General features: G+C 47.4%; 2 protein-coding genes across 2 annotated transcripts; one reads left to right on the top strand and one right to left on the bottom strand.

Moving 5' to 3' along the window:
• Positions 1–69660: 69660 nt before the first annotated feature.
• UGP2 (UDP-glucose pyrophosphorylase 2) lies at positions 69661–94878 on the top strand. Its single transcript, XM_082481834.1, has 10 exons — positions 69661–69964; positions 75447–75574; positions 76118–76225; positions 87810–87995; positions 89473–89606; positions 90256–90553; positions 91647–91844; positions 92036–92278; positions 92700–92804; positions 93741–94878. The coding sequence occupies exons 1-10, from the start codon at positions 69946–69948 to the stop codon at positions 93846–93848; spliced, it is 1527 nt and encodes a 508-aa protein (XP_082337960.1). The 5' UTR covers positions 69661–69945; the 3' UTR covers positions 93849–94878.
• A 295-nt stretch (positions 94879–95173) lies between these two features.
• On the bottom strand, positions 95174–138051 carry VPS54 (VPS54 subunit of GARP complex). The gene is made up of 22 exons (XM_082480535.1): positions 137915–138051; positions 136926–137167; positions 135450–135528; positions 132433–132467; positions 130973–131104; positions 127870–128255; positions 123139–123265; positions 121964–122071; positions 118345–118400; positions 116422–116518; positions 115604–115941; positions 113571–113700; positions 112946–113127; positions 112007–112119; positions 110745–110808; positions 108805–108910; positions 105340–105427; positions 103568–103689; positions 103383–103463; positions 99228–99335; positions 98197–98291; positions 95174–96175 (listed from the first exon to the last, which is right to left on the bottom strand). Exons 1-22 carry the CDS (start codon positions 138048–138050, stop codon positions 96070–96072), a joined length of 2931 nt encoding a protein of 976 aa, XP_082336661.1. The 5' UTR covers position 138051; the 3' UTR covers positions 95174–96069.
• Positions 138052–143054: the final 5003 nt, after the last annotated feature.

The following is a 143054-nucleotide window of genomic DNA, read 5'->3' as shown; positions in this document are numbered from 1 at the left end:
GCGTTCAGGGGCTGGAGGATGTGCTGTACTAGCTGAGGCTGAGAGAGATGGGTTTCTTCATCCTGGAGAAGGAAATGCTCTTCTTGTCAATGATTGCCTAAGGGAAGGTCCGGAGGTGATGGACACAAATTGGAACTGATTTATCTCATCTGAGGGGTGGTCGAATACTGAAGCAAGCAGAGAGGTGGTGAAAGCTTCATCCTTGGGCCTGGCCCTCAGCAACCAGATGTAGGTCAGCCCTGTGCTGAGCAGGCATTTGCGCTGAAGGACTTCTGACCGGTGTGATTGAAAGCTGCTGAACAGCTGCACGCTAACCGCATCTTTTAAATAACTCTAAATATATGTGTAACAAAAGTTATTCTTCAGTTAGTGATGAGTGTATCTTCAGTATGTTCTGCGCAGGAAGGAATTTCCCATCCGCTTTTTACTCGCCAATTACTTCCCCAAGAGAACAAAAGTTGGAACCTGAAACAGCAACTCTTGAACGAGTACGTAACACATCCTTTGAGAAACGAATCCTGGGGGAAATTAAGATTTGAATTGTAAGATCCACTTCTGGATGGTTTCTAGGTGGAGCAGCTGAGAACTCCTGAGCTGAGGGCTCCTGGCTGGGTCTGTGTGTCAGCAGAAAGGCTCCCCCGGGAAGACTGGGAACTGTTCGGCATGACTGGCATGCTTTGTCACGGAGCACCTGGAAAACACAGATCCCAAATCCTCGCTTGGTGCTAGTGAAAGCTGTACAAGGCAGGCTGCTAAGCTGATATCTCTGCTTTCTTCACAGTTTTCCATTCCCACCCGGAATTCTTATGAAGGAGTGAAGAAATTAAGCTTTTCCCCAAATGAACCAAAAAACCATTGATTTCAAATTTGTCTCGCCTTGTTGTTTTCCTGCTGCAGCTCTTCCTGCTAATTTTACAGTGACTGCAGGTGAAGCTGGAAACTCTACTTCTTACAAATGAATCTAAATCAACGTGATGCTGGTGCTCCACACCCTGGGCATATTTGTAAGGCATCCCGTCATACCACATCAATAGGATTGGAATCTCGCTTCGCACAAAGGAAGGCAGGAGAACTTCTGCAGCATGCTTGCAAAGCACAGATTTACAAAGCAGAGGAAAATTGTTCTGGAAGGGTTTATTAGAATTATTTCTTTTTTTTTCTTCTTCTTTTATCCCCCGTTTCCTGTAGTTTGGGGACTTTTACCTTTATAGACACATTTGGAATTCCAAATAGCAAATCCTAGAGGATAACTACAGCTCAGTTGTAATGACAGAGGAACTTACATAGATATAACTCTTTGCAACTGAAAATGCAGATATTTTGTGTTGTGTTTTTTTTAAAACACGACTTTTTAAGTGGCAGCTTTGCAGAAGAGCATGACAAATGCTACTGAGCAGTCAGCTGCTTAAAATAAAATACTGTAACTGCAAGTAAATAGAGAAATTAATAGAGATGCGGTCTTCAGCCTAGCCAGAAATAAGATCGTTGTTTTGGTTTTACAGAATCCGTAATAGTACGTATTAATTTATTACTAAAAATTTTATTGCACGGATGCTTTCTTTTTTCAAGTCTGCTCACCGCAATCATCGAGGGCTTTGTAGCTAAATGATACAAAGGGTTTGTGCAGAGATATTTGTCTACTTTCTCCAAAAAAAAAACCCCATAGTCATCCTACTCCTGGGAGTGATTTGTTGCTTAAAAGCATTAAAAGCTCAACTCAAGCCAACTCATAGAATCATAGAATTGTCTAGGTTGGAAGGGACCTGTAAGATCATCGAGTCCAACGTTAACCCGACACTGCCAAACCCACCACCAGATCATGTCCCTCAGCACCACATCTATATTTGAGGCTCTGAGTGTTTGTTGACTCCTGGTGAAATACTCCACGTGAGCGAATCTGTGGTTGCTCAGGACTTCTCAGTTGTGTTGATTTCGCACTGTAATGACTCCATTTCTCTCTGTGGCCGAAAGCCCCAAATTCAGGCTATCTATCCTGCTCCTGCGGTACCTGCTCCCTCTCTTCACCCTCTGTGTTGCAGCTGAGGAGCAAAGGTGGGACAGAACAGCTCGGCAGTGGGAAGAGGTGGCTGCTGCCTCCCCAGCCGATGGCACTAATACATATATTGTGTGCATCCATATGCACACGCTCCCCTGCTCAAACCATGATGGAAAACCTGTCTGGAGGTCAACAACGCCACTTGGCTGCCCTTACAAGCCAAGATCTTCATGGTTATCATTAAGCTGCAAGAGATCAACCATGCAAGGCTTTATTATAGCAGGCAACTGAATTATTTCAGGAGCAATTTGAACCCCTTGCTGAAAGGCTGCCGACGGGGGCTTAATAGTCTGGCTGAAAACTGGTTTTATAAGAAACCAAACGCAGCAACAGAAGTGGATGGTTTTCAGGCAAAACAGCAAGGTGCAAGTTTTCAGTGCTGCAGTAAATGCTGCCTGGCGTGGGCAAGCTCAGCAAGGTCTCCCCTGTGGACAGTGGTGTGCCTCTTGTTTGGGAAGGTGCAATCGCAAGCTCTGCCCATCTCTTTGTGCTTGCACGCTCCTAGGAGGGGAAGAACGACAACATTTGGGCGTTCTGCTTGAAGGAAAGAGCAATAAGTATTTTTAGCTAGATGTTTTCCACACGCTGAGCTGACAATAGATGCGCTTTTTATGTGTGAGGTTGCCTGACCAAGGAGAGCACAGTGTGAGCTGCTTACGGCAGGAGGCTCGAATGCAAGCCCCAGATGTAAACTTGTTCTTCAGCAGGAATTTAAATCGAGGATGTCCTGCTTCCGCAGCACCACGAACATGGGCATGTGGTGCTAATTCCCACTCAGACCTCCTCCAGTTCTGGGGGGGAAAAAAAAACAATTTCGCAAAAGGCAGATTCTTCCTAGAAGAGCTCCCTGAAGCTAAACTGAGAAGGACTCCAAAAAGGCGAAGAGCCAAGGAAAATGGGGAAGAATGACATTAGGAAGAAATTATTTACTTTAAGGATCTTTACTTTCTGGCCCAGGTTGCCCAGAGAAGCTGTGGCTGCCCCATCCCTGGAGGTGTTCAAGGCCAGGTTGGACGGAGCTTGGTCTGGTGGGAGGTGTCCCTGCCCACGGCAGGGGGGTTGGAACTGGATGATCTTCAAGGTCCCTTCCAACCCAAACCATTCTGTGAGTCTATGAATGAGGTTTATTCCTCAGCAAAGAGGTCATAGGAGAGAATTAACCCCTCAAAGGCTCTCTGTGTTTTCTAAGTTTTAAATAAAAGCTTCCTAAAAGGCCATGTTAGCATTTCTTTCTGATATTAAAAAGGAGATTGACTCCAAAGTAAATGTAAGCCGTGGCCCGGCATGGCTGTCTTGTGCATGTATCCCACCAGGGCATGGGGATGTGACGTGCTCATCGGTCCCAGCTAGATGAAGGATGGAGAAGGGCAGCATGTATTAGATGGGTGAAAATACACAGGTTTACTGGGGCTGAAACACAGGGAAAACAGTTCCATACAAAGCAAAAGGTGAGAGTCTGCAAAGCTGCTCCTTTATGAGTCGGAAGGTGCTCATCTCACAGATATACACTTGTTCCAGTGGCTCCTGCATAGCTGAGGTGAGGGTCCCGAGAGGGCAGCGTGTCTTTGGGCTGGTAACTGGGCAGCAGCTGTACAAAGACATGGTGGCCCCACCATCACCCAAGTGGCCACCAGCTTCGTTGTCAAACCGAAAGCCCGAGTCCCATGAGGAGGGGCAGGAGGTCAGCGGGAGATGGCTTGCAGTTAGAGTTGGAACAAGGGTCAGGCAGCCACCGAGAGAGGTGCTGTTCCTGGTTGCACCCTGTAATTGCAACATTACAGGGAAGGGTAAGGGAGGCAGGTTTGGACGATATCAGGATGGGATTTTGCCACATCCAAATTTTGCCATCGGGCCTTTTATGCGTTTCATGACTGAAAAAGGGCAGATTGTTTCCAAAAATAGTTAAAACTAATAGACATGTCACCGCCCAGCTGTTTCCAGGCTCGGAGTTCAAAGAGCAGCAGCTTGATTTGACAGGTGCTGCCAGCATGGGCTTGTTATCAGCTAGAGGAGGCAAAAAATAGATTTGGCAACGTCCTGCCTTCATGCTGCATGGACATAAGGCAGGACAACATCTGACTTCGGAGCACCCTGGGTACATTAAGCCCTACTCTGGTGCTGCTCTGGCTGGATAGTTGCATCCAGCTTTTGGGATAATTGTCTTATTCAGAGTTGTTATTCCTTGACAGGAGGTGCCTTCCTAATTCTCTCTTTGTATCGCTGTCCCCAGACAGCAATCACGATGCGTCTTAAGCCTGCAAATGACATTGCTAGCATCGAGGTCATTTTACTCAGGATGTCTGGTGGTGGCAAAGCAACTGCATCGTCCTGGGATGGTTATCTCACTGGTGGGAACAGAGAGGGAGCAAAGAGTGGGAAGCACTCAAGGCCAAGTTGGATGTGGCCTTGGGCAACCTGGTCTGGTGGGAAGTGTCCCTGCCCATGGCAGGGGGGTTGGAACAAGATGATCTTCAAGTCCCTTCCAACCTAAACCATTCTATGATTCTCTAAGTACAACTCCAAGGGCTGTGGGTCTTTGTGCAGGTTGTTCCTAAGCAGAAAACCCTTGAAGAAAGAGAGACCTTGGAGAGGCTTCATATCCTGCTCTCCGCTGGTCTGGCATGTCCCCTTCCCTTTGCATCTCATTATTATTACACTTGTGGAGCAAGAAGCTTTGGAGAGGCTTTCTTCACCTTGGGCTGTAACGTGTGCGCACCAGGATTGTCCTACGTACCTCCTCCTTTGGAAGAGGGCAGCGCATGTGTCTCTGGTGGGACTTTACTATAAGAATAACCTGCCATGCTGGTATTTATCCCAGCATACTGTCAAGTGAAGTATTTTTTTACATGGATCTTTGAGCTGAATGGTAAACAGTGCTTCTGGCTCTACTCAGAGGGTCGGACAGCAGCAGAGACAGCTTTCTGCACCCACGGCTGCTGCTGCCTTGATGCTTTTGGCATTAGTGGCTTTCAATGCCAGGACAGCCTTAAATCCTAAATAAATAATTAAATACAAAATAAAAATTATTTTCCAATGCAGGGTTTTTTTGAAGCCTCCAGATGGAGCTAGTAGAGAGGGAGTCACACTGGGAGGATTTTTTTCCCCTCAACCTGTGAGCCTGGAGAATTTAAATACTTGACCAAGAGAAAACAGACCAATCTTCTGCCAGTTCTGCTGTTACAAGGCTGGGGGCCCAGGAAACTCTTGAACAGGAGAGGGAAGGTATCGGCTACCCCTCGTCCCTGCCAGGGTGGACACCTGCCTCCATCCAACGGAGGACATGTCTACACAAAAGGTAGCTTCTCCTTGGCAAGGAGACACATGTTGTGTTAGACGGCGCTACCCCTGCCGGTGCCCTTCTCTTCCATTCCCAAGCAGGAATAACACTTGAGATCAAGTTATACATTCAGGAAACGAGTTCTACTGGCTGGCTCTGCAGGAGACATCCTGGCCAACAGCAGCTAGATAACCCGTCTTTGCCCTCCAGCTGGCGGACACTGTTAAGGGCACAGTCAGAGTTTACTTCCAAGCACTTTGGAGGAGGCAGGGTGGCCATACATCAGGTGACACTGGTGCGAGAGGCAGGTAGAGCAGGGAAGCTCAGCTACTTCTTAATCAACAAGCAAACCACAAAGCAAGTCATCCTGACCTGTTAATGTCTCCTCTCCTAACTGGAGAATTTAACTACAGGGGAGGGTGGCTATGCTGCTTTTGTGGGCTTTTCAGGCAAAAAACTTAAAACAACTAGTGATGCTCCTTGTTGGGAAATACCGTATCGCAAGAACCCCAAAGGCTGTTTGGTAACATCTCTTCCGTGTGGACTAGTGGTGATGCCAGTGGTGACGCCTGCAGAGGAGAGCACCCAGCTCCAGGATAAACATCTGCCTCCCCTGGGAAACAGTGAGAGCCTCCCTTGACGCTCTGCCTTCCTGCGGGCAGACTGAGGAGACGAGTCATGTGGAGACCACCTCTGTGGGATTTTGGGCTTGTTAACATTCCTGAATGGAAATACCCAAAGGATGGGGGGAGCCAGCTGGAGGGTTACCAGCCATTCCCATTTCTCTCTGCAAAGCCACAGGAGATGAGGTTGGATTTTTTTTTGGCAAGTGCTGGGCGATTCATCTGCATGTTGCACAGAGAAATGATTAATACAGGCTCCACGGAATCATAGAACAGTTTAGGTTGGAAGCCACGCTCCTATTGAGCTGCATCGCTGTGAAACTGGCCGTGGGATAAATTAAGTCTCTCTTTAGTGCCCATTCTGACAACAATAAAATCTGAGGAACCATTTGGACTCAGTTCCTATGAAGCAATTTCCCCAACTGGCCTGCGCTCCCCGTCACTGCACCCCTAGCAGCACCTCCCCATCGTGGTCCCAGCCTGCCCTTCTGGGCTGGACTGGTGTTAATGGGACTCACTCGGCCTTGCTGGCAGGAGGTGTCAGCAGCCAAGTGCTGTTGTTCAAGGCCATGGTGGAGCATCTGAAAGTTTTGGTGTTTCTAAGTCAGCCACTTATAATGTCCCTAGGAAGGCTTTTGTCACACACACAATCTGTGTTTATTCTGATTTAAATCCTGTACCTGATGTCCGTGCAGAAGGTATCTGAAATTCACGTACCTCCTAACCCAAACCCACGTGAATACCTAAAGATTAGGGTCTTATTCTGCCAGATCATCACAAGTTTCCTGAAGGGGAAAAGAGCCCCGTAGCAATATTTCTGAAAGCGTGAGCTTTCTGTTATAAAAATACAAGAAGGCTTTGTCGTCTTGCTGGCCGGGAGCCAATTGTTCGGTCAGATGCGTAATCATAGTATGTTTGTTTCTATTTCTGTTTCTCCATCTCTGTCCAGTGCAGTGTATGCGGACATTGGCTCAGTGCTCCTGCAGTTGTGTGCTATGCCGTGAAGAGGATATTATCCTTCTGTCAAGCAGAACCGACGTCCGCCTCTGCCATCTTTCCCCGGGCAAGGAGAAGTTTACAAAAACCCATCGCTTCCTCCCTTCTTTATATTCCCCCTTTCCCACAGCGGAACAAAGGAAAGGAACCTATTCACTGTCTCCCAGGCACACATGCCCTTCGCTTAAGCCGAATCAGCTGAATTGCTCCAGCTTTTGCCTGGCAGCAGGATTTAGGCAAGTCTAAAACCCACAGGGACACCAATGCTTAAAGATCCCTGAGGTTTTGATAGCTGATCTGTGAGTAAATGGCCCACATTGTACATCTCCTGGGGACCAGCCGTCGTACTGGGCAGAGACAGTGAGGCTTAAATGGAGATAGGAGAGACAAGAAACCAGGACAGGGGATGGCAGGGCTGGATGGTATCTGAGGGTGTTTCACCACTCCTGCCCTTGCCCTGCTCAGAGCAGGGGAAGGAAACCGAGGTCCTCGGCAAAGCACTGCCGTGACTAGTCCCATCTGACAGAGCAGAGCACACCCTAATAGAATATTAAATAATAAAAAAATGAAAATATTAACATATTAAAAATACAAAATAAAGAAGTAATTTGCAAATAATCTAGAAAAACCAAAATGCTCTTCCAGGCCTGCTTAATGTGTTTGTTACAAGCTTGAGATGGGCCAGACATCTGAGTAGAGTGATGCTCAGCAGCTGCAACTTGCCATCAAACAGACATGAACATGGGAAGTTCCATCTAACCATGAGGAGGAACTTCTTTCCTGTGGCGATGGCATATCACTGGCACAGGCTGCCCAGAGAGGTGGGGCAGATTCCTTGTCTGGAGAGATTCAAAATCCGCCCGTGCAACCGGCTGTAGGTGACCTTGCTCTGGCAGGGAGATTGGACTGGATGATCTTTAGAAGGTCCTTCCAACCCCGACCATTCTGTGAATCTGTGAAAACCAAAAAAGAAGAAAGAAAGAGGAAACCAAAGGCTGAGAAAAACAAGTGGTATCACACAAAGCAGTCTCTGACCACCCAGTGAGTGACGCTCAACAAGTCCCTGAGCATGGGAAGGCCCCGCCAACCTCTGCTCACCAGTTTTAGTGGTGTCGTAGGTTGTGGGACATCCCTCTGCTCAGTGAGGGTCAGCTGTCGCCGCTGTGTCCCCTCCCTGCACCTTGTGCACCCCCAGCCTGTTGCTGGCTCTCAGCCTGAGGAGCAGAGAAGCCCGTGATGCTGCGCAGGCACTGCTCAGCCCCGACCAGCACGTCCCTGGGCTCCCAGGGCTGTTTTCAGCGCAGGCACAAAACACAGCCCCATACCAGCTACTGGGAACGAGTGTCGTGATTGAGCTCATGGAACGGTCACGTTTGGGGGCTTATTTGGCTCCGTGTTACAGCCGTCCTGGGCTCTGGCCGCACTTGAGGCTGGTCAAAGTTCTGCCATGATGGTCCCAGGCCAGGGGCACTGCCGGCAGGTGGAGGGAGGTGCTCCTGGCCCGCCACGGTGTCCTGCTCGGGGCTGCCCAGTGCCAGGCAGCCACGGCCATCTTGGAGAGAACCCCCAGCCCCGGCCCCCCCAGGCCCCTCCCACTGTCCGTTGGGGTCCGGCTGTTGGTCAGTTGGAGCCAACGGCCAGCAGCAGCAGCAGGACACAGCTGTGCCGGCACGCAGCAGCGCCCGCAGGAGGCAGGGTCTGGGCCAGCAGCACTCACCCGGCACCCCGCTGCCCATCCTTGCCGTGTCCTGGGTGCACGGCCAGGGCCCTCTTGTCCCGGGCAGGATGGGCCAGGCCAACTGCTGCTGTGGCTCCAGGTGGGCTCCCCCCTGCGGCTCACGGACAGGCGGGCACGGCCGGGCCCAGCACCAGCGGCCTGGCTCATGCTCCGCTCCGCTCTGCTCTGCTCTGCTCTGCAGGGAGGCTCTCAGCAATGACGAGGCGGTGCTGAGCACGGACGTGCGGCTGAGCCGGGGCCGCAGGAGGAGCGAGAGGCGCCTTCTCCTCCTCCCGGAGGAACTGGTGATCGCCAAGTGGCAGTAAGCCCCTGCCAGCCCCTCTGCCCGCGTGCCGGCCCCGGCCCTGGCAGCAGGGCAGGGACCCCCTGGCAGCAGCCCTCGGCCCCAGCCCCGTGGTCCCACATGCCCCCATGTCTGTGACGAGGGCAGGCAGGGGACAGGGCTCTGCCCGGGGGGACCCCCAGGAGGCCACCTCCAGCTCAGCGCCAGCCTCTCCTCTCTGCAGAGGCGGCACCAGCCTGCGCCCACAGCTGCGCCTGCCCCTGGACCAGCTGTGGGTGCTGAGCGGCCCCCAGGAGGCGGCGGGGCCAGAGGCAGGTGCGGAGGAGGACGGCGGCGCGGAAGACGGGGCCACCCTCGTCTTGGCCTGGCCCACCGGCTCCTGCCTGGCCACTTTCGGGTGAGCGCTGCTGCCCGGTCCCGTGGGCGGGCTGCAGAGGGTCCCCAGTGTGCCCACACCAGCCTGCCCGTGGCCTCCGCCCGGCGTGCAGAGCCTGGGCAGGGAGCGGGCAGCACACCGGCAGGGAGGGACGGGGCCCGGCCAGGTCCCATGTGCCCTGCTCCCCTGCTGGTGCCCAGCGGGGAAGGGCAGAAGCCCCCCGGGCAGGGGGGCAGCGGGGCCTGAGGCTGTGTCTCCTCTCTTTCCGCAGCTGCCAGGCGCTGAAGGAGCTGTGGCTGGGCACCCTGCTGGGGTAAGCCGGGGGGACGCTCTGGGCGCTGCCGGACGGGGGCACATGGCTGCTCCGCTGGGGACAGCTGCCCCAGCAGAGAGCAGAGGCAGCTTGGGGCTCCCCCAGCTCTCGCCCTTTGCCTTCCTGCCACACAGGACCCCCAAAGGAGCCAGGAGAGCTCGAGTGACCCGGCTGCCCTCACTGCGGCTGCTGCAGAAGGAGCTGAGCCGCCGACCTGCCGTGAGTGTCCCTCTGCCTTGGGCTCTGTCCCCGAGCACCGCTCCTCCAGCCCGGCAGCAGGGGCGCCGCCGCTCACCCCCTTCCACCGCTTCTCTCCTGACCAGTGGAGGACGTCTCCCAGCGCCAGGAGCCTGGAGCGGCTGCTAGAGGGCCAGGCCAAGGTGAGAACGGCTGCCTTTCCCCCGCCTTGGGCTGTGCCGGCCATGTGCGGCACCTGGGCAGAGCTTGTGCGGGAAGGAGGGAGGCACAGAAGGTGGCGCGGTGGTCCTCAGGGAGCGGAGAGGCTCGGTGAGCCAGCAGCAATGCTGGCATGTCCTGGCTGGTGGTGCTGGGAGGAAACCTGCCGCGTGGGGCAGAGAGCGCGGGAGGGCAGAGGGTCCCGGCTCGGCCACGCTGGGGCTGCTGGTGGCGGGGGGCAGCTGGCCGGTGGCCCTTGTGGCTGCGGGGCCGCTCTCAGCACAGCCTGCTTCTTGCAGGACGATGCCAAGGAAGGACCTCCGAGGACGGCATCTGGCACCGGAGGGGGACTGTGCTGCTCGGCAGGTGAGCGTGGGCAGGAACGGCGAGGTCCTGCATGCAGTTGAGCCTTGCTCACTTGTGCCTTGAGTGTCGCCATGCAGGTCGAGCAGCCCAAGGGAGGCCGTCGGCTGGAGGAGCAAGGACACCCGCTGGGCAGCGGCCGCGGGACGGGGTTGGGCGGGGACACGCCGGCTCTGCCGCTGCTGCCCACAGCTCGGAGGAGGGCAGGGCGAGGGCTGGGCCAGGCTGTGCCACTGGCATGGCACCGGGCGGTCTCCACTGAGGGGCTCTCGCTGTGTTTTCCTTTGCAGCAGGAGGCAGCGGCAGGAGGAGGAGGAGGGGGCTGCCCTGGCCCTTGGCTCTGTGGCGCAGCCCGGCCGCTGCCCAGGCACCAGGGCAGGCGGGCTCCGGCTGCCGCAGGGCACTCTTTGGCCAGCCCCTGGCAGCCCTCTGCGGGGAGGAGGGCACGCTGCCCCGGCCCATCCAGGTAAGGCAGCCTGCAGAGGGGGTGCCCGGCCCCCCAGGGGCTCCTCCACAGGCAAGGCAGCTCCTCACTCGCGCCTTTCTCTCCCGCAGGAGCTGCTGGCTGTCCTGCAGCAGGAGGGGCCGGCCACGGAGGGCATCTTCCGCAGAGCTGCTGGCGCAACGGAGGTGCGACAGCTGCGGGAGGCCCTGGAGTGCGGCGCAGACGTGGAGCTGGGCAGTCAGCCTGCGCTGCTGCTGGCCGTCCTCTTGAAGGTGAGCGCTTCTGCCCTGCCCTGCCGCGGGAGGAGCTCCTGCCTGGCCTGCAGGGTTCCAAGGCTCAGCCGGAGCCCTTGGCCGCGCAGGACTTCCTCCGCAGCATCCCCGCCAAGCTCCTGGTGGTGGACCTCTACGAGGACTGGATGGCGGCCATGCAGAAGAGCAGCGAGGAGGAGCGGCTGGAGGAGCTGAGAGCGTAAGTGTGGGCAGCGGCCGGGCTGTGGAGCAGGAGCCCCGTGCGCTAGCCCACAGCCCCTGGCAAGCCGGGCAACACCGCCGCTGGCTCCCACCGGCCTCGGGCCAGCCTGGGCAGGGACGGCGATGGGCTGCCACAGCTGCTTGAGGAGTCTGCTTGGTGTTCCTGTTCCCTCAGGGTGGCCCAGAAGCTGCCTGCAGGCAACCTCCTCCTGCTGGAGCGGCTGCTGGGCCTCCTCCAGCACATTGGCCGCCACGCCGCCACCAGCAGGATGAGCTGCGGCAACCTGGCCATCTGCCTGGGGCCCACCCTGCTGAGCCCACCCGGCGAGGACCTGCTCCCGATGGAGGCCGTGCTGGAGGCGACGCAGAAGGTACGCTGCATGGACCGGCCGGCCGCAGCCTCACCAGCCCCTCAGAGCCCGGCTGCTCCCAGATCCCTGGCTGCCTCCTCTCTGGAGTAGCTGCTGGTGGGCTGATGCTTGCGAGAGCAGCCCCGCAGCCCCAGGAGCCTTCTGCGCAGAGCAGAGGCACGGCTGCGCAGTGGGAGAGGCTGCTGGGTGCGTTTGCGGGCAGCAGAGCTGAGAGCGAGGGGTTGGGCTGTGCAGGTGAACGTGCTGGTGCAGTTCCTGGTGGAGAACTGCAGGGAGATCTTGGGAGAGGACACCGGCAGCCGTGCCCGTCCAGCAGCCGAGGAGCCACGAGGCGCCCCGCAGAGCTGCAGAGGTACGAGGAGGGACTGAGGGTGTTCCCGGGCTGGGGCTGGGGATGCCAGAGACCTCAGCAGGGTTTGCGGCGGGGCTGGGCACTGAGGGTCGTCCTCTCAGCCCCTCTGGTCCCGTGGCCTCTGCTTGGCCCCTGTCTCTTGCAGCACGAAGGGTTTGCTGTGCAAGAGGAGCTGAAGCCGCACATGGGGCATCGGGGGGCTGAAAAGAGGAGCGGTGCGGGGCTTCGGGGGGGGCCTTGCTGCAGTGGCATTTGACTTCCAAGAAGTCACTTGGCTTACACGCTTTTTCTTTCTCTGTCTGCCTTTGGAAGACCAAAGTGTCCCTGCAGGGACGGCAGACACCGAGCATCGGGCAGAAGCCTTGCCACAGGCAGCCCCGTCCCTGCTCGGTGTCCTCAGCAAAGGTGGGGGAGATACGGCGGTGGAGTCTGAAACGGGAGAGGTATGTCAGGTCCCAAACCCTGGGAGAGCGTGTCTGGTGGAGGAGGAGGGCAGCTGCTGATGCGGCCGAGTCGCTGCTGCACCTCTGCCTGGCAGGAGAGCCGGTATGTGTTTGGGGTGTTCCCCCACCCCCGGGATGGTGTCTGGTAAGGCCAAGTGGCAAGGGTGGTCCTCCAATGCACTGGGCACGCGCTTAACCCATCAAAATGCCCACAAAATACCTACAAAAAGAGAGGGGAGTAGCTGTCAACTTCAAAGGGGTTTTGCTGGGGTCCTACTGTGTCACAGCTTCACCAAGTCTCTTTTGGGGGGCTGGGGGGGAGTGTGTGCAGCGTGTCTGAGCCCAACCAGCCCAAGGGATCTCCTCTGGAGAGCTAAGGTCGCCACGTGGCGGGCAGTCCCCCACCACTCCAGCTCGTCTCTTGCCACCTCCAACCTCACGTTTCTGTCATAGGCACCTCCAGCTTTGCCTCCAACCACTTCCGAGATCGCCGCGGGATCCCCGGAACAGCCAGAAGAAGTGGAGGAGCTTTCAGAGGGAAGAAGGTAAAATGAGCTGCCTTTGGTGAAAATCAGAACTGGCTGCGGTGGCTCCTGCCTCTCCGTAACTATCACAGAATCACAGAATCTCCTAGGTTGGAAAAGACTTGTTAAGATCATCTAGTCCAATCATTAACCCAACACTGACAAGCCCACCACTAAACCATGTCCCTGAGCGCTGTATCTACACGACCCTTAAATACCTCCAGGGGTGGGGACTCCACCACTGCCCTGGGTAACGTGTTCCAATGCCTGATGACCCTTTCAGTAAAGAAATGCTTCCTAACATCCAATCTAAACTTCCCTTGGTGCAACTTGAAACCATTTCCTCTTGTTCTATCACCTGTTGCTTACAGGGGCAAAATCACCTCCCTGGTCCTACTGGCTACGCTAGTCCCGAGACAGGCCAGGATGCTGTTGGCCACCTTGGCCAGCTGGGCACACTGCTGGCTCACGTTCAGCCGGCTATCAAGCAACACCCCCAGGTCCCTCTCTGCTGAGCAGCTTTCCAGCCACTCCTCCCCAAGCCTGTAGCCTTGGTGGGGGTTGTTGTGGCCAAAGTGTAAGACCCACACTAATTCCAGCGTGGGATGGAAAGGTTTGCAGGTTCTGCCCAGGAGAAGGAGACCAGAAGAAGCGGAAAGAGACATCAGGCCTGGGTGGAGGAGAGTGAAAGCTGCGTGGAGAAGAGGAGGAGGAGGAGGAGGAGGAGAGAAGAAGTTGCCGCGGCTGGAGCGAGGAAGCGATGCAGGAAGGTGCGGAAGGTCAGGAAGCCCAGGTGTGTACCAACCAGGCGCTGCTGCCCATCGTTCCCAGCTCTGACCACTGCTCTTGGCCAGCCCGAGTGGCTGTTGGGGGGCGGTGAGGGACGGTGCTGCGCAGGGTTTGGCAAGCACTGCATGGCAGCTGCCCCAGGGGCTCCCGATAGAGCTCTGCTGCATGGCACAGGGCACTGTGCATTTCCGCACACGCACGGGCCTCCAAGGGCATTCCCCTTGGGGACACGGCGCCAGAGCCCTCCCGCAGCCACCGCCGGCCACAGCTCTCTCTGCTGGGCCACCAACAGTGCCTCGTCAACGGTGTTCCCCAAAGACGGGGGAACAAACTCCGTCCCCTTCCCACCGGGATGGATTCAGCAGAGCTTTTGGACTCTGTCGTTGCAGGTGCCGACGCGTTTTCACCGCCTGAAGAGCTGCGACTCCTGTGCCCCCCCGAGTTGATGTTCCCAATAAAATGAGCTGTTGTGTCTTCTGAATGAGTCTGTGACCTGGTTTGAGCGACACAGGGCTGATTTCTCGGCTAATGCTTGGGAAGACTGCACTTTTAGAAGACTCCAGTGTCTGAATTTTGAAAACGCATAAATTAGGAAGTTTGCTGTGAAGTTCTTTCTTCCTTGACGGCTGCGATGCTGAGAACTCCTTGCCCCTGTGCCGCACCCCTCAGCCCTTCCCTTCCCTCCCGAAGCCGCAGCGCTCGCAGTGTCCGACACTTGCTGTCCACTGCTGGGAGCGCACGGCTTCCTACGGGTAGGATGGGCTGAGGAGAATCCTGGTGTATTTCATGTTGGTATCGGGATCCATACGGGTCCTTCAGTGTTATCCATGTTATTTGTTTTGTCTTATTTTATTAAATCTGTTTTATTTTTCGACCCTGGTGTTTCCTCGTTTGTTGGGGATTCCCCTTCCCGGGTGGGGAGGGGTCATGGGGTGACAGAATGGGTGTCTAAAGGACACTAAAGAGTAGTGGGTTCCTCAAACCATCGCAGCCGGCCTGAGGCTGTTGTGGAGCGGGGAGCTGCTGGTTTGGGATGCATTCTCCTTGGGGAGGAGTGTGGGGCCGTCCCTTGTCCCAGCATCCTTTCCCACGGGCATTGGGGCTGAGCTAAGGTGCTCGAGGAGCGGCGCCAAAGCTCAGAGTCACACCGGAGGGGGGAGGCTGGAAGGGACCTGCGGCGGCCGACTGGTCCCACATCTGCTCGAGCAGGCTCACCTAGCGCAAGTGTGCCAGGACCATGTCCCGTGGAGGGTTGGGGATGTCGCAGGAGCCGCCCCATGAGCTGCGAGCGAGGGCCAGACGCAGGCAGGGCACGGTGGCCAGGAAGGGCTGGAGGTCCTCCTGCGGCCACCATCCCCTGCGGCTTGCTGTGCCCTGCAGCCAGCCGTCCTCCTCGCACACTGCTTGTGGGGCCCTTTCCTCAGCCCCCCCTCACTCCTGGCACTGCCAGAGATTCCCTTCCACGCCAGGCGGGATCAACGCCGCAGCTCCCCCAAAAAGCTTTGGGAGGGGCTCCAAGAGCAGGCGGAGTGCCGAGGCTTTGGTGCCTGCCGGTGGGACGCCCGCAGCGTGACGGGGGAGGGAGGATGAGCCCTCGCACCCTCCGCAGGGAACTCTTTTGCTGTTGTGGGCTGTTGTGGTCGGACGAGAGTTAGCAGGGCTCATTGAGAACGCTTTAAACCAGGTTGGAAGGGGGGCGGGGATGTAACTGGGCTCGCTAGGCAGGCGCCCGGCCGTAGGAGCTCAGCACTTGTGGGGCAGAGTGCTAGTATATTTGAGAATCGGAAGGCCCACCACCCCTCTAGGGCAAAAACTACACACTCGTCGGCCTCTCTGAAATGCCTATACACTAATGCGCGCAGCACGGGGAAACAAACGAGAGGAGTTAGAGATCTGCGTGCGGTCACAGGGCCACACTCCCATTGCAGTTTCTGAGGCCTGGTGGGATGTATCACGTGACCGGAACACTGTCATGGAGGGCTATGTTCTCTTGAGGAAAGATAGGCCAGCGAGGTGGCGGAGTCGCTCTTCATGTGAGAGAGCAACTGGAATGTCTCGAGCCATCCCTGGGGGCGGACGAAGAGCAAGTTGAGAGCTTGTGGGTAAGGATTAAGGGGCAGGGTAAGAGGAGAGAGAGACACTGCTGTGGGTGTCTGTTACAGGCCGCCTGAGCAGGATGGGGAAGTTGATGAGGCCTTCTACAGACAGGTGAGAACCGCCTCACAGTCGCAGGCCTTGATTCTCATGGGGGACTTCAACTACCCTGACATCTGCTGGGAAGGCCACACAGCTGGGCAGGCATGGTCCAGGAGGTTCCTCCAGTGCACTGATGATAACTTTTTGACTCAGGCGGTGGAGGAGCCCAGCAGGAGAGGTGTACTACTGGAGCTAGTACTGACAAACAAAGAGGGACTGGACTCTGCTCGGTGGGGTTCAGCTGTCCCCGCTGTGTCCCCTCCCTGCACCTTGTGCACCCCCAGCCTGTCGCTGGCTCTCAGCCTGAGGAGCAGAGAAGCCCGTGGTGCTGCGCAGGCACTGCTCAGCCCCGACCAGCACGTCCCTGGGTTCCCAGGGCTGTTTTCAGCGCAGGCACAAAACACAGCCCCATACCAGCTACTTGGAACGAGTGTCGTGATTGAGCTCATGGAACGGTCACGTTTGGGGGCTTATTTGGCTCCGTGTTACAGCCGTCCTGGGCTCTGGCCGCACTTGAGGCTGGTCAAAGTTCTGCCATGATGGTCCCAGGCCAGGGGCACTGCCGGCAGGTGGAGGGAGGTGCTCCTGGCCCGCCACGGTGTCCTGCTCGGGGCTGCCCAGTGCCAGGCAGCCACGGCCATCTTGGAGAGAACCCCCAGCCCCGGCCCCCCCAGGCCCCTCCCACTGTCCGTTGGGGTCCGGCTGTTGGTCAGTTGGAGCCAACGGCCAGCAGCAGCAGCAGGACACAGCTGTGCCGGCACGCAGCAGCGCCCGCAGGAGGCAGGGTCTGGGCCAGCAGCACTCACCCGGCACCCCGCTGCCCATCCTTGCCGTGTCCTGGGTGCACGGCCAGGGCCCTCTTGTCCCGGGCAGGATGGGCCAGGCCAACTGCTGCTGTGGCTCCAGGTGGGCTCCCCCCTGCGGCTCACGGACAGGCGGGCACGGCCGGGCCCAGCACCAGCGGCCTGGCTCATGCTCCGCTCCGCTCTGCTCTGCTCTGCTCTGCAGGGAGGCTCTCAGCAATGACGAGGCGGTGCTGAGCACGGACGTGCGGCTGAGCCGGGGCCGCAGGAGGAGCGAGAGGCGCCTTCTCCTCCTCCCGGAGGAACTGGTGATCGCCAAGTGGCAGTAAGCCCCTGCCAGCCCCTCTGCCCGCGTGCCGGCCCCGGCCCTGGCAGCAGGGCAGGGACCCCCTGGCAGCAGCCCTCGGCCCCAGCCCCGTGGTCCCACATGCCCCCATGTCTGTGACGAGGGCAGGCAGGGGACAGGGCTCTGCCCGGGGGGACCCCCAGGAGGCCACCTCCAGCTCAGCGCCGGCCTCTCCTCTCTGCAGAGGCGGCACCAGCCTGCGCCCACAGCTGCGCCTGCCCCTGGACCAGCTGTGGGTGCTGAGCGGCCCCCAGGAGGCGGCGGGGCCAGAGGCAGGTGCAGAGGAGGACGGCGGCGCGGAAGACGGGGCCACCCTCGTCTTGGCCTGGCCCACCGGCTCCTGCCTGGCCACTTTCGGGTGAGCGCTGCTGCCCGGTCCCGTGGGCGGGCTGCAGAGGGTCCCCAGTGTGCCCACACCAGCCTGCCCGTGGCCTCCGCCCGGCGTGCAGAGCCTGGGCAGGGAGCGGGCAGCACACCGGCAGGGAGGGACGGGGCCCGGCCAGGTCCCATGTGCCCTGCTCCCCTGCTGGTGCCCAGCGGGGAAGGGCAGAAGCCCCCCGGGCAGGGGGCAGCGGGGCCTGAGGCTGTGTCTCCTCTCTTTCCGCAGCTGCCAGGCGCTGAAGGAGCTGTGGCTGGGCACCCTGCTGGGGTAAGCCGGGGGGACGCTCTGGGCGCTGCCGGACGGGGGCACATGGCTGCTCCGCTGGGGACAGCTGCCCCAGCAGAGAGCAGAGGCAGCTTGGGGCTCCCCCAGCTCTCGCCCTTTGCCTTCCTGCCACACAGGACCCCCAAAGGAGCCAGGAGAGCTCGAGTGACCCGGCTGCCCTCACTGCGGCTGCTGCAGAAGGAGCTGAGCCGCCGACCTGCCGTGAGTGTCCCTCTGCCTTGGGCTCTGTCCCCGAGCACCGCTCCTCCAGCCCGGCAGCAGGGGCGCCGCCGCTCACCCCCTTCCACCGCTTCTCTCCTGACCAGTGGAGGACGTCTCCCAGCGCCAGGAGCCTGGAGCGGCTGCTAGAGGGCCAGGCCAAGGTGAGAACGGCTGCCTTTCCCCCGCCTTGGGCTGTGCCGGCCATGTGCGGCACCTGGGCAGAGCTTGTGCGGGAAGGAGGGAGGCACAGAAGGTGGCGCGGTGGTCCTCAGGGAGCGGAGAGGCTCGGTGAGCCAGCAGCAATGCTGGCATGTCCTGGCTGGTGGTGCTGGGAGGAAACCAGCCGCGTGGGGCAGAGAGTGCGGGAGGGCAGAGGGTCCCGGCTCGGCCACGCTGGGGCTGCTGGTGGCGGGGGGCAGCTGGCCGGTGGCCCTTGTGGCTGCGGGGCCGCTCTCAGCACAGCCTGCTTCTTGCAGGACGATGCCAAGGAAGGACCTCCGAGGACGGCATCTGGCACCGGAGGGGGACTGTGCTGCTCGGCAGGTGAGTGTGGGCAGGAACGGCGAGGTCCTGCATGCAGTTGAGCCTTGCTCACTTGTGCCTTGAGTGTCGCCATGCAGGTCGAGCAGCCCAAGGGAGGCCGTCGGCTGGAGGAGCAAGGACACCCGCTGGGCAGCGGCCGCGGGACGGGGTTGGGCGGGGACACGCCGGCTCTGCCGCTGCTGCCCACAGCTCGGAGGAGGGCAGGGCGAGGGCTGGGCCAGGCTGTGCCACTGGCATGGCACCGGGCGGTCTCCACTGAGGGGCTCTCGCTGTGTTTTCCTTTGCAGCAGGAGGCAGCGGCAGGAGGAGGAGGAGGGGGCTGCCCTGGCCCTTGGCTCTGTGGCGCAGCCCGGCCGCTGCCCAGGCACCAGGGCAGGCGGGCTCCGGCTGCCGCAGGGCACTCTTTGGCCAGCCCCTGGCAGCCCTCTGCGGGGAGGAGGGCACGCTGCCCCGGCCCATCCAGGTAAGGCAGCCTGCAGAGGGGGTGCCCGGCCCCCCAGGGGCTCCTCCACAGGCAAGGCAGCTCCTCACTCGCGCCTTTCTCTCCCGCAGGAGCTGCTGGCTGTCCTGCAGCAGGAGGGGCCGGCCACGGAGGGCATCTTCCGCAGAGCTGCTGGCGCAACGGAGGTGCGACAGCTGCGGGAGGCCCTGGAGTGCGGCGCAGACGTGGAGCTGGGCAGTCAGCCTGCGCTGCTGCTGGCCGTCCTCTTGAAGGTGAGCGCTTCTGCCCTGCCCTGCCGCGGGAGGAGCTCCTGCCTGGCCTGCAGGGTTCCAAGGCTCAGCCGGAGCCCTTGGCCGCGCAGGACTTCCTCCGGAGCATCCCCGCCAAGCTCCTGGTGGTGGACCTCTACGAGGACTGGATGGCGGCCATGCAGAAGAGCAGCGAGGAGGAGCGGCTGGAGGAGCTGAGAGCGTAAGTGTGGGCAGCGGCCGGGCTGTGGAGCAGGAGCCCCGTGCGCTAGCCCACAGCCCCTGGCAAGCCGGGCAACACCGCCGCTGGCTCCCACCGGCCTCGGGCCAGCCTGGGCAGGGACGGCGATGGGCTGCCACAGCTGCTTGAGGAGTCTGCTTGGTGTTCCTGTTCCCTCAGGGTGGCCCAGAAGCTGCCTGCAGGCAACCTCCTCCTGCTGGAGCGGCTGCTGGGCCTCCTCCAGCACATTGGCCGCCACGCCGCCACCAGCAGGATGAGCTGCGGCAACCTGGCCATCTGCCTGGGGCCCACCCTGCTGAGCCCACCCGGCGAGGACCTGCTCCCGATGGAGGCCGTGCTGGAGGCGACGCAGAAGGTACGCTGCATGGACCGGCCGGCCGCAGCCTCACCAGCCCCTCAGAGCCCGGCTGCTCCCAGATCCCTGGCTGCCTCCTCTCTGGAGTAGCTGCTGGTGGGCTGATGCCTGCGAGAGCAGCCCCGCAGCCCCAGGAGCCTTCTGCGCAGAGCAGAGGCACGGCTGCGCAGTGGGAGAGGCTGCTGGGTGCGTTTGCGGGCAGCAGAGCTGAGAGCGAGGGGTTGGGCTGTGCAGGTGAACGTGCTGGTGCAGTTCCTGGTGGAGAACTGCAGGGAGATCTTGGGAGAGGACACCGGCAGCCGTGCCCGTCCAGCAGCCGAGGAGCCACGAGGCGCCCCGCAGAGCTGCAGAGGTACGAGGAGGGACTGAGGGTGTTCCCGGGCTGGGGCTGGGGATGCCAGAGACCTCAGCAGGGTTTGCGGCGGGGCTGGGCACTGAGGGTCGTCCTCTCAGCCCCTCTGGTCCCGTGGCCTCTGCTTGGCCCCTGTCTCTTGCAGCACGAAGGGTTTGCTGTGCAAGAGGAGCTGAAGCCGCACATGGGGCATCGGGGGGCTGAAAAGAGGAGCGGTGCGGGGCTTCGGGGGGGGCCTTGCTGCAGTGGCATTTGACTTCCAAGAAGTCACTTGGCTTACACGCTTTTTCTTTCTCTGTCTGCCTTTGGAAGACCAAAGTGTCCCTGCAGGGACGGCAGACACCGAGCATCGGGCAGAAGCCTTGCCACAGGCAGCCCCGTCCCTGCTCGGTGTCCTCAGCAAAGGTGGGGGAGATACGGCGGTGGAGTCTGAAACGGGAGAGGTATGTCAGGTCCCAAACCCTGGGAGAGCGTGTCTGGTGGAGGAGGAGGGCAGCTGCTGATGCGGCCGAGTCGCTGCTGCACCTCTGCCTGGCAGGAGAGCCGGTATGTGTTTGGGGTGTTCCCCCACCCCCGGGATGGTGTCTGGTAAGGCCAAGTGGCAAGGGTGGTCCTCCAATGCACTGGGCACGCGCTTAACCCATCAAAATGCCCACAAAATACCTACAAAAAGAGAGGGGAGTAGCTGTCAACTTCAAAGGGGTTTTGCTGGGGTCCTACTGTGTCACAGCTTCACCAAGTCTCTTTTGGGGGGCTGGGGGGGAGTGTGTGCAGCGTGTCTGAGCCCAACCAGCCCAAGGGATCTCCTCTGGAGAGCTAAGGTCGCCACGTGGCGGGCAGTCCCCCACCACTCCAGCTCGTCTCTTGCCACCTCCAACCTCACGTTTCTGTCATAGGCACCTCCAGCTTTGCCTCCAACCACTTCCGAGATCGCCGCGGGATCCCCGGAACAGCCAGAAGAAGTGGAGGAGCTTTCAGAGGGAAGAAGGTAAAATGAGCTGCCTTTGGTGAAAATCAGAACTGGCTGCGGTGGCTCCTGCCTCTCCGTAACTATCACAGAATCACAGAATCTCCTAGGTTGGAAAAGACTTGTTAAGATCATCTAGTCCAATCATTAACCCAACACTGACAAGCCCACCACTAAACCATGTCCCTGAGCACTGTATCTACACGACCCTTAAATACCTCCAGGGGTGGGGACTCCACCACTGCCCTGGGTAACGTGTTCCAATGCCTGATGACCCTTTCAGTAAAGAAATGCTTCCTAACATCCAATCTAAACTTCCCTTGGTGCAACTTGAAACCATTTCCTCTTGTTCTATCACCTGTTGCTTACAGGGGCAAAATCACCTCCCTGGTCCTACTGGCTACGCTAGTCCCGAGACAGGCCAGGATGCTGTTGGCCACCTTGGCCAGCTGGGCACACTGCTGGCTCACGTTCAGCCGGCTATCAAGCAACACCCCCAGGTCCCTCTCTGCTGAGCAGCTTTCCAGCCACTCCTCCCCAAGCCTGTAGCCTTGGTGGGGGTTGTTGTGGCCAAAGTGTAAGACCCACACTAATTCCAGCGTGGGATGGAAAGGTTTGCAGGTTCTGCCCAGGAGAAGGAGACCAGAAGAAGCGGAAAGAGACATCAGGCCTGGGTGGAGGAGAGTGAAAGCTGCGTGGAGAAGAGGAGGAGGAGGAGAGAAGAAGTTGCCGCGGCTGGAGCGAGGAAGCGATGCAGGAAGGTGCGGAAGGTCAGGAAGCCCAGGTGTGTACCAACCAGGCGCTGCTGCCCATCGTTCCCAGCTCTGACCACTGCTCTTGGCCAGCCCAAGTGGCTGTTGGGGGGCGGTGAGGGACGGTGCTGCGCAGGGTTTGGCAAGCACTGCATGGCAGCTGCCCCAGGGGCTCCCGATAGAGCTCTGCTGCATGGCACAGGGCACTGTGCATTTCCGCACACGCACGGGCCTCCAAGGGCATTCCCCTTGGGGACACGGCGCCAGAGCCCTCCCGCAGCCACCGCCGGCCACAGCTCTCTCTGCTGGGCCACCAACAGTGCCTCGTCAGCGGTGTTCCCCAAAGACGGGGGAACAAACTCCGTCCCCTTCCCACCGGGATGGATTCAGCAGAGCTTTTGGACTCTGTCGTTGCAGGTGCCGACGCGTTTTCACCGCCTGAAGAGCTGCGACTCCTGTGCCCCCCCGAGTTGATGTTCCCAATAAAATGAGCTGTTGTGTCTTCTGAATGAGTCTGTGACCTGGTTTGAGCGACACAGGGCTGATTTCTCGGCTAATGCTTGGGAAGACTGCACTTTTAGAAGACTCCAGTGTCTGAATTTTGAAAACGCATAAATTAGGAAGTTTGCTGTGAAGTTCTTTCTTCCTCGACGGCTGCGATGCTGAGAACTCCTTGCCCCTGTGCCGCACCCCTCAGCCCTTCCCTTCCCTCCCGAAGCCGCAGCGCTCGCAGTGTCCGACACTTGCTGTCCACTGCTGGGAGCGCACGGCTTCCTACGGGTAGGATGGGCTGAGGAGAATCCTGGTGTATTTCATGTTGGTATCGGGATCCATACGGGTCCTTCAGTGTTATCCATGTTATTTGTTTTGTCTTATTTTATTAAATCTGTTTTATTTTTCGACCCTGGTGTTTCCTCGTTTGTTGGGGATTCCCCTTCCCGGGTGGGGAGGGGTCATGGGGTGACAGAATGGGTGTCTAAAGGACACTAAAGAGTAGTGGGTTCCTCAAACCATCGCAGCCGGCCTGAGGCTGTTGTGGAGCGGGGAGCTGCTGGTTTGGGATGCATTCTCCTCGGGGAGGAGTGTGGGGCCGTCCCTTGTCCCAGCATCCTTTCCCACGGGCATCGGGGCTGAGCTAAGGTGCTCGAGGAGCGGCGCCAAAGCTCAGAGTCACACCGGAGGGGGGAGGCTGGAAGGGACCTGCGGCGGCCGACTGGTCCCACATCTGCTCGAGCAGGCTCACCTAGCGCAAGTGTGCCAGGACCATGTCCCGTGGAGGGTTGGGGATGTCGCAGGAGCCGCCCCATGAGCTGCGAGCGAGGGCCAGACGCAGGCAGGGCACGGTGGCCAGGAAGGGCTGGAGGTCCTCCTGCGGCCACCGTCCCCTGCGGCTTGCTGTGCCCTGCAGCCAGCCGTCCTCCTCGCACACTGCTTGTGGGGCCCTTTCCTCAGCCCCCCCTCACTCCTGGCACTGCCAGAGATTCCCTTCCACGCCAGGCGGGATAAACGCCGCAGCTCCCCCAAAAAGCTTTGGGAGGGGCTCCAAGAGCAGGCGGAGTGCCGAGGCTTTGGTGCCTGCCAGTGGGACGCCCGCAGCGTGACGGGGGAGGGAGGATGAGCCCTCGCACCCTCCGCAGGGAACTCTTTTGCTGTTGTGGGCTGTTGTGGTCGGACGAGAGTTAGCAGGGCTCATTGAGAACGCTTTAAACCAGGTTGGAAGGGGGGCGGGGATGTAACTGGGCTCGCTAGGCAGGCGCCCGGCCGTAGGAGCTCAGCACTTGTGGGGCAGAGTGCTAGTATATTTGAGAATCGGAAGGCCCACCACCCCTCTAGGGCAAAAACTACACACTCGTCGGCCTCTCTGAAATGCCTATACACTAATGCGCGCAGCACGGGGAAACAAACGAGAGGAGTTAGAGATCTGCGTGCGGTCACAGGGCCACGCTCCCATTGCAGTTACTGAGGCCTGGTGGGATGTATCACGTGACCGGAACACTGTCATGGAGGGCTATGTTCTCTTGAGGAAAGATAGGCCAGCGAGGTGGCGGAGTCGCTCTTCATGTGAGAGAGCAACTGGAATGTCTCGAGCCGTCCCTGGGGGCGGACGAAGAGCAAGTTGAGAGCTTGTGGGTAAGGATTAAGGGGCAGGGTAAGAGGAGAGAGAGACACTGCTGTGGGTGTCTGTTACAGGCCGCCTGAGCAGGATGGGGAAGTTGATGAGGCCTTCTACAGACAGGTGAGAACCGCCTCACAGTCGCAGGCCTTGATTCTCATGGGGGACTTCAACTACCCTGACATCTGCTGGGAAGGCCACACAGCTGGGCAGGCACGGTCCAGGAGGTTCCTCCAGTGCACTGATGATAACTTTTTGACTCAGGCGGTGGAGGAGCCCAGCAGGAGAGGTGTACTACTGGAGCTAGTACTGACAAACAAAGAGGGACTGGACTCTGCTCGGTGGGGTTCAGCTGTCCCCGCTGTGTCCCCTCCCTGCACCTTGTGCACCCCTAGCCTGTCGCTGGCTCTCAGCCTGAGGAGCAGAGAAGCCCGTGGTGCTGCGCAGGCACTGCTCAGCCCCAACGAGCACGTCCCTGGGCTCCCAGGGCTGTTTTCAGCGCAGGCACAAAACACAGCCCTGTGGGAGCCAGTCCTTGGAAAATAGACCGTGTGTATAGCAAATTGTGAAGAACGCCTTAACCTTGAGACTAGATAACAGGAAAGTTGGCAGAAAGAGTAAAACAAGAGCAGGTGTCCACAAGAAAAATAACGCTTGAGCAAGACTAAACAATATGCTAATGTTAACCAATCATGGGTGAAATAACCCTGCGTGCTCGCCGCATGCACAAAGCGAGACAGCCAATCAAACAATGCGTGATCGCGTGTACAAGATATGAATGACTATATATGTAACCCGAGTGTTAACAATAAACGGAGCTTAGCGGAGATTGACGCTAACATACATCGTATCGGTGTGTTTGCTCCCCTCCACCTGGCCGCAACATTCTGGTGACCCCGACGCGCAGAAGACGAGATACAGAAGACGTGAAACAGAAGCTGCGCTGCAACTGAGAGAAACCAGGACGGCTAAGCGGACGAGAGAAGGTAGAGATCCCGGCTGCTCGAGAGAGGCAGGAAAAAAGAAGAGAAACGTGGCCACGGCTGACCGGTGAGTCAGGCAGACTGCGGTCTGGTTCGGGATGGGATCTGCTGTATCAGCGATAGAAAAAGCTACGATAGACGGGTTGTTAAGCGTAGCAAAGAAAACAGGGCACCAAATACCCCGGCAGGAGCTTACAGACTTCTTGTTTTGGTGCCGGCGCCGGGGACTATTACAAGCCACTGGACAGTTATTCGATCAAGACCAGTGGAGGCACATAGGTGAGGAATTATGGCAAAGTGTACAAAGTGGACAAAAAGGGAGTAAGCAGTTAGCGCGGACTTATCGGCAAGTGCGTCTCATGATAGAACAAGTACATGCTGACGCCGAGGTTGCAGCTGCTTTACGAGACGCACTGAGTAAAGGGAGGGAGCAGGCAGAGAAGGAGGAGGCGGATAATCCTACAGATTGGGGGCCTCTCTCTGACCCTGTTCCCCCAGTGAAACCCTTTCAGAATATTGCCGCCCCTGTAACCAAAAAGGGCGAGTTCGACGATCTAATTCCGCCCTGGAACCCTAACGAAAACGTGTCACCGTATCCTAATACCGAGGGGGCTTCTGCACCTCCGGAAGAGCCGACACCAATGGAACTTCAGTTGCCCGAGGTGCCAATAGAACCACCACTAGTACCGTTACCCAAAGATGACTGGGATTTGGCGGAACAGTTAGGAGAACAGAAAGATCTCATGACTAAGCTTTTGCAAGAAATACGGAAGTTGGACAAAAAAGGACATGAGGGAAGGAGGGAGGAACTGTATAAGCGGGCAATGGAAGCTATAAAAGGGGGCTTGGAAAATATAGAGAAACAAATTGATAAAAGAGATCAGCAGGTATACGGGGGTCGGGAAGGAATAAAACGAGCAATTAAAGCAGGCAGAATGTCGATAGCAGAAGGTCATAAAGAGCTCAAAAGGATTTTTGGAGCAGCAAACGGCCTGACTGAGGAAGAGAAACGAGAGTTAGAGGAGAAGATATCCCGGGAGGAACAAGATAAGGGATATATCCCAAGAGATTCTAATTTTGATATGAGTAAACGTTGGAGGGGTATTATAACACAGGCTAATTTATCCGGGGAGGTCACCCTTGAGCCCTTTGTGTCTGCCCCCGTGATAACTACGGCAAATGGCCCTGAGTGGAGACCGTTAGATTGGCAGTTGGTCTCCAAGCTCCAGCAGAATATTATGGCTTATGGAGCAAATAACTCAGTTGTGCGGAGACAAATGACTGCCTTCCTGAAGTATCAGGAAGTAGTTCCAGCAGACATCAGAGTGCTTATGGAGACTTTGTTAGGACCGACCGCCTTTACATTATTTCTTGCAAAATGGCAAGAAAAATTAGAAGAAAAACAATTAGATAATGTTAACTTACCGGATGGGGACCCGCTACGATTTGCTACTCTACAACAACTGATGGGATCTGGCCCGTATAGAGATCCCCAAAGGCAAGCAGCACTAGCCCCGAGGGTGTTAGCTCACAGTAAGGCTGCCGCCCTTGAAGCTTTTTCCGTGTTGCCGCAGATGGGGAAGCCCAGCCCCCCATATATACATATAAAGCAAGGGGAAAATGAACCATTTCTTGCCTTTGTTGATAGAATAAGAGAGGCCATTGATCAGGCCCCTGATATGGATTTTGAGCTAAAAACAACGCTGGTAAAGGAAATAGCAGCTCAGAATGCGAATGGCACTTGTAAACGTTTGCTCGCTACGCTGCGTCCAGGGTCCTCCCTCATACAAATGGTAGAAATTTGTTCTCGAGCTCCCTGGGAAGAGGAGAAGCAAAAGGCGAGCATCCATGCCACCGCCTTAGCCGCTGCACTAAACCAAGGGGGGTTGGGAAGGAGAGACCGTGGACCAGGAGTGTGCTTTCGATGTGGGAAAATGGATCATCTGAAACGTTTTTGCCCAATACGCCCCTCTAACAATTCGTCTTCTTCTTCTGTGTTCTCGGGAATATGCAATCGCTGTGAAAAATTCGGCCATCGGGCCGCTGAGTGTCGCTCGCGGTTTAAAAAGGATGGTACTCCGTTGCCGGGAAACCAGAACAGCCGCGGGTCGGGCGCGGCTCAGAAATACCCGACAAACAGGAGACACGCCACGGTTGCCTCAACGAGCTTGCCGCAGCCACCGCCGGAAGCGCAGGAGTCGATTTGGCCGTGGCAAGAACCGTAACTATTACTACAGGAGAGGTAACCCTAATAGACTCCACGGCAACAGGACCATTGGGGATGGGGTTAAGTGCCTTGCTTTTAGGACGTTCGTCAGCGAGTAGAGCGGGAATTTTTGTGTTACCAGGTCTTATTGATGCCGATTATACGGGAATAATTAAGATAATGGTTAAAGTATTTGCTCCTCCTGCAACCATTACCCAAGGAAGCAGAATAGCACAGCTTGTCCCGTTTAAATCGAGAGTGCCCGTCGCAAAACAGGCAATTCGAGGGGCGGACGCCTTTGGTAGTTCAGGACAAACTGCAGGACCTTTGGTCCTCTTTACCACCAAAATTGGGGTAGAAAGACCTCAGCGACAGGTGAGAATAACCCTTGAGGGTGAACCAATGACAGGGACAGAAATCAAAATGATGTTAGACACAGGATCCGATGTTACAATTGTCCCTGCTTCAGCATGGCCAGAGCATTGGCCCCTGACCACGTCTGCTACCGTGGTTAGTGGTATAGGAGGAGCATCAATTACAATGCAAAGTACCCTTTTTTGTTGTATTGAAGATAAACAAGAAAGGAGGCAAGCCTGGGTAAAGCCCTATGTCATGCACACACCCCTGTGGATTTTAGGTCGTGATGTGATGTCCCAATGGGGGATTACGTTGCAAACTTCGGGTTTCTGATAGCGGCCATTGAGGGGCAGAGGCTGCCCACGGTAAAACTGCAATGGGAATCAGATGTACCGGTGTGGGTATCTCAGTGGCCGCTGGCTGAAGACAAATTAGAGCCTCTGCAGCAATTAGTCGAGGAACAATTGAAATTAGGACATATTAAGCCATCATTCAGTGAGTGGAATACCCCTATTTTTGTTATAAAAAAGAAATCAGGAAAATGGAGGCTCTTGCATGACCTCAGAGCGGTAAACGCAATAATAAAACCTATGGGGGCGTTACAACCAGGCCTGCCTTCTCCAGTCGCACTACCAAAACATTGGCACTTACTGATTGTAGACTTGAAAGATTGTTTTTTCTCTATTCCCCTGCATCCCTTAGATACTGAACGCTTTGCTTTTAGTGTGCCACAGAAAAACACCTGTCGCCCTACACTCAGGTATGAATGGACCGTACTTCCACAAGGTATGCGCAACAGCCCTACAATATGCCAATGGTATGTAAATCTAGCCATAACCAAGTGGAAGTCCAAGTATCGTGACGTAATAGTATATCACTATATGGATGATATCCTGTTAGCCAGAGAACAGGAAATTTCAGAGGATATGGAGAGTCATTTACTGAAATGTCTAGCTGAATATGGCCTACAGATAGCTCATGAGAAGATACAGAAAAATAGCCCTTGGTTATATTTAGGAATGACTATCACAGAAACACGCATTAGGCCAGGAAAGCTGAGACTTTACACAGAAGTTAGAACAGTTAATGACCTACAAAAACTAGTGGGAGACATACAGTGGGTCCGCACATGGTGCGGAATTACCAATGAAGACCTGGAACCCTTATTTAAGTTGTTACAAGGTTCCTCTGACCCAACAGAACCAAGGAAATTAACTACAGAAGCTACTGAAGCATTGTTAAAGATTGAACAAAAAATTGGCAATCAACAGGTATACCGCTATGACCCTTCTTCCCCTATAAAGGTTGCAGTCTATGGAACAGAACAGAACCGATCCGCTATAATTATGCAACAAGACAACGGAAAAATTACCATTTTAGAATGGGTATTCCCTGCTCATCTCCCAGGAGCATCAATCACGCCATTGCCCGAGTACATTGGAGGCTTACTATTGCGAGCCAGGGAAAGAGTCAGGTTAGTATTTGGGACAGAGCCAATCTGTTTTATATTACCCTGGAAGACGACTGATCTGATCCACTCGTGGGCCGAAAGTTCGGTTGCTTTTGCAATCGCTACCCATGGAGTGGAGCTATCTGTCCACTACCCATCTCATCCTTTATTTAAAACCACCTCAGTAATAGAAAGAGGTCCTGTTGTTAGCCAAAAGCCTATCCCCGGAGCAAAAACAATCTTTACTGATGCAAGCGGTCGCTCAGGAAAATATGGGTTTGCTTGGAAGGAACATGGAGAGTGGAAAACCAAAACATGGGCAGAAAGAGGCCCTTCTGTCCAAGTATTAGAACTGAAAGCCTTAGTTATGACATTAAGCTACCATGGCTCAGAGCACATTAATGTCGTATCTGATTCACAGTATGCCGTAAGTTTACTAAATAGGATAGAAAACGCTAAGATAGGGAAAATAACCACCCCTTATATAGCAGAATTAACAATACAGCTGTTTAGTTTGTTAGCATCTAGAATTCACCTAGTTTGGTGTACCCATATGAAAAGTCATACAAATATTCCAGGTATATTTGTAGAAGGCAATGCTGTCATTGACAAAGCTGTTTCCGGAGCACTCTCTTTGCAGGGTTTTGACGCAGCTAAAAAGGCCCATGAATTTTTCCATCAATCAGCGCGAGGCTTACGGAGAGAATATGGTATCTCACGAACACAAGCTCGAAGCATTGTAGCTGCCTGTCCAGACTGTGCTCGACTTCCCCCCCTGCAGCAGCAAGGAGTTAACCCAAGAGGACTCGACTCACGAGCTGTATGGCAAACGGACATCACAGAGTATCCGTCGTTTGGACGGTTGAGATACCTACATGTTTCTGTGGACACACACAGCCACGCTGTTTGGGCAACGGCACTCTCTTCGTCTGCATTCCGATGCGTGCGACAACATTGGCTGCAAGCGTTTGCAGTCTTAGGGGTTCCACAAACTATAAAAACTGACAATGGGCCGAGCTACACCAGTAAAAACTGCAATGACTTTTTGACGCGATGGTCCATTCAACATATCACTGGAATCCCACACAATAGCACTGGCCAAGCTATTATAGAAAGACGGCACCAAGACATTAAAAGACTAATTAATTCTTTGAAGAAAGAGGGGGAGATGCCCCTCAACACACATGAGATCGTAGCAAAGGCTTGTTATGTAATAAATTGGAAAAATCCAGTAGCACTCAATGAAAAAGATCTAGAATTACCAATTAACATTCATTTTTCAAAACAGTCTATAACGCTAAGTAAGGTGCCAGTCCAGGTATGGGACCCTAAGGCCAGAAAGTGGGAAAAAGGTCAATACACTCTACTTACGTGGGGACGGGGATATGCTTGTGTCTCTACAGGTAACGAGCAACCCCATTGGGTACCTGCGAAATGGGTGCGACCTGACCTAGCCACGACGGATAAGTAGACAGTTTTTCATTCTCTATGAACTTACGCAGAAGAAATAACGCAGAGTGAGGAACGGCAGCGCAGAGAACCATCGCTGAGGAAGATAAGAAAGCATTAACCGACCCACCTGTAAATTAGATAACATAGACGCTTGGTGCTGGTTTTGTTGAGACGAAATCCTTAGGGAGTTTTGGTTTCGTTTCGATAAAATTAGTACTAGGTGCGCTTGCAATAATCACTATATACTAAGTGTGCTTGTAATAATCCTAATTGCTTCATAGAATTATTGTGGTGTTAAGTAAGAAAAGAAATGAAAGTTTTGATTATGCTATTGATTACCCTTTAGTACTAGGTGCGCTTGCAATAATCACTATATACTAAGTATGCTTGTAATAATCCCAATTACTTCATAGAATTATTGTGGTGTTAAATAAGAAAAGAAAATGAAAGTTTTGATTATGCTATTGATTGCCCTTTGGGGAATCCAACAGGAAGATGCCTTATGGATTCCACCACAGCCTAAGACCAACATTTGGGTAACCATGGCGAACCTGACCAAACAGGATGCGATTTGTTTGTCACTATCCTCGCCTGGAAACCCGTTTTCTACATGCCTGGTGGGTCTGCCGGCAGATAATTGGCCATGCCCTAAGCTACTAGTTTGTAATTCCACCGACCCAAAGAGCACAGTAGATAACTGGGATAGTTGGGTCCCGCGCCTGCCCCTAGCACCCCAAGAACCTCAAGAATTGGAATTGTTAGGCTCTGTAAAAGTTGACGCATGCATAATGTTTAATTATTCTAGTAAACAATCAGAGCCAATGAACCGCATCACTGTAGTAAACTCCAGTTTACCTATATATCAAAATAGCACCATCTGGTGCAATTATACATCACCAAACATTTCAGTATCTACAAACAACCCTCTCGTACTGCCGGCAGGATACTTTTTGATCTGTGGGGACTGAGCTTGGTCTGGTATACCATCCAGGTTAAAAGGAGGTCCCTGTACCTTAGGACGACTCTCATTACTCACCCCTAATACCTCGATGATCTTGAACATGAGTCGTCACTATCACCGAAGTAAAAGATTTGTGCATGCATTTAATAGCGGCTGTAGAGATAATGTACAGTTTTGGTCCACTGAGAAAATCATAGCAGCATCCCTTTTTGTCCCCGGCGCAGCGGCTGCAAGAGCTCATGCTATACTAAACAAACTAGGGTGTTGGTTGGCCAAGCAAACAAATGCCACTTCACTGGCACTTTCTGGTCTTTTATTAGACGTTGATTCTGTTCGTCACGCTACGCTGCAGAATAGAGCTGCTATTGATTTTCTCTTACTCGCTCAAGGACATGGTTGTGATGAATTTGAAGGAATGTGTTGTATGAATCTTTCTGATCATTCACACTCTATTTATGCCCAGTTAGGAGAACTACACAGACTGACCGGAAATCTGAAGATTCAGTCTGGACTAGGAATAGATGGATGGTTGCAATCACTGGGACTTGAGGGATGGATCAAAAGTCTTATCATGATGTTCACTGGACCCCTATTGATTTTGTTAATCATTTGTATGTTTGGACCCTGTTTGATTCGATGTCTGATACAACGTCTGGAACAAATATCAGATGCCCTAATTGAAAAAAGAGGGGGAGATGTGGGAGCCAGTCCTTGGAAAATAGACCGTGTGTATAGCAAATTGTGAAGAACGCCTTAACCTTGAGACTAGATAACAGGAAAGTTGGCAGAAAGAGTAAAACAAGAGCAGGTGTCCACAAGAAAAATAACGCTTGAGCAAGACTAAACAATATGCTAATGTTAACCAATCATGGGTGAAATAACCCTGCGTGCTCGCCGCATGCACAAAGCGAGACAGCCAATCAAACAATGCGTGATCGCGTGTACAAGATATGAATGACTATATATGTAACCCGAGTGTTAACAATAAACGGAGCTTAGCGGAGATTGACGCTAACATACATCGTATCGGTGTGTTTGCTCCCCTCCACCTGGCCGCAACACAGCCCCATACCAGCTACTGGGAACGAGTGTTGTGATTGAGCTCATGGAACGGTCACGTTTGGGGGCTTATTTGGCTCCGTGTTACAGCCGTCCTGGGCTCTGGCCGCACTTGAGGCTGGTCAAAGTTCTGCCATGATGGTCCCAGGCCAGGGGCACTGCCGGCAGGTGGAGGGAGGTGCTCCTGGCCCGCCACGGTGTCCTGCTCGGGGCTGCCCAGTGCCAGGCAGCCACGGCCATCTTGGAGAGAACCCCCAGCCCCGGCCCCCCCAGGCCCCTCCCACTGTCCGTTGGGGTCCGGCTGTTGGTCAGTTGGAGCCAACGGCCAGCAGCAGCAGCAGGACGCAGCTGTGCCGGCACGCAGCAGCGCCCGCAGGAGGCAGGGTCTGGGCCAGCAGCACTCACCCGGCACCCCGCTGCCCATCCTTGCCGTGTCCTGGGTGCACGGCCAGGGCCCTCTTGTCCCGGGCAGGATGGGCCAGGCCAACTGCTGCTGTGGCTCCAGGTGGGCTCCCCCCTGCGGCTCACGGACAGGCGGGCACGGCCGGGCCCAGCACCAGTGGCCTGGCTCATGCTCCGCTCCGCTCTGCTCTGCTCTGCTCTGCAGGGAGGCTCTCAGCAATGACGAGGCGGTGCTGAGCACGGACGTGCGGCTGAGCCGGGGCCGCAGGAGGAGCGAGAGGCGCCTTCTCCTCCTCCCGGAGGAACTGGTGATCGCCAAGTGGCAGTAAGCCCCTGCCAGCCCCTCTGCCCGCGTGCCGGCCCTGGCAGCAGGGCAGGGACCCCCTGGCAGCAGCCCTCGTCCCTAGCCCCGTGGTTCCACATGCCCCCATGTCTGTGACGAGGGCAGGCAGGGGACAGGGCTCTGCCCGGGGGGACCCCCAGGAGGCCACCTCCAGCTCAGCGCCGGCCTCTCCTCTCTGCAGAGGCGGCACCAGCCTGCGCCCACAGCTGCGCCTGCCCCTGGACCAGCTGTGGGTGCTGAGCGGCCCCCAGGAGGCGGCGGGGCCAGAGGCAGGTGCGGAGGAGGACGGCGGCGCGGAAGACGGGGCCACCCTCGTCTTGGCCTGGCCCACCGGCTCCTGCCTGGCCACTTTCGGGTGAGCGCTGCTGCCCGGTCCCGTGGGCGGGCTGCAGAGGGTCCCCAGTGTGCCCACACCAGCCTGCCCGTGGCCTCTGCCCGGCGTGCAGAACCTGGGCAGGGAGCGGGCAGCACACCGGCAGGGAGGGACGGGGCCCGGCCAGGTCCCACGTGCCCTGCTCCCCTGCTGGTGCCCAGCGGGGAAGGGCAGAAGCCCCCCGGGCAGGGGGGCAGCGGGGCCTGAGGCTGTGTCTCCTCTCTTTCCGCAGCTGCCAGGCGCTGAAGGAGCTGTGGCTGGGCACCCTGCTGGGGTAAGCCGGGGGGACGCTCTGGGCGCTGCCGGACGGGGGCACATGGCTGCTCCGCTGGGGACAGCTGCCCCAGCAGAGAGCAGAGGCAGCTTGGGGCTCCCCCAGCTCTCGCCCTTTGCCTTCCTGCCACACAGGACCCCCAAAGGAGCCAGGAGAGCTCGAGTGACCCGGCTGCCCTCACTGCGGCTGCTGCAGAAGGAGCTGAGCCGCCGACCTGCCGTGAGTGTCCCTCTGCCTTGGGCTCTGTCCCCGAGCACCGCTCCTCCAGCCCGGCAGCAGGGGCGCCGCCGCTCACCCCCTTCCACCGCTTCTCTCCTGACCAGTGGAGGACGTCTCCCAGCGCCAGGAGCCTGGAGCGGCTGCTAGAGGGCCAGGCCAAGGTGAGAACGGCTGCCTTTCCCCCGCCTTGGGCTGTGCCGGCCATGTGCGGCACCTGGGCAGAGCTTGTGCGGGAAGGAGGGAGGCACAGAAGGTGGCGCGGTGGTCCTCAGGGAGCGGAGAGGCTCGGTGAGCCAGCAGCAATGCTGGCATGTCCTGGCTGGTGGTGCTGGGAGGAAACCTGCCGCGTGGGGCAGAGAGCACGGGAGGGCAGAGGGTCCCGGCTCGGCCACGCTGGGGCTGCTGGTGGCGGGGGGCAGCTGGCCGGTGGCCCTTGTGGCTGCGGGGCCGCTCTCAGCACAGCCTGCTTCTTGCAGGACGATGCCAAGGAAGGACCTCCGAGGACGGCATCTGGCACCGGAGGGGGACTGTGCTGCTCGGCAGGTGAGCGTGGGCAGGAACGGCGAGGTCCTGCATGCAGTTGAGCCTTGCTCACTTGTGCCTTGAGTGTCGCCATGCAGGTCGAGCAGCCCAAGGGAGGCCGTCGGCTGGAGGAGCAAGGACACCCGCTGGGCAGCGGCCACGGGACGGGGTTGGGCGGGGACACGCCGGCTCTGCCGCTGCTGCCCACAGCTCGGAGGAGGGCAGGGCGAGGGCTGGGCCAGGCTGTGCCACTGGCATGGCACCGGGCGGTCTCCACTGAGGGGCTCTCGCTGTGTTTTCCTTTGCAGCAGGAGGCAGCGGCAGGAGGAGGAGGAGGGGGCTGCCCTGGCCCTTGGCTCTGTGGCGCAGCCCGGCCGCTGCCCAGGCACCAGGGCAGGCGGGCTCCGGCTGCCGCAGGGCACTCTTTGGCCAGCCCCTGGCAGCCCTCTGCGGGGAGGAGGGCACGCTGCCCCGGCCCATCCAGGTAAGGCAGCCTGCAGAGGGGGTGCCCGGCCCCCCAGGGGCTCCTCCACAGGCAAGGCAGCTCCTCACTCGCGCCTTTCTCTCCCGCAGGAGCTGCTGGCTGTCCTGCAGCAGGAGGGGCCGGCCACGGAGGGCATCTTCCGCAGAGCTGCCGGCGCAACGGAGGTGCGACAGCTGCGGGAGGCCCTGGAGTGCGGCGCAGACGTGGAGCTGGGCAGTCAGCCTGCGCTGCTGCTGGCCGTCCTCTTGAAGGTGAGCGCTTCTGCCCTGCCCTGCCGCGGGAGGAGCTCCTGCCTGGCCTGCAGGGTTCCAAGGCTCAGCCGGAGCCCTTGGCCGCGCAGGACTTCCTCCGGAGCATCCCCGCCAAGCTCCTGGTGGTGGACCTCTACGAGGACTGGATGGCGGCCATGCAGAAGAGGAGCGAGGAGGAGCGGCTGGAGGAGCTGAGAGCGTAAGTGTGGGCAGCGGCTGGGCTGTGGAGCAGGAGCCCCGCGCGCTAGCCCACAGCCCCTGGCAAGCTGAGCAACACCGCCGCTGGCTCCCACCTGCCTCGGGCCAGCCTGGGCTGGGACGGCGATGGGCTGCCACAGCTGCTTGAGGAGTCTGCTTGGTGTTCCTGTTCCCTCAGGGTGGCCCAGAAGCTGCCTGCAGGCAACCTCCTCCTGCTGGAGCGGCTGCTGGGCCTCCTCCAGCACATTGGCCGCCACGCCGCCACCAGCAGGATGAGCTGCGGCAACCTGGCCATCTGCCTGGGGCCCACCCTGCTGAGCCCACCCGGCGAGGACCTGCTCCCGATGGAGGCCGTGCTGGAGGCGACGCAGAAGGTACGCTGCATGGACCGGCCGGCCGCAGCCTCACCAGCCCCTCAGAGCCCGGCTGCTCCCAGATCCCTGGCTGCCTCCTCTCTGGAGTAGCTGCTGGTGGGCTGATGCCTGCGAGAGCAGCCCCGCAGCCCCAGGAGCCTTCTGCGCAGAGCAGAGGCACGGCTGCGCAGTGGGAGAGGCTGCTGGGTGCGTTTGCGGGCAGCAGAGCTGAGAGCGAGGGGTTGGGCTGTGCAGGTGAACGTGCTGGTGCAGTTCCTGGTGGAGAACTGCAGGGAGATCTTGGGAGAGGACACCGGCAGCCGTGCCCGTCCAGCAGCCGAGGAGCCACGAGGCGCCCCGCAGAGCTGCAGAGGTACGAGGAGGGACTGAGGGTGTTCCCGGGCTGGGGCTGGGGATGCCAGAGACCTCAGCAGGGTTTGCGGCGGGGCTGGGCACTGAGGGTCGTCCTCTCAGCCCCTCTGGTCCCGTGGCCTCTGCTTGGCCCCTGTCTCTTGCAGCACGAAGGGTTTGCTGTGCAAGAGGAGCTGAAGCCGCACATGGGGCATCGGGGGGCTGAAAAGAGGAGCGGTGCGGGGCTTCGGGGGGGGCCTTGCTGCAGTGGCATTTGACTTCCAAGAAGTCACTTGGCTTACGCGCTTTTTCTTTCTCTGTCTGCCTTTGGAAGACCAAAGTGTCCCTGCAGGGACGGCAGACACCGAGCATCGGGCAGAAGCCTTGCCACAGGCAGCCCCGTCCCTGCTCGGTGTCCTCAGCAAAGGTGGGGGAGATACGGCGGTGGAGTCTGAAACGGGAGAGGTATGTCAGGTCCCAAACCCTGGGAGAGCGTGTCTGGTGGAGGAGGAGGGCAGCTGCTGATGCGGCCGAGTCGCTGCTGCACCTCTGCCTGGCAGGAGAGCCGGTATGTGTTTGGGGTGTTCCCCCACCCCCGGGATGGTGTCTGGTAAGGCCAAGTGGCAAGGGTGGTCCTCCAATGCACTGGGCACGCGCTTAACCCATCAAAATGCCCACAAAATACCTACAAAAAGAGAGGGGAGTAGCTGTCAACTTCAAAGGGCTTTTGCTGGGGTCCTACTGTGTCACAGCTTCACCAAGTCTCTTTTGGGGGGCTGGGGGGGAGTGTGTGCAGCGTGTCTGAGCCCAACCAGCCCAAGGGATCTCCTCTGGAGAGCTAAGGTCGCCACGTGGCGGGCAGTCCCCCACCACTCCAGCTCGTCTCTTGCCACCTCCAACCTCACGTTTCTGTCATAGGCACCTCCAGCTTTGCCTCCAACCACTTCCGAGATCGCCGCGGGATCCCCGGAACAGCCAGAAGAAGTGGAGGAGCTTTCAGAGGGAAGAAGGTAAAATGAGCTGCCTTTGGTGAAAATCAGAACTGGCTGCGGTGGCTCCTGCCTCTCCGTAACTATCACAGAATCACAGAATCTCCTAGGTTGGAAAAGACTTGTTAAGATCATCTAGTCCAATCATTAACCCAACACTGACAAGCCCACCACTAAACCATGTCCCTGAGCACTGTATCTACACGACCCTTAAATACCTCCAGGGGTGGGGACTCCACCACTGCCCTGGGTAACGTGTTCCAATGCCTGATGACCCTTTCAGTAAAGAAATGCTTCCTAACATCCAATCTAAACTTCCCTTGGTGCAACTTGAAACCATTTCCTCTTGTTCTATCACCTGTTGCTTACAGGGGCAAAATCACCTCCCTGGTCCTACTGGCTACGCTAGTCCCGAGACAGGCCAGGATGCTGTTGGCCACCTTGGCCAGCTGGGCACACTGCTGGCTCACGTTCAGCCGGCTATCAAGCAACACCCCCAGGTCCCTCTCTGCTGAGCAGCTTTCCAGCCACTCCTCCCCAAGCCTGTAGCCTTGGTGGGGGTTGTTGTGGCCAAAGTGTAAGACCCACACTAATTCCAGCGTGGGATGGAAAGGTTTGCAGGTTCTGCCCAGGAGAAGGAGACCAGAAGAAGCGGAAAGAGACATCAGGCCTGGGTGGAGGAGAGTGAAAGCTGCGTGGAGAAGAGGAGGAGGAGGAGAGAAGAAGTTGCCGCGGCTGGAGCGAGGAAGCGATGCAGGAAGGTGCGGAAGGTCAGGAAGCCCAGGTGTGTACCAACCAGGCGCTGCTGCCCATCGTTCCCAGCTCTGACCACTGCTCTTGGCCAGCCCAAGTGGCTGTTGGGGGGCGGTGAGGGACGGTGCTGCGCAGGGTTTGGCAAGCACTGCATGGCAGCTGCCCCAGGGGCTCCCGATAGAGCTCTGCTGCATGGCACAGGGCACTGTGCATTTCCGCACACGCACGGGCCTCCAAGGGCATTCCCCTTGGGGACACGGCGCCAGAGCCCTCCCGCAGCCACCGCCGGCCACAGCTCTCTCTGCTGGGCCACCAACAGTGCCTCGTCAACGGTGTTCCCCAAAGACGGGGGAACAAACTCCGTCCCCTTCCCACCGGGATGGATTCAGCAGAGCTTTTGGACTCTGTCGTTGCAGGTGCCGACGCGTTTTCACCGCCTGAAGAGCTGCGACTCCTGTGCCCCCCCGAGTTGATGTTCCCAATAAAATGAGCTGTTGTGTCTTCTGAATGAGTCTGTGACCTGGTTTGAGCGACACAGGGCTGATTTCTCGGCTAATGCTTGGGAAGACTGCACTTTTAGAAGACTCCAGTGTCTGAATTTTGAAAACGCATAAATTAGGAAGTTTGCTGTGAAGTTCTTTCTTCCTCGACGGCTGCGATGCTGAGAACTCCTTGCCCCTGTGCCGCACCCCTCAGCCCTTCCCTTCCCTCCCGAAGCCGCAGCGCTCGCAGTGTCCGACACTTGCTGTCCACTGCTGGGAGCGCACGGCTTCCTACGGGTAGGATGGGCTGAGGAGAATCCTGGTGTATTTCATGTTGGTATCGGGATCCATACGGGTCCTTCAGTGTTATCCATGTTATTTGTTTTGTCTTATTTTATTAAATCTGTTTTATTTTTCGACCCTGGTGTTTCCTCGTTTGTTGGGGATTCCCCTTCCCGGGTGGGGAGGGGTCATGGGGTGACAGAATGGGTGTCTAAAGGACACTAAAGAGTAGTGGGTTCCTCAAACCATCGCAGCCGGCCTGAGGCTGTTGTGGAGCGGGGAGCTGCTGGTTTGGGATGCATTCTCCTCGGGGAGGAGTGTGGGGCCGTCCCTTGTCCCAGCATCCTTTCCCACGGGCATCGGGGCTGAGCTAAGGTGCTCGAGGAGCGGCGCCAAAGCTCAGAGTCACACCGGAGGGGGGAGGCTGGAAGGGACCTGCGGCGGCCGACTGGTCCCACATCTGCTCGAGCAGGCTCACCTAGCGCAAGTGTGCCAGGACCATGTCCCGTGGAGGGTTGGGGATGTCGCAGGAGCCGCCCCATGAGCTGCGAGCGAGGGCCAGACGCAGGCAGGGCACGGTGGCCAGGAAGGGCTGGAGGTCCTCCTGCGGCCACCGTCCCCTGCGGCTTGCTGTGCCCTGCAGCCAGCCGTCCTCCTCGCACACTGCTTGTGGGGCCCTTTCCTCAGCCCCCCCTCACTCCTGGCACTGCCAGAGATTCCCTTCCACGCCAGGCGGGATAAACGCCGCAGCTCCCCCAAAAAGCTTTGGGAGGGGCTCCAAGAGCAGGCGGAGTGCCGAGGCTTTGGTGCCTGCCGGTGGGACGCCCGCAGCGTGACGGGGGAGGGAGGATGAGCCCTCGCACCCTCCGCAGGGAACTCTTTTGCTCCTGGGCTGTTGTGATTGAATCCTGGACGGCAGCTCAGTACCACACATCTGCTGCCGCACTGCTCCAGGGCAGAATCGGAAGGGGAAAAGGGCAAAAACCCTTGGCTAAAGGTAGGTTTTCATTAAAGAAAAAAAAAGGGTAAGAAAAAGAACAGGTTTACGAAGATGATTAAGGGACTGGAACACTTTTTTTATAAGGAAAAGCTGAGGCAGTTGAGGTTTTTTAGGCTGGAGAAAAGAAGAGAAAAGAAAGGGGGGTCTTATTAAAGCTTATAAAATCTTAAAGGGAGGGTTGCATGTAGGTTTTTTTCAGTGGTGCGCAGTGACAGGACAAGAGGTAACGAGGACAAACTTGGGCATAAGAAGTTCCATCTAAACTGGAGGATGAATTTCTTTACTGTAAGGGTGGCAGAGCACTAGCACAGGATGCCCAGAGAGGTGGAGGAGTCTCCCACACCCACTTTGGAAATGAGACATTCCAAACCCACCTGGACGCTGTCCTGTGCAACCTGCTGGAGGTGACCCTGCTCTGGCAGGTGGGTTGGACTGGATGAGCTCCAGGGGTCCCTTCCAACCCTGACCATTTGTGATTCTGTGAGCATTGGGCTCTTGTACCTGTGGCTAGTGCCTAGGCCAGACTGGTGGACTACGCTTTGCCACTCCAGGATCTTTTTCCCCCCACCCCTACTTTTCATCTGTTTTTTGCTTGTGTAGAGCTTCCCACTCCTGTTACCCTCTTGGCCAATTAAGGCCGGTTAGCACTAAAACGCAGACGTGAACAAGCGACCCGTAAAACGGAGCTGGCAGCCCTTGGTGGAGGTCTGGGGCAGAGAGCAAAAGCGTCCAGGGCTGCCCAGGCTCAGCCGTCAGTGCTCGGAGAGTGCTGGGTCTACAGCAATTGCTGAATAATTAATTATCTGCTCATTTCTTCCTCCCACTCCAGCTCCCGGGGTTGCACACTGATGAGATTGTGGAAGCACAAGAGCAGACACGGACGTGTGTGTGTGTGTATATCTCTGTATCGGATGACTTTTGGCGGCATCCAAGCAAGGTCGTCATCGTGAGCCCTATTTGATGGAGCTGGTTTGTGGTTGCCTGAATGAATGCTAGACCTCCTTCTGCTGAGAAGAAACCGTCTTTGAGTTCAGCCCCTTGGGAAAGCGGCACATCGGGATGGCTTTTTTGAAGGCTTTCTTCTTCTCCCTCCCTGGCCTCCCTCCCATCCCTTTGCTCTCAACCAGATTCCCAAGGTCTTGCTCTCAGAACTTTGTTTTCTTTAATTGCAGGGCGTCGTCTGCCTGTTTGTCTTTCAGTCGTCCCACACACACTGCTGGTTCTGTTTCTGTATTGCTTACCACACGTGTGGGTCTGGCACCCAGGTCTTCTGCATTATATGCCAGTGGAGTTATTTGAGCCAACAAAAGCCAAGCTTCCTCCCCCCGAGATCCTTGCTGACATCCTGGGACTCACTTGGGTGGTGTTACTCCTTGCTCCCTGCTTTTTGGGTCATCTTGGGGGCTTTGCCACTTGAACGGGGTGTCGCTTTGGCCGATGTGTCTGGATCTGGGCCTTTCCACATTTCTTCCACTTTTGTAGGTGCCAAAGCAAGCCAGGAGCACTGGCAGGCACAGGGAGACCACATGTGGGGAGGTGGGCTCAGCAGAATGACCTGCAACCCTCTTTTTGTTCCTCCATCCTTCTTCAGTTTCCCTCCTTCCAGCCAGTGAGCAGTAGGTCAGAAGAAATCATGTCCTCTACAAATCCCATGGAGGTTTCCTAGCTTGATGGCAACTTTGCAGAGCTGCAAGATGCCCTGAAGGTCTGCAGGACATGGGAGATGTAGGAGAAGGCACCTTGTGGTCTCCAGCTGTGTGTCTGCACTGATGCAGCTCTCTGTTTGAATATACACCTTTTCTGAATCTTTCTTGCCATGAGGCCACTGGGTTACCTTGGTGAGGAGGTCATTTCTGGATGTTCCTGTAGAAGCACTCAGTTAAATTATTTATGCATTACAAACATGCATAAGAACCAAGGTAAACAATGTTGAAAGATAGTTGCTATTTTCCTATGTGGATATCCAAGCAGTATCTAAGTCTGTAGGTGAAGCAAAATCTGCATGGAGGGACATCATTTGTCATACCCACTGATGCATTTGGGAAAATCAGACCCTATTAGGCACACAGGTCTTCAGAGAAAGAAGAAATCCTTGTTTTTTCCAAATAAATGGTTCAATTTAAAAAATAAATAAATAAATAAAAAGTGTATCTTTGAGGAAGAAACAAGAAGAACAGAAAGAACCTGAGGTCATGCAGAGAGAGGGAAAGCAGCCTCCCCTGCAAAGGCTGAGTTTACACACATGTCACCTGGCTGGGCCACCTTCTTGGCTAGTGTTGATGCTCTTGATGTGTACAACACATCAACCGTGGATGTGTGGGTGGACTACTCTGGTCCCTGTCATCAGCAGGTTAGTTTATAAGAATGATGGTTCCTAATCCTAATCCAAGGCTAGTGCCTTGGATGATCACAGACTGCACTCCTAGTTGACTCAGGCCAAGGTCCATCAGACACCTGGGACCTGCCTTGGACCCATCTCTCCTCTCTGAAGCCAGGAAGGATCCTCACACTGCACCTAACTTGATCATGCAATGTTTTGTCCTGCCTGTCAAGGCTTTGCAGTTAAAGAGGTTTTGTGCAGGGAGTAGAGACACGTCATAAAAACAAGGCCTGGTTCCAGATGATTAGTGTCTTTCATGCTAAAGAAAGCAGCGAGAAGAGTTTGGACAGATGGTCTTTCCACTAGGAGGCCAGCATGACAAACACACCAGAAATGAATAGCGTCACCTCTCTCCAGGATAAAAAACAATCAGGTTTTCTTTCCTGTAGGTCATCCCAACCTTTTCTTCACGCTCAGCATGACAGCAGTGAGTCTTTCACAGGTCTTCATCCTGATGGTCTCACAGCCCTGCCCATGGCCAGCCAGCAACAAACACTTGTGCCATTGCTATCGGGTATTTTTCAGAGAGAGGACATTAGTGCAGAACATGGCTCCTGTTGCTGCTATGATCTCAGGAAAGCCAGAGTCCGCTGTCAGGAGCAGGACCTTTCTGTGTTAGAGGCCAGCCTAGATCACAAACACATGGTGGGCACAGCTCCAGGAGTGGAAAAATGTCTATAGACACACATCAGCATTGCTGGTGCCGGAGGGGACTAGTGCCTCCTGTAAACCCTTGAAGAAAGGGAATGTGTTTTGCGGGAAGAATATCAAGGGTTGTTCTTCCAGAAGGACAACGTGAGTGCTGGGATAGCTTTAAACTGGGCAGGAATCTTAAACACATGCAGCGAGGGGAAAAGAAAGCAAAAATAACATTTCCCCCTCCAGATGTTGGAGTAATTAACTTCATTTTCAAGTGTCCATCAGCAAAGAGCCCATGTCCTGGTCTGGTTTTGATTCTCTCTGGCCTAATTGTCCAGTTCTCAAAAGATGGGTGTTTTAAAACCTCAGGAATTTGAAAATAAGGGGTTCATGGCCTTATTATCCAGCACTGGGCCCATTTGCTGTGTAGCTGTAGAATTACCCGTGTTGGAAGGGACCTCGAGAGGTCTTTGTCTGTTCCCTGCTCAGAGCAAGGCTGACAGCAAGACCAGACCAGGTTGCCCAGGCCTTTGTCCTGTCAGGTCTTGAAACCAAGGATGGACACTGGACAGCCCTTCTGGGAAACCTGCTCTGATACTTACTTAACCTCACTGTGATTTTTTTCCTCTAATAACTAGCGAGAAACTCCCCTCTTTCAATTCATGCCTGAAATCTCTCATCTGCTGTGCACCACTGTGAAGAGCCTGGCTCTGCCTTTTTAGCAACCTCCTTGTAGGTGTTGGAAGACCGCATTTAGGTTCCCCTGAAGCCTCCTCTTCTCCAAGCTGAACAAGCCTCAGTCCCTCAGCCTCTCCTCATACACCATCTTGGTGGTCTCCTCTGAGCTGTCTCTAGTTTACCAACATCACTGTAGTACTGGGGACCCCAAAACTGGAGGCATTATCCAGATGTGGGCTAACAAGGGCCAAGTAAAGGGAAACCACTGAGGAAGCCCTCAATCTACTGTCTGTTGGTTTGATCTAAAAGTGATGCATCCTCAGAGAGACCAAATCTCTCATGCAACTTTTTGGGTTTTGTCTGAAATAGGCACTAGCTGCTAAAAAAAAATCATTAGCAGAAGAGCGGGTATTTGGTGGAAATTATGGTTGAGACTTGTCCGTTTTAGCTTCCACCTCCAAATTTGACTTCATGTTTCACCTCCCAACTGGCACACCAGCAGGTAAAGTATTTTGCATGGATTGCAGTGCAATGAAGAGGTGCTGTTTCCCCGAAGCCAGCCACCAGCACCCAAACCAAAGGTGTCACTCAAACCACGAGGTGGCCCCACAGGGCAGCTGCACGGGCTTGGGGAGGACTTGGAAGGAAGCCACAGGAAAAGACACCACCCTGCAGTGCAGGACATGAAGAGCTGCCTCTTGACATTTCATAATTCTTTCTTCTTTTTTTTTTCTTAAACGGTAAATGTTTACCTTTTGGCTTATGGTAGAAACAGTGCTCTCCTTTCATTTGGGGAGGAAAAGAGCCAATCTTTCACAGTCTCCCTTGGATCCCTAACTGGAGCAGGTGCAATGTAGGTGCAGGAGAAAACAGAAGTGACATTTAGCTTGTCCTTCCCTATTCCTACTGCCCTGTTGTCCCAGGGTGTCTGCCAGATGGAGGCAGAGAAGGAATCTAGAGAAATTGTGGTTCTTGGCCAAACAGTAACTTCACAAAAATAATTTTGGTGCAGAAAGTTTCCATCTTAGTTCCTGGTCTTTTGATTCAGAGAGTAAAATGGTGGCATAAATCTAACTCCTTGGGAAGATTACAGCAAACAGCTCTGTGTGAAGCACTGAGCTACTTGACAGACACAACAGAAAGCACCACCGTGATGTGAAAGTAGCCTTTCCTTTGTTTTCCTTTTTACCTGAGCACAGAAACAAAATTCTTCATTTTGGTTCATAGAGAAACCTTTGACGATGGAAGAAAACCCCAGAGATTTCATTTCTTTTTTGGTGAGTGGGGAAAAAAAAAGGTGGCTCAGCACTTCTACATTTACATTTACAAAGTTCTACACCTCACTATCAGGTCTCCCACCCTTACTGCTATTAATTGAATGAGGCTGTTATTCTAAAATGTAATACAGGGTTTGGCTGATGTTGATGCTCTTCAGCACTGATTGTTTTCCCTTCCAGACTAGAGAAGTCAACAGAAGGAAAGACCTGACCAAAAAATACCTGCTGTAGGGTTTCTCCAAACCTACAAGCTAGCTGCTTTCAGACACGGCTCAGAGTAACCTGCACTGAAGGTCCTTGGTCTTTCAACCAGGTCTTTTAACCTAGACAATGACCTTTGTCGTGTGATAAGTGGGGAGTAACCTCTTATCTTGGCTTTTGGCTGGGATGCAACCTCTTATCTTGGCTTCTGGCATGGAAATCGCTGACAGCGTGTTCAGCGAACGCGGGGAGCTGGTCAGTGTACGCAGGGTAACTGTCTTCCCATATTGGCTGTAGGCAGGACAGAGGTACCCTACAGCTGAAGGGTTACTGCAGCTCCTCTTCCAAAGCCCAGGCTGTCTTGTTACAATCCACCAATGGCACCGCCAAAACTTTGGGAGCGGAGGTTTGTCCCTCTTGAGGCACCCAAGAAATATGCTTCATTGACATGTTCGTCAACACAGATAATCTTGGAAAAACTGCTTGAATTCCGGGAGGGGGGGGAGAGGGAAAGAAGTCAGAAATATTGCCTACAAAGTTTACCTTACTATGTATCTTCATCAAAAATGCCAATCATAAAATCCCCAAACACTTCATCAGTGAGAGAAGGGCTGTCACGTTCTACACCCTTATTGCAAATGCAGTAGCCTTTCCTTGTGTCATGAGACATCTGGTTCCTGCTGTGTCCACAACGCCGGTGATGAGGCCCACACCTACCCAGGGGTGACATTTCTCTTGGCAATGGGAGTGATACCTGAGCAAATAAATGGGCGTTTGACTCATCGTGCTTCTACGTGGTGCTCCTCCACCCTTGACGTGGGCAGCACTGCTGGGTGCAGAGGCAGGAGGGGAATGTCAGGGAAGTGACTGCGAAAGAGCCATCCGTCCACGTATATCCTCAGGCACACAGTTAAACAGAACAGCGGTAAAAGAAGCAATAAATGATTGCTCAAAGTTTACCTTGGCTTCTTTTCTTTATTATTATTTTTGTTATTTCTCTGGAACTGTAAATATCGGGGCATCATGCCACAAAAGGGGCTCCTGGATATTTTTTAAAAAGGTTGAGCTGGAAAAGGTCAAGAAATGCAGTTTGAGTGACCTCAAACTGGAAATAAACGCCACAGAGATGCAACCTGATGAAAGCTGTCTTGTGGTTTCTCAACCACTTTTGCTATTGATTTTGACTGGGGTTCGGTTATGAACTTCGATAAAAGCAGGGCCAGGCGCAAAATCAATGCTGCTTCTCACTCTTATTTTCAGTCCATTATATGCTATTGATAGCACCCGGTATTTTTCAGAGAATCACAGAATGGTTAGAGTTGGAAGCGACCTTGAAGATCATCCAGTTCCAACCCCCCTGCCATGGGCAGGGGCACCTCCCACCAGACCAGGTTGCTCAAAGCCCCATCCAACTTGGCCTTGACAACCTCCAGGGATGGGGCAGCCACAGCTTCTCTGGGCAACCTGGGCCAGGGTCTCACCACCGTCACAGGAAAGAATTTCTTTCTCATATCTAATCTAAATCTACAAGTTTTTATCTTCCCCTGGTTAGTTCGCAAGCTTCATCTCAAGATACTTTTTGCCTGTTCAGTAGGTAGACACTGTACAGTCCAGGCAACTCATCTGTATGAGATCCCGCATTTTCAGTTTTAGCCTCCTTCCTTTTCTTTTTGCATTGTGTGCCATCACCTTCTCTTTACTTCAGATAAAAGATATGGGTTGGGTTGTTTTCCATTTTAGAATGAGCTGAGAATAATCTTTTTTGTGTGTGCTTAATACAAAAAGGAGCTTTCCTGTTTTTTTCTCTCAACAGAAGGTGTGTGTTTGACTCCAGCACAAGTTAACCTACTTTTTGAAAGTGAAGTGAAGGAAGCTAGTCAGGAATGCTGATTAACGGCATGAATTTCAACAGACAGGAGAAAATGAGCAGATGAGTCAAAGGAACCAGTAGCCTGAAGCTCACAAAACCTGTGGCTGAACCCCAAAGAAAGGGGACACAAAAAGAAAACGTGTGACACTGGTAGAAAGACAACCCGGACAGGAGGACAAGGAGGTCACCTCAACTTAGGTGGAGCTGATTAAGTGGAAACCAGAGGAGTGGGAAGAGAGCCAGGCCAGTCTGAGGGATAATTGCAAAAGCTACCAAGACTGGGAGAAGGGGAATACAGGCAGAAATAGAGAAAATTTAGGGCAAGGGAGAAGGAAGGATGGATTAGCCCTGCGGTAAGGAGAACGCAGGTTAGGAGACGGGACAGAAGGTGCCGCTGGGAGGTGGAAGTAGGACGGAGAAGAGGTCAGTGTGTGGAGGTGTCGGGCAGACGGTATCCACCTTACGACCAGACCCACAGGCGGCATGAGACGAGCGCCATCATGGCGGCGCGTCTTTTGAAGGCAGCTTGGCGGGCCACCAAGGTCTGGCAAAGGCCAGAAGGAGGCATCTGTGACAGCCCGTGGCAGAAGTGCCCGTGCCATGACGTGCCTCTGCTCCGTTTGCTTTGGCGGTGGCAAGGCAAATGAGATTAACCGGGAAAAATGCAGAGTACAGATGGCAGCCGGCACAGCTGAGGTGTGTGGGGGGGGTTGGGGGTGCGACACCTTGCTCCCACAGCGTGGGAGCAGGGACAGAGGGAAAAATGTTGCTCAGGCAGCTCTGATTCTCACTGCCATGAAGACATCAGGGCAAACGCCGTCAACTGAGGTTGCAGGAAAGTCTTTAGGAGGAAATCAAGTGAAGACCAAGGCAGCTACAGCAGGAGAGCCCGTGCTTGGAAAGGACCCTTGGTGCCGAGCTGGGGTAGGGCTGATGAAGTTTTCAAAAAAAAAAAACCATGAAAGAGCATGTTCCTCTCATCGCCGCTGAGGCAACCTATTCGGTTCAGCCAGGAGCACATTGGGGTCTTGCAGGGCCCCTCTGTGCTGGAGCAGGTGCTCGTCCCCATCCTCAAACAGACCTTGCCGCGGTGCGATCCCTCTCTGGACCCAGCGGGTATCCAGCACAGCTCAAGGTGAGGGGTCTGGAGGGCCAGAGGATGCTCATTTCTTCCATTTCTGGGCATAGTTTCAACAGCCAGCTGGCCCTATCTCATGGCCAATTTCATCCAGGGGGTGCAGCGGCACTGAAAGCGGCTCCTTCTCCACTGAGTGAACGCATGGTGCATCCTGCAGCAACCCTTAGAGCGGTGGCTTGCTTGGAAGTTCAGCCAAATCCCCACCCACAGCAATTAAAAAACACCCCGACACACGGAGAGGCAAGAGTCCAAGTTAGAGAAAATAACATCAGGCTGTCCATGCTGCTCCCACGTGGTTTTCTCCCAGCGCTTTTCTAAGCCAGCTCGTGCCCTTGAACACCTGAGCAATGCGGAGCAATCAGGACATGCCTCACCTCTCCTCCTGACTCATATCCTGCTGCAAAAGCGAAAGGTTGCCAACTTTTTCAGGCCACCATCACTTAAAGAGTCTCACCCGAGCCCGTGAGCTGACCTGCCAGAAGTCTGGAAAGCAGGCGGTGCTCAGGGTACCATGTTTCCTGAAAACGCGCGCTCATTATGTCGAACGGAGGCAGCACTTTGCTACTTAAAGGCTTTTCTTCCATTTATGCCACTTTGACGGAATTAATATCATAAAGACGAATTTTTTTGGCCAAACTACTGTTTCCCTTCCAGACTCCCTGGAGTGAATACATTTGTGTTAGCTTTTGTACACGAGCACAGGTTTTTCCAAGATTTATTACATTTATGGGGGGAGAGCAAATAATTAATCCACACTGTACCCACCTCTGTGCCACAAGAAGGTATGATGGGGCTGGGAAGTGAATTTGCACAATCCTATTCTGTTTGTTGTCTCCCCATCGCTATTTTAACTTTCTCCCCGTGTAGCTGTATGATTGCCACTAAACTTCAACTCTTGAAGGGGTCATCAATTTTCAAAAGAGCAGAGAGATATAAAGATAGAAAAGGCTTTGGATATGATTGCATACACTATCTACCAGTGCTGCGTATTGTCAGCGCATTGTCCCTTTTTTCTGTCTTCTCTGTTTTTTTGTGACTCGATCCCAAATTTGCTTTGTTCAAGAAGTGACTGTTTCACAGGTAATCCGAGATTTTCTTGGCTATGCATAAAACTGCAAGTGACACTTTGGTGAAGTACGTGAAAAGTGCGGTAAGAGGAAAAAGGAAAGGTTTGGGTCTATCTCCCCAGACAGTTTCATTCAAAGGTGCGTAACAACTTTTCCCAAGCAGTCGTAGAGCAGTCAGAAAAGAAGAATTGCAATTTAAAGAAAACATACAAGTCCATCTCAAAGAGTTAAATCAGAGCTGGAAGGGTAGATTAGATGTTGTTGTGTTATTTATGTGGCTATTCACCCTACCCAAAACGGGAGTACAGCATCAACTTAACTGAAGACTTTATTCACTAACAGCACTGTGCATAATAACTGAGCTCCTGCGTTGTTCAGCTTACCGTAACCACAGCATTCCTGGGAGAAAGAGCTTGTGTTGGCTCTAGAACAAAGTGGAGGCATTGCAATAAATGTTAATATTTAATCAGCTGGAGTTTGCGAGCCCTCCAGCACATGCAATGGCAGGAGCGGGTCCTCCATTCACGGCGTGCACACACTGCCCCACCGATACCAAGGACGAAAACCTTAAACTTATCGAAGTCTGTTTGATAAGATGAACTGAGTCAACCTAGGAACTGCTGTCACCAAAAAAAAAGCATTTAAAAAAAGCGGGTTTTGCTTTTTCTGCAATAGGCCCACTTGATATCGAGCTGGACTCGAAGACAAAAGGGGGATTTTCCTGGTTATGAGGAGCGGAAAACCTCATCCAAACCACCTAATGTCTTTCTCAAGCAGTATTTCAGCTGCTTTATTATTTATTTCCTCTGGCCTTTCACGCTGCAGGGCTGTGGGGTGATGGGCAGACACGGTCATCCGTGGCCATCTGGGAAAGGCGGATCAGCCAGGGCTGAGCCGGTCTCAGTTCCCAGCTCTGGCGCTTGCCCAACCCTCGTCAGCTCTCACCTTCAGAGGAGAAGTGCCACCGAGTCACGGGGCTCGTCTGCCGGCACCCCGGCCAAAAATACTTGGGCCTGACTTTTGAGGATTTAGAGGGGATGACAGGTGGAAGATGTATTGTTAGAAAGGAGAGGGTATTTTTGTAGCTTGTGCCTTTTCCATGAGAGATTTTGAACCAGCTGGGATAGATGACGGGATAAAAAAGGGGAGATCTGAGACACTCGGACAACTAATGAGGTCTGGGACACGGCAGCTATCACATCCTTATCAGGGGGCTGCCAGAGTCAGTGCAGGGTTCAGTGACAAGGCATGTCTGGAGAAAAGTGGTGATGAAGCCTGTGTTTTAAGCCTTAAAGCTTGTCCCTTGTCCAGGGACAAGCCACTCCATGGCATGGGACACAAGCAGTTGCACCCCAGGTTGTTGCTTTCAGGGGATTGAGGCTGTTTTGCCAGCTCTCGGTGAGCGACTAGCTGCTGGAATTTGTTATGGGGCTTTTTCAAGAAGATAGTGAAAGTCACAAAACCATTTGATGGTATTGACTAATTTCCACCTGCCAAGCTCCTGCCTCTTCTGCCTTGCCTCTGTCAGTACGCAAACATCTTCCAAGGTCTCGGTGTCTAACCTGACTCATAGCCACGGCTGCCCCCCCCCCCCCCCCTTATCCCTTTTAGCTCCGTTTGAGGGAGTAACTTAGGAAAACGGTTTCTTTTCCAGTGTTGGCTCTGGAAACCCACCCCGGGAGGGTGGCTTTGCGTGCCCGTCTCACCCGGCAGCTGCCGATTAGCAGGTGTTGTATTAGAGCTGCTTACGTGGGCTCAGCCGCACCAGATCAGCCCTATTTTTAGCCGGGACTGAGTTCACAGCCGGGGCTCCGGCACTGTGCAAAGCGATGGACATCAACACCTGAGGTTTCTTACAAATCCTTGTGATCCCCTAAAAGCCATTGGACTGCATAAGCAGGAGCAAAATCAGTGTTAGGACGTTGACTTGTTGCTCTTGGTTCTCCCACAAAACCACTGTGCTTTGCCTTAGGTGGTACCAGGAGATCTTTGGGTTTGCTCCCTGGTGGGTGGAAGGGCTTTGCCTCTACTCTGGTGAGACCCCACCTGCAGTGCTGGGACCCCCAACATCAGAAGGACATGGACCTGTTGGAGCAGGGCCAGAGGAGGCCACAAAGATGCTACGAGGGCTGGAGCACCTCTGCTGTGAGGACAGGCAGAGAGAGTTGAGGATGTTCAGCCTGGACAAGAGAAGGCTCCAAGGAGACCTTAGAGCCCCTTCCAGTGCCTAAAGGGGCTCCAGGAAAGTTGGGGAGGGACTCTTGATCAGGGAGGGGAGCCATAGGACAAGGGGAAATTATTTTAAGCTGGAAGAGGGGAGATTTAGATGAGATCAGGAAGAAATTCTTGACTCTGAGGGTGGTGAGGCCCTGGCCCAGGTTGCCCAGAGAAGCTGTGGCTGCCCCATCCCTGGAGGTGTTCAAGGCCAGGTTGGACGGGGCTTTGAGCAACCTGGTCTGGTGGGAGGTGTCCCTGTCCATGGCAGGGGGGTGGAACAAGATGGTCTTCAAGGTCCCTTCCAACCCAAACCATTCAAATTTTCCATGAACCCATCTGAGACTCCTGCATGCAGCCCGGCTGTCCTCACTCCTGCACAATGGAGAGCTGGTCAGAGGTGACCACTAGTCCAACATGAGCCAAGCAGGATGGGTGCAAGCGAGGGCAGGTTTGGAGCTGACAGCATCCATCAGGATGTTACGTGCGCATCCGTCTGGTGCATATCTTATTTTTGGGAAAGGTGGCAGGGGTTGCTGCTGCTTCTCCTAGAAGCCAAGTAAAAGTCACACCAACAAACAAGGATCTATTTTAATCACAGCCCTGACAACTGTCCCTCCTCCACAGGGGTTTGAAATGTCACCTTAAAGACAGGGGGCTTGGTACATGCTGTACAGTTTAATGAAAGAAAGTCACGTGGAGCCTTGCAGACAGAGATTTGCTGAGTTATACCAGGAAAATTAAATACGAGTCACGCTCCAGCTGGGTTTTGCATCACCACATTTATCATATCGCAACCATTTTTTTTCATGTGGCAGTAGCGGAAGGCCAAATATCTGCCTTTGTGTATCCAAACAGAGGTGCTGTCGTCGAAGCGGGACCCGGGACACCACGGACGGGCTCACTTACCGCTGCAGGAATTGCTGCTCCTAAGGAGCAGGGCACGGTTCTCTACAGCAAGCTGGATGTGCCCTTCTGCCTGGGAAGATTTTGGGTAGTGTCTCTCACACTTTTCTGTGGGCGCTTGTAAATCTGGACTTGCTTAGCCCCCTAAATTCCCAGGGAAATGTCAAATCTCCCAGTGGGGTCTCGTTATAGTCTGGATTTACAAGCCGGTCTTGGAAAAAATGTTGCAACATTTGAACAGGCAAAATTCCTGGTAGAATTGTTGGTAGGAAACGTACAATTCAGAGAGGCAATGAAGAGTTTTGTAACTACAGCATTTTAAAACTGACATTCCTCTCGGTGTTCAGCTTTTTTCTTATGGTTATGGTATATGTTACATGGTCTTATACCATGTAACACTTAGATGGCAAAAGCTTACGGACAGAATTAATTATAAAGGATTCACTTTTACAGCAGGACACAGGTTCAGACCTAGTAGTTGCTGATATAAAGAAAGTTGCTTGCTTATATCCTTGTTTGAGGGATTAGAAAATGAGTTGTCTCCAGCTGTGTAGCACTGGCCACCTAATTTCCATTTTGCAAGCAAAACTTGGCAAACATTTGACAACTGCTAAATATCAAAAGGACAATATATGGTAAGAATGAACGACATCTATTCAGCATCTGCTCCCAATAAAAAGTTTGGGGAACAGGTAACTGGATAAAAAAGGAGGACAGAGGCCACATATAATAATAGCGCTTCTTAAGAACTGATGGCAACAGACACTCTGTCTCCTGAACTAGGAGAATGCACTGGTGTTTTATTGCCATGTTTATTATTTAACCACAGGACAACTCACAGCCGCTGAAAATATCCTACTGAAGGCCTCGCATGCTGCCAAGCCCAACAAGGGTACATTTTCAGGGGAAAAAAAAAAGCACAGAATTGGCTTCTCCTCCCCATCTGAAAGGGGCACAAGAAGAACCAACGCCACCGGAGCCAGCGGGACTGGGATGAGGGACGGCTCAATGACCCCCCCCGCCTCTCTCCCCGGTGGTGAGCGATGGAAAAGCCCGCTCAGTGCGCGGTGCCATCAATGTAGGGATTGTAACGCTGCTTTTCCTCCCTTCCCAAGGTCCGTCTGCAGCCTCGCTGGCACACAGCTGCCTTTTCAACAGCCCCTGCTATTTTCGGTGCCTTTTAACTGTTTTGCCAGCTCGGCCTCCCAACGCCGTGGGGGGACACACGGACAAGGTCTGCTCCAGTAGAGCAAAATGGGAGTGACCTGGAAGACATGGAAAGCCGTGTGCAAGGAATTACAAGCCATAACTTTATCATATGCTTGAAAAAAGTTACAGGGAAGTTCAGCTAGCCAAAGCCCCCCGAAAAACATATACGGGAAAGGTTGAATGGGAGCAATGCGCTGCCAAATGCCTCCCTCGCCAGCATCCCTCCTCCCTAACCCTGGTTTTCTAAAAACAGGGCATTAACTTCCCTTCCCACCGAGCCTTAGTGCCTCGTCCGGCATTTAGCTCTTAAGCATCCCATGCCCCCGTGCGTGCATGCCCCAAGCTAATTTATATTTGCTGTTTATGCAGGAACGTTAATTCACCTAGCAACCATAGATATTTTTTCCACACTGGTTTACTATTATCTACGTGCGTTCACAGTCGCAGCTCTGCCATACACAGGTTTCCTTAGGGTTTCACTTGGGTTTTACACAGGTTTTGCTTGGTTTCCCCCCATGCTGGCTCCTCCAGGGCGGCTCAGCTGGCTGCCAGTGCATTTGCGGGAGCAGATGCAAACATAGAAAACCAAGGCACCTGTAAGCTTTGTTTTTTTACAAGGCACCTTGTAAACCGCGTCCAAGCTGTCTTGGAGGAAGGTCACCAGCCAAGCCGTGGACTGGGATGCTCTGAAGGGTTGGGGTGAAGTCCTGGGTGATCCATACGCTGTGCTGCTGAGAGAATCACAGCAGAACTGTGGTATTTACAACAGTGGCAGAGACAGCCCAGTGGTTTTAAATTCTGCTTTCATGTTTTCTGCTTGCTAACTCACACGTTTCCAGTTTTGGTTTGGTGCAGAGTCTCTAGATGATCTAAACTCTCCTGAGCTTTGGAGGAGCTGGATCAGAAATGAGCAGCTGGGTCCTTATTTTCAAATCAGGGAATCATCTAGGTTGGAAGGGACCTTTGAGATCATTGAGTCCAATCCGTCAACCTGACACTGCCAAAACCACCACTAAACCATGTCCTTCAGCACCACATCTACATGGCTTTTAAATATCTCCAGAGATGGCAACTCCACCACTGCCCTGGGCAGCCTGTTCCAGTGCTTGACAACCCTTTTGGTGAAGAAAAAGAAGGAACCCCAAATCAGACTGAGCACCATGCGCATGGGAAAAGTGTGGATTTGAATTTAGATGGCCACTTTGCCACTTGGCGTTTGTCTGCCCTCATAGCTGCCATGCTGCAGAGGCTGGTGCAGCTTCTGTCCTCCATGTGGTGCGATCCAGCCAGCATGAGGACAAGGGAGGCTACTCCGCTCCTCCCCAAAACATTGTGCTTCCCAGAGGAGCAAACATGGAGACCACAGCCCCCACACTGATGCAACAGGGCTGGCGTTGAAAGCCGAGCACGCTGCTGCTCATAAGGCAGAGGAGCAGATCTCCTGAGCTGAGGTCCACCTTGCTAGTGACAACCTTCATAGCAAAGCCACAGCACACCTGGAAGTGTCCCACGAACTGTTCATGATCCAAAATGCTCCTCTTGCATCTGGGACTAGGCTGAGGACTAGGTCGTTGAGCAACCAAGTCTAGTGGGAGATGTCCCTACTCATGGCAGGGGGATTGGAACTAGATGATCTTCATGGTCCCTTCCACCCTAAACCATTCTATGATTCTATTCTATGGCTCGGGTCCTTCTAGCTGGTCCAGAGGAAACAGGGAGGGAAGAGGCATTGGAGCTGAAAAGGATGGAGATGCCTGGGGTAAAGGGAGAAGGAAAGCAGGGGAAAAACATCATGGCAGAAGACAATGGTTAGGGGAAAAGCAGGTTAAGAGTAGGAAACCTCTGCAGAAAGGAAAAGTGAGGGAAGACAAAGTGGGAAATGGCATGCTACCAAAATGACCACACGAAGGTTGGTCAATGTGCCTTTTTTATATTGGCTGTGATCAAGACGAGATCCAAAAGTGTTTCAAGCTCCAGCTCCTTTGCCCCACTCTGCCTCTCTGTATCCTGGTGCAGCATCTCTTCTGGGTCAGACATTTAGACAGGTGAGGGCAGCAGGAAGGTTTCAGGATATGAAGAAATCTTTACATATTTTTTTATTTGTCTTAATATGCGATTGCAAAGCCATGTAAACATGCATTTTTCTTTAAATCAGAAAACGCTTGTATACATACATACATGTATTTATTTATACATAAGCATCTCTTCCCCACACAGAAACAAGTTGCTTCTCAGTTCTTCATCCTACTTAACCCATAATTTCTCCTAAAAGAGCCATGGCAGCTATCCAAGCTCTAGTTTCATTGAGGGCGAGGGGATCCACGCTGATCCCCTCCCTTCCACTAACCCACAAGGTGTGGGGCTGACGCTGTGTTATAGTACCCATTCTCCAGCAAAACCTCCCACTGCAGGAGAAAGGTTCCTTCCCAAGATCTCTCATCTGCTGACAAGCAAAGGTGACCGCAGGGATTTGGGTTTTTTTTGCACTCACCCTTGCCCGAAATGCTAGGAGATGGAGCCCGAAGGAGATGGAGCCCCAGTTTCCACCAGCCAGGGTCGAGCTGCTCTCCCCGATACTGATACCACCAGCTGGGCATACTGGTTTGGCTGGATTTTCACGTTCTTTTAAGTATCACAGGTTACCTTCCTACGGCAGTCTGTGCACATGAGAGGGCTGATCTGCCCTGGGAAGTGAGTAGGAGGGAGCCTGTAGTATTTTGGCTTCTCCGCATAGACTCCAGTGCTTGCCCAGATGCTGGTACCCAGGACCTTGCGGTGCCTCAGGTGAATAGAGGTGTCACTCCCATGAGTTCAAACACTTGACTTCCCCTCCCTCCATCCTTTCCCGTTCAGGATCAGGGATCTGCTGGTGTCAGATGGAGCACGCTCGCTGGCAAAACGCTTTTCCTGTATTATTTTCCTCGCAGGGGAAACCTAAATCCTTGGCTGCGCCTGTTTGCTGACTCAAAGCCGTGGCAGATGATGGATGCTGTAATCCAAATGTCAGCGCGGCGGTAACCTTACACCGGGTGACTGGGGTCGCCAGTCTCATGACTATTGTCATATTTTTGGAGCTGTGCTTATCCCAGGGGTAAGGCTTCCTTCCTCTGCCAAGATCATTGCTATGCGTGGTCCTCCACCCTGGAACACGCCACCGGCAGCTTCTGGGACGATCTTGTGGGTGGGGAGAGAGCAGCTCTTGGGCTGCTGGGGCTGGGAAGGGGCTCTCCATTTTGGGGAAGGTGGTTCTTCTCCATTTTGGGTCCACCTTGTCCCCAAATTGTCACCTCCAGGCCATGAGACCATCGTGCATCCCTGGCTCTTTCAGTTCAAAAGTTGTTCTGTGGACAGTAGGCTGATATCTATTGCTTCGAGTTATCTTAAAACAACATAGGAAGCTCTTTTCCTTGCTCTGTATTGCTCATATGGAAAAGTTCAGCTCTTCTTTTCAGGTTTGTATCGAGTTTAAAATAAGCCTGAAGTTAAGGAAGAGTCCATTCACGGAAGCGCTGGCAGAATTGACCCAAAGGGGAGTTTTACTGACTTGTTAAGGTCTTAAGATACCCCTAGAGGCACCTGCAAATGGGCTCGGTGAGGTTTTGTTCTGCTTTTATTGGATCAATATCGGTCAGCTCTTCAGGTAGTTGCCTGAATATGTATTTTTTATTTTTATTTGTTTTGAAAGACCTGTCTCCGACCAGAAAAGTGCTTTCAACTCTGGGGGCAGACAGGGCCTTTGAGAGTCCCATCAGCCTCAGATGCTGGTGGTCTGTGATGTGTGCCAGTCCCTCCAAATGCAGACAGACTCATCCCATTTGCTCTAAGAGCACTTTACATCACCCCGGGGTACTTTAAGGCCAGGTCAGTGTAAAATGGCTTTTGTATTAAGAAGTATCAGGCCCAGAGATTATGTATCTCCACTTATTGCAATCCTCATAATCAGCTTGAAGTCTCTAATTAGCTGCACTAATGACTCAGCCCTGTAGACAAAGTTTGAAGGTGAAGGGTGACACGCTGGAGTCGTTCCTTTATCTGGGAAAGGCTGAGATGCATTGTGCCTTTTTTTTTTTTTTTAATTAAAAAAAGCAGATAAGAAATTTATCTTCTCCCCAAGTTTCATTAATGGCATTAAAAAGCCATTCTATATGTTCAAAAGCCATATCCGCCCCTCTTCTGACTGCATTATGAGTCTCTCTAAATCATCTTTAAAACACCCAGTTGCCAAGCGGTGGGGATTCTGGACGCCACTTGTCACATCGCCCTTTGGGACACACCAAGGTGAGGTCTCATTTTGCTGAGGATCATGGTTTTCCCTGAGAAACCATGATGCCCGGTGCCCAGCGGGCGATCCTGGCTGAATCCAGCTCTGGGCTGGTCCACAGTGATGTGGCTTGGGAAGGAAAATATGCCCACCCTGGGCAAATTTAATTAAAACCTGACAAGAGGAAGGAGGAAGTTGTTGACAAAGGGGATTATGAAACTTGAAGGGAAGGCTGCTTTGCCAGCTCTTGTTGAGTGACTAGCTGCTGGAGTTGTTTGAGTCCCCATAAATGGTAATATTTTGCTTTTCAACAGCTTCTACTAATGGTTTTGCAGAAGTATCCCATTAAAGTTGATGGGAGCTCCCAATCTTCCAGGCCTCTAAAAAAAGGCAAAAGTTACTCTGCACCCCCGGCTGAATTTGTGAGCTGATCTCACCAAACTTTTGCCTCCAGGGGAAAAAAAAAAAGTACTTTAATTATTTCCTGACAAGCTGTTTTACTCCCAGCTGTATGTCTTTGTGTCCCCACCTCCCACCCATTGGAGGTCCTGCAGGATTGCAACCAACGCATAGAGCGATGGGGATGGTGGGAGAGACCCAAGAAGCTGATAAAGTGCAGCACAATCCTTGAGGTGTTGGTCACTTGGGTATTTAGCATTTTAACGCCTGTTGCAAGGTCCTCTACTGAGCAGGTAAAAAAGGCTCTACGGCAGCAATGGTGTTGCTGTGCTCAGCCACTGCAGCACCACATAAAACATCCACGGGGGACTGGGGAGCCTGCAGGAAAGCTGGGGAGGGACTCTTGCTCAGGGAGTGGAGCGATAGGATGAGGGGGGACAGTTTTAGACTGGAAGAGGGAGATTTGGATTAGGTATTAGGAAGAAATTCTTCACTCTGAGGGTGGTGAGGCCCTGGCCCAGGTTGCCCAGAGAAGCTGTGGCTGCCCCATCCCTGGAGGTGTTCAAGGCCAGGTTGGATGGGGCTTGGAGCAACCTGGTCTGGTGGGAGGTGTCCCTGCCCATGGCAGGGGGGTGGAACAAGATGGTCTTCAAGATCCTTTCCAACCCAAAACATTCTATGACTGTGTGGGACCGCAGGTGGTTTGTGGGTGCTGCATGCTCTCACTTCCCATTAATAACACACTTGCTATAATAACTGCAGTCCTTGTGAAAGACCCCTAAAAGAGAGACCCCGGCCAAAGAGGAGCACAGGGTGGTTCTCCATCAGCCTTGCAGGCTGCTTTAACCAGCCCTTGATTTGCCGTGCTGGCTTTTGGGACCTCTCTCCCTGGGGAATGAGCTCTCTGAAGGATCTTGGCATGTGGATCCTCGCAGGCTGGGAGACCGCAGCACCCCTCCACCTTTGCAGCCACCTTTGCATTGCCACCAGGCAGGGGACACCTGCAACTTGGGCTAGGAGGAGATGCCACCAGCTGAGGAGCCGATGGGATGTGAAGCAGCCCCTGGAGCTCCAGGCTCGACAGCAACACCACTGAGCAAAAATGGGCCCATCCTCTGGAGAGGCACCACCTGCCAGTTTTACCTCTTGCGTTGGCCATGTGGCTTTGTGGTCATGATTTTTTTCAGCCTATTTGCCTTTAAATGAAAAAAATGCCTTTTTTTTTAAAAAAAAAAAACAACTTTTTTTCAAAAAATTCCCGAAGGGGCAGAATGGCAAGCCTTGCCTTGCATGGACAAGAGATGCCAAAGGTCAGGCTAGCTTGGTCATACTATACATATAGCCCACATAGAATGCTTTCAACTGCTGCTTGGCCCAACACTGGCTCAAATCTGTGCAGCTGACAAAGACTACAGCATCCTCCCCTCACCGCTAACACAGGAATGTGGCCCGGCACATTCACCCTTGCGGTAAATCAACTTTTTTTTTGCTTTCCTTATTTGAGGCTTCCAGCTGGCAACCCAGCGAAACCCCGCGGTTTGCCCTCCCGAACAAAATGGGTTTCCAAGCTTTTTCACTGAAAGCTGCAGGATTTGGCTCCTCCGGGCACTTTGTATTCAGTAAGAGCCTCTCACTCCCCCCGGTTCCTTGCTTCCCTGCGACACGGCGGTCCCGTCACAGTCTCTCCAGAGCCTGATCTTGGTGGCACACAAGGTCATTTCCCACAGCTACAGATAAAGCACGGGCACCCAGAAGGGAAACACTGCCTGTGTTGTAAAGCTCTTCCTCCACCAGTATAGCCAAACTCCTGTAAAAATCTCTTCAATTAAGCAGAGAACATTTATTGCCCTTGATAAGCCTGTAAAACATTGCTGGCTATTCCCAGATTTACCGGGCAAAGTTATGTGGCAGAAGATTAAATTTGTTGATGTTTTACCACATAGCTTAAGGAAACTAGAGAAAAAAAAAAAAAGAAAAAAAATAAAGTGTTTTCGGACAGACGAGGTGTGGTTGAGGTGTGACACCTGGCTTTGAAGCGACCGCTTTCATATGATCAGGACCCAATTGCAGAACAGCAAATCTTGTTGGCTTTTAGCAGCTGTCGATGGGGCAAAATACAGCTCTGGGGCACATCGCTCCCAATAAGTATAGCCCAAGGCAGTGGAGACAGCCCAGGTCTCCTGTCCTTCAGTAGCTCTGGCTCTCTCTGACTACCGGTGTGAGGTTGTTCGCGCAGGCTGCTCACCCACCCCATGTTTTCCAGAAGTGACCCCTTCAGAGACACGATTTCCAATCCTGCCCCCTGTTTCTGAGGTGCCGAGTGATAATGCTTAGCAATCATTGATTGCACTTAGCTTAACAAGGGGGCAAGGTAAGCCCTTTACCTTGATCGTTCTGGGGCAAGGAATACTTCTTCTGGGCTTCCTGTGTGCCAGCACCAGGGTTTAGGATGGATATTAGGAAGAATTTCTTCACCAAAAGGATTATCAAGCACTGGAACAGGCTGCCCAGGGAAGTGGTGGAGTCACCATCCCTGGAAGTGTTTAAAAGATGTGTAGACGTGGTGTTGAGGGACATGGTTTAGTGGTGGTTTTGGCAGTGTTGGGCTAATGGTTGGACTCGATGATCTTAAAGGTCCCTTCCAACCAGAATGATTTTATGCTTCTACCCCAATAACAACATGATCAGGACTCAAAATTTTAGGAGCCTCCATGGAAATGTACCAGGAATGGAAAGGCTTTACGTTTGTGATGTTTCATTCTTCACAGCCACAATCAAAGCACAGTTTCACTGCTGGGTAAGAAGCTTAGCCAGGACCTTGGGATTTAGCCCTTGTTGCTACCGCCTCCGTAAGGACTTCCTCGTGGACACCCACTGCTGAATTTGATCCACGGAGGTGTGGATGGGTTTGGAGAGGACACTTGCAATGTTTCCTACGAGCTGCTAGAGGTCTGCTGTGGCCGATTGAGGGAGATCTGCCTGAGACAGGCTTCGCCCAACCAAGAAGGACACAGATGGAAGCGCAAACCTAATCTGCACCTGGCTGGGTTTTAGTGTCTCTTACTCACACACTATGTTAGGCAGCAAATCACTTGGGAGTCTTGTGGAAAACCAAAACACATGTGCACCAGGACCATCCACTTCTGCTGAAGGAAACAGCACTGTGCAGTAAATGATAAATGGGAAAAATATTGCACCGCTACCCTCCGAGCCTCCCCCGACGAGTGCTGGTGCCCTCCCAGACATGATGCCGTTTGGCAAACCGGGTGCAGATGTGGTCCCCTCCCTTGCCTACCCATGGGCAGGCAGCCCAGACAAGCACAGGAGGGACTCACAAGCCATGGAGTCACTATTTCTGCTCAAGAAATGGAAAATATCTCCTCTGGGGAGGTGTCATCCTGTCTTCTCAAGAAGTTTTGAGGTACAACCATGGTTCAGTCTCACTCATTTTTGCTGGAGACCTGGCTTTGGTGTGGAGAAGAGACCCTCTCTGTGGTGTGAGGCTGCTCACTGGCCCCTCTGTGGTCCTTTTCTCCACCAGTGCTCTGTCCTACAGCCGCCGCCTGGCCCACCAGGAGGGACCACGACTGCCCTCAAGAAGCCTCCAAGATCTTACTGAAGGCACGGTTTGCACTTCACTAAGCACATCCTTGAAAATGGCTAAAACAACACAGTAAAACTGATTGATGATCAACAGACAGATTTATCATCCAATGGATTTATCACCCAACATCTAAAGAACAGTACTGCGGGCAAATTTTAACCCAATCCGCCCCAAGCTTGGGTGGAATGGACGGCTGGCAGCTGATGGCACTCCGAGATGATTTGCGCTGCCACCAGCAAAGCCTGAGCAGCTGTGACTTGTCATCCAAACGCATCTGAGACTCCACATTTGCCACCAAAATGAGATTACAGTGGCAATATGCAGTGTGGGCCACTAGAAATAAATTGCTTGCTGACTTTTCGTCTGGCTTCTCCATGACTATTTAGTACCCTTGAAGAAAACATTTTGGCAGGGGTTCCAGCTGAAGTCTTTTGTTCCTCTGTAACTAAGGGATGCAAACATGGCCTTTAATAAAAAGATTTACGAAGAGCTAGGGAGAGTCTGTGAAACAGCATTGCTGCAGTAGAAAGAGCAGGGAAGTTTGGTGTGGAGCAGATGAGAACTAGAAGGATGAAATCCACTGATTTCCATCAGAGAAGGGGGAAAAGAGCAGGGAAAGCTTTGTGGGGAGTCACTGTGCCACCACAAAAATCCTCGTGAGTATGTCCCAGGGGCTGTGGAGGTCTTGACTGACGATGGACAACTTGGCTAAAAATGCAAGACACGGGAGAGATGAGAAACATGCTCATTTGCAGCAATAAATACATGATCTTCTTTCTATTGTAGACTTCATTTTCAGAGAACGCACCCCAAACCAGCAGATCTAGAATGAAAAGAAAATGAAAGCAGGAGGTCAACGATAACAATGTTCTTAGTTGAAACGGGTCAGCAGCTGGCATTTCTTGCCTTCCTCCTACATTTCCTAAATATAAGCACCCAAAGGGACATTGGGGACTCGAAGGGACATTTGGGACCACAAGTTCTTTGCAGATTTCTCCCTGGGGCAGGACATCCTCAACGAGCCGTGGCTCCAGCCTTGAGGCTGTCCTGACTTTTGGTCCAGCAAGAGCCTGCCAAATCTCCGCGAGGACGCCTCATTCCTCCGCTGTGCAATTACTGCAGCATGACCTCACGAAGGAGGTATTTACACCACATGTTACATCTACCAGAAGCAGCTGTGGAGAGGCATTCGACTGTCGGGAAGCCTCATGTTCCCGATGAAGCTTTGGGATGCAGCAGCTTTGGTCATATCTTTCTGTTGGATCTTCCCCATCCCGTCACCCCAACCTGCAGCCCGCTAATCCAAAGCAAACCAGTGGGTCCGGGGTTTCTCAGCTGGCTCTCCCAAAGGCAGCGCTGAGGACACAGCTCAGCTCAAAACCTGGAGCTCACCACCAGCCCCTTGGGCTGCTCCATCCCGTGGGTGCTTGGTAGCACCACCACCACCATGGGATACGCTTCCCTCAGTCGAACCACGGGGGCCCAGAAGAGATCAGGTGGCCTGGAGAACTTATTTTATGCTGGAGAATGGTTGGTATTTGGTTCCTTACCCCAACAGTGGTGTATGTTCTCCTGCATGTGCCAGGGATGGAGGGTGGTGGTCTGCCAGTAATGGCACAACCATTGCAAGAAATGAAATGCAAGTGGATTTATTTTATGCATTTCAGGGGAAAAAAAGGTGACTTGGACACCCTGTGGTTGGTCTTCTGGTTGGTTTTGTGGCGTTGCAGGACTAGGAATTGGCTGAAGAGCACCGTTCCCTCTCTGCGACAAACTCCATGGTGCTGCTGTGCATGGGCTCGTGAGCGCAGGCTTCATTTTCTCTCAGAAACCAGCTGCTTGGGTACACATGCAGAAGAAAAAAAAAAAGGAAAAGATAACATAAAAAGGTGCAGGTTCAGGAAAAAAAAGGTCACCTCTCTGGAAGGGACATTGGGTGGGAAGGCAGCTGTGCAGAGCTGGGGCTGGGGCAGAAGTTCAGGGCACGGTCCCCGGTACGCTGTTCAGGCTGCTCGACAAACAGGGCATTAAATGATGCGAGTTGGTCTTTCCCCTGTATTTGTTTTCCTTATTTAACTTAGGGATTAGTGCACACGCATTATGAGAACTGGCAGCAGTGAGAAGGAAGCTAAGATCCTGCCTTGTTTTGCTTTTTTTCCCTCTTTAAATTTGACAGCGCGTGGTTAATAACATATCGCAGATGGAAGAAGTAAGATACAGAAGTGGTTGATAAGTAAGTATACAGCCAGGTTTGTTTTTTTTTTTTTTGTGATGGGTGGGGATAGGAGACACACCTTTTTAGCAGAGATAAATTTACCATTCTAATTTGTGCTTAAATTTCCCTATAATTAAGGATTATCCTCCTCTTTCACCTTAAGCCTCTGCTTCTGCCCAACTCCGTGAGGATATTGTGTATTCCCCTTCTCATTCAGATTCTAATCTAATCTAAATTAAACTTTCCTTTAAAATAAATACTAAAATTCTGTGCATCTCATTGCATGAAGCATAAACTACTGTATTTAGCCACATATCTCTTAACTACCTGAAGGCATTCCCTGTTGTCATAATCTGGGATTTTGTATTAAAACATGTCAGTAGTTTCATGAATGAGAATAGGAACTATCCAGAGAGGAGACCAGACAACTTCAGCCCTAGAAATGGTCCAGCAGGAACCTCACGAAGCCCAGCAAAGGCAAATGATGTAACAGAGATGGAAACAGAGCCAGGCTCCTCTCGGAGGTTACACAGGGGAAGGACGAGGGGCAGTGGGCACAAGGTGGAAGATGAGAAATGCGAGTTGGATATTGGGAAGAAACACGTTCTCCATGAGGGTGATCCAACACTAGAACCCAGCAAGGCTGTGGGCTCTCTGTGCTGGGAGATACAAACCTGAGCAAACTTTTCTAGGCTGGAAGAGGAACCTTCAGAGGTCCCGGCTCCAGAGGCCCCCACCAGCCTCTGTTCTTCTGCAATCTATGACTCATCAGGAAAACCCGACGGTCTATTGGTGGAGAAACTGGAGGAGTTATAATCACTCCTTTAGTCTTGTGCTTAACAAACGTGTTTGGTTTTTCATTGCCAGGTTCACCATGCCCCAGTGCATGTCCTTTCTTTCTGCAGGTCCAACATTTAAGAGCTAATTACTTGCCAGTCAAACATTTCTTCATGCTCAGCTTGGCCAAGTGGAACAAGAGAGGACCTAGTAACCCTTTCTCTCCCCATCGCCTCCAGCTGCCACTCAGCCACCAAAATCCTCCTCAGATGGTTCACCAAAACCACAGGAGGAGTGACCAGCAGGGCTAGTCCTAGTCCTCTGGTTTCTGTGCTGACCTGACTAAGCCAATGGGCTCACATGTGGCCCTGGATGGTTCATCGTTAGAAAGGATGAGCTGTAGGTTGTGATGAAGGGCTACCAGGGCTGATAAATCACTCATTCTGTAGGGGACCTGTGAGGCCACCAAGATCCCACGGATGCGGTTGTGTTGGCCCACCTGGTGTCATGCCCAGCCTTGGGCTGGGTCAGGCCACCTGGAGCTCCAGGATGAGCTGTGCTTGGTAGTACAGCTGTGTAATTTCCCATCCTGGACTGGTGCTGAGGTTTGTGCTCCTTGCTGTACCTCCTGTGCCCCTGGAGCGGGTCTGCTGGTGTGGAGAGAGAAGCTACAAGCCATCAAGTGTGGACACGGGGTGAGGAGGTGGCTGCCTCCTCTGCTCCTCCCCATCCTGATGCTTGAAGGGTTCATAACATCTCTTGTTTTGCTTCCCTGACTGTCGCATCTCTCTTGCTGGCATGGAAATACCAACAGCCCAGCCTTGGTGCCTCTTAACTTAGCCTTCTCACCCACCTGGCTTCACCAGCAACCCCAGATCAGGACATTTTGGTGTTACCATCCCCTGCCAACCTCAACGGGGCAGCCAGAGATCATCTGAAACCCTCACCATCCAGTGGCTCAGCCCAATCCCTTACAGACACAAAGCATTACTATCACCTCCAGACCCATGTCAGCCCCTGCAGCGGCAGCATGACGTCCCCACGCCAAGATTCACCATGCCCCTGGTTGCAGGGGACCTGCCTGATGGTAGGCGCAGACCCCGGGAGGTGGCTGAGCCTGGCACGGCACTGGGAGGCTCTCCCCACCTGGGCATCTCCACACGGATGTCCAGCCACATCCACCTTGTCTGAGCTAGGTCCTGGGTCCAGCCTTGAGTCTGTGGGGAAAACGGGGAAGGTTCTCACTCCATAACGAGCTATTTTCCTCCATTCTCTCCAGCGCTTGGCTTCCAGCCCTGAAAGGAAGAGCACTGTGCCAAGAATTTTTACAGCCATGTCCAACGGAGCGAGCTGACACCTGATTTACCCTTAATTACAGCAGCTGGGTACAAGCCCCGGGGCAAATATGAAGGGATGGCGCCGGGGTGGTGATAAGGACAAGACTTGTCCATCGTTTGCCGTAAGCACTTGTCATGAGGGCTTTCTTTGCCATGAAAAACCAGTAGAACGTCTTTGAGTGTGCGGAGAAGAAGCTGATGGGACAAGGTGTATAGAAACCCTGCCTTCCCCTCTGCCACACCGACCTCTCCACACCAGGAAGGTCTGGAGACCCCTCGCAGCCTTGCATCGGGGGTGACGCGCGGGCCGAGGCGCCAGGCGACGCAAAGCTGCTGCCAGAAGGGAGCTAAAAATAGACGCCGACTTATTCTGGAGCTTTTGCCCAGCCTATCTGTGGACAAAATAAACCCCTTTACCTGGGGGGCCCTGAGCAGCTCCAGCTGCCCCCACCACCGCCCAAACCCTCCCAAACCAGGACACCCTGCCCCTGCCGCCTCCGTCGTGTTCCCACATTGCTACGGTACAAAAGCACTCATGAAAAAGTGCTGCAGCTCCGAGTGGGAGCACCCGAAACCCCCCAGACAGTGCTCGCTGAGGTGATTAATGGGGGATTTGTAGCCGCGACCAGGCTCGTTTCGCATCCAGCGGCTTTCAGTGCTTGCCCCCAAAGGTGTGCCGCACTGCCTTGCTTTAACCATGTAAAAGAAAGAAGGCGAGAAAGCCAATGGATTAAAAAAATATTTTGTTTTATTTTTTATTTGATCTTTTTTAATTTTTTATTTTATTTTACTTTATTTTTTACTCTTTTTCTCTTTTCTTTTCTTTTCTTTTCTTTTCTTTTCTTTTCTTTTCTTTTCTTTTCTTTTCTTTTCTTTTCTTTTCTTTTCTTTTCTTTTTTCTTCTCTCCTCTCCTTTCTTTTTCTTTTTCTTTTTCTTTTTCTTTTTCTTTTTCTTTTTCTTTTTCTTTTTCTTTTTCTTTTTCTTTTTCTTTTTCTTTTTTCTTTTTCTTTTTCCTTTTCCTTTTTCCCTTCCCTTCTCTTCCTTTCCCTTTTTTGTCTTTTCATTTAATTTTATTTTACTTTAATTTATTTTATTTTATATTTTTTAAATTTTTTTTTATTATTTTATTTTTAATTTTATTTTTAATTTAAACTTTTATTTTATTCTTTTTATTTATTTATTTTTTGTTTCATTTTACTGACATAAAAATTTCGTTTTCCTGCCGTTTCGTTTAATTTTTAAAAACGGGAGAGGTAAGCTGGCACAGCAATCGGCCGAAGCCCCTCAGCATTCTGCCTGGGATGCTCACCCCGGCTCACAGGGGGGTCTCCTGCCCGTGCCGCCCTGGCTCAGCTCCGCCTGGCTCTCGCCTCTGGAGCAGCCTTGCGCTGTGGATTTTCACACCTTTTTGACAGCTTGGCAAAGATTTCAGAAGAATAGTAGTCGCAGTCGCAACCTGTGGCGGAGTCCAGGCGTATCAGGGACCCAAGAGGGATATTTTTTTAATGATGCAATTTGAAAGCTTTGACCTGTTTGGACTATTAAATTTGTTAGTGCAATTCTTTACGTCATCCCGCGCTTACGCCAAAGCATGGGTTGTTCTAACTCCCCAGCCAGCAGCTGGAAGGGGAAACTGGGGTGGGACCAATGGCACTCACTGACAAGCCTCTTCTCGTTAGAAACTATCGCAAACGGGTGTTGGTTACGGGAAAAAATCCGTCTGGAGGGTGTTGGCACGCACTGGACAAACCGGAGGCGGCGGAGCTCCAGCTCGCCCTGGCCACGGGGTTTGAGAGCATGGATTTTACCATTTCCCAGCTGCTCACTGACTCCTCCGGCCAAAACCCTGATTCAAAAAAGAAAATAATAATGAAAAAAAATTATAATAATATATTACCATACAGAATAATATATTACACTGTATAATTATATATTCTATATATTTTATAGGTTTTAATATATTAAATATTTATACATGCACATTTAATGTATAGAGAATATATTTATATAATACACAAAACCATACAAAATATAAAGAATATATATCATTATATACAGCAATACATATTTATAAGATAAATATATAAATATATATATTTATATAAAATTATATATACACACATCCTTGGGGATGCATGCAGCGTATCTGCTTTCCTGGATGCTTGGCCACATCACCTGGGATTATATATATACACTATAAATACGGTTATATGCATTCCTGGATTTATATTATTGATATATTTGTATTATATTTCTAGTTATATATTTGTATTATACTTTCATTTATTAGAGAAAAATTATAGTTAATAATGTAATATATAGATAAATTATAGATAATACATAGATAAATTCCTGGATTTATATACGTATATTTATATTATAGATAAGATGAGGGGTGGGATGGTAGTTTAGCCTCGTCCTTAAGTTGTTGAGATTAAATAAAAGTGTTTTTACGTACAGTGGAAGCACAGGAGGGGGATTCTGCCCCTGCACTCCGCTCTGGTTGAGACCCCCCCTGCAATGCTGGGACCCCCAACGTCAGAAGGACATGGACCTGTTGGAGTGAGAACAGAGGAGGCCACAGAGATGATCCAAGCACTGGAGTGCCTCTGCTGTGAGGACAGGCAGAGAGAGTTGGGGGTGTTCAGCCTGGAAGAGGCTCCAGGAAGACCTTAGAGCCCCTTCCAGTGCCTAAAGGGGCTCCAGGAAAGCTGGGGAGGGACTCTTGATCAGGGAGTGGAGCCACAGGACGAGGGGGAATGGTTTTAAGCTAGAAGAGAGGAGATTTAGATTCGATATCACGAAGAAATTCTTTGCTGTGAGAGTGATGAGCCCCTGGCCCAGGTTGCCCAGAGAAGCTGTGGCTGCCCCATCCCTGGAGGCGTTCAAGGCCAGGTTGGACGGGGCTTAGAGCAACCTGGTCTGGTGGGAGGTGTCCCTGCCCATGGCGGGGGGATGGAACAAGATGATCTTTAAGGTCTCTTCCAACCAAAACCAGTCTATGGCCCCACAAGTTTAATAAACCAGGAACATTACACACCACCCGCAAGGCCGCTCTCTGCGGGTCTCGCACACCGCACTTTCCCGCCACCGGCGGGTCGAGGCGGAGCCCGGCCGCTCACTCCGCTCACTCCGCCCACTTCCGCCGCCAGGCGCCTGCCGGGAAAGCTGCGTGACCCCGCCCCCTCGCCCGGAGGGCGGGGGGAGGGGAGGGGAGGAGAGGGGGGAGTCAGGGGCGCGCGCGCGGCACGCGGGGCTCCGCGCTGCCGCCCCGCCCACTTCCCGCCCCCCACCAGCCCCCCCCACGGTGCCGGTCAGCGACGAGGTGGGTACGGCGGCACCGCCGCCCCCCTCCCCCCCCCCCCCGGGGCCGTGTGAGTGGGCGGTGGCGGCGGGGAGATCTCTCACACCCCCTCAGGCCATTCACGGCCCCTCAGGCCCCCTCATGGCTCTTCAGGGCCTTCCCGCTGCCTGAGGTAGAGGCGGGACCGCCCTCAAGGCCTAACGGCGGCGGCGGCCCGGCCTGTCCCGGCCGGGTAGCGGGGAGGAGCCGTGTGGGGAGCCCCGGAGAGGCGGCCCAAGCCCGGCGGGGAGGGTCGTGGAGGAGAAGGGAGGGTCGGAGAGGCGGAGGGGGGTGGTGGGAGGTGTGTGTATGGGGAGTGGGGGGGTGGCGAAACGCGGGGCGCGGCGGTTCCGCCTCTTCCATTGATGAAATTTAAATTCCTCGGGGTTTTTTAACCTCCCGCCCGCCGGCCCGGGAGGGACTGAGTCGCTCGGCTGAGGGGCCAGCGGGGCCGGGGCCGGGGCCGCCGTCTCTCCCTCCCTCCCTCCCTCCCTCCTGCCGCTCGGCGGCAGCCTGCCCGCCCTGCCTCCCTCTCTTCCCTCCCTCCCGGCCCTTCCCTCCCCAGCCGTGGGGTAGAACCAGCCAAAACAAGTCGGTCTGTATTTATAAGGGCAAGGTATTTATTTTATTAAAGAGCGAAAATGTCGTCTTTTGCGAAAGGTAAGCTGACGCGCTTTGTAATTTTTTTTCTTAATCCAGCTGTGTATGCGTTAATCTCTGCTCCCCCCCCCCCTTTTTTTTTTTTCTTTTTCTTTTTTTCCCTTCTTTTCAGCAGCTTTGCTAGCCTTAGGGTTTCTTCTAAGTGGTATTCGGCAGCGGGGCCTCCGCTGGTCCTGATCTCGCCTCGGTGGATGCACGGCTCTCCGGTGCCTGCTGGAACCGGGGCGGCTGTAGCGGCGGGGCTCCGACCCACGGCCGCTGCACAGGAGTATGCGGAGGGTGTGTGTGAAGATATCATGCCAACGCAAATCTCCCCCCTTTCACTAAGAGGTCTGTTAAAGTTGGGGGAGAAAGAGCACTGAGGGCGAGCGTCTACACTTTTCTCCCCCCCCTCCCCCCACTCACCCCCCCGAGGCTTGAGTGTATTTTGGCGTTTTCTGATCCCCATAGTCTCTGGCACTCTCCTTTACTCTCCGCATGTGTGTGTACGTGGTCTGAGTTTCAGATCCCTTTATTGCGAAACAGGGAACCAGCCCCGCAAGAGGTCATTTCAGGAAGAAAAAATTACTTTTGGTGCATTGCTGTGGCAGTTTTCTTTCCCTCCTTTCCGATATTCCTAATGGTGCGTGTGTGCTTTTTGTAGTGAAGTCTGTGCCTGTAGGTTTCCTCAATATAAATCCACACAGGCCTATCAAAAACTGCCTGTAGAAAGAACACAAGTAGGTCTTCTGGTATACAAACTTTGATGTTGCAGGAAAGCAAGGGCCTTCGTGGGCTTTGGGAAATCGCTGCTGCTCACCCAGGACTGTGCAACACTTGCTGTGTAAACGCATCAACTGTCTGCAAATGTCCTGTGGCACCTGGGCAAAATGCAGGGAGCTGAAGCCGGCGGCAGGGGTGGGGAAAGCCTTACGGCCACGCTGCTCTGAAAGTTATGAAGATCAGCCCCTTCTTGCTGTGAAATACATTACGAGTATACGTTCTGATTTGTTCTTTTTAAATGGAATTGGCTTATCTCAGCCTATTGCTGAAGGTAGCCATCTTGCAGGCAAATGATATTATTTATGAAACTGAAAGCTGGAGAAACCCATGTAAAGATCATAACCAATATTACCAAGGATTTGACAATCCTAAAAGCTTTTTTTTTTAAAAAAAAAAAAAAGTATCCACTGTTTATGTGCTCTTTTATCAGGCCAGTAGTACTAAAGCATGTTGCCAATGTCAAGTGATATTTTTAGCATGAGGATCAGCTGCTAGACTGAGAAATCCAGCTGTGTCTAACCGTAACACCTAAACTCTTGGTGCGCGCAGCTGGCAAGAACCGCTTCCTAGGTTGGAAACTTGTGAGTTAGCTCAGGCTAATGTGCTCATCCATTAAGGAGAGAGAGAGCGCGTATAGGTTTCACTTCACATATGCTTCAGTCCAACGTATGTTGACAAATTTTGCCTCTAAGTAGTAGGAAATGAAAAATGTTTGTAAAGGCTGAATGAGTACGTTCAGTTCTAAAAATCAAACAAAGTAGTATTAATTAGCATTACGCATTATAGTCTGGGTATTTAAAGAGATTTTTATCCTCATCAGGGATAAAAATTGCCTTGAACTTTCAACGGAGTTGGTGGAAGTTAAGGCATTCGCTCTGTACCCTCAGCACAGAGTTCAAGGATAGAGCATTTAAAGTTCAGCTGCGTGTTTTAACTTACTGGCCGCCCTTCTTGGTTTTTATGCAGGTAGTCTGGCTCCAAGGAGACCTAAATGATTTTCTGCTATAAGTCTTTCTTGTATGTTACTTGGATTGCAAAAGTAATTACAATTCATAACCCTCAGCCCAAAAGATTCCCATTTTTTTCATGAGAGAGGGGACTTTTTGCTTGACTTGTCCCACAACTCCCTCCTGTGCTGGGTCCTTGCATACCGACTGCTAAGGCAGTGGAGTTCTGAGTGAATTAATGAACAAAACTAATCAATCTTAACGCATTCTCTGCTTTTAATGTAGAACAAGAGGAGGGATGGCAGAAAGGAAATATGTGCAAAGCCCTCAGTAAGGGGTCACTGCTGTTCTGTTCTTGCGTGGTTTTCCTGAGGGCATCTGTCCCTTATTTTGTTCCTGATAGTGTAAGACCACCTCCTTTTTATTAGCTTGATCTGACTCACCATATTTTGTTCTTTCATATGTCAGTTATAAAATTATGTGTCATAAACCTGTGCATACTGTGCCATATGCTGTAGCTTGTGCTGTGAGGGCAGGGGGCAGGTTAGCAGTGAGAGCAGAGCACAAAAGCGTGCTAGAAATAACAGTGGGGGCAGGAGGGTTTGAGTGCAACTCTCCACGTGTCAGGCATCGCCAGAAACTTGATTAAAGAGCTCTCCTTTCTCCACTACTTGAGGAAGCGCTTTCTACTGAAGACCTTAAAATGAGATAATCCTGGGTGGTCATTTTTGCAAGGGCCAGTGTTTTCTGAAGCCTCAACTATTTAGTCATGCTCCTCTGTTCTTTGCTAATTTCCTGCGTGGGCTGGTCCCCCAAGGCTCTTCCACTACCTTATCCCACCCTTTTCTTCCTTCGGATGAGTGTTCAAGTATACTGATCCCATGAAAGTGGGCTTAAGCTGAAATCTGAGGTGCTGGTTGTGAAATGGTTTGGAAGAGGCATTTCTTTTTAAAAACGATTTGGGAGTTTGTGGCCGCATGTACCCTTGGAAATCTCTTCCTGCAATTATCCCAACACCCCTGCCTCCATCTGATTTTTTAGAGGCGCAGTAACGACTTTTCATTATAGCTTTAGGAAATGTTACATGCCTGTAGGAAATAACTGCTTTCAGATACGCAGTTGCACTGGCCTTTTTACATCCTTGTTGCTGCTTGGGTGAAAAGGGAAATAAACCTTCACCTGGCCTGTTAAATTTAACAGTAGCTCATGTTAAAGGACTGCGGTTGTCTTTCTGCTAGCGGTGGGCTGGGGTGCATAAATTCTTCTTCCCAAAACTGGGGGGAGGGGGCAGCCAGGAACAACTGGTGCTGAGTTTGTTTATGTATGGAGGGGATGCACTGATGCTGCTGTTGTGGTCTTGCTTTGGGGAGCCTTTAGAGAGTGCTGTAGCTCCCCATCCAGTCCAAATCCAGGTGGACATCTCTTGAGATAAATGCTTAAAAGCCTCTGCCTTGCAATGGCACATTAAAAGCAGAAAAGCCTTGAGTTGCTATTTCTCTTGGCTGCTTAGTTACAGTATCCAAATTCTTATGTATGCGGAATAGATACTTTCCCTGCACCAGGCAAACGCATGTTTTCATGGACTCCAGCCATGTCCTTCCTCTCTTTTTCCCCAAAATAAAAATAATAATAATGCTCTCCCCAAGCAACCGTGCCCTGGCATGTTGAATCTGGATGAGAGTGAGTGGTTGCAGTAAGCTGTTAAATGGCCAACATAAAGCCTAAATATTCTCTGTTGCCAGTGAAGGGTGCAGCCGTCAGCACCGGTAGCTTTGGCAGTCTGGGTTTCGGTGGGAAATGGCCTATCTAGCTGCCTGGTCTGCAAGCTTGGCACTTGGTGTTTGGGGGGGGGAAAAAAAACCCAACAAACTAGGACATTATCACGCATTTGCTTTTATGATGGCTTTTTATTTGTGATGTTCTTTAATCGCTAAATGCTTTTATCTGGTAGATACAGGTCTTTTGGCTAATATGAGTGAACAAGATTTTACTACTTACCGGGATTTTCCTACAGGCTGGAAAAGTTGCTAGCTGGCTCTGTCGTATCTCGCCTAAATGTGTTTAACAGCACGAATGACAGTCTCTGTTGAATACTTAATATTTGCAGAGTTTCTTCTGAGATGCGTTGCATCATATTGGGAGGTTCACATGTTTTTACAGGCTGATGAACTGTGAGAAATGGCCACTGTTGTTACTGTAACAGAAGTCATGTATTACAACATGTTGCAGGGAGTATCTCTTAGCAGTTGTTTCTCTGGGAGTTTAAACATGGTTTCAGTACGCATCAACCCAAAATGTGTGAATGCAAAGACAGTACTTGTAGCAGTTCGGTATGAAAGTATTCAGCTGGTATAGAGCTCCTGCTTTTTCTGTGGGAGGAAGTGCTTCCTAATGAAGAACTGTCCGTGTTTTTGCATATTTGACCTGGAAAGGTCAAAGCACCTAGCAGGCTTTCAACTGTTACCTGTTTTTATTACTAAATGAAACATTTGATTAAAAAGAGAACCTAATGTTCGTTGCACTGTTCATCTTGAGCTGGCATTTCCCGTGTTGCGCGACACACAGTATGTGCACTGCAGCACTTGTCTGTCTTTTTTTTTTTTTTTTTTTTCCTCCCCTACCTGCAAAACAGTGCAGTCAGGAAAATGGCTTCTGTGGGCTTCAAAGCAAGGATTAGATACTGTCACTGAGTCTGAGGCCGTGGAATACTTTGCTTAAAAAAAAAAAAAAAGCTGTACTAAAACAAACTGCCTCTGGCTTTCTTAGACATTCTCAATATAATAGCTTTTTAATGCATGTTCTAAATAAGTAAACTTTAAACACAGGTTCATCTTGTAACAATGTTTTCTGGCAGTATCACTCTGTTCACTTGCAAAGTTTCCTGCTGTCCCTTTTTACACTAGTATGCAGGGTGTTTCGAAAATCCAGCTATATTTGGCAATATATCACTCTGTGTGTTACAGAGAAGGGACTACTCAAGGGATTTGGCAGAAATTAAATTATCTGAGGTCTTTAGAGAACATACTCAGAATGTCTTTTGAGAACACACTCGCTTCAAATGCGATGGAAGATAAAGTCATGTTATCTCCCAATTCTTTCTGCGATGTGGACTTTACTGTATAGAACATTTGTGTGTTTACTCTTTTTCACTTTTATGGAGCTTATCACTTTCAAAATCAAAACAAATGCTGAAGTGATAGACACTAATTTTCTAGGTTGCTTAGTAACTGAAATGCATGCTGTAGTGTGAAAATACTCATAAGATAAAGTAAGGGAATATTTACTGGAGCAAAATGAAGATTGTGTGAAAGTGCACTGTATAAATAATTAAAACATATGTTTTTATTTGCTTGTGTGAACAGAAGGATACCCTCAATCACAATGTTCTACATAAAAGAATTTTTTTAGTGAAAAGTTTTTTCACGCTTTTACTTGCTAAAGTATGTTGATGCGGTAAGATGTGAATTCTTTGGCTGTCTGGCAAAAAAGTGTACTGTGGATTTTCGGGCATCTCTCGAGATGGATCATTGGCTTTCTAGGACTTTTTTGAATTTTGAGAGAAGGGTTGTTGTTCTGTGACCCCAATTTAAGGTCTCCTCTCCAAGTTACTAAGAATAAAAACTTCAGATTCCTGGAGTGTTAGCACAGTAATAAAATGAGACTAGATTATATGAGTTTATTAAATTTTAACAGAAAATTGAAGGCTATTTGTAGTCTAAATAAGCTAGTTTTCTTCTTTTTCTTTTAACTCATGGTTTTATTTTTATTTTAAGATTTCAGCAAAGCAATGTCTCAAGCTGGCACTTCACAGTTTCAGGAAGTCATTCGGCAAGAGCTGGAGTATTCCATGAAAGTAGAACTTGATAAGATACTTGCCACTGCACCTTCAAATGAGCTAGAGGTAAGGAGCATGATGCGGGTGCAACTAAAAGCATGAGAAACTAGATGCAGGAAATCAAAGCAAATTTTGTAGAGGGAGACAAATCACAGAACATCGTGATCCTTATTTTTAGGACTTGCTCTAATCCTGTGTGGAAGAGTAGCTTGGATACAGTGTCAGTAGGAGACATTCAGTTCTATATAAACTGTAGGACAGAGTTGTTATTAAGTGTTTAATCATCTTTAGTTATTAAAGGTTCTATGTAATCTTGAATGGATTACAGAAAGCTGTAACCCTAAAGATTGAGCCAAATTGTAATGGTTATGGTTTTGACTAAACACTTGTCTTTTTAGGCATCCAAGTTGGTTTTGTACCTTGAATTTTAGTGGAAATGAGCTTTTTGGTAGTTTTTAGAATTTTACTTAAATTTTAGCATGCCTCTACTTCAGTGCTGATAAAATTACTCTTGTGAATAGATTGTACGTCAAGTTTGTAGTAATGCTTCCGTGATTGAATAGGTATGCATTAAGTATCTGTGTTAACTAATGCATTTCTGCCTTGTAGCACACTAAAAAGGACCTGGAAGGATTTAAGAAGCTATTTCATAGATTCCTACAAGAAAAGGGACCATCTGTGGACTGGGGGAAGATTCAGAGACCTCCAGAAGATTCTGTGAGTTGCAATGAAGTGACAGTCTGTAAGGAACATAAAACTGATAATTGCGACTTGTAGCAAATGATGTAGTTGCCTGTAGAATGGATACAACTGCAGTGGTTCTGTAAAATCATGTAGGACAAGGATTTGGTTCTAACTGAAATATAAGTATTTATTGACATATGTTTTATGTGGTCTCAAACATTAGGTCGTGCGTAACATATGTGTCAAGTTCTTTGGTGTACTTTTGTTAGCTGCTCTTTGAGCAGGGGGACAAAAAGGGACAGATGCCAGCTTACCGTTTGGTACCTTCTCTGGAGTAAACGGTAACTTGTGGTAGAGGGAAAGTAGGTAGGACCCTTGTTCCCCTTTCCCTCCTGCCCATGAAAGAAGGTTGTGTGTCTCAGATGAGACTGTTTCCAGCAATCCATTATGCTAAATAATTTGAAAGGGACATATGGCAAGTGGGCTGGGTTATACAGCTCACTTAACAACTGCTGTAATCTGCAGCAGCTCAGTAAAAGTGAGGAATCTGAAATGGGTAGTTGACTGGGGGGGGGTTGAGTGTAATTTTCTAATGTCAGCTATGTTGTTATAACCTGCTACTTGAGCTGCTGCTGAAAAACCACTAAATATTTTTTTCAGGACTTTTTATTACTGAAATAAACACTTCCTATTAAACCTAACCTAATTTTATTGATTTTTCTGTGGCCCTAAGGTGTCTTTTGACTCTTGCATAACTAACAGTGTAGTTGTGCTACAAATTCTTGCTTGTCCCAGTGATCTTGGCATGTTGTGGGACTTCTGTGTCCTCACGTGTTTGTGGTTTCTCTTAGCGTCTCTGTGGCGATTCAATCAAGGCTCTGTTTCCAGCTGAAAGGCAGGCTGTCCAGTTACTTCCAGAACAGATGCAGTGCTGCTCTCTAAAGCGTTGAAGAATGATGCTGGTTTAGAGCAAGTCTGAGGTTTTTCCAAGGTTGAGTGTTTTCTTTTATCTTCAAAAACATGATGTCTCTTCTGTAATGCTGAATGAAGTGTTGCTTTGGGGAGGAAAAATCCACCTTGACTAAAGAGGCCAAGGTGAGACATTGGAGTTCTAGATACCATGACTTACAAGGAAGGCTGAAGAAAAGGGGGTTGCTTTCAGTCTAGAGAGGGTGAGACTCTGGGGAGCACTAAGTCTTTTAAATATGTAAAAAGGTAGTTGCAACAATGAAAGGAATAAACTGTTCTCTGTGTCAAGATAAGGCCTGGGATTAAATGACAGAAATTTGATGTGAGTGAATGGGCTGCTTTGTGGTGTGGGAGAGCTATTGTCTATTTTTAAAGTTTCGCACACCTTCAGCAGAAAAACTTTCAAGTTCTGTAAGGGACTCAAAATTACCGGGTAGGACATTGGGAGCAAATGTCAAACAGGATGGTTATGATAAGACACTGAAATAGACTGATGGGAGATTCCCAGGCAGGGCAAGCTGTTTTTTTTAAAAAAAAAATAAAAAAAAAATAGTCAGACAAAGGTCTAACTTAAGGTCACAGAGAGCTAAAGGGAGGGCAAGATTAGAAAGAGTATCTCTCTCCTTCCTTATGGCCTGCACTGGCATGTTCTCATCTGTGTCACTTAGCTATGTAGCAACTTTTGACCAAGAAGGAAAAAAAAAAACAAACCCAAACCAGGAAGACTGCTGCAAAATCATGTCACTTTGGCTCAGGTGAGATGAATGTGTGATGTTGGAGGAAATTTGGCTTCATAGCATGAACTCCAAGTCAAATAATCATACTTTGTAAATGTCACAGAAGAAAGCTAGGGAAAAATACCCGCAAACAAATGTCCTTCCATCCCTCCTTCATTTCGGAATAAATATCACTTGCTTTAGGATTCCTTGGATAAGATGAATTGGAGACTTCCTGATCTGACAGGAAGTGGGTTGAGTGCTTTCAAAAACTGAGAGCAAACTTAACTTTCTTGAATTTTTTTTTTTTTTTTTTTTTTGCTGACCATAAAAGTTAATTTTTCTGCCAGCCTGAAACCCTGCTTGTATTTATCCTGCCTCCACCACCTTTTTAATATGTCAGTCATGTAGGGGACATACTGTGGAAAGTGAAAGGTGTCTTACATGAAACGTTTTCATGTTATCTGCAGTGTTACTTCTCCCAAAATATTCTTTGCTGGGGGTGTATGAGTTGTGGAACGAACAGATAAAAATTTATTTATTCAAGACCAGAATTCCAGAATTATCAGTGTAGCTGGTATAGGTAAGAACAGTAGGAGCTTTTAGAAAAGTGTAGGGAGTGATAATTTTAGGAGAACCTCAGAATAAAGACTCCAGTATTGAGTTCTTTGGGACAGGTACCCACTTGTGAATATTTGCAGATTTTCTAAAGTGCTTTTGTCCGGCTCTAGTTGAGTTTTTTCTTTTCCTACCTATAAAAACTCAGTGTCCTCTCCTTCTGATCTTGTTAGAACAGAACAGAGGGTGGTACACACAAGACTCGTTCGGAAAGTTGGTTGGTAATGGCTGGTAATCTTGGAAGTGATTTATAGTTGCCTATGTGGATGACCTTGTTTTATGAGGTGGTGGAGTGCTCAGCTGCTTTTGAGAATCTTGTGCTACAAGTATCATGGCCTAGAAAACAACTACCTACTCTCCCCAGTGTGGATTTATTTGCCTGTGATTGTTTTGGGGAATCGGTTTGCTGCTTGGTCCAAAGCACTGAGAATTCTGGCATGTGTAATCTTTAGCTGATACCTAGTAGAGTTCAAAGTATGTATTTAGGTATATATGTGTATGTATGTGTATATATAGATACAGACCTACACACACGTGTGTATATATATATTAAAAAAACAAAAGCACCCAAAAAATGTGCCAAAGTTGGTTGTGGTTTCTTTTTTTTTTTTTTAACAGCTTAAAAAAAGTTCATGGGCAGTTTATTGCACTTACAGGCTTTGTCTTTTAATTTTCTATTTTATGTAAGGTACTTCTGAGTTTCAGGTTAGGCGGGAAAGGTGTTTCAGGCTTTTGCTCGATGCCATGGGGACTGTGCTATGCAGGAGCAGAATTTCTGATCAGACTTCTGTGGATCACTTCATGTGTTATCCATTGTACTTGTTCTTTAAATATAGTTTTCTGTTCTTCCCTGAAGCATCTCCTGACAGTAAAGGCTCCTGTCAGTAAATTGAAGCAGATGTGATTGTCTTGTAATATCCCTCTGTTTTTCTCTGCAATGGGAGATTTCATCCCTGACCTCCATGTTTTCAGTGTGACAACTAATACCGATGGGCAATCAAATTGCAAGCTCCAGATAATGATAACAGAAGATTGAACCCATTTCACGCGATATTGGTAAACCTCTGACTTGTTTTTTCCTTCTAGATGCTTTGCTTCTGTATGTCCAAAAGCTTATAGTGATAGCTGGCATAGTTAGCACCCATTACTCTTACAGTCTTCAGAGAAGAAAGTAAACTTAGAGTGCTGGTTAACAAGGAGATGAGGTAAAGAATGTGGACATGGAAAGTGTAATTTAATCCTGTTGATGTAGATTGCAGTGTTCTGTTTGTTTGAGTTGGAAGCAATCACTAAGTCCTGCTGGGAGGCCTTCCGAGGGAACTGCAGTCACCAAGTTAACTTCAGAATGGCAATGCAAAACTCCATCTAGGATGTAAAGAGAGCATCTGAAGCAACATGAGTGTGAAAGGAGCTTGTCTATTAGAGGTTTTGTTTTCCCAGTGGCCAGATTCCTGTCTGCTGCTCAGGTTGTCATCTTGGTAAACTGTATCACGAAGGAAAAGAAATAATGTCACGCTCTTACTCACAAGCAAAACGTCTTCCTAATCTTCAACTCTGGAAGCAGGTTTTAAGGGTTCACTTGGTGCTATTTCTAAAACTGTCCCTTGGTGCTGAGTAAATATTTCCTTGTTGTTTTGTAAGTACATATTGACTAATATGGGTGTACTCCTTTCCAGTCTACCCATGATGACAGCTCTGATGCTCATTTTGTCTGTCTCTGGCAAACTCTTCCAAACCTCCTTGCAGTAGGAGTATGCTTCTGAAATCTGTTAGTCAAACTTCCAACGTTGTCTCATGCGAACTGTTGTGAAAATCACTTCTGTGACATTGTCTGCAAAACCAAAAGAAGCTAGATATGTCATCTTAAAACAATCCCAAACCACAGCTTTGAGACATCTCAAATGAGTAATGCTCTAGTTATGCATCTGTAAGCCATGTCATTCCTGCCTGTTTTTTTGTTCCTGAAGTGTTTCCCCATCAGCGCTTACTTGTCAAGTCCACTGTTTCAAACCCTTAGAGCAAGAATCGATTCTTATTACTGTGGAGCACTTCTTATGCTTGTAGGTGATGAGGTAGTTCTGCATATTAGTGCCTACTCACAACTGGAGCTGCTAGATGCTAGCACTGGCATTCAGCAGTCCTGATGTTGCAAGGATCCTCCTTGAATTTGAGTACTTGACATTTGTTATTCTCTGAATGAAAGCCCCTTCAAAAGCCAGGGCTTCACTGCCAAGTTGTCATTTCCAATACCCGTGCCAAAAGAAACTGAAATATTTAGCAAGGCTGAGTTACAAATTTCGTGTTGTAGCTGAAGCAACTTCCAATGAACTAAATCCTTGATGGAGACCGTTAACTTCATGAGGGTTTTACTCTGAGCTTTCTGCGTAAGCTAGTTTCAGGCTTCATAGCGAAGACATGAGAGGGTGGTTGGCACTTTAGGAAAAGCAAACGATTTTGAGGCAGTCTGGCCCTGAACTGAGTGGCAGACTTTCTTCTGTTTGGAGAGCTATATTGTGAGTGACATAAGAGGAACGTAGTGAGACTTGAAAGGTGAAATCATTTTTTTGGCTTTTCAGACAGCATCTGAACATGGTGGATATGACTCATGCCCCACCCAGCTAAAGCTCAAATCTATTTAAAAAAATCCATTTGCAGTCTCATATGGGGTGGTATCCTTAAAGTGGACAGGAGGTGATGGCAGGGAGTGAGGATCTAGTCACACTTCTCTCCCTAGCTGTGCCTGGCACCAAGTGTAAATTGCTCTAGATCCTGTTGGTAGTGAATCGTTTGTTAAGATTTCTGATGTACGTATGGTACATCAAAATCGATGTTTATCATCTCTTTGTTAATGAACACTTGCTTTTAAGCATGTCTACCCAGTTTGAACACAGTCTCTATTGTTGGCAAAACACAGTGAGATTCTGCTTTTTTTGCACGCTTCTGTTCCCGAAAAGTTCTAAGAACTTTGGAAAGAAGTTCCCACATGTGTCCTCTGTGAAATGGCAGCACCGTGTGGGTTTTTTTTGGGTTCAATCTTATATTGGCAGCATGTAGCTACCCTGACCCTTGAGGAACTCATTTCAGTATTGACCTTTGGGAGGTATGGGGATTGTAAGGATCGGTGTAGTTACAGAGTAAAAAAAATTGCTTGGTAGTTTGAGCAACTGTCTCTTTAGATAAGAACTGAGCGAATGTGTGCATTTGTGTGTTAATTCTTCTCAGCATGCACTTGGAATTGGATATCTGCCGTCGGTTCCTACATTCACAAGCCCTTGTGCTGTATCAGCTGTCCCTGCCTTTCTGACAAATCCATGCCAATAACCTTCAGGATCTTTTACCTGCTATAGTTTGTTCAGACGCATCCTGCAACACTGAAATGCTGTACCCGTGTCCTGCCATTCACATTCTGCGTGTTTCCTTTTGAAAATATAGCTGAATAAAGGAACTGTGGATAGAGTGCACTAACTATGAACAGATGGTATTCCTGAACGGATATACATTTGGAATAAGAGAGGGATTGCACTAGATCAAAAAGCTTCAGTTCAGTTTGATTTTTGCATATTAACATTCTGTAAAGCTGCTTACATCAAAGATCCTTGTATAATATCTAGAAGATTGCTAAAGGATTTTCTTGTAGGTAGTCTTCTTCCTATTGGAAAGGAAGGGTAAAAGGAAGGAAAGGGACACATGAAATGCAAAGGACTTTGAGTTCTCCTGCATGAAAATCATTTTACCTCAAGCTTATAGAATGTGCCTCTGTTATTCTTGTCTAGCACGGCCATAGCTATTGTAAGGTCTAAATTCTCTTTTTGAGAGCTTGGTGTGACTGGTGAAAATGGTGCAGTTTCCAGTTGGAACTGGAATAGTGCAATTCTTTATATCCTTCCTCTCTCCATCCTCCCCCAGCTTCCACTTAGCAATAACTCTGAAATTTAAGAAGTCCTGTTCTGTTAAGGGTTCCTTTGACTTGTTCTGTCCTCTGGATCTGCAATAAGTAAATGACCAGATCTGACATGCAAACCTGTTGCTGCAGCTTAGCTTGAAGCTGTGGTTTTGATCCAGGTGTTACTGCCCTCCGTGACCTTCAGATTCTCTCCCTCACACCTGCTTAATTCCTAATAGCCTCAGAAAAGGTTTGTGGCAGTCAGAGTGTGTGGCAGCGTACTGCCAATGCAGCAGCCATCCTGCTCTGGACTGCCTGAAGCAGTGAGATGAAGTCGTCTTATTTGCCAAATGGTCCTGTTAAGGAGTGCTGAAGGCTTCACACAGAAAGAAACCCCCAACATCAGAAGCACGTGGACCTGTTGGAGCAAGTCCAGAGGAGGCCACGAAGATGCTGTGAGGGTTGGAGCCCCTCTGCTGGGAGGACAGGCTGAGAGAGTTGGGGTTGTTCAGCCTGGAGAAGAGAAGGCTCCGGGGAGTCCTTAGAGGCCCTTCCAGTCCCTAAAGGGTCTTCAGGAAAGCTGGGGAGGAACTCTTGATCAGGGAGTGGAGCCATAGGATGAGGGGAAACATTTTAAATGGAAAGAGGGGAGATTTGGATTAGATATCAGGAAGACATTCTTTGCTGTGAGGGTGGTGAGCCCCTGTCCCAGGTTGCCCAGAGAAGCTGTGGCTGCCCCATCCCTGGAGGTGTTCAAGGCCAGGTTGGACAGGGCTTGGAGCAACCTGGTCGGGTGGGAGGTGTCCCTGCCCATGGCAGGGGGGTTGGAACTAGGTGATCTTTAAGGTCCCTTCCAACCCAAATTTTTCTATCATTCTATGAAGGTGTGGTGGATGCTGTTTTAATAGATGACATTCTGATAAATGCAGGCAGTGCTGCTGCCCTGCCCTCAGTACGTGTTACTTCAGTTGTGCAGATGTGCTCTGTTGCATGAACAGAGACATCTGGGGATGCTAAGGCATCGTGGAGGCAAGACCAGTCTAGCGTATGCCTCGTTTTGGTTGCAAAACTGCTTGCTGATAACTAATTGCTAGAGCTATTGTTGCTGCTGTCTTTTGTGTGGTGTTTTGCTGATGTCAGTTGCTTCTGTTTTATGGAGGGCATGCCGTGCAGAAACTTTGGGTTTATTGGTGACAAGCTCCATAAACCTCCAGTGTTTAGTGATATTTTAAGGACAGCTGTAGCTGATTGACAATCCCTTGAGGCATGGTTACATGAGTGATAAAGTTTTTATTTCTTTATTGGAAGGATTGCCATACAGGCTTCCCTTTGAGCAGACTTCATCATCTGGCCTTTTTGTCCAACTGAGGAAAGATAGTGTATGTGTAATGTGTTTTCCACTTCCTCGTACCCGAAGCAGCTGACTTGTGTAGTCCTTATTTACTGTCATCTCTTAATATTTTCAGGAGAGCCTTCTCTAGTTCAAAGAGTGTGTGTGAACACAGCACACAGCCCTGTACATATAAGTTCTGTTTGTTTTGTTTGGTTGTTGGTTCCCCCCCTCCCCCCCCCAAATATTAGTCTCCTAGTTCTCTCCATCTCAATTTCTGGAAGAAAGGAGCTACTCGGCTAAGTTATAAATAAAACAACTCTGCAGACTTGAAAGCTTTCTCTGTCTTAATTTAGCTGAATAATTCTGTTGCCAGTCATAAGTTTCCCAATGAAGGGCTGTAGTGTTCCTTGGTAACATAAAGGGCTTGTGTGGGCAATCTGAAATGGTCCTTTTTGAGATGGGTAGATGTGAGTATTTAGGAATTGGCTTTGATGTGATGTTTATCTAGGTTGCTATGGCTGCCCCATCCTTCTCATCCTGGTATTCTTTCAACAGTTGTCTATGCATGTGGCAGAATTATGTTGGAAAACAGGATAGATGCAAGTGACAAGTAGTTGTAGCTTAGTAACTTTTGGATGTGCTGATCACAGCTCAGGGCCATAGAGACCAAACTCCACTTGCAGAGGAGGAAGAAGAGTATTTGAGAGAAATGTATCACTAAACGGAGAAGAAGAGCTGGAAGGGCTATTTCCTTCAGACCTCACTGATGGATAAGTCCAGTTTCTCACCTCACAGCTAGTCTTCCTTATTTAGCTGCTGCTGTTGACCTGCCTTTTCCAGTTGTCCACCTCGGAGATCATAACCAGCAAATCTGGTTGAGGGCACAGAGAGAAAAAAGCAAGGTAAAAATGGATGAATATTTCCCTTCCGCTCACAGTATTTCATACCCTGCCTGTGTTTCTTGGAAATAATATACGGCACCATCCTGTTATCTCTAGGCACTGTATGACTAATTGTGAAGATGTGTTTGTGATCAGAACAGTTGTTTAATTTCTTGATACTGCTAGATAAAGAACCTTTTTGCCTAAAATGAATGCTCTCCCACCCTCACAGGAAAAGCTGGAATGCGAAGACCTGACTGTATTGCTTCCCTAGCAAAGTGGTCCAACTAAGATACCTCTCAGTAACATATTTGGTCTATGATAGAGATTTGCAGAAGTTATTCATAGCAAGTTGTGAAGTTATCAGTTAAGCCACGCATTTAAAGCTGTGAGCCTTTTTAATGAAGGGATCTGTTTTTAAACCAGATGGTTAACAAGGAAGGAGCCTGTTTTTAATTCTTCATTCAAGGTAGCAGAAATCCAGAGCGATCATTTTGATTTAGTATACTTTTTTATGTAGGTCACTGGAGTCATGCATTATTGTGTTACGCGTAGTGTTTTATTTCATAATCTTATAATACAAAGTGGAAACTGAGACACTGTCTTTCAAACTGGTGGGACCCCCTGAAACCTTGTTTGAAAACTCTCTCTCTTAGAATCAAATTGTGGTGACATAAATAAATTTCTAGGGATCAAAGTTCTGGTGGTCTGAAGATTAGAGTTCAAATTAAAGCCTTGGCTGGCAAAATTTCCACTCCCTTATCCTTTATTGATCTGCACAGATTTTACTGACAAATCTGCATGCTTATCAATGACTGAAATGGCTTGTTGTTTCTATGGCTAGCATTCTCTGCAGATTAAATGGGAAATAGCATGCCGACATCACCTGCTTTCTTTAATCAGTGAACTTCTTTCTCTAAGGAGAACTTATTATTAGCAGATGACCGCAGCAGAGATTGTGTTACTGCTTGCTGCCTGAGCTGTGATAACTCCACGTTTACCTTCCAGCCTGCTGAAAGAGTGAAATAAAAACTGGTTAACCACCATGACTGTGACTTAGCTGGAAAGTGGTAGCTTGATTTGCCCTTTCATTCTTACTCTTACAAGTGGAATTATTTATCTTGAATGCAACGATACCTTTACCCTTAGGATGGTCTGTGCATTACTCCTAAAGCTCTTTACCTGCACATCCTGTCTCAGGGTTTTTTGGCAGAGGGAACTTGTGAAATCTGGAGAAAGATAGTTAAGTCTGAACTTACTCAGTAGGTAGGAATGCAAGAACTTGGTTAAGAGCATGTAGATGGGGAAACATCTCTACCTTTAATGCATTGGTTAAATCATAGTGTAGAGCCACAAGCAAGCCTGGATGTTACCTCTTCCCCTGGGATCAGTATAGTCTGCATGTACCTGTATTCCCAGTACCTGCTAGAAACAAGCAGCAAAGCAGAATGTAGCTTTAAAAAAAACTGCATTAAAAGAACGAAACTGCTAGGCTTACTTGTCAAGCCTCATTTTAGTTGCAGATCTTTGTTTTGATGGGTACGTACCACAAAACTATCAAAATTTGTCTTGTTCCTCAGTAACACTGCCCACTGAGCCAAAAATTAAGTCACAACATTGACACTTATTTTTCGACAGCTAGAGTGTTTCAACAAGGAATCTGGTGCTATTCTTATATTTAATGTTTTCATATTAGTTAAAAATATTTTAACTTGAAAGCCCTACTTTCTCACTAAGTTAATCACTTTTTTGGAGTACATGTCATGCATTGGGAAATTTTTCTAATTCTAATGAGTTAAAGCAGCTGCAGCACGATGTTCCTCCTGGGCCAGTTTCCACTGTTTGAGAGTTTTAGTTAGTCATTATGCAGTAACTTGCAGAGTGATCTTGCCTTTAAATACATACCGTAAGCTTTCCAGATTCTGCGCAAGGCAGAATTTCCCTCATGTGAGGGATCTGCTCTAATCCGCTGCCTGTGGCATGCTGGAATTGCGCAAGCTCTCCTCTCTACCCCGCACATCTGAGTAAGAAATACGACTCTTGCTCCGGTACAATGTGAATTTCCATTTGAACTTCAGCCCAACTTGCCCAAAGCAAACACAGTTCTGAAAACTACTCTGTGTGTATTTGGTTTTGGAAATCAGCTGGGGATCTTACACACCCCTTATAAGAACTAAAATTGTTTTCTTGCTGCTAGAATACACACCGCACTGAAACACCGAGGCTTTTTTTCTGAAGAAAATCTCTAGAATGGCAGGCTAAAGGATAATTGTATTGATTTTGCTTTAACGGTTTTGGCATGGTACTTATCGTTGCATTGTTACCTTTGTTTCTTTGATTTGGGTGCTCTGGATTAGGAGACAAGCAATGCCTCATGCAAGGCACGCTGTCATTACAAGCCCGATTTCACTCTCCATCCCTAGCCCCGAATGTAGCCCATGCTCTGTTTTTAAACCTGGAGGATGTGTTTGTCAGCAAGGTAGAAGACTTTCTGCAAGGTGTAGTGTGAGCTGGGTGGACCCATCCTGAAAACACCAGGATCTTACACTTTGCAGCATGCTATTGGGAAAGAGGAATTATTATATTGGACTAGTAGTTGGAATAAAAATTGGTTTAGATTGAGTCAAGAACCCACCTTTTGCCAAGAACATTACCTCTGACAACCTCAGAGTGAAGTATCAAAAAAAAAAAATTCTGCTGGGAGTTTCAGCTGCTCAGGGAAGAAAAGTTGTATGACATCCTGCATGCAGGACCTTGTGTTCTTAAATCGTGGCCTGATTGAAGGAGGTTGTCCTACTGTGGAAGCGAGTTAGATGGCTCATGAAGAGAACCCCTCTCCTTCTGCAGGACAAGAGGAGGGTTGTGGGAGGTGGCATAACTGGCTTGATTTCTTCTTCCCCCTCCTCTTCCCCATCGAGTCAGTCCCCTGCCTGGAAGAGCAGGTGGAGAGCGTTTCGGCTGGAGGAAGCTGATTGTGACTGGTGTCACAAAGTCTATAGAACTTCTTAAGAAAAGAGGTTATTGTAGTAACAAACCGGGTTATTTGTATTGTAAGAAATCGGATTATTGTAGACCTATTTTGTACAAATATTCTTTAGTGTCATAAATCATATAAATGAATGTGGGTATTATCGCCACATTTTAAGTTTTGAAGGATTTTAGGAGAAAGCAATTTCCTCCCAAATACCTGACTGCTGGTTTCGTTTGTTTTTAACAGATCCAGCCCTATGAGAAGATAAAGGCCCGAGGACTGCCCGATAACATTGCTTCTGTCTTGAACAAGCTGGTGGTGGTGAAACTAAATGGCGGCTTGGGCACAAGCATGGGTTGTAAAGGCCCAAAAAGTCTTATTGGGGTGCGGAATGAGAACACCTTCTTGGACCTGACAGTTCAGCAGATTGAGGTAACTTCTGATGGGCTTTTTTCTCTACATTGGTGGAAGCGAGACGCACTGAGCTTCTCCTGCATGACCCTTTAAGAGACATTCACAGTGGAGACTTGCCAGAAGGGAGAGGAGAGGGAAATGAGGTCTGGTCACAGTGCTGTTGGAAAGAATAGGCATGAAAGGGATGGAGCAATCGGCGATTGAACTCTGTCTGCTCTGCACGTTCGCACAAGTGTAACTCAGCCTGTGCACGCCGATCTGGACAGTAGCCATCATGTCCAGAAACACAAGCAATCGAATTGTAGAGCTGGCCTGGTATGGCTAACTCCTGGGCTTGTTTCTGACTCCCCCAGGTGCAAGTTTAAAGTTTAGCTTTTTAAAAGCTTTTTTTTTTTTAACGTGCAATAGAACAAAGCTCTTCACAGCAGTTCCAAGTTCCTTGTTGAATTCAAACTCTCATGCTGGAAGTGATTGCTGGCATTTTCCTCGGAAGAAAGAAACGTAAAAGAAAAGAACAGCTGCTGGTGTTGAGAGAGGACACTTCAGCTTCTGTTTTTAATGCAGAATATTCCCCTTACAGCAGATAATTAAGGTGGTCATTAGAGTAGGAAATTGGGTGTGCCTGTTCCATAGCTTCTGGAACTCCAACAATTTTTCCCTCTGTGGTGTTTGTTTGGAGTGAGTCTCCCAGGTATGTTAGGCAGTTCTACAGCAGACTTAGATTTATATCCAACTAATGCAGTCCTGACCCTTCTGTGTTGTGGGCGCTTTCTCAAAAGGGTCATCATGGAAGTCTCCAAGGCCACCAGAGGTTAATGATCCCAAACACCCCCCAGCAGATGAAGGCAATCTGATACAGAAAACTTAAACCTCACTGAAATATCTTTTTTTTTTTTTTTCTTTTTTTTTTTTTTCCCACACGTTCTTATTTTTGGTGGAACTCTGTCATATTTTCTGATTTTTGCCTTTGCTGTGTGTGTGGAAATGCTCTTGTGTATTTCAGCTCCATTCTCTAGATTCCCAAATAATTAACGTGGTGACAATTTCATTCATTCTGTTGTCTTGATGCTGTTGTCCATCTCATAGCCTACCATGGAGGCTCAGAGGGGCTTCCTGTGCAGAGAGGTTTTGAAATGTCACCCTGACAGACTTCAATAATTTGAGGGCAAACATGCCTTTTGTAATCAACAGTAGCCTCAAATTTAAAATAATTATTTTGTGGTGGTGTGCTTTTCAAATTTTAAATCTCGATGCAGATTTAAAAACAAAGATTAATTCTACATTAATTAATGTGCACCTTACCTTTACTACTTACAAGGATTTGTTTTCCTTTACCTGATTTATTATCCTTTGTGTCAGCATAAGCGTGTCTCTTTTATCTCATGCATTTATTATTTCCAGTCTGTTTTATCTAATTTCTTTCTCCCAAAATCTTAGGTGTCAGGAATTTCAGCTAATAATACATGCTGAATTTACCATTTCTTTCCCATCTCAGCATTTAAACAAATCCTACAACACCGATGTCCCTCTTGTTCTCATGAATTCCTTCAACACTGACGACGACACAAAGAAAATCTTGCAGAAATACAGTCACAGCCGAGTAAAGATATATACGTTTAATCAAAGCAGGTATCAAAAAACTTCTCCATGTGGGGCAAAGGGAAAAACTAGCTTGTGTTTCTCCATATTCCAAATGGGGTGCAGATTTTTAGTTTGAGATGCTGAGGTGGCAATAGTGCTTTCTGTACCTGTGTTTTGGGCCTTTTTGAAAGATTGAACCCATCAGGGTGTTAAGCAGAGCTAAGGGCAATGTATTAATATTCGGGAGGGGACAAAATTTCTAAGAAATTGATGAATAATGGTCTGCTGGATGCTGGGGTGCTTGAACCCTGAATTTGCTTTTGGGGTACATGGGCTGTGGAGGGGGGGCAGAACGCGCCTCCCTCACCAAGAACGAACTCTGAAGTGGCTGGTGGTGTCGGAGGCGTGCTTGGCATGCTCTGAACCTGCCTGGCAGAGACAAGCTGGTTCATGGCATGGCCTAAGAACTGGGGCTTTAAATCCTTGAGAAAATGAGATGTGCAGTCTGTCGCCTCTCAGTGATAGCTCAGTATTTGGATGGCTCTTTCGATTCACAGTACTTACACTCATCTAGAGAGTAGAGCTTCAAAAGCTGTATGAAAAACCCCATGTAGTTGCACCTCGACTATTATATTTTGGTTTTCTTTATGCTAGTCTGACGTTGGCAAGAACTTACCAAAATCCACTGTTTTCCCAGGTATCCTAGAATTAACAAGGAGACTCTGCTGCCCATAGCCAAGGATGTGTCTTACTCAGGAGAGAATACGGAGTGCTGGTATCCCCCCGGTCACGGAGATATTTACGCCAGTTTCTATAACTCCGGTCTGCTGGACAACCTTATCGGAGAGGGGAAGGAATATATTTTTGTATCCAATATAGATAATTTGGGTGCCACTGTGGACCTTTACATTCTTAACCATCTTATGAACCCACCCAATGGAAAACGCTGTGAATTTGTCATGGAAGTCACAAACAAAACCCGGGCGGATGTGAAGGTAAAGGGAGACGGTCGCGCGAGTCTGTCTGAGCGCCTGGCATGGTGGTGAAAATCTCAGCTTGTTCTCTATGCATGAATTCAGACATACATTAAATCTTCTTACAGCTATTTCAAGCACCATTTAACACATCAGCTGTGATCTAATTTGAGATGCACAAAATCAGCAAGTTTATGAAGTTCTAATTCATGGAACAAATTTGATTTAGGTGCTGGGCAGCAGCAGGCAAGGACAGCCTGAGCTCGACCGATTACTGAAAACACAAGGGATGGCTGCAGGGTGCAAGTCGCAACCTCTGTACCTTCCCCAGACTGGCACTTACGCAGGGGAGAAGTTGGGGGGGAGGTGATAAAAGTAGAGCGCTGAGGGATTTGATACCACAGTTATATCAATCTCTACTGACTGCAAACTGCTGAAAGCGCTCACCCAGCTGTTGAGGTGGGCGTTGCACAACTCGGAGTGGCGTGGCTGCCCAGTCTGCTCCTCCCCTCACCCTTTGGCTTTACACCAAGTCCAGGTTTGACAACTTGTCTGATGTTTATGGCATTTTTCACACGCGGTAATTTGTCACGGAACCAGACTTTGCTTCTATTCTTTTAAATAAGAGGATGGAGAGGAAATGTGGTTTTTCTCTGCATTCGTTAGATACTAAGAAAGCTCTGACGTAGTCCTAGAAAACCACAGAAATGCACTGTAAAATACAGTCCTGGTTACTGAAGTACCACTTGTTTCTCCAGTAAGAGACACAAATACAGAACTATTAGATGTAATTTAGATTATTTTTTTTTTTCTGTAATCTAGTACAGCTGAAGGTGATTTTTGGCAACAGCAGCACTTGTAAAAGAGTCTTGACAACTTTCATGCAAAAAGAATTAACTGTCTTGGAGCGCTGAAACACAATCGTTTGATGGTTCTGACTGTACTTTAAACATACTCTAGTAACCTGGTAGCTGAACGCAAGCAATGTGTTTTTCACTGAGGTTTGACTTTAAATGCCAACAAAACAGTGCGTCTTGTTCAGGTTGGGGAGGAAGGGAAGCTTTCTCTGGCATCTCAAGAACAGGTCTTAAAACTTTTTCTTTGCCCCTCGCAGGGTGGCACGCTTACGCAGTACGAGAACAAGCTGAGGCTGGTGGAGATAGCTCAGGTCCCAAAAGCACATGTGGATGAATTCAAGTCCGTGTCAAAATTCAAAATATTCAATACCAACAACTTGTGGATTGCTCTGTCTGCGATTAAGAGGCTGCAAGAGAAAAACGCTATTGATATGGAGATCATTGTTAACCCAAAGGTAATCAGCCAGGAGAATTTTGGAGGAAATGAACTCAAAAGAAGGGTTCATTTCTGGGTAACTAAACAGGGAGCGCGGCCTTCAAAAAGGAGCCAGTCTGTTGGTAAATGCAGAACTCGGACTTAGGCTTGTTTATGGCTCAGAGAGTTGTTTTCTGCTCATTGTGTTCACCCCAGTTTTTCCTCTTCCAGACTCTGGATGGAGGCTTGAATGTTATCCAGCTGGAGACTGCAGTTGGTGCTGCTATTAAGAGTTTTGAGAACTCTCTGGGGATAAATGTACCTCGTAGCCGTTTTCTGCCCGTGAAGACCACGTCAGATCTCTTGCTTGTGATGTCGAATTTGTACAGCCTTAATGCTGGATCTCTAACGATGAGCGAGAAGCGTGAATTCCCAACAGTGCCTCTTGTCAAACTGGGAAGTTCTTTCACAAAGGTAAACTCCTATAAATATACTCTATCTCTTTGAATAAAAACACAGTCTGTAGCAGTAAGTTAAAAGTGAAGTTTGCTTTATCCACCTCGGCTCATCTGGGCGTTCCCTTTTGCTTTTTGTAAAGAACTGTTGGGCTTGTTAGAATATAAACTAATTAACTTGTGTGCATAATGTTGTGCTGCTTGACCCCGACAGCTGAGAACAGGGAAGGCAAAATGGGGGGGGGGGGGGGGGGGTGCCCTCTTGAGCTCGCCCAACTTTGGTGGGACACCACCATGTTGCTTTCATAGTAGCAACTTTTATATTTGTCAGGTGTAGAGTCCAGAAAGATCCCTGAAAGGAGTTTTCAGGACACTCCCACACTTGCCTTAATCTGCAAATAGCTTTTTTAACTCTCTCTATTCTTTCTTCTTGCCGACAGGTTCAAGATTACCTGCGGAGGTTTGAAAGTATTCCAGATATGCTGGAGCTGGATCATCTCACGGTTTCAGGTGATGTTACCTTTGGGAAGAACGTTTCATTAAAGGTGAGTGTGTAATTGGGATGCAGTAAATGTGCCTCATCTCTGCTCCTTGGTAATGGAGCACTGCCTATGTCAGTACTGTCATGCATAGCCCAGGGAAGCGCTCCCAGGAACTCATTGCAGAGGCCAAGACTGAACAGTGACCCTTAGGAAGGAGTGAAGGTGTTATCGCTACAGCTGCAGCTCTGTGTAGTCCCAGTGAGAGCCAAGGTTTATCTTCGACCCTTGACAACGCCACAGGCTGCATTTGAACACAGAGTGTGTTCAAACATCTTTCTCCTGGAGCTCTACAGGCCACCTACCACCTCACCTCCCAGGCTGGCTTTACAGTCAGAGCCTTCTTCTCACCTGTTTGGGATTCTTGATTTATCAGTAAATGTTGAAGCTGAGCAAGTCAGTTTCTCTCTCCAGTGCTTCCTTAGGACATGGTCAATCCTAGCAGAACACTGTCACTGTCCTCTAACAGTCTAGGGCAGTTCAGTTGCCAACACAGATCAGGGCAAGGTGAGGCTGCAACAACTGGCACGTGAACCAACAACAGGCTGTTACCATGCTCACATGCATGCCCCCATTCCCTGCTCCTGCTGCATGTTTGCCTTGCAGACGTAATGGTGAGCTGTGCCGTGACGTACTGACAGGGGTAACATTTTTCCACCTAAAAGCAAGTGTCTGTCTTCAAAGAAGGCATCAGCTCTCTTGTGAGCTGATAGTTTTTAATACACTGGTACTGACAGCATTTCCAATATTACTTCCTTAAAACCTTTCTTAGAGGGGGGGAGGAAAAAAAAAGTCTATTCAGAAACAGTACAACTAAATGCATCCAGGATCTGGGCTGTGTTACAGCTGACACAGAACTGGTCCTCCAGCCAACACTGCTCTTGCTTGGTCCAAGTCAAAAGTTTTTAAAGCACTCGGGTGTTTTTTTTTCTGTAAATGCAGGGAACAGTTATCATCATTGCAAATCACGGGGACAGAATTGACATCCCGGCTGGAGCGCTACTAGAGAACAAAATCGTATCTGGCAATCTTCGGATCCTGGACCACTGAGTTGGTGAAAGGGCAGGGTCAATTGTGTAGACAGCTGTGCTAAACCAGCCTCCTAACGGAAGAACCTTTTAAGCATTAGAATTCTAAGTACACAGAGGGCCTATGCTTTGTCATCTCCACAGTACCCTGCAGTATTAATTTCTAATTAATTTCTCTTGCTTATCTTTTTAAGCAGACACACATAACGCAATGGATGTGCGTAAGTAATGCTTCAGTCCTTAAAGAGATTCTGTAACTCAGTTAATATAACCTTGAAGTGCAATACTGTTTGTCTTGAGGTAAGATGGACAGATCTTCTTTGATAAGAAGTTAAGAAGCTTGCCTCGAACATTTAGTAGTTTTGAATTGCTTGTAACTGCAAGAAATAAAGCTGTGAAGCAAATACGCGTGGGGACAACACGGTTTAGCTACTCACGTGGCTTTTTATGAAGTATAAAGCAGCAGGCAGGGTTGAAAACCAGAAGTTTCACTACTGCTAAATGGGCTGTTAAAAAACCCTCCCTGTATTTCATGTGCTTGCAACTCTCCCGCCCTCGAGCCCTCTTCAGGTTCCCCCTCCCCGCAGCCTGCGAGCAGAGCAGCACCTCCGTCGGGGCACTGGGGGAAGGCTGTCAATACCTCCAGTTCTGTATCTGTGAGAGTGGGAATCTGTGGTGTCCCAAACTCGCCCAAAGAATCCAATACTTGAGAAAAATGCCTCAGTATCCACGTGTGGTGTTTGCTTTTTTTCACATCCCATTTAAGACTGGATCTCCTGTTAATATCCAAATCCTTCATCTGCCCTCTTTTTTTTTTTTTTTTCTCCAATAAATGGATCATGTTGACTACACCCATGTTCATATTGTCACAGCCATGTATGTTAATTTATCTTCTCTTGAGTCATTTCTAAATTTGTACCGGAATGGAAAGCCCTGTCCCGATCACTATTGATTTCTTAATGTTTCTCTTGTATTTACATGCAGACAACTTTATTTTATAAGCTTAGTATAACACTGGTATGTATCATTAAAGAAGTTGGTCTTTAAAAACAGCTGTGATTTTATAACTTTATTTTGACTGACAATTAATGACATCTGTTACGCTAACAGAGAAGCATGCCTGGCCACAGGAAACCGTAGGCGCACGCACAGACGTAATCGTCACGGGGTCAGGCACTCAGACTGCGGTGTGGTAAAGAGGTGGGAGGTGAAATACACAGGCACTTTTACTTAGTACTGGCATCGTCCAGTCTTAAAAGGTAGTATTAAAAAAAAAAACACAACCCTCTTTGATAAATTAATTTCGGTTGCACCTTCCTTACTGGAGCAACCTTTTTAGAAGCAGCCTAAAAAACTTTAAAATTCTTCCTGCCCTGTTTTCTGTGGCCTTTTTGTCTCTGAAATGGTGGAGTGCTTGGCAAAGTCCCGCATGGCTCCATGTCCTTGGCCAGCAGCAGGGGGGGGAAGCTGCAGGAAACCAGCCTCACACCTGCCCCTTTCTCCTACCTTGTGCCCACTGTCACATTGTCACCACTAACGAGGATGGTTTCACAACTCCTTCCTGATAATTTGCTGGAAAAATTGTTCTCTTCAGATGGCAGTTTAGAGCCCAGCTGTGAGAAAGCCCCCTGAAACAGGACTGCTCCCTAACAAATCTCAACCCTATATGCAAGCAATCAAAAGACATTTATTTATATAAAGTTCTGTAAAAAAATAAATTTTCCAACAGCATCATTTCATAGAGAAAAAAACTATTTTCTACAGAGTTCCAACCGCAAGATTATATTTTTTTTATATTGTATCATCATTAAATAAGGTGGGACACCGTGTGAATTTCATTGCACTAGAAGAAATGCAAAGCATCTTTTTTCTTTTCTTTTTTTTTTTTTTTAATATAAAGATATACAGAGCATTCTAGACAACTACAGCTGTGTTACAGCTATGTGTTCTTTTGGATTTGGTCCAAAGAAACCTGAGTCTGTTTCCAGAGAGAATGGAAAAAAAAAAAACCAAACCAAACCCAAAAAACCAACCTCATTGCACAGACAGCCGATCACTTGTTTCTTGCTGCAGGATGCTGAAAAGCTAATTCCCTGCAGCTCCCTCTGAGTCCAGTTTCCCCAACTCTCAATAGTGCCCTTTTCTTGGACTCCGGTCTTAAGTATTCACCTCACAGTCGTCACTGCTGCTTCAAAGAAAGTCCGGTCTGTTGTCAGAGCCAAGTGACTGCTCCCAGTGGATCATCACCTCTTCTGCTCCCAAATTTCAGCCATGTTTAGGTCTAAGTTGTTAAGGCCTTTCAGAGCTTGAAGGTTTCCAGTGTAAAAAGCTACGTCTGAAGTCACCAGGCTGCAGCAAAACACAGGATGAGGTTAGAACCTGAAGGGATTGTGTCGGACTGGGATATTCAAGAAATCCACCAGGCTTTGTTTACAGGGTGGGTGCACAATTACAACAATGCACCTTCAAACGCTGTGCCCAGATGAGATGTTTGAAATCTCAGTTCAAAACTCAGCACTACAGCAGCCCTGTATTTTACAGGAGCGACAGTATGTGATCACTGCCAGGTGTAAAGCTAGTTCTAGGGAGGGGAGATCGAATGACGAGTTCAGAAAACTCAGCAGGAATTGGGCATCTAAAACTTCTATTCCCTTGCCGTAATCCCAGGCTTAATCTTGATTTAAACCCCGGATTCCATTACAATTTAGAATATTAATTATTGCAACATTAGTGTCTGTAGTCTAGAAGGTTCATGTAAAAGCAAACAGCAACATTGTTTCTAACATTTATAGAGAGTTAAAATCCCTCATACATTATTGAAACGTATCGGGGGATGACAGAAACACGTTTCCAATTAGAAAGGAGCAAGAAGTAGGCGTAAAAGTTGTATTTTCATAGTGAAAAATTAACCAGGATTCACAAACCTGGATTTTTTACTATTATTAGAGAAAAAAAAAAGCAGTTTAAAATAGGATGAGGGTGAGAAAAGCATGTTAAAAACTAGGTCAATAAGAACTGCTGGAACAGCAGCAAGTGAAATCCAGTGTTTGGTATTTCCCTTCTCAAAAGGCCCCAACGCCACACTGAAGTATGGAACTGCTGCCATAAAAGAAGCAAACACGGGGCATCCCTGTTCCCAGCCGCAGCCAAGAGACCCTCCTGGCAGCAAGGACAACTCTGCCGGGACACGCGCCACCAGGAACACCTACCCCGACCCTCCCACCAACAAGGGATCCCTTCACACCATCCAACGGAACCAAATGGAGCAGCACAAGGTCGGCGCGGCACAGCATGGCATGGCATGGCACAGCACGGCATGCTGTGTGGGGTTGTGCTAGAAACCGCGGTGTGAACGCTCCCGAATGCACTCTGGGTGCTCTCACTTCAACTGGGACTCCGAGCCAGCGAGCTTACAAATCCCTTAGGAAGTACCAACTGGATGCTGTCTTGGGAATACACTGCTAGTACAGCAAACCGGTTCAGAGAAACTCTTTCACGAAGTACAAAGATGAATAAGCTTAAGCAAGACAAGTAAGAATAAATTGGACAGGAACAAAACTCTCCCTCATTCCAGCAACATTTGAAACATTTTATAAACTTCCTTCTCTGGCTTCTTCAACCTAAGATGATTCTTTCTTGCACATGGGTAGGCTGACTGAATTTCACCCCTACTGCACTGCAAATAAATATCTCCAGCTCATTAAGAACGATTCTAAAAACCCCCATTTCAGGTGACAATCCAACTTAAAACAGGATTCAGCCTGCCAGAGGCTGACCGCTTCCCCGGGAGGTGTGGGATGCTGGGCACAGCCCGGCACTGCCGCTCTGGAGAGGGACCACTGACTTGTTTGGGTGATGGAGGGTCAGGCTGGAGCAGGACAGGGGAAAAGCTCTGTCAGCATAATCCTCATTTCAAACCTAGTTCTGCTGTAAGAGCCATTTCTGTATAGGAGCTGCCCATTGCACAGATGAAATACTGCTTTTTTCATATTTTTCCTTTGCTAGCACTGTGAGTCATCACCCATGTTTCAAAACTGCTTCATGAATCACAGTTACTGCAAATTAAACTGCGGCTACTGCTGTGACACAACAGGAGAAAAAGCGATCCACAACCCGAGGAAACCTCCAGCAGGTTTCCAGTAGGACAACGCCCAACTCCCAATCTATTAGCCAGCTGACTGCATTCCTTAGTTCCATAGTAACTTACTACGGAAAGGCACAGGTCACATCCTTTCCTGTAAGAAAGCTCCAAGCAGGACATAGTAGAACACGGTGTGTGGCTGCATTCTGCAATCACAACTTTCTTGCGGCAGACAAAGCCTGCTTATGTAAATTAAGCAGTAAAAAAAACCCCAAGTGCTCCAACGTACCCGTTCAGAGGTCCTCCATCATTGACTACGTTGAGGTGGGCCAGCTGCCTCTTTAGGTGAAGTTTGTAGCTTGCGTTAATTCTTAAAAACAACATCTGAAAAAAAAAACAAAACCACAACACAGAACCAGAGTAAGGGACGACCATCCCTGTCCTTGCATCACTGCCTCCAGAGAGGGAATACATCGCAAACACCATAAATCACTAACCTTCAGGGCTGGTTTTACAATTCATGTGATTTTTCCCTCCTGCCAGTCCTTTCGCCTCCTAATCTTTCTGGCCACATCCAATAGATAACATACAGGACAGGGCACACCCTAATTTATTTCTTAGGTGTTGCACTTAGAGGACACATTCTTTGTAACATGAATTTTGCTTCCCTGTTGTCAAAGCATCTAGCAACTTGTATTAAGGTTAGAAGATAAAAAAAAATCTCCTTCCTTTACTATAACCAAAGTCTTTTTTCCAAGAGAAAGCGTGAAAAACGGTTCAAAGGGACCATTTAATGTAGTGCAAAAGAGGAAACTACAATTCAGTGACTGTATTGGTCCTTCCCGTCCTTCGATTTACAACTCTGCAGTAACAATAACTGCAGCAAAAGTACCTAAAAAGCACAGCTGGTACAATTTGGCTGCATAATACATTTAGGGACCTTCGGAAGCCACTACATTTGAGCAGCGTTACAGAAGATTTCTCTAAAAGCACTGTAGTAGAGCCCCAAAGCGTTGCCATTTGTTTAGGATTTCAGCACTAATTCCTGAATTGAAGATTCACCTCTCTAGATATTAAAACACAGCTCAAAACGCTGGAATCGGTCGGTCCTCTTCGCATATCAATTCGTTCTCCCTGCACATCTGAACACTTGAGTTCAGACCAAGCTGCCTGCATGACTGCTGCAGACCCCTTTAAACATGTAGGTTTCACAAAGACTCAAAAAAGAATTCCCCCACCCCATAGATAAAGCAGAACTCTCCCTTGTTACCAAGTTCATGCGCGTTTGCAAGGGCTGTGTTAAATGAATCTCAAAAATACCTGTGTTTGCTCCTCCGGCAGGAGATCGTATATAGCTTCGTGCATCTTTGCCATTTGCTTGCAGATATTCCTGAAGCACGCTGAAGGAACAGGAGCTTTCACTTCATACTGGAAATAATAAAACCACAACCAGTTACTTTCAACTGCATTAAAACGGTTGATACAGGAGTGTTTCCAACAGCCTTCTGAAGCCCTGCGTTGCTAATGACGTCGTGAATCGGGGTTCATTTAGCAAATCACAAATTTGAATGGATGCTGAGTGTGATCCAATTCCGCCAAGGACTCGCATCGCACAATCTTTTAGCACTTCTTGCTTTATCAGCAAGCAGTAAAATTCAAAGCGGTGTGAAATCTGAGGGCTTCCCAACTTCAGCCATTCAACTGTGTTAGTTTGAATTGCTTCTCTTTGCTCCTTACTTTCTGTTGGTTTCCATTACCCTACAAATCCCAGCTGCAGAGAGAACAACCGCTGCACACCTCGTGGCCTGCTGGCCGGCCCTCTCCTGCAGATTTCTGCATGTCAGTGACAGACAAGCAATTCTACCCCTGATGAATCACAGAATCAGTCATAGAATGGTTTAGGTTGGAAGAGACCTTGAAGACCATCTAGTTCCACCTCCCTGCTGTGGGGAGGGACACCTCCCACCAGACCAGGTTGCTCCAAGACCCGTCCAACCTGGCCTTGAACACCTCCAGGGATGGAGCAGCCACAGCTTCTCTGGGCAATTTGTTCCCGTGCCTCACCACCCTCACAGTGAAAAATTTCTTCTTAATATATAACCTAAATCTCCCATCTTCCAGTTTGAGGCCAATTCCCCTCGTCCTATCACTACATGTCCTTGTAAAAAGTCCTTCCCCAGCTCTCATGGAGCCCCTTTAGATACTGGAAGGCCTCTATAAGGTCTCCCCAGAGCCTCCTCTTCTCCAGGCTGAACAACCCCAACTCTCTCAGCCACTCAGGAGAGAAAACCACTTCTCTAAGATCATATACATCCAAATTTCTGAAAAAAACAAGGAAGGGAAAGCAGAAAGCTCCTGAAAACTCTATAGTTGCCATAAAAAAAAAAACAACACAAACAAAAAAACAAACACAAAACCATAAAACCCCACAAAAACATTGCAGAAATAGCTTGGGAAAGAAAGTGGAAAACATCCCTTCTCCCAGTGGCTGAAATCCAAGAAACAAGACACCAAAAACCACCAGATGGCAAGAGATTTGCTACAAAGGGAACGAAACTCTTAACGTCCCCACCCTGGATAGGGAATATCCGAATGTGATTTTGGAAGCAGGAGCAGTGAAGCCGGCTCTTCAGCTCCTGCAGGAGAGGTTGTGCTGGCACCGGCCTGGGTTTAAACACCGGCAGGTCACCTTTGGTCAGGCGATAGTTCCCCACAGTGCCTTGCACAATTCCCTGTAAGAGCTGAGTCATTATAACTCAATGATTTACAAACAATGTGGGAGCAGATGCTCTCTCTTGGGCTAGCACGGATTGTGAAAGAGAACAAAGCTTGAGTGCGAGAGGGGGAAAAAATTAAAAAAAAAAAAAAAAAAAAAAAAAGAAATTAGGGAGTTTTGAGAATGTCTTTATGGAAAAGCCAAACTGATGACCTAATTTTGACAGGAGAAGTAGCAGAAAAAATAGTGCTTACTGCTCCAGGATCGCTGTGTGGGACAACCACACAGAGGCTGGTGCCTCAAGACACGAGAGTTAGGCAAAAAACAATTTACAATTTACCCGTGTGCTGTAAAGCCAACAGGAACTGGTGAGCTGCAGCCATAGCTCTTGTGTGACTACAGACAAATCAAGCCCTTCAGCATTAACTGGAGGGGGGGAGGGGGGGTGGGCAGAAAAAGCAACAGCACCAGAAAGAAACATGAGCTCCAGCCCTGCGAGGTCCCGGCCATTTTTATCTCCAGCTGAGATCAACAGCATGTAATACCACGAGGGATGAGACAAAAATTTACTGCTCTTCTGTCCAAACAGTCACAAGACGGTGAGCTCCAAGAGAAGCTAAGAACTCACACCGGATTTTTTCCATGAACATTTATCCCCTTTTATAAAAACCTATGCCTTTTTCACTTGTTAATTATAGTTAAATATCCCCGTTCCTGTTTTATCTCTGTGCCAATAGAGAGATGCTGGGAACTGTCCATGCTGCCACGGAACGCCTCGCTGAGTGCGGGGCCCTCACCGCAGCCATGCTGCGTGAAGACGGCTCCTGTTCCGCGGAGCTCCCAGAAGGAAGCAGAGCCTAGAAAGGCAAAAGTCACTTGCACACCTTACCCAAGTGCCAGGTCAATGTCCCATCTACTGGACCAAACTGCCTCCGACGAAGTGGGTTTCTAGACCATGCAGTGTTTGTTTTTTAAACGTTGCTACGAAACTCACTTGCTCATTCAGATTTACACACTTTAAAGCAGGTGACCACAAGGCACCAAAACATTCGGACTCTCACAAAATCAAAGAACACACTGACATGGTTGCGCCAACATGCCTGTTTGCAAATTTCCTGGTTTCACATTCTTTGCAGCCTTTCAGTGCCAAGATTTCATTATTGCAGGAACAAGATGAGCCAAATTATGGGGTACATTAGGAATGGAGGCAAAGCAACACGTGGGTCTCCTTTTCTCCTCTACCCTGCGGGTTCCATTCCCATGAGCCGGGCACTCTCACTCAAGCCTTTATGAGCTCTAAAGGACAGGAATATTCTCAGTTTATATCTTGTGCCAGCTCACAAGGGGAGGATGGGCTGTAAAGAGGGCAGGAGAGTAAGGGAGAACCATCAAGAACATCAACTGCGTTACCGGTGTGTTGTGGGGTAACTTGTTTAGTATCAATAATCTAAACTTTTATTTTCAAGAGGTAAAGTGACCAAAAAGCCATGAGAACAGGTATTTTTAGCGGGGCGAAAGCCCCAAAAAGCAGCAGACCACTATTTGGATCTTTAGAAAAAGGCATAAACATGTTTTTAAAAGCGTAAACATAACAAGGGGCAGGGAAGCCTAATTTAATGCTCCCCCCCCCCCCCCAAGTTTACATGACGCTATTTGATAGCCCAAAGAAACAGATGAGAAGAAAAAGCACAATGTAAAATAAACAATCAAATAATAGAAACAGCAAGGAAGACAGAAATGCTGCCCGATAGAGCTGCCTCACCACAGCCCATCCCCAACCTGTGCTCCACCAGGGAGATGCTGTGTTTCTCCTGAGCTCCTACAAGGAAGAGGGTGGCCCAGGCCCATCAATCAAACCTTGTCACTAAAGAATTAATTCAGTTCTCTCATGGAACAGCTTTTTTTATAATTTTAAAAAGAGTGTGAGACCCAAAGCAAAACATTAAGTTTTAAAAGCTTTATCTATGGGTTCTGTGGTCCCAGGAGATCCCATCTTGGGGCAGTCTCTGTCACTTTATTCCTCCTTGAGGTGAGACAGATTGAGTAGATCCAACCCAGGACCAACCTGTTCCACTGACAGGTGTTCAAAACCCTCCAAAGAAACCACTGAGAGCACTTCACAGGACAGCTATTAACACTGCTACACAGTGGGAACTCCTAAGCGTAGACCTCTCTCTAGTCCCCAGACCTGCAGCCCAAGAGATGGGCTGGTCCTTCCCCTCCAAAAACTCTTCCTCCTCAGCAGGTTTTTTTTTTGTTTTTGTTTTGTTTTTTTTTTTTTTGTTTTTTTGTTGTTTGTTTGGGTTTGGGGTTTTTTTTGCACTGTTTCCTCAGCTGCAGGAAATTACACACTCCCAACTTCCAAAGAGGCACCATTGGCAAGAGCAGGAAACAGGAACGGGCTCAGCCTGACTGCAGACAAGAGCTGTCAGTGGATAAAACCGCTGAGGGTAGGAGAGCACTTCAGTTTCTAAACACCAGAGCATCTGCGCCAGCCTAAGCCTTTCTCTTACTGCTGACGGAGTAAACGAACCTTTTTTTTTTGGCGGGGGTGAAGGCAAAGGACACCAAGGTGGCAAACATTAAGGCAAAACACATTCACAAGTACAGCACAGAGCTTTGTGCTTATACAGTTTAAAGAAGTTCAAACAAGTCCTGACTAGGAAAGTTTAAGACTCCATTTGAAACATCGAGACTGTACAGAATGAGCCCTCCAATAGCAATGTAGAGAGTGTATAATTATTTCCATAAATCATTACCTTGGATAACAGTTTGTCAAATAAGCTATCCATTATGGCAACGAGCTTTGCTGAAATTTCAGCTATGTGGTCATGATAATCCTGTAATGGAAGAAAGCAGGTTTTATTTACTATCTAATGGCACTTGTATTCTTCAGTTGAAAAGCAGAACTTTGCGTTTAATTAGGAAATGCCAAAAGAATTACCTTTGTAATGTGGTCAAAATGCCTGAGCATGCTAAACTGCTTTGGCTGCAGTCGAGCTTCAAAATGAGCCCTGATAATGGGAATGTAGTGTACGATTAGCTGTAGGCAACGTGAAGAAAGGGCTGTAAATCCAGAAGCGAGAGACGGAGAGAAAAAAGAACTTCATTATTATGTGGGAAGAGTCATTTTCTATCTCCTTTCACACAAATAGCAGATCTGACACAATTTAACATGTTTCTTTTTTAAAAAAAAAAAAAAAACAAAACCAAAAACAAAACAGGAGGAGAGCATTTGTCTCCACTGGGAAGCCCCACCCAGCGAAGACACCAGACTAGGACCTGGCTATTCACACCCTGCTTCCATAAGATACGGGATAAGGGACTAATTTTACAAGAGGCTTTAAGTGTCTACTTGACATTTTGAGCCCCAAGCACAGGCAGACATCAGAGAGATCTCAAAAGATCTGACTCATCAGCCGCGTTTTCAAGGCATCAGTATTTCTCCTGCAGGAGGGGCGAGATAAACATCCTGCCCTGCTAGGGCTGAGCTGCCCAGAGCCTGCAGTGCCAGCACGATTCCCAAACCCGAGTTTTTCCCGTGTTTAACAGGGCCTGAGCAGGCAGCAGGACACACATGGTGGTGCCAGCGTGGTCACCAAACTGGTCAAGCTTTCTGGAGCAAAGACCTGACCCAGCTTTCCTCCGCTCCAACACTATGGCCCCTCAGGAGGAAACCTCTCCACCCATCCTCAAGCAATTCCCCTTTTTTAAAAGCAATTCCCTTTTTTTTTTTTTTAAAGGGATTCCCTATTTATTTTTTTTTTTTAAAGGGATTCCCTATTTATTTTTTTTTTTTAAAGGAAAGACAGACTGGTAATCGGGACACCCTGAAAAGTGGGAACTGCAAGTTCAAGCATCTGCTTCAACCCATCAACCAAAGGCTCTTAATTTCAGGAGATAGTTTAAAACTGCAGGGTCTCAAGTAGCACGTTAAGACATTTCTGTAGCACAGAACTGGGCTTTTCGGAGCAGGGAAAGCAGTCCAGATGGGGAACTTGGGACTGGCAATTCAGCTAATCAGCTGCACACTGAAAATGAGAGACTCTAAAGCCCAAGTCATAGTTTGGATTCAGCACACAGACACAGAGCCCTAAATTACCTGACTGCGCCGGGACATTCGGCCACATAAAAGCCTAATTATTCTATTCAGAGCCACCCACAGAAATGGTTTCGCGCGTTACTGACGTGCGGTTATAATCCGCAGGAGCTGTATGCGGACATGGCGTTACAGAATACAGCCCCACAGGGCAGACGGGACAGCACAGCTCAGCTAAACGCACAGGGAGAGAGGGGTTTGGCGGCATTCCTCTGCCTCCCACCCTCCAATATCAAGATCTGAACCCTAAGCAGCTTCCTGAGCGCACCAAAGCCACCTCTGAAAAAGTAACTACACCCTCCTGCAGTCAAAACATTTTCACGGAAAACCTGCTAGCCTATATATTTGTTTCCTTCATGTAACACAGCAAAGCTTCACATTTAAAGCCATCCAGTAGACAGCAAAGGGATTTGATGGATTTTAGTGCACTTCAGACTAGCTTTTATACATGTTTTACCCCCTAACCAGCAAGGTCTTGTCACCCTCTGTGTTCCATGCGTGGCACCACAACAGAAACATAGCTTATCGTAAATGTTTAGAGGGGTTTTGTGTTTGTTTTATTTTTTTAAACAGACAGGAAAACAAGCTTTGACGTTTTAAAGTACAGAAATCCATACCTAGGTTTTTTGTAGTGATTGTTTTCAAACCAACAACTTGTAACGCACCAGCTCCAAGGACTAGTTGGCAACTTCTAGAGTTGAAATACTGTGAGAAAAGAAAAAGAGAGTGAAAATTTATGCTGACTCTTTTAACAGCTACGCATAATCACAGTTTAGAAATATCATCAATAGAAATCTGCAAGATTAAACAGATTATTACAAAATAAATGAAGGCGAGTACCAGAATTTCGCATACTCCTTGCTACAGAGGAGTCTCCAACTGTTAACTAGTAAGATAAGAGAGCTTCTTCTCCACTCTCAGTAATCACTGGCCTGTAGTATTTTTTTTTGACTCAGTTTATGCTAAAGCACTCAAGGCAGCATTTCAGCACAGAAAAGTGGAAATACTGGGATTAAAAACAGTTAGCTGCTCGGTGATTTCAATTCAGGGACTAATTTTTGCCTCTCTATGAGACCTTTGGGTGAGGCTCCTCTCAGTGTGAAAGTCAAGTGACAAGTCAGCCTTGCTGCAGACCAGTGATGCACGGCCTTACTTTGAAAGCTGTATACAAGGATGGCTTTGTAATAGAAGTCTGTGAAAGGTACTCCCCAAACCAGGGCCTTGGGGAGAGCGAAGGGGAAGGATCTCACTAGTTTTGCTAAGTAGAGTGGACAAGTGTAACATCAGAATGGAAAATATCAAAAGAACAAGTTTCTGCTCTGGCTTTAGACCTTCCTCACCACTGATGTTAAAGAAAACTTGAAAGTGCTGAAACTCATTGCTGCCAAGGTGGCTGAATATATGTTTGTAACACTATAAAATACCGAGATTAGGAAATGCACAGAAGATGTCAAGCCATGTCAAAAACCAATTTTGTAAGAATTCCAGGTACAGCAGACGACTCGTGACCCAATCTTCCTAACTTGGTGCCAGGAGAAAAGAAGTTCTCATTAAATGCACGTAGGCCAGCAGGGTCTCTGGACAGTAAGACAGTTTCTGTTAGCATAGTCCGTCTTATTTTGGAATTCTGCTCCACCACTCAGCTTGAGACACCAGATACTCTAGACTGCCTTGGGTGATGCAGTAGAGATGGAACAGCCACTGCTGCTGTCCCCGATTCCTGCTCTGAATGGAAAGCAGAAATCCCAGGGCTCATGTTTGAAGAGAACCGTCTTGTTGACACTGAGGTGGGAATAGGGAGACAAAACCTATGGAAAGCTTGTGCCTTTCTCTTGCACCTGAAGAAAGATTCACAAGGAATTGTGACAAGGTTGCCCTGCAGATTGCGTCGGCAACACAGAGAGACTTCCCCTTTTATTGGGGGGCCACAATCCTGCTTCACAGGTCCCACTTCACAATAATGCAAGAACAAACCCAAAATTTCAACCCTCCTTGAGTAAAAACAGGCAACAATTTTTCTGGCTATTGCCTGGAGTTAGTCACAAAACTCAGGACCAGAGGGGATGCACCGTGAACACCACACCCCCACTCTGGGCTGCCAGAGTGGGGTATCCAGGGCCAAAAAAGCCAACCCAGACCTAGCGCCACCACTGAACTTGAGCTACGTGTGGCCCCCAACCTGAGAGAGGCATAATCTACTTTGCTCTCAGACAGAAGTTGGGATCTGAAACCATCTAACATTCACTTCATCTCCTCCTCCTCCTGAAAAGCAAGACCTTTTCTTATGCCTCCTGGTGGACTTCAGAAGCAGATCCACCGAGCTGAAGGCAGATGTATCCCACACAGCCTAAGCTCCTCTGAGCTATTTAGCTCAGGTTAGCACCAACTCATTGACTGCGCAGCAGACCATTAAAAACACGCTCTATAAAGGATGACAGATACTTGTACTCTCCCCTCTGCCTTTTGTAGATATCACTGTTACTGGATCGCCCGTTGCAGACAAAGCAGCAAAGCAGCAGCACGCCTGAAACATCAGAAGAGCAATACCCCCTCCTTGTGACTGCTTGGAGGAAAGCATTTCTGCATTCCGGCACTGTGGCTGCCAGCCCTCTCGTCTGCACCTGCTAAACAACTCCAGTAATCACGACTGCGGTTTTGTTCATACACTGGTGTTATTTCACTCTGGTTGCAGCCACAGTCCAAAACGACCTGGAATTTCATTACCTGGGAACACTCTGCAGCTTCCATCACAATAAAAACTAGCTTCTCGCTACCTTCAAAATTTGCTAGCTCTGACAGCTGTCAAACAAAAACCATAGTGACTTGCAAGGACACCCTGAGTGGCTCTTATTTTGCTCAAAGTGAGCTTTTGTTTTGGCTAGCTGCTCTCGTCACCTCTCCAATTGATGGCACCTCACCATCAGACGGGGAATACAATAACTAAACCGCACAAGATGTTTGAATATCAAGGAATAAAACACAAATGACACAGAACTAGAACAAGATACGGTAGAGAGAGAGAAGACAGAGAGAGATACAAATCTGGCCAGGTTTGAGGCATCTGCTGCTATTCTGCCTGCAAAAAGGTGCTGCGAGACTTGAGTGAAGCAGCGGCTGGAGATCAAGAGGCAAAGAGGGGCATGCCCAGTCCCAAGTTGACGGATCTGCCTTGGATAGAGCTTTTGAAGGGGAAGGTTTGTGGGTGAATCTGAATAACTGCAGGGAGGAGCGTTCCTGCATCTGGTTGTTCAGGTAAGAACTACCAACAGGAAGTTTATTTAAAGGTCCACCTCCTAGAGTGCGTTTTCCCTCCCTTGTCCCCCACCTTATGTAAAATATACTTTTGGAGAGTAGAATCTGCTCGTCTTTTACTGACTATGCTTATGCTCAGAACTCTAATACCTGACATGACCTTTGTGGGTGAAGACACAAGTGAAAACCTTGAAATAACTAAACTGCTAGGCTTTGGAGCCTATATATATATATGACAGTTTTAAGGTGCATTCATGTGCTCCTTCTATTATTGTTTACTTATATTACCTTGCAGTACCTGTGCTTTACCAGCTTTCCTCTTCTCCAGTGTGAAATAAATGACAAAAAGGTCCTGGTCTTTCATCATCTTTACATTTTACAACAGACGCTTCATCCCATGCTATTTTTCATGCTTCTACTGACTATACTTCTACTGGCTTGTAAAAACCAAGGGACTCATCTCCTTCCTGAATATAGATACATCTCTGTGGCATCTGGGATCAAATTGCTTTTTCTTCAGCAGCATTAATCCTACCCCCCAGCCTGAAGGACAGGCAGCTCTGACAAACACTACTAGATGGGATTTCCAATATTCCAGGTGAACAAGAGGAAAGACAGCCTTCCCAGAGTTAATTCACACAACAAACTGCATTTTTAATGCACTTAGCTTGAAAGGTCACCTTACGGCACAGTAACAAACGCAACCATTTCTCAACAATTCATATCATTTATATAAAATCATAAAAGCACGTGAAGCATTACAGACAGTAAGACGTGTTCTCCGTGCTAAATACCCTTGATTGGCACAGACGGTACATTTGGAGTCATACCTTCAGTAAATCAGACAGGCGGGTAAGCATGTCAGTGGCAATGGAAGGAATGTTATCCACACACTGGCAGTACTCCAGGATTATTCTTATTAACAGCAATACTGTCCTACAAGAGAGGAAACAGCCAAATGTCATCTCAGTGCAGAGAAGACGTTGAAAAAAAAAAAAAAATATCAAACACAGGCCAGTCACGTTGATAGAAAGCCACCTAATGCTAGAGATTACAGCATTAAATAAATCCACTAACTGATCTAAAGTAGAAGTAAAACGTAAAAGAAGATATACATAAAGATGGTTATGAAGAATACCCATTCCACAGGGTGGTATGTGGAAAAAAGTACTTAACATATATGAGAGAAAATCTCTGAGGTTCATTGGTATAACTCTTTAATCTCCAAAAACGCTACTGTGGAACTAGAAGTCTCCATGCAGGTCTTGGCAGGGGACAAAAAAAAAAAAAAACAAAACCAAAACAAAAACAAACTCCTTCCTTATAGTACTGTATAATTGCAGCCAACTTTGAGCAAATATAAAAAATCTACAGAATGCAGACAACAACCACCACTGAAAGGAGGTAATGAATACTAATACTGTTTGTGAATACTGTCACAGAGAAGACAGCTGTGAACAACCAGCACCAAATATTCAAAGATGCTCAACACCTGTAATTTCCCCTGAATTCAGCAGGCACTGGAGAACTTGGGAACTACTGGGTGGAATTCAGAAGGCTCCACAAAGTGCAGGTCCCTCTGAATTCAAATACACAGAAGGCAGGAAAACTACGGCAAGATCAGACATTCAGAGTAGATATTCTAACATTTCAAAAAGTTACATCTCTTTCTTCCTTTAGGCAGTAGAGTGCAGAAAGGTGATGAACAATCAACTGAAAATAAACACCTGGAAAGTTTTTGGGGTACATCTAGGCTTTTTTTCATTAATGCATTTTATTTGATTAAATACAATGAAACTGTGCGTAGAAGCATGTAGAACTGCAACAAATTATTTGCACCAACAGGAAGCTGACAATTGCTTCACAGAGCTAAATATGACAAGTTTCAAATTAGCAGAGATGGATTATCAAACATGTTGCCTATCAAGCAGACTTTATCCATTAAAGCATGTTCAAATGCTCCTACTCAGACCTGAAATGCTCTTTTGCAGTGATATCGGCTGGCTGGCACAGAAGTTCTGAGACATCAGCTTCTGTTTCTAATTGAACAGAATCATCATGAAGCAACTCAGAAAATGACAGCTGGTCAAAGACATGATGTAAATCACAACTTTTCAGTTTGGGGTAAATTGATGTTAGGACTCTGGGGAGTGATCTCCAGGTTTTACTCCCTCTCCAAAACCACTCTCATGTATATTTAATGCTTAAGCCTCAGTCTTTGGAAACACAGCGTGCTTTTAAATGAAAGGAGTATGTGAGTGTTATATATTTTAAAATGCCTTTGATATAACCAGCTTTAAGAAACTACTTTCCAATCCAAAGCAATCAGGCTACCAAGAAATAGTATATGCAGCTTCTGAGATGGCCCATATCTTATTTCTTATTCTGAATAAGATAAGCAATCCTTCAGTAGTGGACTCATGTATTTTGCTGGAGATAACCTATATTGCAAGAAATAACAACAGCATGCTATGATGCCAAACCTGTATTTTCATAACTATGTGTTTTCATGAAACAATTGGGAAAAAAAAACACATTCAAATGAAACAATAAATTTCAGCCTAGATATTCAGAGAAGAAACAGCTTTTTAACATCCAGAAGAGCTTGCAATGTTTTGTAACTGTTTGGGAACTGAAGAGAAACTAATCTGTGGAATGAGAGGGGTTTCTTTATTTAAATAAGATTGCTAAAGCTGTTAGTATTCATCACAGTTCTACTCCAAAGTTCTTGCCAGCTAACCCACTGCTAATAGAAAAGAGTGCATCTTACCCAACTGTTGCATATTTTTGTCCTTCAACAATAAGGAATTCAGTTGGCTTTCTTTCTTCAGTAGCTAGACATTTTAGCAAGAAAGGAAAAGGGATGAGTTGAAGTGAAAACAAGCACAAAAAAAATGCTGGTTTCTAGAAATACAGTGTTCGTTTGCTAAGACTTGACAAAACCCACAATCAATCTTTGCAGCACTGCTCTCTTTTACAATTTTTATTACATAGTTGGTCACCCATCATAATTATTACAACCCGTAAAGTTACTTTATTATCTACCGGGATCTTTGATCAAAAATCCCCTGAAGTCCCACAGTCATTATGGATTTGGAAACTTCCAATACAACAGGTAACAAATAGAGTAAGAAAAGCAGAAAAAGTCACTAGGTTTTCTACTATACATTCTCAAATGATTTACTGCGTATATTAATATTTTAGCTTCAAACAACTTCTTCCTCAGGCTTCATAGTAGAAGCTCTTACTGATGCAATTTTTCACGCTAAGTTTGATGCCACCAGTTTCTTATCTTCTTGAAGGAAGCTGCAAGAGCTTATTTTAAGAGCAATGGTCGATGAGCACATTTTGGTTTCATTGGAGTAATTATTGCCTAATACGCCCTCTGTCTCCACTATACTCCTTTTGTGGGGTTGGGGTTTCTCCACCATGACATTACTGTATTTTCTTCCTTCTTGTTTATCGCCATTTTCTTTCCCCTCTATGTATGATTTCCTCCTGTTCTAGCTATTTACACACATTCATCACTGCAATATTGGATGAGAATGCTCACAAGGTAAGAACGCATCATGCATTCCCATCTTGCACACGGGGAAATAGGGCACGAGGAGAAAAAAGGGACTTGCCTGAGGTCAAATGAGGTTTCTATGGCAAGGTAAATAATTGAACGTACACGAGTTTTCACTTCCATGAGCAGCCACATAGCATGCTGCCTTTCATTTGAACCGGCAGATGAAGTTGTGGGAATACTTGTATAAAAAAAGTAGCTGTCTCCCTGTGCTAACACTTAAATGGGTTTTCAAAAAATTAATAAATACTCTTTTAAGGTGAGCACAAGAACTTTTAACACCAGCAACAACAAAAATTAAAAAAAAAAAAAAAAAAGAAAAAAGGTATCAACTTCCTTCTCATCCCCCAGAAGACAGCGAGCAACCAGAGATCAAGAATGACATCGGAATGTGTCCATCAACATTCAATAGCAGCACTTGCTGATAATAAATTCAGTTAACAGTATGACTGCAAGATACACACCTGCTGTTTTTTTTTCAGGGAGAGAAATTCTTCCATCTGACACCGAATCGACAAGATCCTGAAACTCAGCAGGAACTTCAGCTTGCTTCCAGCGCTCATTGTCCAAGAGTAGGCTAGTTATAAACACAAAAGAGAGGAGGCTGAGAAAATGAAATGCCCTGTCTTCACACCTCTCCTGCCTCTACTGCTGTGGAATCAAAACTACAGTATTTTTTAAAAAAGCCACTGGCTCCAAATGTTATGTTATTCATCTTCATTAGAAAGAGGTACCCAACAACTGGCAGTAACGAAACAGACAAACACCGTGTCGGCCTAGAGATCTCACGATTTGTTCATTCAATCTATCACAGAGGACAAAAGACTACACCAGGCAATAAAGATCCTTATGAGGTCACTGCCACTGAAGTAATGTGTAAATACTGGAATCTTAGGAGCTTTTGAGGGATGAGAGCAAAAGACTTGATGTATGATACTGGGAAGGCTGTTCCACCAGTGTTTTGTTGTTTTTTTTTTTTAATTATTGTTTTTGTTGGGAGGTTTTTTGGGTTGGGTTTTTGTTGTTGCTGGTTTGGTTGTTTGTTTTTTGTTTTTGGGTTTTTTTAAAGTTGGGAGTGAATTATCCTGAAGTTACTTAACCCGAGACAGAGCAACCCTGCCCTTCAATGTCAGTCCTGAGTGCTGACAGCTATTACTGTCCTTATTTAGATAACTGTAGAACAACCCAGTTTGAAGAAATTAAGTTATGAAAACAGCAAAAAAATCTACACCAATTGAAAATAATTAGCTTTTAATAGTTTTTTTTTTTTTTTTTTTTTCACCCTCTGCTCTTAAGTACAACTGGCTTACTAGTGTTCTAGGCAACAAAAGATTGTGTTTGCCTGGCATATGGTTGATAAAATTATTCATGTAAGAACACAAAGATCTTCTACCCAGAGATACCTTAGTTTCGTCTTCCTCTCCTCGTGGAACCTATTCACAAATCTGTTGGCTTGACTCTGAAGTGCTCCTCGCAAGGACATACTTTTCCTGCCGCAGATCTGCTCAGTATCTAAGATGAAGCCTTCCATCAAGCGAGAAAGGGCAACAAACTCATTGGAATTCAGCTTCTCTAGGAAGCCATCCTATATGCAAAGAAAACCATTGTAAGCAGACATATGACCACAAAAATTCAGAGATGTAAAGAAATAACTAGTCAGCGTGTCTGAGGGCTACTAGTATTTTAAGAAGCACATTATTTAACCCTACATGGGACAGAGAAGGCAGATCGCAGTGCAAGCCGCTACCTGGTCGTAGATATGCGTTCTCTGCATGGAGCTTCAAAGACAGCAAGAATATTAAAAAGAAAAAAAAAAAAAGGTAGCAGAAACCCACATTGCCTTACAATGACATATGTTAATGCTTGTGTGCCCTGGGCATTCACATCAAGCGCCCGTAGCGGCAGGAAGAGTTACTTAATTTCCAACGAGAATGCCATTTCAGAACTCTCACTCATTAAACCAGTAAATTGGGAGTAAATTCTTGTAAAGGATGAGACACCACCAGCAGCCTGATCCAAGCTCCTTACCTTTGCTCTTGCCATGAGGAACTTGACTGAACGATCATGGCAGATATCAGAGGCATTATAAAGTAACTCTTGAATATTGTTTGCCAGCCTGACCAGTTCCAGGTCAGTCAGCTTCACGTCATCACTGATCCTACAAATGACAGAACCAATTGGATGAGCATCAATTTACAAAAAAAAAAAAAACAACCCCACAGTATTTCTGCTCACAGGTTGAAGGAGGAAAGAGCCTTGCAGCAACTGTCAAACGCAGACAGTCAGTTAATCAGCAAAGTCACTTTGTACAGATGGGATCTTCTACGCTGCTGTCAATGTCACGTCAGTCCCTGTAACAAGGAAATGCACAACTGCAAATCCTTATATTTTGTTTTAAATCTACATTCTAATTGCTATCAATGGTCTAAAAGAAAACACGTTATAGCCATTACTAATACAATAAATATTATTAACATTTACTGAGCTAAAATTTATCGAGCTCCTGTCACACTTGAGCATCACAAGCACGTGACAAATAAACCACAGTATTTTTCTTCCAATGCAAGTATAAGGCCTAAAATGGGTAATTTTACACTCCCCACCACCTTAATCTATAGGCTGTCATTCTATTAGTTCTTTAGACTGCAGGTTCCTAAACTGGTGCTTTTTAAAAAAAACTTGTGATTTGTCCACTGTTTTGAGGCTAGCACCTAGCACAGCGCTGCCATTCACGTAATTAGTTAAGATAACGATCTTTTGGTCCAGTGAGGCTGCTCAAGGGACTGATGATGGGATGAGAGGAGAGAGAAAACCCAGAGCAGCAACTGGGCTAACACTGTTGTAACTATGTAATTTTATTAGCCTGCTCCAAACACAGAGCAGAGGTGCAAAAAAAAAAAAAAAAAAAAAAAAAAAAAAAACAACCAACAACAAAACACAGAAGAGGGATGAAGCGAGTTCATTTTAGAACAAAGCTGTGCAACCAGCCTTGGAAAAAACTTCATTGCTCAAAAGATCTAGCCGGGTGGTATATTTTTGGCAAACTTGGCAAAGCGCTCCAGATCAGCTCGGATCCAACCCCCTTCCTTGCTCCTCACTGTAACACTGGACTCCTCTTCACATTGCGTTTCTCTTCCAGCGTACGACAGATGTTTGGACGTAGAGAGGCCTATTTATTTTACATCCATCTCCTTGTGATTTTTGGGGGGGAAGGTCTCTATCAAAACTCACAGTTGCTTAAACACACAATTACATATATTTGAGTACCAATCAGCTAGAGCAAGCAGACTACTTGCTATCTTCCATCTTTCAGCAGGGTAACAAGTGGTATTTCATTTTTCCTTTGTAGAACTCTGTATCCAGACATGCTGGCTTTTGAAGTGGCTCATACCTGCATCCCACACACACAGTACGCCTGGTTCTTTTAAAAAGGTAGCTCTGACTTCCAGCCATAAATGAGGTATGCAAAAGGATGCCAAGAAGGTTCCAACTCTGGAGTCTGGAGCACCACAGGGCAGCGGTGCCTACGTTACTAAGATGGATTTATTTAACCACGCAAGTTGAACAGTTGACAATGAACAGCAGATTTTTCTAGAGAATTTACTCAAGGTGTATTCCATGAAGCCAGCTTAAAAAAACCAAACAAACCAGAAAACTTAGCCATTGGGCACGTGGACAAGGAACAGAGATGCTTCTGCCTGCTAAAGTCATGAAAAATAACGTCTGTCATGTAGGCTGGACTTGCATCTCTCCTGCTCTCCACGGAAGCAGGCTCCCCAGTGGAACAGAGGGAGAAGGGGCCCTTTTCTGCAAGAAGTGACACGATGACTCCACACAGAGGTGAAAGCAAAACAAATAAATGAAACAAAAGCGAGCTGGGGACAGCGCAGTCTGATGGCAGTCTCTAGGGGTGACGGTGGAGAGCCATTCCGCTTCGCTTACCTAGAAAACCACATTCCTCCAAAGCAATTTTTGTACTGTATCATCAGAAACAACGGCCTGCACCTAACACCTTGTTACCGACATGTTGCAAAGCGGAGACAGGCAGCGTGTTTACTCACATCATCTCTACTCCCCCTGGAGTAACAGAAGACGATGTCTGCTCTTTGCTGGATGACGAATCGGTAGTGCACTCCGGTTCAGAGACCGAATCACTGCTACAGGGCTCACTGTTCGGGGAAGTGTTTCTTTGAGAGGTAGTGTCAGCTGCTACAGGCGGGAGGTCCCCTTCACTGAACGCATCGCTTATAAACATGCCTTCATGAGTCAGGTAAGCCACTTCTGTGTCCACTGTACTGTCTTTAGCGGAGTTCTTTTGTAAGGTGTCCTCCAGGTCTCTGGTTTTTTGGTTCTTGTCTAGAACCAAGAAAACCACGCTACGGATAGTATTTAACGTTGCCTAGAATCAAATATAATTTTTATTACAAAAAAAAAACCAAAATGCTGCACAACCAGCTTGCGCTAGAAAGAGATTTTTTTTTACCCACAAAATTAAACTAAATCCTGGCTTTATTTTTGATTGTGTAATTAGCATTCGGAGGCAGATCCATCTGTCCCTGACGGTAACCAATATCAGATGTTTGAGAATGGTGAAAGAAACCTCATTTGGAGCAATCTAACACATACAAAAGTTCTGTCCTAATCCCTAGCAGCCTGAAATGGATGTAATCACACAACAAGAGGTATTATCTCCTTCCCACTGCTCTCTTTGTTAGCAATAATAATTTTTGCCCTGGGTGCTGATATTCACATATCCTTCCTTCAATCAGAAGTTTGAACTCTATAGGCAAAACCAACACCTTAAGACTTCAAATGGAAAGCGACTTTGTTCCATTTCATGTCTGAACTATGTGAAGCTCTTGGTAAATGAATGCCTTACCTTTATTCTCTTGAGGAAGATGGTAAACTTAGAAAAAATATTCTTCAGTAAATCAAACCACTGAGGAAAATTCATCATCCTCATCTGGTCTGCAAGCCTGAAAAAAGAGCAGTATTCAGTAAACAGCAAATGTTTACTGGCCATGAAGCTTACTAGCACACAAAGAAAAAAAAAAAAAAACAAAACATGCTTTAAATAGAATTCTAAATGTGTAAACTATGTAAACTTTTATCTGGCAGAACAACAGACATCACCTGAACAACAGTCATGATCAACACAATATATGCAAGTAGAATGGGGAAGGAAGTATATAAAAAGAGATCATATAAAAAAAATAAAAGCCTTACATTTACCATTTAGTTTTTTCCAGGGCATAATGCTCTTTTCCCCAGGATAAGTATATGTTACTAACAAGGGAGGGGGGGTTAATAACATTTTCAGAAGTCATGGGAAAAAAAATTGAAAACAATTAGATTAAAATATTTTGCAAGCGTTACAAATGCTGTGTTATTAAGTCCATTTTGTTGCATTGCAACGAGACCACTTGTGCTATCAAAGTGCAAGTCAGCTGTTTGCGGCAAAGGGCAGAAAAGTCATTGATAGAACAAAAGTTAAACTCTGTAATACACAGTTAGGACTCAACTGCAGAATAGTAAACATTGGAGAACGGTGATCAAATATCCAATGTTTAAAAACGACCCTATGCCCAGTCTTTTCCCAATCTGAGTATGAATCACGCAGATTCTGCCACTCGCTTTGCTTTATCAGCTGGTCTGCTTTTATTATCTTAGGGTAATCAAATGAATCATAGAGATACAGAAAAACAGAGGCTGGCACAGGTCTCTCGAGCTGGGACCTCTGTAAGTGCCTAGTCCAAGCCCTGCTCGACACAGGTCCAACTAGATCAGGTTGTACTGGGCCCTGCCCAGTCAAGGCTCGACTATGTCCCAGGACAGAGATCCCACAGCCTCTCTGGACCCCTGTCCCAGTGTTTGGCCACCCTCATAGGGAACACATTTTTCCTAAGATTCAACTAGCATTTCTCACCTTCCATCTTGTGCCCATTGCCCCTCGTCCTTCCCCTGCACACCGCTGAGAGGAGCCTGGCTGTCTACAGCTCCACTATAACCCTCCCCAGGGGGTAGCTGTGGGCAGTTCTCCCCTCATTTTCCCCCTCCCCAGGCTGGACGGGGACCCAGCTCCCTTGGCTGCTCCTCCTACACTCCATCTTTCAGCCCCCAGTCAATCCATCAGTTTCCGCTGGATCTCAACGTCTTGTTCCTCGACCTGCTGGCTATGTTAACATGCCCTGGGCTGTAGCTGCAAGGACACACTGCTGGTCCATGGCCAACCAGTTCTCCACCAGGATGCCCAGGTCCTGCCCTGCAAAGCTGCTCTGAAGCCAGCCAGCTCCTGCCTCTCCTCTTGGAAAGGGGTTGCTCCTTCCAAGTCACAGATCTTGGCATCTGCCTTTGTTGGGCTTTGAAGGTTCCTGCTGACCCATTTCTTGGGTCTGAAGCTGTCTGGTCTCCTCTCTGGCTAGCTCCTATTCTCATCCATGAGGGATGTACTGAAAATACACCTTTTAATACAAAATCCCAGATTATGACAATGGGGAATGCCTTCAAGTAGTTAAGACATATATGCCTATATTTCATGCTTCATGCAGCGAGGTTCACAGAATTTTAGTATTTGTTTTAAAGGTACGTTTAAGGTAACATTAGAATCTGAGTGAGAAGGGGAATATATAATGTTCTCACAGAGGTGTACAGAAGCAGAAGCTTAAGGTGAAAGAGAAGGATAATCCTTAATTACAGGGAAATTTAAGCACAAATTAGAACGGTAAATTTAACTATGCTAAAAAGCATCCTTCTCCTATCCCCACCCACCACCAAAAAAAAAAAAATCTGGCTGTATACTTACTTAACAACCACTTCTGTATCTATTTCTTCTATCTGCGATACCGTATTAACCACACACTGTCAAATTTAAAAGGGAAAAACAAAACAAAACAAGATCTTAGCTTCCTTCTAGCTGCTGCTTTCATAACATACACAACAATCCTCTAGTTAAATAAGGTAAAGTAAAATAATAAACAAAAGAGGTATTTGTATCATTTAACAACTTGTTTTTCTAAAAAAAAAAAAAACCAAAACCATGAAAACCCCAACATCCCCCCCACCCCAACATCTATTTGCAAAATATAGATGATCAAAATTGTCCCAACTGTGTACTAAGCTCTGGAGGGCACACTGGCTCCATCTCGAAGGGTTGGGTGTTTCGAAGCATGGATGTTAAGCACTGGTTTGAAAACGTCTCTCAGGTCAGGTAATTAAGAAAAGCAGCCATATTCTTCCCTTTTCCAAAGCAACTGACTTTGGAAAATGTTGGTTTTCTTCCTTTTCAGCTTCAAATACAGGACTTGGGAAGTAACTACACTGGAAGGAACAGCAGCTGGGAAGCGTGGAAGCACACACCCAGAGTCCTGTGCTTTCAACTGTTAAGGCAGACCCGGTTTCAACTGCTCTCCGAGCTGACGTGGTGTTTACTGTCTGTCTGTCCTCTTCACCTCCAGGACATAGCCTGCCTCTGTCCCTAGATTTCTCCACATCTGCATTGCTGCGCTGTGGCCTTTCCTCCGAGGACAAGTGCTCTTCAAACGGTACACACAAAACTGGCCGGTTTCTTCAGGTCTCCAGAACAATTGATTTTCATTCCAAACACATCTATTGTTTTACAGCGATTTTGCTGAGCTCTTTTCACGTTACTTCTAAGCCATAGGGACAAATCAACTCCATTCAGACTGAATTAGGGGGTTTCTCCCAAACGCCAATCAGTAACCTGATCAAATCAGTCAGTAGCATGTGAACTCATCTTGCCTTTAAGTGAATAGGTACAATCCAAACGGTGACTGAGGGTCGCCACCTCAAGCTACATGGATTATACCTCCGTTTTGAATAACAGTGGTTGGTAGAGAAGCTTCTTAAAAAACACACATTCTTCTTGAACTACGCAATGTGTTCAGTGCTTATAAACCTCTGCTCTTTCACCTGCCTGGCAGCTACTAAAGTACTGACCCAAACAGCCCAGCAATGCATTTGAACAGGAAGCACGTCTGAGATGTGGGAAGGAAACAGTTTCCTTTATTAAGGAAAAAGATCTCTTTAAGAGTTGAGGCAATAGGCCACAACGCAAACGTGTTGCACAAACCACACAGCAATACTCTGATCCTGTCTATTTTCCCTATCCAATAGAAACTTACATTGGAAGTCAATTAAACTTTGTCTATTACTGAGCGGAGGCGACACCTGAAAAATCCAGCATAAAGGCAAATATCCCCAGTAGAATGGGAAAAGCACTTTACGATCAAGAATGAGCAGGAAAACAGGGAGCACCACTTGCCTGTTATTCAACTTAACAGGTAATTTGAAGGAAAAAAATGTCTCCTCTTGACTACCCACACAGGCAAGTACGTGAAAAGCCAATGGAGCCTGATGGGTGGATGAGTTTTATCCTAGCGTTACTCATTCATGCCTTTTTTTTTTTTTTGCTTTACACCTTATGTGAGGGCCCAGAGCGGCTGCACACAGCTGTATGCTCATTCTTCCAAGCTTACAGTAATACAGCACAACTAGAAAGTAGTGCTCACTCCCACCGTCAGCAGGGCAACAGCCCAGCACAGCATCCCATCACTTTCAGGTGATTTAAATTGTATTGGGGTCAAGTGAGAAAGAGCTCGCATCATCACCAAGTCCTTACAAGATGTGATTGTGCAGTTGCACACATCACCGTCTTCAAATTCTGCCACAATACTTACTAGCAACATCTAGTGTTATACCCACCCAGCACAACCAGCTCTACAGAACCGCGGGGCTGCGATGTGGAGTGGATTGGGGAAGCCAATCTGGCTTAAAACAAATTCATAATAATAATAATGATGATGACAATAATCATCACTCTCTAAACTTTTAAAAGCTGGGTTCCCAACCTGGTCCACAACACAGCTGTGAACAGCATGCTATGCTATGAGGACAGGAGACTGTCTTCATCTGCTGGCCAAACCACCATCCAGCCTTTAAGATATAAATCAGAGGTGGCTCGTAACACATCAGAACACGACACCTGAAATAATCACATATCTTTAGGGGAGAAAAACACCCCCTGCACAATATTCTCACATATCATAAAATCATAGAATAGTTTGGGTTGCAACGGACCTTTAAAGGCCATCTACTCCAACCCCCTGGCCATAAGCAGGGACATCTTCAACTAGATCAGGTTGTTCAGAGCGCCGTCCAACCTGGCCTGGAATGTTTCCAGGGATGGGGCACCTACCACCTCGCTGGGCAAGTGTTTCAAAACCCTCACTGTAAAAAATTTCTTCCTCTTATCTAGTCTAAATCTACCCTCTTTCAGTTTAAAACCATTACCCCTTGTCCTATCACAACAGGCGCTGCTAAAAAGTCCCTCTCCAGCTTTCTTCTAAGCCTTCTTTAGGTACTGGAAGGCCACAATAAGGTCTCCCTGGAGCCTTCTCTTCTTCAGGCTGAACAACCCCAAGTCTCAGCGTGCCCTCACAGCAGACAGGCTCCAGCCCTCGGAGCATCTTTGTGGCCTCCTCTAGACTAACTCCAACAGGTACACGTTATGCATATGCATAAGCATGCAAACAAACAAGATGAGTAAAATTAAAAGTACCAAACACACACAAAGTTCCATCTAGAGTTTGTGTTTGCAAACAAAAGCTATCATATTGCTGTCCAAAATATTCCATGCATTTTTCCCCAAAGAAATAATCTAAATTTTGTTCATTTGTTGGTTTTAGCTGGTTTTATCTACAAAGGTTTTTGGTTTGAAAAGATGGACACGTTACCCTAAATGGCAAACAACAACAGCAATGTGGACAAAGATTCATTTTTTAAATAACTTTTACAGGCAAGTACTTCTTCTACCTTCTTCATTACTTCACCTCACTCTCTTAGAAAAATGCAAGGATGTTTTCCAACCTTTTATCAAGTACCTATGCTGGGTCTGTGCTAACATTCAGGCAAGCAATGTCTTCTGTAGTATTTGTTGGGAATTCAATTGTTTCAACTGGCAAGTTTTTTGATTCTCTTTTATGTATTTACACCAAGAACTTAGGAGTTTTGTTTTTTGGAGCGTCAGGGTGGGGGTTTGGTTTTGTGGGATTTCTTTGGGTTTTGTTTTTTGTTTTTTTTTTTTCTTTTTTGAAACAAGAGTGTTATGACACAACTATACTATTCGGGAAAGCTATGTGTTAACAGAAAGAAAAAAAAAAAAAGCTAAGGGGGGATTCAGAACAATGGTAATTACACAGAGAAAGCTGTGATCTGCTGTACTTATGCTGCCTACGCCTTCCTTTTCTGCAAACAGACTTCTGCACTTTGGGACATCCTTAGTGTCTGCAAGCTCAGCTGGTCTAAATGAGACCATCGGCCACCAAAAAACTTCACTGGAGCTGTTCTTAACTACTTAAATAATAGGGCAACCTTGTCAGATACATTAGAAGCATTTGGCTTACCTGTTTAATTATGTTCTTTGCAGTAATAATCATTTCATCTCCATATACTTCATAAAAATTTAGCTTTCTTTGTTTTAAAAGTCCAAATACTAGTGATACAAGTCTCTCCTATCAAGAAAAAAACAAAATTAAAAACCCAAACCACTAAAAATATCAAGGTGAGGACATGAAGCAATTTTAAGAAATTGTACAGCAGTAAGAAAGTTCAGGTATCAAACACATGGGCAACAGGATTTAAATCAGTCCAGTCCCTTGAGACTAATGCCATCATTTAATTATGCAGAGCCCCCTGTAGCAATGCCAGCTAACGTAGCCCCTTCTTCCTAGTCCCTTCCATGCCCATTCTTCAGTTCTGCTCATCCAATTGTGCTTAAAAACATGGACATTTCTAAAGATTAATGAGTTTCCTTACCCTGAGCAAGAATGCCACTAAATACAATTGCAGCAGCACAAGTGAGAGTCTATCACACTGCAGCATGGAGGTGGGAAGAAACTATATAGGGCAGAATGGGAATATTTAAGTGCTACTCCCATTCACCATATTTCATGAAACCCACGGAGGTAACAAGACTAAACAGTTAATAGGGTCTAGTAATTACTGAAGAATAGTACAGGCAAAATCCAGAAAAATCTTTTCCTGGTTAGAAAAAGCAATCACTACAGCTTAATCTTCAGAAGTTTACAATCTTCAAAGGAATGAGGAATATATACTGCAAGTGAAGTATGTATTCAGGGCAACCATATGCTTGATATAAGCACCCATAAATGCATAGGGAGACAGAATGAGAACATGCAACTCCCAGCTTTCTCTGCAAAATTGAATTTTTACAGTCAAGTAGGTATGACAGTCCATGTTCTTTTCCATTTACATGCTGAGGTTCATGAAGTGAACTCAGTATACATTTAATCAGAGAAAAAGAGAACTGATTATTTTGAAAAAAGAAAGTAGCAGTGGATTGCAGTTCCATGAATTTAGTTACAACTATTTAAATTTATCAAGCACCAAAAGAAAAAAAAAAAAAACAGGGGAAGGGGTTGGATGAGAAGAGAAATACTATAAAATTATGCTGCTACTATGTTGCTACCAGGGACCTGACTGAATTAGTTGGTGCTAATTAAGTATGTTAAAGATGCAAACATATTCATCAGACAGTTTATTTCAATAACAGACATACCTCTTCTAGAATTTGGCAATCATCTTCTAGGGGTCTATTTAAATCATTGCGAGCATAAGTTGAAAACTCTGCAATCATCATCTTATCTATCAGCTTTTCCAGTTCACAAAGCTGGGAGCCAAGATGCCTAAGAAAAACAGCCATTGAGATATGAGCTCAATAATCAACCTGAAAATGAATCATTAGTTCACAGCTGAAGAAAATAACCACCCAGCAGGTAATTTCCACGCAATCAACGCTGGCTTAATCGGGGGCTCAAATCTTTCACTTCTTAGAGCAGCTGAAACCATGCATTTTTCAGAGGCACCATCACCTTGAAGCAAAACATACGGACTTGAATATTGATGGAGGGTAAAAATGGGATGCAGCGCTTTTTCTTTTTTCTTTTTTGAAGTTGCTGAGTACCTCTCTTCCCAACGTAGTGAACCAGAACCAAGAATACACAGTGCCTGTCAATATATAGGTGTTAAAAAGAAGGAATACTTCTTTTGCTTATCCAGTTCCTCAGCTCATCAGTCCACAACTACTTCTACTTCAAACATTTGAGCTTTTAATGTGGTCACAGATTTAATTCACATGACTGAGATACAGCAATAGCTTTACACGACAGGATGGCTTTCTAAGAACACAGAAGAGTTTTCAAATTTGCCATTTTTATGCTACTCTCAACTAAAAATATTTTTTTCACGTATTGCAGATTTTAAACCATATTTTGCAGACTGTTGCCATACAGAACCACAAGGGAATTTCTCACGTCAGAAATGTCGACCAGTCTTGAGAAGTTGTACAGCTAGAGAAACTTTTAGCATGGTAAAATTAAAAGTGGGAATTTCAGAGATGCCAAACACTCCAGGCTTTTCAGCTTCCGCCAACAGCTGAGAGCACCAAATACCTGTAAAAAAATCAGGCTTTTTCTTTTTTTATTAAAAAAAAAAAAAAAAAAAAGAAGAAAAAGACACTTTGCCAATGAGAACTAACAGGAGCTGTGCTACTTTAGACAAACCTGGATACAAAATGGGGGGGATGAACCTGTATGGCTCACTGGCTTTAATTCAGTGTTGGTATAGCTGGACCGTTAGCTTGCATAGAGCAACAAATACGTCTCGGCAGTCCCTCAGAAGAGTACTGCTATACCAATGCGAAGCCCACAGGATCCAACCTCACAGCCCATGTGGGGCAAAGTCAGTGCCAGGGTGTGAGGAAGCACGATGCCAGGGTAGCTCTTCCCTACAGAAGCCCCCATGGCCAGCGCTGAGCAAAACTGAATAAATCCTGCTGGATCTGAGTTAGGCAGATTAATTTTTTTTTTTTTTTTTTTTTTAATTTGAAGATGACCAAGGATGTGTCTGCTTTTGAAATTGTTGGTAAAGAACTGGCTGGAATGGACACAGAGGACACATTTCAATATTTAATTAAAGCAAAAATGGCCTCTAGAAAAATCCAAGCCAGTTGCGTCATGGACATTTCAAAACAAACTCAACAGAAAAAAAAAAAGATTATTATTTGCAAGGTAATGACAAGTTGCAAAACTTACTGCAGGACTGATGCCCACAACACTAAAGCTCTTACTTAGGTAAGCACAAAGATGCTCTTCGGCAAATTATTTCTGTAACTGTGCGTAACTGCGCTGAAACACAATGCAACCTACTGTCTCAAACCTCAGGTATGGAAACGTCCAACAAGAGTTCCTGGAACCTGCTGCCACCACTTCGCCAGAGATATTCTAGCCCCTAACAACAACAACAAAAAAATCACTCCACCCTGAAACACGCAGGAATAAGTCAAACCCTAATTCATACTCCAGCAGAACACCTCGGCCACAATCTCTTAAGAGGTATCAGTAACACAAGAGGTCCTTTCAATGACCGAGGACTACAATTCTCTTATGTAAAATTATGAGTGCAGGGTAAAAATTCTTTTAAAATACACCGATGAGACTATTTTACCAGGCATCTGTGATTTGCCAGCATCCCTGTGCAAAAAAGTGACTAGATCTCCATCACCCCAACAAGGATTGTGAAAACAATGTAAAAGCTGGCAGTAGAGATTCGTAATTTAGTTAACATATTAAGTACTTTTTTTTTGTAAAATCAAAAAGATGTACTTGAAAAGGTTAAAGAGCTCTAAAACTTTAATTCTATCCTATAGCAGTAGGAAGCAATAATCATACAGTTATGACTGATACCTATAATCACTGGGGATCTTAACCGAGATTAAAGACACCAATTTATTACTTCACAGCATCATTAAGGTGCTTTCATTTTCTGCTATAACTAGAATCAAATTACATTTTTTTCTGCGTATAGCATGACAAGAGGAGAGTAATTTTTGTATATGGATGATCTGAATAGTTTTCTTGCTGCTTTACACTGAATGATTCTGTGACATGACTCAATTTAAAGCTGTCTGTTCAAAAGCAAATTCTACAAGCTGCCACGCACAACACTAAATCATCAAGTTTCTTTTAAAAAAATAAGATACAAATTATTTAGGGGGGGAAAGAGAAGCTAATTTAGAAAAATGAGATACTGATTTAGAAGTTAATCTCTTCTTAAAATAAATCAGGTATTTAACTCGCTGGATAATTGTGGCATCCTTGCTCAGAACAAAGCAAGAACATCCGTTTGGTATTTCTTGGAAAAAAGCTGAAGAATTTGTGTATGGCATCAATTTAGCTTTTTTTTATATAAATATTTTATCTATTTTTTAAAAACACAACATTCTATTGAGAAGTTTTATCAAGATCTCCATCTTTCCACAGCACATTATTTCTCCAGGCTACTGTGAGACGTGGGAATAACCACGTTGGGCTTCTCAACTGCCCTTGCATCTCTGGTGGGGGTGAAGACTTTGGTTGCATTTAACTCACCTTTTTTGAACCTTTAAATATCTAAAGCAGAGGGGACATTTCCCACTCACATCACTATTTTTAACTCTACCAAACCAACCAACTGAGCATTATCCACAGCAATCCCTTTTTACAGACAAGATGAATATTGCCCTGCAAGTGTGTTCCACATCTGAGTGTGATTTTAAAACAACAGCACATTCTTGGGACATCACATATACTAATCACAACGACACCACAATCGCACTCTCTACTGACGTAGCAGGGAGGTTACTTGATTGCAAAACACAACCAATTCTGAGTGATGCTGTCACAGGGTTGTAGAATTACACTCACTGTCGTCAAGGTAAATAGAAACGTGACTCAAGAAAGGGCTGTGCACCATAATCAAGTGGTTGAGAGCAGGAACAGTAAAGAGGAAAGAAACTGCACTGAGATGTCTGAAGATGGACCATCTAAGCTAAAAGACTAACAGCCGCTAACAACTACCCTCCCAATAGTTCATTAGCTCTTTAAAAATATTTAATTTTTTTTTTTTCCATGTAAAAAAATTTTAAAGACTTTTTCTGACATCTTTTCTACATAAAATTTGACTCTTTTTCCAAACCAGCTAGAAGGGGGTGTTTGACGAGGAGCTCATCTGAACAGATGGACAAGAGTAGTAACCGTATAAAGTCCTGAACATTCATACTACAGTTATTGAACAACCATGTTTTTATTATGCAAGCTGGGAACCACCAGTTTGAAGAAACCACATAACCTCTAAACAAAACATAAAAAACCACCCTAGCACGGACTTATAAAATTAAGTGTACAGCTCCTCAACTGGCTGACGGGAGTTTCAGAGCTGATCTAACACACACTGCTTCCGCCAGCATTGTACCACACTGGCAGCTTTGCATATGACGCTTTTACCCTGTATATGACTATTACAATAACTTTTACAGCAGCTAAAAGGATTTTACTGTAGTAATATTTTTGCATATCACAGAGGACCTTGCCCAGTGCAGCGGCATCTCTCAAGTGGAGTTTTAAGTGTCTACTGTTAACAGAAGCAACCCAGTATGGGACTTTGGACTCTTTAATCCACACCACTGTACCAAACATGGGTGAAAAAAAAAAAAAAACAAACAAACCCAAAACCAGCAGCAACAGCAGCTTGGGCAGCACCTTCCCACTGTTTCTTCCTTTCCCAACTTCAGCAGCTCACTGAACTGGATTTCTCAGTCAGATGGAGCAAGAAGAAGCACCCCTTGGCAACCATTAATACAGCTCTCCACGAGAGCAGACATGGCTGAACGTGTCCCATCTGACCAGCTGTTAACCTCAGATCACATTTTGAGCCATGGTTTGATGGCGCTGCACTTGCCTTTTGCTTGCCAAGCTTCTTCCAGCACAAGCACAGGCTGGAGGTTGATCTACTCAACACACAGTCCATGCATATTCCTGTATCACCACATGTCTCGGTCAGGCACTAAAGACAGTGGCCCGGAGTGGAGTTGTGTGGCAAGAGCTGTATCTCTGGGGTGCTGCATGTATGGGGATTGCAGACCACCACTTGGAAACCATCTCACAGCTGTGGGCTACAAGACCTGCAAGATGAACGTCCAGCCACTGCTTGGCTCTCATCTCTGCACACCTAAACCACCCGTAGAAAAGAATGGAGTACAATGCATCTAGATGTGAAAAGTTCTTCCCCCCTAAAAAAAAAAAATTATCTCTGGCACATGCATTAGTAATGCTGCTTATGCCACACTTACGTTTCGTACCTTTTGTACTAAAAATGAACAAACAAAGGTAAAAGAAACCCCTTTAGCTGACATAATGTGTTCAACACACATAGCTCTTCTTGTGTTTTATTAATTTCCTAGATGGTTACCTACCGGAAACTGTGAATGCCTTGAAGCTCTTGCTGTAACACCTCCTGTGTTGTTGCTATCAAGTCCAAAGCTCCAACAAACTCAGAAGTGGATAGCAGCAACTGTACCGTGGGCTGAGTTTGGTGTACAGTAGCCATTAACTTCAGTTTGTTGTATGCTTTTATACAGTTATTTCTGGTGAGCGACAGTCTTAAAACACGAAGCGATCCTTCACACATTACTTTATCAATTTTGGAGATTTTCTCTCTAAGTAATTTTACAGCCTGGGAGGTTTTCCTGAGGTAGTCCTGCAACTCATGCTGAGAGGTCATTGCATGAAAAAATGCTTCTGAGCGCAGAGAAATCTGATGAGCAATATTGACTTCCACAATGTCCAGATAATGGCTCAGCTAGAAAGAAAAGGGAGAAGGAAAAACAAACAGTGTTGTTATGACTTGGCAAGTTTATCACCATGCAAATACACTTTCAGGGTGTTTGTCTTATTGTGTCATGAGGAAATTCTGCTAATAAAAATTAAAACCCTTTGTTAGATTAACAAGTAAATAACTACCCATTGTGGTTTGATCATTTGTTTTTTAAATGAGCTCAAAATCACTTTGGGAAGGCTGACTTGATGCCTCCCCTGCTTGAAAATTACAAATTAGAAAAGCGAATAATTTTAAAATACCCAAACTTTTGTACCACATGGTTGCACACTGGCACTGTTGGAATATGGCCACTAACCAGGAGACAGCTCTGGATACTGGCTTGTTGCAAGAACAGTAAACACACATAAATACGCGATGTGCTTCGGGTCACTGAAGCCAGTAAAGATGCAGCCTGACTGTACTTGATGACATGGCTTTGGAATGGCTCTGTTCATTTAAAAGGCTGTAGCATCTGCTTTGTAGAAAAATCCTCAGGATATCTCTGGCTGTGGTTGTTTTTTGCCAGCCGGTTGGAGTTCCTATTAAACATATTTCACGTGTGCTAGCACTGTAGGATTCCCAGAGACAGAGAATGCCTACACGTTTAGAACCTGAAATTCAAATTCTCTACGTCAAACAGTTACCAGACCACTGGGTTGGCCTGATTATTTGAGCTGTAAAAGCTCTGCGTTCTGGCTTATGCTGAATATGCAAACTCAAAGGACTGAGGCATTAGGATGCTCATCTGAATGCTAATACTCAGATGACCTGATTTCTAAGAGGTGCCAAGCACTCAAACCTCATGCTGAATTTCAAAAGGCCCATCCAGAGATGGAAAGAAAATCAGCTGGAGAATGTTTCCTTCTTAATAGTTATTTTCACCCTGCATGTATTTAACACTGGGGATTTATACAATAAATCTTTTTTGTAATACATTTAATCAACAACATCCTCCACCAAACAGCTGTGACACACCTGGCACACAAGAAAAGCTGAGACAGACTGTGACACAGGGATCAGAGAAAGGGTTATTATGATCATTTATTTACGTGACTGTACCAACTAGATGCCCCAGGTCCCTTCATTATGCTAAGTGAGGTAGAACAAACAGTACAAAATTATAGAACCTGCCTCAAAGAGCTTACAGTTCCAATGTAGGGTAAGACATGGAAAGAGGTAAGGAGGAAAAAAAACGTCAAGAAGTTGTTCAAGTAGATCAGCAGCAGTCCAAAAGCACTAATAGCCTAAGTATGTGTGCTTAAGGCAGATTTTTCCAAATCCTGTTGAAAAACAGTGCCTGGAGCTAAGGATAATTATGGCAGCAGGGTGCCTATTTCCACATGGTAAGTGTAAACCTCATGCAGTTCAGAGCCTTTAAAAAGTAAAAACAAAAAATTTGGCCCATTTCAGTAATATGAAGCAGTGTAATAATTTGTTTATCAGCCATGTGGCTTTGGAGGCAACAGAACTGTTTTATACTCTTTAGGTATTTGTACCCTTTCCTCCAAAGAAGTGCGGCTCACAGCTATTCAAAGCCTTATTTTCACTCCACTGCATCAGAGAGGGCTCTGGGTCTCCTTCGCTCAAAGTCCAATGCTGAACGTCCATCCTGCTGCTGCCAGGCTCACTTTGCGACTTTAAAGCACATGACAGACACTGCTTTTTCATCTTCAGACAGCAACTGCCACAAAAAACTCCAAAGAAGTATTTCTCCAACTTTAGATGTGGAGGACAACTCAATGAAGGAACAAGACAGCCTCCAGCAAGGCCTGTCTCTTCCTCCTGACCTGGAGGGAGAGAAGACTAACTCCTGGAAACTTGGAAACATCTTCCAGAAGATCTCATGTTACTTTTTCTTAAGGCACCTCACTACTACTTTTTTTTCTTTCTTCTTCTTTTCTTCCCCCTCCCAGCTCCCAGAAGCTTTAGTAAGTTAAACAGGAGGGAAAATTAAAGTTAGAAACCAGACTCCAAAATTATGTAGAGTTTCTATAATCATTTCATGGGTATTTGTACCATAAAAATGATTCATTATGGGATTTTCCACAGTATGACTACATAACTAAGAAAAGAAAAAAAAAAAGACCAAGTAAAGACTTCTGCTCCCAATGTGAAACAGCTGTGCTTTCATGCTCTCTGATGCACTGAAGTCCCTTGTGAAATGCAAAAATGGATCAGTGCTGATGACATGACAACAAAAGGTAAGAGGAAGCTCCTGACATACAAAAATCTTAGGAATTAGTATTTCTTTTAGCACAGAAACCACAGTGCCTCAAATCAGGAGTTTCCCCTGAGATGCAAGAAAGCAAATCTTAAACAGCATACAACCTTGAACTCTCCCTTCTCATAGAATTGCTCTTCCTCCCTAACAAACAGCCCTACATCTCTGAAGTTCTCAATATATACCTGTTTCACTAAATTTTAGCAGTCATGAAGAGCCAGTTACTATGCCATATACAGATTCTTTTTTTCCTGATTTGATAGACAGATTTATTTAGCAGGTGGGAAAAAAAAAAAAAAAGTTCTCTTTCAGTAAGATGCTTCCTGCATTGTTTACTGACAATCTGCAGCCTGATGTAAAATGAGATAAAGCCCATGACAGTGATGTCTCAACAAACAGTACAGAAGAGCAGCAACGGAGTTTCTTTGTAATAAGTAACAGCTGTGATGGACAGCAACATCTTATATCAGAGCAGTACCTTTTCTTGAAGTAACTTGGAGGAAGCTGCGTCACGATTTCCTTTTCCACCAGCAGTACTAAAATGAGACCATGGTAAAACGGCATTAAACGTTAAGGAATCTTCCAAGGCAAAATCTGGTTTCATAAAAATCTGAAACAGGAAAACAAAAGAAATAAATGCACCTCCCTTACCCCTACATTTTCCTCCACAGTTAAACACACCTCCTGTCTCATGAAGCTAACAAGGATCTTATTTGTTGATTTTCAAAAACCAAATTTTCATTTATCCAGGCAAACAAGTTTATTCCAGGCTTTACAACCAATTTACTTTATACCTTAAAAGCTTGTGTGATCTGACAAAGTCTTATCTTCCTAAAAGTGAAAGGCACAACTCCAAAATTACGTAGGTTATCAAGCACCCAAGGTGATCTAAACATCCTGAGTGTGAAAACACAGGCAGCATTAAACTGCAGGTGGGGCCTCTAAAGGATGGGAGCAAACGTTCTTCAATAGCAGGGGCATCCTACTGCTGATGTGCTCCTTTCTGAGGCCATGGCTTCTACCAGAGTGAGGATCCAGCCAGCTGTCAGGGTGCAGCAAGCATTGCATGGGAGGGAACAGAGCCGCAGGCTGATCTCCTTCAGCACAATGCAGCAAACGTGCTGGTCCCAGAAAGAGTCAGTAACACATAACATTAACTACGCATCTCAGAGAACTATTAACCTACAATTCTCTCTGATAACATTATTTTTACTCGACAAAACTGGTACAAACTTTGAGCTTCTAGGCAGACGCGATACCCTTTTCCCTGTATTTATGAAGCGTAATTTTAAAGGGTTCAACATAGACTACGGCATCACACCACACTCAAACATTCTTGTTTCCTGGACTTTAAACATTGCAGTGACAGTGATTCAAGTAACAGCCTACACGACTGGCACAGAAATGCTGACCCATATTAACACTCTGACTTCTTAACGTACCTAGAAAAAAGTTACTCAAACTGAAATGGAATCTCGAGTTGTGTCTTTTGTCAACCTGTCACAAAAAAAAACCACATCGTATATGCTGCAGGCATATGTGCAAGAGGGCTTTGCTCAAGGATTCAAGGAGTTAAACCTAATGCTAAGTTGTACACACTATGCAATATTCAAGCTTCTATCTAACTCCTCAGTTTCCCTTTCCTCCTAGAACACAGAGTGGCTAATTTTGCCCAGCCCTGAGGTTTTAACTATTAAAGTTGAAAAAAAGTGATAGCACTTGTAGTCTACTTTAAGTAAGAGAAAAATCAAGACCAAGGGAAACAACAACAAAAAGAGAAAGAAAAAGCAGATTGTTCTTAGTCTTTTTAAATTCTGAGAACTGCAGATCCTCCTGAGAATGAGGTCGGAAAAAAATTCTACAAAGAAGAGAGTACATTGAATACAAGACTACACATGAGAAATCCTTATAAAGGCTTAGAGTGCCCAGGAACCATACCTTAGGTACTTGTTCCAGATCTGTCCTGGATTTATCTAAAAATTAAACAAAATACAAGTAGTCATTCATGAGGAAACAATGGAAAACAATTACCTTGAACACTATTAAACCCTATGAGGAGGTTTTCAAGACAACACTGCCAGGTTCCTCGCAGAGGGTGGCCAGGGTGGGTGGACAGGGAACAGTGATTATGAATTGAAACAAAATGTTCCGACTGAACACGAGGGAAACCTTTTTCAGCGTGAGGACAATCAAGCATTGGAACAGGCTGCCCAGAGGGCTGGTACTCTCCATCCTTGAAGGTTTTCAAGGCCTGCCTGGATAAAGCCCTCAGCAGCTTGGCCTGACCTCAAAGCCTGAACTGGCTTTGAGATGGCAGTTGCAGTAAAGACCTTCTGAAGTCCCTTCCAACCTGAAATATTTCAATTATTTGAAACTCTCTGTTGTCCTCTGTAGTTTAGGTCTCATGCTCAGAGTATTCAAAGGTGCTCGCATTTAGCTGCTTTGACAGCAAAAATGTTAGTCATACAAAGCAATCTACTTAGCACTTCACATTCCTTAACGCACTGTTCAATCAACTGGCAAGGGGCAGCGAAAGGTCCCTCTAATGTCACCCCAATTTTAATGCTCCAGACTGAAGCTGCCCATAAACACTTCTGCACAGCACTAGGAGGACGGATGCACAAAGGCTGGCAAGAAGGACGAACAAGGGCTCAGGACAGAGTCCCAAGCACAGGAGCAAGTAGCACAGGAGCAGCCCTTCCCTTGAAGTACGGTGACCTGACAAATGCAGGCGGTGAGCGAGTTAAGCTGGGAAAAGAGGTGCATCGTTGTACCACAGCAGAACTTGAAGAAAAGGCAAACTGAGACTTTCAAGGTTCAGCCAAAATCCCCTTTTCCTCCCCTACTGGTTAACTTCATGTGCATTATGAAGAGGGAGCATATCGGAGGCCAAAAAAGGTGAGGAATTTAAAAGCAACAAGCCCATACCTCAGCTGGACAGTCTATTCATCCCTGACAAACACGGTAAGCACTACATAAGCTTTATCTCCCACATTTCTCTCACCTCTTTGGTTCTTACTTGATTTGTTTCTGACTTTATTTGTATTGAAAAACAAAAGGCAACCTGGGAATCATCCTGCTGTCCTCAGTCTTTGGACAGACCAACTGCTATGGAAGTGAAAGGCCAAGTCTTGTGGGCTCGAGCTAGAGGAAGACAGGCAACGCTAACGAAAGAAATTACAGAAAATAAAGAGTTTCTGTTTACCAAATGATGCTTCTACTAGGACTGTCCATCTAAGCAATAAGCTCCCAGTTACTTTGGTGACACAGTGATTTTCTCTTTTTAAAAAACAAAAAGCTCTTTCAAAATGGATTAAGCTAAGCCTGAAGAAGGAACTTTTATTTTGCAGCATGCACCACAAACGGACTTATTCAGGAACAGCTATTCCAAACCAACACCAATCACAGAGAAACGCTACAGATGGGCCTCCTTTTGCATGGACGAGGAGGAAGAAAGCCGATTGAAAGAACATGATCAAAAGCAGTAAACCACCGAATGCTTCTTGCTGCGTTACCTGTAAACATTGATAGACAAGCCTGATCAAACAGTGATTGGCAAATGAACATTTTTATGCTAACAATTTTTAAGAAAATAAAATAAATTAAATATTAAAAGTTTCCTCCAGGTTACGAGTGGTTCTTTTCCTTTTGCTTTTTTTTTTTTTCTCTCCATTTTGCCTCTTGCCTTCCTTTGTCCAGTTTCACATTAGCTGAACTATTTCCATAAAATCTTGAAATTAAGCCTTGCTTACAGCTGCGGACTCCAAAAATAAAAAGTTTGCCAGGTAGTCTTTGCTAACAGTAATCAGAGAACTACTAAGCAGAGTACTGGCCAGAGTGGAACTTCATGAAGTTCAACACAGGAAAAGGCAAAGTCCTGCACCTGGAGAGGAATAACCCCAGGCACCATTACACACTCGGGATCTAGGGGCTAGAAAGCATCCCTGCAGAGAGGGACCTGGGGTCCTGGCAGACAACAGACCAGTAAAGCATCCTGGGCTGCATTAGGCAGAGCACTGCCAGCAGCGTGAGGGAAGGTGATCCTCCCTCTCCACTCAGCACTGGTGAGACATCTGGAGCAGTGTGCCCTGTTCTGAGCTCCCCAGTACAAAACAGACCTAGACATACTCAAGTGAGTCTAGTGAAAGGCCACAAAGACGATTAAGAGACCAGGGCACTTTTCATAGGAGAAGAGGCTGAGACTGTTCAGCCTCAAAAAGCTCATGTTTTTAAATCTCTGATGACAGGGTGTAAAGAAGGCAGAGGAGGCTCTTAGTGGTGCCCAGTGACAGGACAAGAGGCAATGGGCAGAAAGTGATACATGAAAAACTCCATCTGAACATAAGGAAATATTTTTAAAGTGAGGGTGGTCAAGCTCTGAAACAGATTGCCCAGAGAGGTGGTGTGATCTTCATCCATGGATAAATTCAAAACCCAACTGGACCACTGTCCTCCTGTAGGTGACCCTGCTTGAGCAGGTGGTTTGGACTAGACCATCTTGAGTTGTCACTTCCCATCTCAGCTGTTCCGTGATTCTCATGGCAGAGAGACAGAAATGGCCCAGCACTGCCATTTCTCATTGCAAAGTCAACAGCTGCTAGAAATTTGATGCAACAGTTTCAACAGATCTTAAATACAAGGAAGTTAAAGAAAACACTGCCAGGCACATAATGACCTGCCACCCATGCAAACATACCAAGGAAAAGTTTAAGAGCAGGTATCACAATCATTTTGAGCTATAAAATATCAGCAGTGGTCATGAATACTTCTAGTCAACCATGTCTGGGTTTTCAATTATTGTTACAAAGAAATCAGCAGCAGCTATTATTGCACACGAAGCCCTCGAGCAAGTAAAGGAGATGATCAGTAGATTATAGCATTCATTATTGAATGTTATAGCATACTGATACAGAAGAAATTACTTTTTAATGACTAAAGGGAGGCTTTGACTGTACCGTGGGTGTGTAATAGAGTCCTGTCGAAGGTATCTTTAGGAGTACAAATATCCTTGCATCTTTCATGAACCTTCTCTCTCTGCAAAAGAGAAAATACGTGAAAGAATTATTGAGTCTTAAAAAAGTTTTTCTTTGAAACAAAACATTCAGAACATTTTCACTGAAACATAACTGCATTACACCTAATAATTCAGAGAAGTTCACAACAGTATTTTTTTCCTCTTAAAAGGTGAAAGGTACCAAAAATTTCAACCTGTAGTCGATTACGTTGTTTTTTTCTGTATCTTCACATCTCAGGAGAAAATGAACACAAAAGTTACTGAAGAGGTGTAATAACTTCGCTACATAATGAGACAGAACCACAGCTCAATTGTAATTACATATCCAAACATTTATTTGCTGTCTAAGCCAGAAATCACACTAACACATAACGAATGCTTTTTCATTGCTAAATTAAATTGGATCAAAGTAGAAATTGCTTTCACGTCTTACTAATGAGTACCTTGCTGAAACTATGCATCCTGTTTTGTCATGCTGAGCTTCAAATTTTATCTACAGGTGTAAACACCACCAGAGACCACAGTGGTGAGAAATTACATTTTTAAAGGACAATGATGTTAGCCAGATCTCTGCTAGAAGCTATACCATTTACCTTTCATTTAGCAGTCACTGCATTACACGTTAATTTTAACGACGAGCTCTTAAACGTTTTAAACGTTGAATGTGTGAATTAATGGCAACAGTTCACATATTTTAACTATGATTTACACAAGTAACACTTCCTGCATTCAATTCTGCACTAGCCAAAAAATAAGAAAGTTACAAACCAAGGAAGCAGAAAACAGTGGGAGACTTCTACACGTTCCTTCACTTAAAAAAAAAAAAACAACAAAAAAAGAATACTACATACTTACTGCCACCTGTATTTAAAGTTTGTAGAAGTCTCCTACTGGTCCTGGTGTCCTTAGATGTAGCTTAAACTTTCCTGTTACAAAAGAAATCATCAAGATAATAGACCTATTTATAGTTTAAGAACTTCAGGTATAAATGTTTAACTTAAAGACTCTTAAAAAATATCTCAAATCCTTGCAGCACATATTCATGATTTAGGGTTCATCCAAAAGTCTGAAAATTGCACTGTAGAGCTCAGTCATTAAACAATCCTTACAGAAAAAGGATTAATAATCAGAAAGAATAAATACAAACTGTAAGTGCAGAGCTCAGTATTCAAAAATACAAAAGAAAAAAAACATGTGAAATTGCTTAGAGAGAATTTAGATGGCATTTTCCACACTACAAATACTGAGATTATAAAACAAGAAATGCCTAATGAAGAGTCAACAAGCACTGAAGAGCAAATTAATTATCAGCTAACTGTATGATGGACTACTAGCAGGGACAACCTCTAGTTAGAAAAAGGATCTCAAATCTCTTTCTGGCCCCTAATACTACATGCGTCTAATTTGGGGTTCTTACCGGAGTGATTTCCTGTTGGTATAATGCAAAATGTTCCTTGGTGATCTGTGGGAGGTAGAATGAAGGTGTGACTTCAGTGTCCACAAAGTCCACTCCCCATGTTTTTGTAAAGAAATCAGATTCCCTTTTTGCTAACCTAGGATCATTTAGTGCTGCTGGGAGATTGACTTTGGAATGATAAATAGTCCATCTGTGCTGATCCACAACTAGAGATGGGCTGTCACATAAATTATTGGGATCACCTGCAGCACAAAAGACAAGACAGTTTGTTAAGGTGAGAAACTGAAAGTTGTACGTTTGCTGAAATGCGGTTTTTAAGCAAACCATGTTTTCACAGTTACAGTTTTCACAGAATTATCTGTGCAAAAGACACATGATATTCTCTTTCTGCAACACTTTAACTTGAGTTTTTTCTATCAGATTAACCAACACAAGTTTTTAACACAGTGGTGTATTCACACTCATTAAGTATATTTACCTCAACAATATTACCTTCTACTGAAGACAAAAAAATTCCAACCACAAACACTTTTTTAATAATCTGAACTCGATCGGAATGACAGCTGGAAATCATTAGCATTATATTTCATAATTCCTAAGATCCTACCCCACCTACTCCTTTTTATAAACTAAGCTTTAGTGTCACAGGAGTAATGCAGGTAGACTCCAAGCACGCTTGACAGGTTTGTTACAGGCTCTGACAGAATATACCCTCTTCTTGCATGTAGTATGGATCATAGCTATAATGTGGAACCACACAAGCAACATCCCATCTATAATGCGGACATCTAAAAGCAAGCTGTAAAAAACAAAGGCTCTCCTATTGCTCCAAAGGGACACTGGGTGGTATAAAGCAGAGTTACAGCATACTTTGAAATAAGACTGTGGCTTAGCACACTGTGCCCAGCGTATGAGAAAATTTGATCAAAAAATTGTAAACGGATTAGCAAATTTAACTGCATTTTCGCTCTCCTTGACACCGACGTTACCTGTAGGTTCCTTGGGACACACATCAGGCAGTGACTGCACAGGTCGGAAACGTTTTGTGGCATCCATTTCCTTTTTAAAGAAAGCATCACTGCTGGTTGACTGAGGCACTGGTGAAGAACTGTGGCTTGATGCCATTGCATAAAATCACCACTTGATAAAAGCTAAATAAGAAAAAATAAATATCAAGGCTTTAATAAACTCCTGATTATGGATTGTATCAAAACAATGTCACTATCAGCTAAATAGTATCTTGTTAACTGCAATACTAACTGACACATTTCAAAAGCAACAGGGGAAAGTTTATTCTAAACACAAAAATAAAAGGCAAAAGGTAACTTCATAGTCTGTTTCCTCCCTCACCTCTAGGGTTGGAGAATAGCTTGTTCTTGCACACAGCACCAATAAAATCATACTTCAACAGCAACAAGAATATAGTCTTTCAAACACTTCTGCCTTTCTATTGCCATAACTACTGCATACATTCACAGTGGAACATTCGGTTTTCTCCGAAGGAGGAGGTCTGCAACCCGCCAAGCCCAGCAACAGCTACCCACAGATACAATGTATCATTAATTATTTACAGTAATTGAAATCATTAGCACATTTCAGACAAAGCAGAATCTGAAGCATATGAGCATCCCATGTACATCAGAAAAGCATGAGCACATACTATGCATAGAACATGGACATCTTTTATCACGTGAATCAGGAAAACTGGCAATTCAACTTTTTGTGGCTGTCAAGTCAGTTTATTTCAACATAAAAAGCATTTGCAGAGAGAAGACAATGGAAATACAGATCAAAAAGCTCTAGAGTACTTAAAGTCCCACTAATTTTCAGTTGAATTTTAAGCTCCTGAATTGAAAATATACAGCCTTAATTTTACACCAGGGCTGAACAACATCTGTAAACAAAGCCGCATTTCCATCAAAGTATCGGTTGAGTAAACTGCAGAACTATTAGAGGTTTGAGAGTTTATTAAAACATCCCCATAATGTACAGCTCAAAGAGTGCCCATTCAAAGGGACCAATCTGAATCCTCGCCTTTAAGGAGAACCAACACATCTAGCAAGATCTTAGCGTTTAACTACCAACCCCTAAGGGACACCTAAATTACTTCCTACCCTGCGAAGGAGCACAAAAAGATAAAAGGCCTATTTTATCTTCAATCACTGAAGCAGGCACCAAGGGATGACTTCTAACAGCATCACATATATTACAAAAAATCTCATTCGGAAGAGAAAAAAAATAAAGCTCTACTTTCTAAACAAGCTTGGAAGCGTCCTACAAAACAATCCTAAAGACGAGTTAAGATATATACAGCTAGAATAGAGCATTCCAACAAACAGGCCCATAATGACTAACAAACACATACTCTGGCCAAAACTCTGTGCATTGCATACCATTCCTGATGTTCACTTGCCTTGCTCCCTTTCTATCCAACAACGCGGCAAGACAAGGAGGATAATGTGCTTCCACTGCAATTTTTAAAAGTGACTTTTAAAAGGGGTTAAAACAGACCGGCAGAACCCTTTCTAAAAATGCTGCACAAGGAACCAAAAATACGTCTCCCAGGTTTTCTTGGGAGGGGATTCCCTTCTTTCTTATACTAGAAGAGCATACTAGTGGAGATAAGAGAATGGGAGCACTAATGGAAATCTGGAAGTAGTCAGAAAGGGGAAAAAACCTTTCCAGAAGTCTGACAGACCTTCTTTAAATATCACAAAGCATCAGTCTCTCTCCCCAAAAAGCCCCAAAGAGAACTTTTTTTTCCTACTACTTCCATAGCATGTTCATACTCTTGTATTCTTCCCTTGACACTTCCAAAGCAACATCTTTCTTCATGAAGCAATTCCCTAATGTTTTGGGGTGTTTTTGTGAAAAATCTAGTTTATGATAATGACAAAACACTATCATTTCAGCATTCTTAAAAAACACATCCAGCGCCAAGTTATAATGATCGAGTCTCCTAAAGGCATACAGTGAATTTATCTGCACTTGGAATTGCTTCAAAGTTCTGCATTTGCAGTTTTTCTCCTGAAAAAGCCTCTGTAATACGAGACACAGTCTGCTCTAGCCAGATGCATAAGCAGCTCACGCAATTTGTAGAAAACATTGAAATCTTGTACTCTTGCTGGCAAGTCTTTCATTAAACCTCTCTCCTTTCCCCCTAATGAAGTATTGCCTAAATGTATATTCTAAGACGTGAATCGTCTCAACTACATAAATCTCAGTGGAGGAAAATGCTAACTGCATTAGGCCAGTCCAAGATTTAAAATAAATTTAAAAGACAGTTTAACACTAAGACTAGCTCAATCCCTCAGCTTTTCAAAAAACAAACTATACCTACTCTTGGCACAGGTTTTTATTACTTATTACCGTAAAATATTCACATTGCCTTTGCGCACTGACAGATCTTAAAATAGAATGAAAAGAGTAAAATAAAATATCAATGCAAGCAGTAACCTTCATACTATTGAGTGGATTTCAACAAGATATAAGGATTCACAGCAAGAGGCTTTCTTAAGTGGCATGCAATGTGATGCTGTACTAAATTATTCATAGTTAACAGCTATTCTAGTAGCTTCATAAGTCAGGACCTTATGGATAATTAACCTCAATGAACATTCACATTTGCACAGGACTAAACCCATCCATAATGCCCAAAACCAATCATTCCTCACTGCAGTGCTTAAATTAGCCAAATAAGTATAGCTTCAGAAAGAAAACTGGACAGAATTACGTGAATTAAAATGAAACTATAAAGAAATATGTGACAAGTCCGTATGAAGACAAAAATCCTACACCCTTCTGCGTATGCTAACCTTGTGGGCAACAGAGAAATAGTTTTATTCATTCACCAACAGAACAGTCATTCCTTGTGCTACACCACCAAACATTCTATAGAGAAACGAATCTATAACCAACCTTCTGAATCAGCATTTTTAAATATGCAAAAATATATAAATTTGCTGATTTAAACATACGAACAAAATGAAAATCAATGTTGAAGTAGAACAAAACCGCTGCAGAATATTTTAACTCATTCAACTTTAAATGCAAGCAAAACGCAGGTAAACGTTAACTGCACAAGCTGTGCAGAATGAATTATGAAATGGTAGAGTCCCCTGAGCCTCCTTCTTGGAAGAGCATATGTGCAGCAATAAGAATATGCAACTGTGTAACTTAATGACATCAATATTTAAATCATATACAATTAAAACTGGGTTAGATTAACTCTTCTCCATAGTCATCACCATAATTTACTCACATTTTGTCTACCAATGTGTATTAAACTAATACAACAACAACAAAAAAAACACTTTAGGGGCTAGATACAAGAGTAATGATGGAAATACTTACAGGATTATGGCCATATTTGCAACATGCCTTCAATATATTACATCTATTTTGTACACACTGTATTAAATTACCTTAGTTTAAAAATTGGCATTAAAATACACTGTCACTGTAATGACTTAGTATCACTGAAGTTAAACATCTAAAAAAAAAAAAAAATCAGCCATGGCAACAATGAAAATAACGGCGACGATTTGAATTTACGGTATTCTTACAGTCTGAACAGATGAAGATAAATATCTCATATTCAACAACCTTACAGCTTCCTCTTTAAAAAGAATTCTTGTTCAATAACACGCTCAGCAACTACGATATGACACAGTTGTACAATGTACAGGATGGAATAAAATGACTGTGATGACAAATGTAATAACCACATGCTTGGATACTGTACAGTCAGCAAAGTAGAAGGTCTGTGCAGTTAGTAGCGTATTAATCACATGAATTTTAAGGAGTTATTTCTGTGATGACTATGCTATGACTCTTGAGTTTCACACCCAAGGTTTCAGCAGTTAGAAGAGCAGCACAACAAACAACAAAGTGTATTACTCAGAAGTAATTGCACAGGACGGTTATAACTCTTGAGCATGTGCTTATTTTTGGAAGTATTAAGACTCGCACGAAGTTCTGCAGAAACTGCCTTTCCATATTCTGAGCGTTATTGGCATGCTCTGTTTTTCAAATGGTTAAGTCTTTGCTGCCGAACCATCCAGTATTATCTCTATATAAACACAATATTAGAGAAGGTGCAAACTAAACCTCGTCTATTCATGGATATTAACTTCATATTTCTTTATTTTGGGGCAGTTTTCCATCAGCATTATCAACTGATTTTCTATTTCCTACTTAAGGTAACAGCTTTACATGAGGTAATTGTTTTTACTGGGAATTTTCATGTGTGCACACTTGGGTTTGGAAAGCTATAATTTGTATTAACAATACAAATTAGAATTTATGAAGTCAGCACAATCCTCACAAGTGGCCTGAAGTAAGTCTCAATTTATGCACTAAAGAAACCCGTATTTCTCCTTTCTCTACGCTCTCCCTCCCAAATGAAAATAAATCTACAACCTACTAGTAATACTTTCAACTTAAATTGGTAGTTTTGAGAAGTTAGCTGGTCCTAAAAGGAACATGGAGCTTATTAGCTCCAGCCCTTCATACAAGTCATAGAATCTGCTCTCCAAACTCGATTTTGGCTTCAAAAATAGCAACATCTGAGAAGAGCTCAGGGCTTCCACTGACCACACAACACCGAACATATTGCACATTGTCCACGATGAGCCACACTTGGGACACCACTCGGTACTTTTCAAGAGGTACACTCTGCATCCCAAAGGTAAGGCAAGGAGAAGTTTCTCCATGAGCACAAATGGGATGCTAAAGTCCCTACTGCTTTTCACGGCTTCGTCTGACAGCAACAGTGAAATCAAAAGATTTTAGAGTACTGTTCTGGTTACCCAAGACACCTTGGAATAGAAAACCATCAGAAGCTACCCACAAGTCATGCTAAAGCAAAATATTTCACCATTTCTAGAAGTGATAAAAACCACAGATAATAAGGAAAAGGATACCTGAATTATAACTGAAAGAGACAAATGCACAAAGGATTCCTTCCAAGACCTCAACAGCCAACAACATGCCTGTTATTGGTCTAATACGTTTACTCTGTCCTCAAAAGTTTAGGTTTCCCACTCTATTATTATACAATTCTTTTTGCTAAATCAGCAGATTTAAACCCAGTAACAAGGAAACCATGGCACAAGCAAAGTACACACC

This window comes from Vanellus vanellus (genome assembly GCF_965231255.1).
Source record: "Vanellus vanellus genome assembly, chromosome: 3".
In the NCBI taxonomy this organism is placed as follows: domain Eukaryota; kingdom Metazoa; phylum Chordata; class Aves; order Charadriiformes; family Charadriidae; genus Vanellus; species Vanellus vanellus.
Note: the sequence above shows the minus strand (reverse complement) of the source record. Positions and strands in the feature narration are given on the sequence as shown.

Coding starts and splice junctions, on each gene's coding strand:
- UGP2 (XM_082481834.1), top strand. Junction 91,845..92,035: donor AGATCATTGTTAACCCAAAG/GTAATCAGCCAG, acceptor TTCCTCTTCCAG/ACTCTGGATGGAGGCTTGAA. Junction 92,805..93,740: donor GGAAGAACGTTTCATTAAAG/GTGAGTGTGTAA, acceptor CTGTAAATGCAG/GGAACAGTTATCATCATTGC.
- VPS54 (XM_082480535.1), bottom strand. CDS start 138,050: ATGGCATCAAGCCACAGTTCTTCACCAGTGCCTCAGTCAACCAGCAGT. Junction 113,128..113,570: donor TCCTCATGGCAAGAGCAAAG/GTAAGGAGCTTG, acceptor CTTTGCATATAG/GATGGCTTCCTAGAGAAGCT. Junction 103,464..103,567: donor ATTTTGACCACATTACAAAG/GTAATTCTTTTG, acceptor CTTCCATTACAG/GATTATCATGACCACATAGC.